The 135,103-nt window shown below is 44.5% G+C and overlaps 2 protein-coding genes across 3 annotated transcripts; one reads left to right on the top strand and one right to left on the bottom strand.

Moving 5' to 3' along the window:
* Nucleotides 1-10,909: 10,909 nt before the first annotated feature.
* MMGT1 (membrane magnesium transporter 1) lies at nt 10,910-22,458 on the bottom strand. The gene is made up of 4 exons (XM_056539666.1): nt 22,300-22,458; nt 15,101-15,153; nt 12,947-13,050; nt 10,910-11,886 (listed from the first exon to the last, which is right to left on the bottom strand). Exons 1-4 carry the CDS (start codon nt 22,376-22,378, stop codon nt 11,724-11,726), a joined length of 399 nt encoding a protein of 132 aa, XP_056395641.1. The 5' UTR covers nt 22,379-22,458; the 3' UTR covers nt 10,910-11,723.
* Nucleotides 22,459-43,989: 21,531 nt separating this feature from the next.
* On the top strand, nt 43,990-113,089 carry SLC9A6 (solute carrier family 9 member A6). Of its 2 annotated transcripts, XM_056539657.1 has the most exons (17): nt 43,990-44,487; nt 63,196-63,395; nt 71,876-71,953; nt 75,408-75,484; nt 76,877-76,989; nt 79,994-80,099; nt 82,028-82,169; nt 83,527-83,632; nt 89,853-89,941; nt 91,787-91,900; nt 95,299-95,410; nt 97,307-97,460; nt 99,720-99,750; nt 104,336-104,415; nt 108,321-108,426; nt 112,020-112,227; nt 112,735-113,089. In XM_056539657.1, the coding sequence occupies exons 1-17, from the start codon at nt 44,211-44,213 to the stop codon at nt 112,806-112,808; spliced, it is 2,067 nt and encodes a 688-aa protein (XP_056395632.1). In that variant the 5' UTR covers nt 43,990-44,210; the 3' UTR covers nt 112,809-113,089. The 2 variants fall into 2 exon arrangements, with proteins under 2 accessions (XP_056395632.1, XP_056395633.1); XM_056539658.1 differs by having other exon boundaries at nt 112,020-113,089.
* Nucleotides 113,090-135,103: the final 22,014 nt, after the last annotated feature.

The raw sequence follows: 135,103 nt of genomic DNA, 5'->3' as shown, positions 1-135,103 counted from the left end.
CGAACTAGGTCCAACTTATGGAGGGAGCATTCCCAAGGATGGTGAAGGGTTGGGACAAAAGGAGGGGAGAATGATGTCCTCATTCAGGTGGAATGAGGAAACCACCTTCGGCAGAAAAGAGGGGACTCGAAGAAGTACCACTTTATCCTGATAAAGGATAAGAAAGGGAGAACGGCAGGAAATAGAGGTAATTCCGAGACCGTCTGAATAGAGGTAATAGCAACGAGGAAGGCTACCTTCCAAGAAAGGAAACTAAGAGAGACTTCGCGGAGAGGTTCAAAGGGAGAGTCCTGCAAGATAGACAGCACCAAGTTCAGGTCCCAGGGAGGAGTGGGGGACCTGTTAAGAGGAGCCTCTAGGCCGCCCCTTGCAAAAGGTGCGGACGTGAGAGTCAGACGCCAGAGACTGTTGGAAAAGTATAGAGAGCACGGACACTTGACCCTTCAAGGAGTGCCAGACGTGTTTCCAAACCGGCCTAAAGGAAATACAGGAGGTTGGGGAGAGAGAGAAAACTGTGGGAGACAGAGACTGGGCCTCACACCAGCGAAAGTAAGCCCACCAGGTATGATAATAAATCCTGGCCGAAGAGGTCTTCCGGGTGCATAGCATGGGGTGAATGACTTGGGCCGAAAACCCCTTAGCATTCAACACCGCAATTTCAATCGCCACGCCGTTAAACGCAGCAGAAGTGAATTCGATCGGGAAGACGCATGGGAGCGTCCGCGTGGAGGTGGACGATGTCCGCGTACCACATGTGCCGGGGCTATGAATATCACTGAGACGTCTTCCACCTTGAGCTTCTGGATCACCTTGGGAAGAAGAGGAAAGCGGTACGGAAGGGAGAAGTCGGTCCAAGGGATCAGGAGTGCATCCACAGCAAGGGCAAGAGGGTCCCGGGCTCTGGCCACAAAAAGAGGGATCGGACTGTTCCGGCGGGATGCAAACAGGTCCACGTCCGGAGTTCCCCAGCGGGAACATATCGCTGCAAACACCTCCGGATGGAGAGACCACTCCCCAGAGTTGGCTGTGATGTGACAGAATCCGCCTCCCAATTGTCCACTCCTGGAATGTGAACTGCCGAAATTGAGGGAGCGTGGCACTCTGCCCAGGCAAGAATCCTGGCTGCTTCTGCCATCGCCAAGGCACTGCAGGTGCCCCCCTGGTGATTTATGTATGCCACAGCTGTGGCATTGTTCGTTTGGACTCGGACAGGAAACGACCAAAGGAGTGACTTCCAATGTCGAAGGCATAGGAAAATCGCACTCAGTTCCATAACATTGATTGAGAGACGGGACTCCCGGGAGGACCAATGGCCCTGGACCATCCTGTCTTGGTACACTCTTCACCAGCCCAGGAGACTGGCACCGGTCATCAAGACCCGACACTGGAGGGGGAAGTAGGAACGACCCTCCTGGAGAAGAGGTGACTGAAGCCACCAAAGCAGGGAGTGGCGAATCCGAAGAGACAACCTGTTGGGGCGATGAAGTAAGAGGAGACTTGTCCCATTGGGACAGGATGGCCAGTTGAAGGGGGGACAATACCTGAACTGGGCAAAGAGAACTGCCTCCATGGACGCCACCATCCTGGCCAGTACAATCATGCAGGTTCTGATCGAGACTGGAGTCGTGCCTTGAGAGCTGGAGTTCGTCTTCTCCACCGCACGACTCCGGTCTCGGTCAGAACCTGCATGATGATACTGGGCAGGATGGTGCCATCCGCCGGGAACTGGATCCTGGCCACCTAGGCGTCGAAGTGGAATCCCAGAAAAACGAGGGGCTGAGGAGGAGAAAGATTGGATTTGGCTCGATTGACAAAATGCTCCAAGGTTTGGAGAGTGATGTGGAGACTTTCCAGGTTCTCAGACAGGGAGGGAGCCTTTACCATCAGGTCGTCCCAGGTAAGGAAGCTCAGACAGTCCCCGAGAGCAGAGGATGGAGATCACAGCTGCGAGGATCTTGGTGAGGAGCCGTGGCCAGCCTGAAGGGCAGAGCCACGAACTGAAAGTGACCATCAGGAACCGCAAAGCGTAGGAAACGCTGATGAGACGGGCAAATGGGGACATTTAGGTAAGCATCCTGAATGTCCACAGAGGACAGAAACTTGCCCGGGTCCATGGATGAAATTAAGGACCTCAGAGATTCCATGCGGAAATGTCACAACCGCAGGTGGCGATTGAGCAGTCTGAGATCCAGGATAGGTATCTTCCTTTTTGGGGACCACAAAGAGATTGGAATAAAACCCCAAAAAACATTCCCGAGGAACAATCATGCCTTGGGACAGAAGGTTTTGGAGGGCAGATTGAAACGCCAGGGCAGGGGACCTCAGAGGGCGGGACTGGAAAAAAACGATCCTGGTGAAAAGAACAAAACTCTATCCGGTAACCGTTAGAGACAAGGTCCCTGACCCAGGCATCTGAGTGACACGTGTGTCACCCATGCGTCCCAGAAAAGGGCCAGACGACCACTCACCCGAGGAGGAGCCCTGGATGGGGCACCCCCTTTAGGCAGAGGAATGCTTGGAGGAAAAACAGCCTGACTGGGCACCAGACTTTCAGGGAGCCGTAGTTTTGAAGGAAGGTGCCTTCCGGTCCTGAGAAGCCAAGGGCTTGTCTGTTCATGTCAAGGCAAACCGAAATAGACGAAAGGAAGAGACCTTACGGCGCGAACCAGTATGCCTAGTACTATTTTGCAGCAACAGAAAACGTTTGCCGCCCGTGGCTTCAGAAATGATTTCATCCAGCCGCTTACCAAAAAGCCGGACTCCTGAGAAGGGAAGTTTCGTAAGAGTGCTTGGATGCGGCGTCCGCATTCCAAACCTTAAGCAACATGGCTCTACGTAGAGCCACCAAGTTGCCAGAAGCGAAGGCCGCACAGCGAGCCGATTCCAAGGCTGCAGAGTAAAGGTAGTCACCTGCATTAGAGATCTGGTGTGCTAGGTCCGCTAGGTCATCAGGGGAGGACCCAGAAAGTAAACCCTGGTGAAGCTGAGAAGCCCAAGCCGAGAGGGCCTTGGATACCCAGGTAGATGCAAACGCTGGTAAAAGCGTAGAGCCAGCTGCCTCATCAGCAAATTTGGCGAGGTTATCAATACGCTTGTTGGAAGGATCCTTAAGGGTCTATTCACAGGTACAATATTCTGCGCAGATTTGATGCGCAGGATTTTCTGCTGCAGATTTCAATGTAAACTGAATGACGGAACACAGCTTGAAATCCTGCGCATCAAATCTGAGCAGAATACTGTACGTGTGAATAGACCCTAAATGAAGCCGCATCTGCCAGTGGGAGAGTGGTGGATTTAGACAAACGGGACTCCGGGGGGATCCACCGTAGGGGGGAGAGGTCCATTTAGAGACCAGGTCCTGAGCAAATGGAAAAATGGGCCTAAAGCTTCTTAAGAGCCCCAGAAGTGATTCTTAGGGTGCTTCCAAACAGCGTCCAGGAGTTCATCAAATTCAACATGAGAACTGAAGACCTGGGGATGGCGTCTCGCCCTGCAGAAAGAGACTTCCGGAACTGCCTCAGAAGTTCCAGTATCCTGTAAGTGAAAAGGTGTCTCTGACAGCTGACACTAGGCTGTCAGCCATGTCTGACATACCAGACATTTCCTCCGAGTCCGAGGGCGGGTCCGACTGTGTCATCAAGTTCTCCAGGAGAGTTGGAACAGACCGTAGGATTCTTGGAGCGGGACAAGGTGGATCGGGAACACCGTGGAGGAACACTCCCGAAACATAATTGCATTATGCCTGGAACGGCTGCGGGAGAGAAGCCTGCTACGGCCAGCAGGGGAGATTGATGAAAAACTGTGCCTCTGAGAGGAGGCCAAGCACTCCTGTCTTGGGCGCTTGTGAGGAGAGCGCCTGGAGGAGCAGTGCTGGGAAACCACCGAAGTTTCCTGGACAGACAGCTGCAAGGAGGAATGCTCAAGGCCAGTAGCCACCACCTGTGACACCCGTGCCAAAAATCGGAGATGGACTGAGAAAGGGCAGAGGCCCATCCTGGAGTAGGCTCAGGGGCCTCCAGCTCTGGCAGACCGTCCGGAGGGTCGGTCAGGGTAGGACTGGGTCGCGCAATAGTGCAGGCAGAACAAGTAGGTTCAGTAGAACCACCAGGTATTTTGGTTCTGCAACCAGAACAGAAGTAGTAGGCGACCAAGGCAGGGGCCACCGACCGGAGAGAGGCATCGGTCTGGGGTTGGACATGAAAACGCTAGACAGCCAGATAAGGAGCGAGCTCACCCAGGTTCCTGAGTCCAGAATCTGTGGAGAATAGCAGCAGGAGAGAAGTGAGAGACTCTCAGAGGAGACGCAGGAGCACAGGGGGGGGGGGGGGGTCAGCTGTGACACCCAGAGCACGCGCTGGCTAGAGAAGGGGACCATGTGACCCCAGAAACGTGCGCTGCCACATGATAGGAGGCTTTCCTGACTCCTAGAACGCACGCTACTAACGATTGAACTGGACAGCACGGGGCAGGTTGTATGAGAAGTCAGGAACTCCGGAGGCCGAGCGAGAAGAATGGCGGGCACTGGAGTGGAGCCAGACAGAAGCGCCGGCCACGCTCATATATATGCCCCAACACTAGCAGCCGCGGAGAAACGGTGGGGAGCGCTTAAGGTACAACCAGCTGCGGTCCCTGACCGCCACAGCCGCACAATCTAATGGCCGCTGGCATTGAGGAGAAGCCGCAGCAGAATGTGTCCGGGACACCATGCTGGATCACACCTAAATTCTATCCCATCACCCCAACCCCAATAAAGATTCCCCACCCTGTGCTGCAATCCCAAAAAAGGAATGGGGGTGGGAGGGTTTGGATGATGGGAGTGATACTTAACCTGAGGCTAAAATACTCACCTAAGGAGTCTTCAGCCAGTATGGTGCCGCGCTACATCATGCATCCCGAAAGAGGCAGGGTGAGCAGGGGCCAGAAGAAGACCCAGACCCCGGGTAGACCCCTAAAAAACAGGGTTAACATTACATACCTTATGTGCCATGCCCCTGCTTCGCAAGTGGGAGATCAGGCAGCGCCATGCTCCTGTCATCCCAACCTATAAAAATGGAGAGAAAAGCTAACTGGCGCTATCTAGAAAAAAAAGAACAAACAAAGACCAGGTCTGGAGAGCTCCAGACCTGTGTCTGCCTCCTACTGACACTAAGCTAAAACTGATTAGCTCAGTGTCAGTGGGCAGGTATATCCTGCTGGGAGAAGCAGACTTATTACCTAGTGCCAGCTTTCTATTGGACAGCAGCATATACCCACGATTCCTGTGTCCCCCAATGTAGGCGACCGAGAAAATGAAGTTTATGTTTTATTTGTGTTTAAAAAAGCTGCCACTAGGAGTCTCCCTACTTGTCCAGAATACATTTTCCCCCATCTTTTGCACATATTTTGGACTTCTGCTGGCCTGGCAGAAATCCAAAATCAGGAAATGCCTTAGCCAATCATAGCTCATCTCACATTAAACTGCTCTGGGCTGTGTGTAGCAGAGTGAGGAAGTTCTCCCCTGTATGGCTTCAGATGATGTCACACCCTGCTGGGTAACGCCCCTTCCCAGTCTGTGAATCTGACAGACTAAGCAGAAAATACAGAGCAATAGCAAGGTAGAAAACTAACAAAAATAAAGGCAGGGGGTGCTTTATCATGATGGGGGCAGTGAACTGTGAGGATTATAAAATTTCACATTTTTTAAAAGAAAATTGTCAGCCTGTTTAACCACACTAAACCCAATACACTGGGTTATAGTGTGGGTGAACAGGAGTCCAAGGTAAGTCCTGAGATAGTCCCTCAGAAGATCCTCTGATGAATTCAGTGAATCCTGCAAAGGGGGCAAGGCCCTCCGCCCTATAGCCTAGTGTTGGCCAAGGATCACGAACATCAACACAAGGTAATCTGTGCTGACTGACATAGGTTAAGGGCTCATTGGAAATCCCTAATCATATGCTGAAACATCTGTAACTGTATAAGAGCTCCTTTTTTTTAGCCTCTGCCTATTTGCATTCACAGTCACCAATTGGAGTTCTTGTTAAAGTACAGTCAGCTTGTGTATCTAGTTGTATTACCTAATTAAAAAAAAAAAGTTCCAAAAAGTGTCAGTCTTTTAATGACATTTTCAACCTCTGTGACGGTGAATGGATTTTTTAAAGCAGAGATGTTTTCTGGTTTTAATTTAGGTAGTGGACATGAAGACAAGTATTTATCTAGGTCGTCGATTTCTGGATGAGACGTGTAGAAAGGCCCCGGGGCCGGATGGATACTTGGCGGAATACTACAGCGCATTCATGACCACACTATCCCCACACATATGTAACGTATTTAACTATGCAGCCACTACAGGTTTGTTCTCGAAAGATATGCTAGCAACAAATATAGTTGCCCTGCCTAAACCAGGCAAAGATCCGACCACCCCAGCTAACTTCAGACCCATTTCCCTTATAAATTTGGACATAAAAATTTACGCAAAAATTTGGGCCAACCGTATAAAAAATATGCTACCAGAGTTGCTACACCCTGACCAGGTGGGATTCACTACTGGGCGTCAGGCTAGTGATGGGACTTGTAGAGTTATAGACCTTATTTCATGGACCAGACGTCGCCGGAAGCCTTCTCTGCTCCTATCACTGGATGCAGAGAAGGCCTTCGACAGAGTCAATTGGGTGTTCATGAGTAGAGTCCTGCACCTTAACGGGTTCTCTGAAGAATTAGTAAATTCAGTTTTTGCTCTATACTAACCCGTCTGCTAGGGTGTTCATAAACAACTTTTTTTCCGACCCCTTCCCCATAACCAATGGGACTAGGCAGGGTTGCCCACTTTCTCCGCTTCTATTTGTACTTGTCATAGAACCCCTTGCTATTAAAATTAGAAATAACAATTCAATATATGGTTTAGCATCAGAACACGGGATCAATAAAATCAGCCTTTTCGCAGACGACATCCTACTATTACTCTCTGACCCACAACATTCCCTTCCTGAACTTTCTATAGAACTGCAAAATTACAGTACAGTATCCTATTACAAAGTTAACGTTACCGAATCTCACATCTTCAAGATCTGGCTTTCCAAACAACTCACTTCACACATCCAACAATCATTTCCGTATAAATGGGAAACAACTTCTCTTTCCTATTTAGGCATTAACCTAACAATAGACATCAATAATTTGATACCGGAAAATTACCATGAGCTTTATTCTTCCATCCAGAAAGACTTAACATCATTTGGTAGATACTCTTGGATTTGGTTTGGAAGGATTAGCGTCTACAAGATGTTCATCCTCCCAAAGCTTCTGTACCTTATGGGAACCATTCCTCTGGCATTACCCGTGAGCTTACTGAATAAATTTAGGAGACAAATGTCAGACTTTGTATGGCAAAAATCTAAACCGAGATTGTCAGCATCACTTATGACTAAAAAAAAAGCTGAAAACGGAGGAACTGGGCTACCTAACTTGTCGTCATATCTTCAAGCCACACTACTGAAACAGTCATTAGAGTGGCTGAAGCCTCCCATTGACAAAAAGCCATGGGTCCTTCTAGAGGAATCTTTATGCGGTATTGAAGACTGGACACCATTATTATTAAACTCTCATAAAATAAACAAAACTAAAAACTTAGAATAAACAAAATAGTCTCGGACAACATAAAAATGTGGAATATAAGGCCCACTGCAAACAATGATACTGCTACTGATTGCTCAATCAACCTGACCATACAATCTGTCCTACTCTATACTCCACTCTCCGACCTTCAAACTTGGACAGATAGAGGCATTACTTCACTAAAACATTTGTACAGAGACAATAAACTAATATCTTTTGAAGAACTCCAATCGATATACGGTTTACCAGATGCAGAGAGAAGATCATATAACACCATTGTCAAACATTTGAAATAAATTTCCCCAACCCACAGTATCCATTCCTCAAACACTTGTAGACCTCATGAACCTATCCTCTGACTACATCTCGAAAATTACCCTTAAGCCATTATATCAGTTCTACAATAACGACCTATACATAAATAATGGGACACAGCATTCTAAGTGGGTAAAAGAATTAAACCTGACAATCTCTAACTATGAATGGGCTCAGGCTCTTAAATCTTTAAATAAACACATCGTGTATAAACCATAGAGAACTATTTTTCAAGATGGTATCTACGTGGTACTATACCCCGGCCAAATTGCATTACATGATCCCCTCATGTTCCCAACTATGTTGGAGGGGATGCAGGTTGACAGGCACCATAATTCACATTTTCTGGTCATGTCCTGCACTTCACACATTGAAAAAAGGTGTGGAGGAATTAGTACAACTGGTTTCACACAAGTCATTATACATATCCAGCAAACTTGTACATTTAAACATCGGCCTTCACACAGCAGACGCCGCTTATAGAACACCTTTATGCCATATCCTAATAGCCTATCCTCTTCTGTCCCTTCTACAGCCAACATTATAGAAGCAGTGAAGTCCAATTGTTTTTACGAAACGACGTACGCTTGGAAGCTAAACAACAGACGGACCTGCGAGTCGAGATGGAAGACCTGGACGAAGCACTATCCACTGGCCTAGGTGTTGCTAATTAACCATGCACATCACTTCTATCACGGTTTTATTAGATTTCATGCTGTTCTGGGATCCATTCCATTAAATGTTCACCCTATATTATTAAATGGTACTACTCTAACTACCCATTACTACTTATGATTACTGGGTGTCACACTTTGCACATATTTCCGGTAGGTCTTCCTGTGACGGGAGAGGGGAGGACTACGGGATCTAGTCATGAAAAATCCTATTCTTCGCTGCAGAGTTATAGGTATGACTATAAAATACTTTAAAACTGCTTATGTGACATTTTTATTTTTCAAGATTACCTATAATGATCTACCGGATATGTCTATAATATCCGCAACATCCAAACACATGATTCTGCAAATTAATATTTCTAAATACAGCTGAGTGATTGCTTTAGTAATATTTATATAACTGTGTTATATTTGTTATGTATTGTTCCTTGGCCACGTTGTTTTCTTTGGCCATCCTTCCTTTGTTGTAAATTTCTCAAAAAAAAAAAAATCCAATAAAAATTATTTAAACCAAAAAGTGTCAGATTCCTGTCATCAACATCTTTACCTTATTCCCCCACCAGCATGTCTAAAACCCAACTATATACTATTACCGTATATAATCGAGTATAAGCCGACCCAAATATAAGCTGAGGCCCCTAATTTCACCCCAAAAACCCAGGAAAAGTTATTGACTCGACTATAAGCCTAGGGTGGGAAATACATCATCACCCCCCCCCCCCCATGTAATCATCCAGACCCCCATCATCTCCCCCCCCCCCTTCATCATCACCGCCTGTCAATCCCTTAATCAGTGGTCTTCAACCTACGGACCTCCAGATGTTGCCAAACTAAAACTCCCAGCATACCCGGACAGCCATCGGCTGTGGCCACTGCGGCCTTCATCATCATCATCCAGCCCCCCCCCCCCTTTTGTTTTGTACTCTCCTCAAGTTAGGGTGAGCTGGTCCGGGCCATCTATGCTGCAGGGACCGTCCGATGGGGAGGATTAGTCATTCCAGGCTGTCCATTTTCACCGGGGGGGCCCTCTTCTCCGCGCCTGTCCCAGACTAGTGACGTTGCCTTGACGACGACGCACAGGGACGTTCATGCGCAACGTCCCTGTGCGTCGTTGTCAAGGCAACGTCACTAGTCCGGGCCCGGAGCAGAGAAGAGGGCCACCTGGTGAAAATGGACATCCCGCAACGACTAATCCTCCCCACCGGACGGTCCCTGCAGCATAGATGGCCCGGACCAGCTCACCCTAACTTCACGCCGAGGGGAGGCGAGTACAAAACAAAAGGGGGATGATTAAGGCCGCAGTGGCCTTCAACCTGCGGACCTCCAGAGGTTTCAAAACTACAACACCCAGCATGCCCGGACAGCCGATGGCTGTCCAGGCATGCTGGGAGTTGTAGTTTTGCAACATCTGGAGGTCCGCAGGTTGAAGACCACTGAGAAGGGATTGACAGGTGGAGAGTTCACTCGAGTATAAGCCGAGGGGGGCGTTTTCAGCATGAAAAATTGTGCTGAAAAACTCTGCTTATACTCAAATATATACGGTATATAGTCTCCACCTCCATAGAGACCTCCCTTTCTGGTCCCTGCAACCCCACACAAACCCAATTGAGGTCCATATACACTATTGTGCACCACATCAATGGCATTGTGTCCTAAAAGAGGAGATCTCAGTGTCAATATCAGGAGCAGCACCCAAACCTGCACTTCACCCGTTACATTACCAGTCTATCGTGAGACACATCTACTGAATTTGCTGCCGGTGGGACGCCCCATTGTATCTTCTTGGTTTCCCAGTGATACTTAAAGAATGCCAGTAATAAAGAAAAGGGGTCCGGCAACTCACAGTAAGACGCTAGCTGCTAATCGACACGAGGTCCATCCATGGGGCAGGAGGTGAGGGAAGCTCAGGAGGCGATTAACCGGTTGATTTCGTGCACATGCAATTCATCCGGCCTCTTCTCAGAGGCCGGATGAAGTGCATGTGCACGAAATCAACCGGTTAAACGCCTCCTGAGCTTCCCTCACCTTCTCCTGCCCCATGGACGGACCTCGTGTCGATTAGCAGCTAGCGTCTTACTGTGAGTTGCCGGACCCCTTTTCTTTATTACTGGCATTTTTTGTACTGCATTTATTCTGTCCAGGCACCACTGTTACGCAGGACATTCTTCATGTATATGGACTACCACTATACATTTTCTTGGATAATTGTGGGACCTCTTATAATTCTATTCATTGCATTGTTTAACAGACCGTTAGGTGCCATAGCCACCATCTTTTCTCTACTTTATATTATTATACTTAAAGAATGCTTTGACAACACCACCTGGGTCAGTGACTGTTCTTTTATTTAAGTCCATCTGGTTCGAAGTTCATGTTGTTTTAAAGAAAAGCAAAAATAACAGAACGCCAGCATATTGTCCAGAGCCAACAACATACAGGCATAATGCAATAATGTCTAATCACAAATTAATAGAAGGAAAACCATTAACCAACTCATCTTAAAAGGATCTTTTTCTGCACAAAGAAGGGAGGAAAGATTCTAAATAAACCTAATTCACCTGTAACTATGGATCTCCAGCTATTGTGAAAACTACAACTCCCAGTATGCCCTGATAGCTACATGTTGTCACAGCAAGCTGAGAGTTGTAGTTCCACAGCTTGCAGGCGGCTGGTGATGGTGTCAGTGTATGACCTCCTCCTCCTCCTCCTCGGCGGTTAATGATTACATGCGGATGAATGACTATTACAGAGCAGCAACAAGTATGGAGGCCCTTTTCTGGCTGGAGGGACTTTTCTGTATAAACCACATACATATTCTGGACAAACCTCACCGTTTTCTCTTTATTCAAGCCAATTTATTCGAGCTGCAGTATTGGGTATTATTTCCAAGATAAAAGACAACTTTACAGCATAATCGCAGCAATAAGTTACAGTGCGTTGCTCGACCACTACACAGTCCTCCTCAGAAGTATACAAATTAAGTCCTTATTTTTCCATTTTTATAAAGTCTGGAAGATCAATATAAATACTGCTCCAGAAAAGAAAAAAAAAAAAAAAAAAAAAAAAAGAGTTTACACCCCCAGACTCTGATGTTATCACAATGTTCTGTTCTATAGTCATCTGTAAAAATCGGTTCTGTATTCAGCGTTGCATTGCTTCTAGTTTTCGTAACTTCAGTGATGCGTTGGATATGAGGCCTGGCTGATTTTGATGGGGCTCTTCTGTTTCTGGGGGTTGGAACATTATTCGTCCCCGGTGATTGAAAATATAGAATGACGGGTGGTTCCTTAAAGTATCAAACGTCCTTTGAAGAAAAGAAAAACAAAATATGTTGTATACTGCACCACATCAGTGATAGCCCAGTATCTTTACGCTGCCATAGAGAGCAACTTGGATCCTCCAGATTCTCTTGCCAACAAAGTGCAAGATAAAATAACCCAGTTTACCTATGTTTCTATTACTGCTGCAAGATAGAGCGATCTGCAATTAGTACCATTCACTCTATGGCAGTGTGTTTTCCAACCAGGGTGCCTCTAACCGTTGCAAAACTACAACTCCCAGCATGTCCGGGCAGCCAACGGCTGTCCGGGCATGCTGGGAGTTGTAGTTTTGCAACAGCTGGAGGCACTTTGGTTGGGAAACACTGCTCTCTAGAAACCTGTTAGTTAAAGGGGTACTCTGGTGGAAATGTATTTTTTTTTTTTTTTTTTTTTTTTTAAATCAACTGGTGCCAGAAAGTTAAACAGATTTGTAAATTACTTCTATTAAAAAAATCTTAATCCTTCCAGTACTTATTAGCTGCTGAATACTACAGAGGAAACTTTTCTTTTTGGAACAGTGTTCTCTGCTGACATCACAAGCACAGTGCTCTCTGCTGACATCTCAGTCCATTTTAGGAACTGTCCAGAGCAGCATATGTTTCCTATGGGAATTTTCTCCTACTCTGGACAGTTCTTAAAATGGACAGAGATATCAGAGAGCACTGAGCTCGTGATTCAGCAGAGAGCTCTGTGTTCCAAAAAGAAAACCCATTTCCTCTGTAGTATTCACCAGCTGATAAGTACTGGAAGGATTAAGATTTTTTTAATAGAAGTCATTTACAAATCTGTTTAACTTTCTGGCACCAGTTGATTAAAAAAAAAAAAAAGTTTTCCACCGGAGTACCCCTTTAACATCAAAGCTGTATGATAAGCTGTCATCACTTTCATGCTGCCTGCACCACAACCGAAAAGTGAAGGCAGCTTTCCTAAGGATAAATCCCTGGATCAGTGTTTTAGCCCCATAAATCTAGTATCCATAACTTGTAATATCTGACCCCCCAAGTGCTTGCTACCCCCAAACCTGACTAATGGAAACATGCATACTTATTCCTCAGCTCTGAAGTGGCGTCCATGTCTTTAAACTCTCCAGCGATGTGTACTATGCCGTAGCATGCGACTACAAATGCCAGTAAGGTCTGTAGGACTATCTGCAATGGAAAAAAATAACATATTTAGGACTGCAGCAAACGATGCGTTTACCAGAAGCAACGTGGCATCATGGGAATAAACAAGAATAAGTCCGCAGATCCACCAGCCTATTTGCTCCCTTTATCTTTGGCACAGTTCCCCCACTGATTCGGTCTTCTTCCCATAACCTGATCCAGCACCAATTCCTCATGGTTCCCAGGACAGAGCCATACACCACCTTTTACACACAATAGGGGGACATTTATCATTGGCCTTACACCACTTCAATGTTCTAAATATCCCTGCTAATTTTGCACAACTGCATTTTTTGCGCAATTTTCAGAACATCTTTCAAAGTTGACGACTGTTTGGTGCACCGCACACCACTTTTTATTATTTGTGCAAGTTAAATTTAGAAGTAAATTTTTTTGCACAAAGCCAACTTTTTTGTGCAAACGTACGCCCCCTAATAGGACACGTACAATAGTGTCAGATGCCAGAGCACAAAACTTAAAGGGGTATTCCAGGAATAAAAAAAACAGGCCTTTTTTCTTTCAAACCTGCTGTTTGTCTCCAGGCTGGGTGTCGTTCTGCAGCTCAGTTCAATTGAAGCAAATGGAGCCAAGTTGTAACATCACACCCAAAGTGGAGACAAGGAGGGCGCTGTCTTTGAAAGAAAAAAAGGCCTATTTTTTTATTTCTGGAATACACATTTAAACCAATCTTTGAAGTCCCGTGCGCCTTTTTGGTAAATTTTGAGCAACTGTGCAAACAATACACCAAGCAAACGGGTAAAATATTTACTACCTTACAACCACAATGACTCCTTCCAAAGGCTCACCATGAGAGATGCCAGGACATGGAAAGGAAACAGCGCTTAAATGGGGCACCAAATCAAGTAGAGTATTGATTGTAGAGTAAACAAAAGGGGTAGGGTCCGGCAAAAATCTGGATTTTTAATTTTGTCTTTAAAAATTTGAATGCAATAAAAAAAATAAAAAAATTTTTTTTAAGTCTGCTTTCTTTTCCAGATTCAACACTTGGGGTCTATTCATACGGGCAGATTTTCCGCTTGTGGAACTCCGCTTGCCATCTCAAATGAAAGCCCAATAGACTTCTATAGAATTCCACACTTCTGAATTTCCACACTTCTGAATTTCCGCACCGATTCCACACAAGCCAGAAACCACCCAAGGAAGTGGAAGCGGAATTGGTGCTGAAATTCCGCCCATGTGAATAGACCCTTAGGGTCTATTCACACAGGCGGAATTTACGCACCAATTCCGCTTCCTTGGGTGGTTTCTGGCTTGTGTGAATTTTGTGAGGAATTGGTGCAGAAATTCGGAAGTGTGGTATCCCATACAAGTCTATTGGGCTTTCATTTGAGGTGGAATTCCACAAGTTGAAATTCTGCTGTGTGAATAGGCCCTTACTGTCCTTTTTTCATGCGTTCAGTATAGCAGCTCAGACCTAATAAATCCCAGAGATAGTTTAAAGGATATTAGAAGGGGTACTCCAGTGGAAAACTGTTTTTTTCTAATCAACTGGTGCCAGAAAGTTAAAAAGATTTGTAAATTACTTCTATTTAAGAATCTTAATCCTTCCAGTACTTATCAGCTCCTGTATACTACAGAAAGTTATGTAGTCATTTCCAGTCTGACCACAGTGCTCTCTGCTGACACCTCTGTCCAGAGCAGGAGAGGTTTGCTATAAGGATTTGCTTGTACTCTGAACAGTTCCTGACACAGACAGGTGGCAGCAGAGAGCACTGTGGTCAGAGAGTAAAGAAGTACACAACTTCCTGTGGAGAATACAGCAGCTGATAAGTATGGAAGGATTAAGATTTTTAAATAGTAGTAATTTACAAATCCGTTTAATTTCTTGGGACATTTTGGAAAGTTGATTTAAAGAAATAATAATAATGTTTTCCACTGGAGTACCCCTTTAATGATTGTTCTATTTTCCTTCCAATGTCGCCTCTTTGTTACCTACAGAGACGTTACAATTTCAGCTCACATCACTGCTCATATGTAAAAGTAAATGGCCTAACAAAAGGGAACTACTACTTACATCTATTGGTAACGTTTCATCTTCTTTTTCAGTCAATCTCATGTAAGAACGATCTGAAAACAAAAAGAACACGTTTCATATTATCCATTGTGCAGAATACCCACCAAGAAGAGTAGCATGTAATCTGCCTGATGTGAGGCATGTAAGAGGCCTGCAGAGATGGTGAGGATATAGAGCTAGGAAGTGTCCCCTGGGTGGGGGGCTACACTCATCTAGTCCTGTCTTCTCCGACTAATCTGTGCCTGATTGACAGTGCTCAGTACTACTCCCTAAGCAGAGCAATGACGCAGGCTATGCCTAGGCTGGGGGGGGGGGTGATTATAGCAGGAGAACACCAAGTAGTATAGCTCCCTGCCCAGGGGACTACTTACAGGTCAGCGGGGAAGATTTTCCACTTTATATCTCCCAGGGATGGTGAGGAAGAACATTTTACCATATACAGTGGGGGAAAAAGTATTTAATCAGCCACCAATTGTACAAGTTCTCCCACTTGAAAATTACAGGCCTCATCTTTTCATCATAGATATACCTCAATTATGAGAGACAGAATGAGAAAAAAAAATCCATAAAATCACAGATTTTGTAAGAATTTATTTGCATATTATGGTGGAAAATAACTATTTGGTCAATAACAAAAGTTCATCTCAATACCCCCTCCCATAGACTTGCATAGTGGGGGCGGGGGGTAAAGTTACACAGGGGCGGAGTCGTGATGTCACGACACTCCGGCCCCGTGGTCGCCACCCGTTGGTGGCGAATACAAGATTGCGGGGGTCCCCAGCGGTGAGACATCTTATCCCCTATCCTTTGGATAGGGGATAAGATGTCTCAGGGCCGGAGTGCCCCTTTAAAGAAGTAGTTACAGGTCTGTGAGAGCCAGAAATCTTGCTTGTTTGTAGGTGACCAAATACTTATTTTCCACCATAATTAGCAAATTTTTTTTTTTAAATGAGAATGTGATTTTATGGATTTTTGTTCTCATTCTGTCTCTCATAGTTGAGGTATATCTATGATGGAAATTACAGGTCTCTCTCATCTTTTTAAGTGGGAGAACTTGCACAATTGGCGGCTGACTAAATACTTTTTTGCCCCACTGTAGGACACGTTGCCAAGCGTTATACATGGCGAACTCTCGGCTGGGTTCACACTACATTTATTTCATATGGGGACCAGATCCAGGTGCATCTCATTCATTTGAATGAGCCAACTGGAGTCAGATAGTGATTCCGGTCGGCTCATTTTTGCCCAGTATCAAGTTTTCTGGCTGGACTGAAAACCACAGCATATCATGGTTTTCAGTCCGGTCCCAAAACCGGATACGGGGCAAAAATGAGCCGACCGGAGTCGCTATCTGACTCCAAATGGCTCATTCAAATGAATGAGATGCGGGGCCAGCTGGGATACAGGAGCGTCCGGTTTGCACAATTCCCAGCTGGATCCAGTCCTCGTAGGACATTAACATCATGTGAATGCAGCCTTCCCTTAACCCCTTAAGGACGCAGGACGTAAATGTACGTCCTGGTGCGGTGGTACTTAACGCACCAGGACATACATTTACGTCCTGTGCATAACCGCGGGCATCGGAGCGATGCCCGTGTCATGCGCGGCTGATCCCGGCTGCTGATCGCAGCCAGGGACCCGCCGGCAATGGCCGACACCCGCGATCTCGCAGGCGTCCGCCATTAACCCCTCAGGGGCCGGGATCAATACAGATCCCGGCATCTGCGGCAGTGCGCGATTTCAATGAATGATCGGATCGCCCGCAGCGCTGCTGCGGGGATCCGATCATTCAGAACGCCACACGGAGGTCCCCTCACCTTCCTGCTTCCGGCGTCTTCTGCTCTGGTCTGTGATCGAGCAGACCAGAGCAGAATATCGCCGATAACACTGATCTGTTCTATGTCCTATACATAGAACAGATCAGTATTAGCAATCATGGTATTGCTATGAATAGTCCCCTATAGGGACTATTCAAGTGTAAAGAAAAATGTTTTTTAAAAAAGTGAAAAATCCCCTCCCCCAATAAAAAAGTAAAACGTCCGTTTTTTACCCCCAAAAAGCGTAAAAAATAAATTTAATAGACATATTTGGTATCGCCGCGTGCGTAAATGTCCGAACTATTAAAATAAAATGTTAATGATCCCGTATGGTGAACGTAAAAAAAAAAAAAAATCCAAAATTGCTACTTTTTTTTAAATACATTTTATTTAAAAATAAATTATAAAAAATGTATTAAAAGTTTTTTATATGCAAATGTGGTATCAAAAAAAAGTACAGATCATTGCGCAAAAAATGAGGCCTCATACCACCGCTTATACGGAAAAATAAAAAAGTTAGAGGTCATCAAAATAAAGGGATTATAAACGTACTAATTTGGTTTAAAAGTTTGTGATTTTTTTTAAGCACAACAATAATATAAAAGTATGTAATAATGGGTATCATTTTAATCGTATTGACCCTCAGAATAAAGAACACACATCATTTTTACCATAAATTGTACGGCGTGAAAACGAAACCTTCCAAAATTAGCAAAATTGCGTTTTTCTTTTTAATTTCCCCACAAAAATAGTGTTTTTTGGTTGCGCCATACATTTTATGATATAATGAGTTATGTCATTACAAAGGACAACTGGTTGCGCAAAAAACAAGCCCTTATACTAGTCTGTGGATGAAAATATAAAATAGTTATGATTTTTAGAAGGCGAGGAGGAAAAAATGAAAACGTAAAAATTAAATGGTCTGAGTCCTTAAGGCCAAAATGGGCTGAGTCCTTAAGGGGTTAAAGTCCTGTAAAAGTCTGGAATTCTCTGTGGAACCAAAACCCTTAGAAAGCAGAGTGACTATTAGGCCTGGTTCACAAGACCGAAAGTTTTGCGGAATCTCGTTACAGTGGGCTCTCATAGACAGCAATGCATTTCCAAGCAGAATCCGACAAGTCAATTCTTTCTGTGGATTCTGGAATAGGGATTTCCTCTGCAGAAACATCTGCCATGTGCCCAGTGCAGCAGAATTCCATTAAAGGGGTACTCCGGTGGAAAACTTATTTTTATTTTAAATTTTTTTAAATCAACTGGTGCTAGAAAATTGAACAGATTTGTAAATGACTTCTATTAAAAAAACTTAATCCTTCCAGTACTTATTAGCTGCTGAATACTACATAGGAAATGGTTTTCATTTTGGAACACAGAGCTGTCTGCTGACATCTCTGTCCATTTTAGGAACTGCCCAGAGCAGCATATGTTTGCTATGGGGATTTTCTCCTACTCTGGACAGTTCTTAAAATGGACAGAGATGTCAGCAGAGAGCACTGTGGTCATGATGTCAGCAGAGAGCAATGTGTTCCAAAAAGAAAAGAATTTCCTCTGTAGTATTCAGCAGCTAATAAGGATTTAGATTTTTTAATAGAAGTAATTTACAAATCTGTTTAACTTTCTGGCACCAGTTGATAAAAAAAAAAAAAGTTTTCCACTGGAGTACCCCTTTAAAACCAAGGGTTCATGGAAAAAAACAAAACACTGCATTGTGTTTTTTTGGCCAAATGCAGAGTCCAGATGTTAGGTGAAAGTCAATAGGGAAATATGAAATGTTAAATCCACTTGGCATTTTTCCCTTTCTATTGGCGTTTTTGTATTAGCAGCAGTTTTTAAGTGGCAGCATGCTTAGACTTCCATGGGGGGGGAACGAACGAACCAGGTTTAACGTTGTTGTCCCCCCTAAGTCTTCAATAGAAATCCTTTAGTCACATAAAAAAAAAGAAATGACACAAAAACTCCATCTTGGAAGTGCACAATGAGGGGGCACTTTCTTGTGGCACTTTCTTCAGGAATAGATAAGTTGTGTGGAAACTATGAATCAATGGCTAATACATTACATTATGGTTCGTAATTACAGCCTTATGTCAAATCTAAAGACTGCGCAGACCATGCACTGCAGAGAAGCGGATGGGTGCAGAGCAATGCTTTATGGGCATGTACACAGCAAGGTTTTATTCCAGAAATATGTATTACTGTAGGTGGACCAGGGATTGGTCGGCTAGCAGTGACACCCAGCTGTATATGATGGATATATCTCCAAACTGATTCATTTCTGTTTGTAGGGGGATGAGGGAGACGCCCATTCTGCTGTATGTTAAGAGGTATCCGTCAGCATCACGTCAAACAAGGGAAGCCAACATATACTGTAGCAGGCCCCGGTCATTTCAGGGCAGCTTCCCGCTAGTAAATGCTAAGTTGACCGAACACAATAGCATAGCCTGCTGCACTATTGTACCCTGACAAACGAATACTAGTGGGCAGCAGACCGAAAAGAAATGGTACCCGCTTCGGTACGCTACAGTGTGCGCCAGCACCCTTTTTTGACAGGATACCAACAGATACATCTAACATCCTGCAGAAACCAACAAGGCCTTTGTAAAATACTTTATTATTTTGTATTTATTTATTGTCCTACAGTGATGTTATTGCCATTATGCTTTATAAGGCTGCATTCACACCACGTTTTTACAATATAGTTTCCCGTATCAGGTTTTGGATGAAAAACGGATTCCTCAAAACCTTACTAAACTGTATCAAAAAGTGTAGACAAATTTTAACCCATATACGGTTGAAAACCGTATATGGTTAGAAAAATGATGTCCGGTTGCAACCGTTTTTTTTAAGAAAAAACTGTATACGTTTTTAAAGGACAACTGTAGTGGTACACATTTATATATGCCCGGGCCTCAAAAACAAACAAAATAAACTCATACATACCTTCCTACGAGCCCCCTGTTGGTCCGGCACAGGCCTCACGGTCCGGCAGTGCTGACATCATTCCACTTCCTGGGGACGGGGACGCCGCAGAGCCGTCGGCTTATCACCGGCCGTAGTGATGTCCCGCCCCAGCCTGTGATAGGCTGAGCCCACTGTAATGTAAGGAGCTCTGGCCGGCTTCTTACATGACAGTGGGCTCAGCCTATCACAGACCGGGGCAGGACATCGCTACGGCCGGTGATACGCAGACGGCTCTGCGGCCTCCCCGTCCCCAGGAAGTGGAATGACGTTAGCACTGCCGGACCGTGAGGCCTGTGCCGGACCAACGGGAGCTCGTAGGAAGGTATGTATGAGTTTATTTTTGAGGCACGGGCATATATAAATGTGTACCACTACAGTTGTCCTATAACTTTTCACTCCATTTTGAATAAAGTTTCACTTGTTTGATTGAAATTCACAGTTCTGTAAGGTTCCCATTGACTTCCATGTAAAAAAAAAAAGTATACGGTTTAAAGGACATCTGCAGCGTAATGAACACTTATCCCCTATCCACAGGATAGGGGATAAGTGTTTGATCGCGGGGGGGGGGGGGGGGGGGGGGGTCTGACCGCTTGGACCCCCTGTGATCTACTGTACGGGGCCGTGGCTCTCCCGTGCAGGGGGCGTGCCGCCGCAGCATGACATTGCAGCCGGCACGCCTCCTCCATACATCTCTATGGGAGAGGCGGGGAGGCAGTGTTCCTGCCTCCCTGTCTCCCCCATAGAACTGTATTGGGACAAGGAGGAGACGGAGCTTCACCGTCGACCTCTAGGTCAACGCTACGCGCCTTCAGCACTCACTATGAGCGCTAATGGCGGCACCCCGTTAGGGAGATCGAGGGGGGTCCCAGCGGTCGGACCCCCCGCGATCAAACACTTATCCCCTATCTTGTAGATAGGGGATAAGTGTATACTGTGCTGCAGTTGTCCTTTAATACAGTTTTTCACCCGGACCATAAAACGTGTTAGACTACAGTTTTGGGTACGGATAAAAAAACTGGACAAAACCGTACAGGATGCAAAACGGACTAAACCGGATGATGCGTTTGACATGCAGTTTACAATGTTAAGTCAATGCAAACGGTTTTCTATACAGTTCCATATGGTTTTTAACTTGAAACCTTATACGGGAACTGTATAACAAAATCGTGGTGTGCATGCAGCCTAATACATACTATTCCACAGCACTGAAATAACTAGATGCCTGTTGGCATTACACTGACAAGTAATCTATTAGGATGTGCCTCTAATATGGCCTAATAGGCAGAGATCAGGCCTCCTGGCTGCCATGGTAACCACCAACACCCTACATTCCTGTATGTTGTGGGGTGCTGCCGGCCTCTGGCAAACATTCACATGTCAGGGTCTATTGACAGCAGCATGTGAGGAGTAAAACTGGCAGGATGGGCGCTTACTTTGATGCCATGGTAATAGCTTCTTTTTGTTAGGACAATAGGGGGGAGATTTACCAAGGAAAAATGGAGCAGTTGCCCATAGCAACCAATCAGATCACCTTTTATTGTTAGGAAGGCCTCTGAAAAAGAAGGAATCTGATTGGTTGCTATTCCTCTGGACGCTCTTCCTCTGCTATCCTGTGGATAAGCGATACGTTATTTTCACTGGAGTTCCCCTTTAAGAGCTGTTTGCCAGATTTGTGGCACACAAGTCACAAATGTTGGCACAAGCCTCTATGTGGCCCTGAATCTTGTACCGATCATACCACCTTTCTGCTTTCCACAGCCCACCAAATAGTTATACAAAAAAACCTGGTGTAAATCAGCTCGAGATCTATTCCAGCACTCAGAGCCACACGTGCCAATACTTTATATGTGCCCACTAAAGCTATAGCCCCTGTGTGCCAGTGTGCCCTCCCGCCACAATATGTATCACTTCCGATTCCAATGGTACCACACAGCCCTTTGCCCTCACACCAGCAGGACGTGGTCAGGCGGCTCCACTGCAGTGGTCTTCAACCTGCGGTTCTCCAGATGTTGCAAAACTACAACTCCCAGCATGCCCGGACAGCCGTTGGCTGTCCGGGCATGCTGGGAGTTGTAGTTTTGCAACATCTGGAGGTCCGCAGGTTGAAGACCACTGCTCCTGAATCTAAATAACTAATGTTTCCATTCCATGGAAGCAAGCAGAGGTCTTTAACACGGTGGTAAGCTGTAAGAATATGACAGCTGAGCCGTAGGATCGCCCTGTACTCTGCACTGCCCCCTATGGCCACTGTGTGTATAGTGCCCAGAAGACAATGCTGTAGAGCAGGCAGTCGGGCACTACCCCCAGTGACTCCAGCTGGCCTCTCCTCTCCCCTCCCCCCCGGCCTGCGAGGCCTGCCCCACTGCCGCCGCTTATTCCCTTCGCCCCTCCGGTGACAACCCTTCTCCTCCGGGGCCCACGACTTACGCTGAGCCGCTGAAAAAGCCGCGTGTGCCAAAGCAAAGAGCCCGACCCCGACCAGCCCTTTCCAGATTGAAGACGCCATGTCCCCGGAGCGCCTCCACTTCCAGATACTACCGCAAATAGCCGGCGGTCGCTGTCAGTGACGTCACACAGCTGAGACGGCGTACGTTGACGTTTGACGTCCTGCCGGCCAATCAACTGCGTGCGGATGGCGCCATATTGTGGTTGGCAGGCTAATTACCTGGAATGGAAGCTTTTGCAGTTGAATAAAAATACTTTCCTGTGATTTTGTTCTAGTCGTCCAGGAACATGTCAGGATTCATTTCCTTATACTATCATTCCTAAAGTGCTCGAAATAACCGAGCACAGATCTGCAATGGTTACACCTCTATGTAGGGGAAGTGCTGGTTGCAAAACTACAATTCCCAGCATGCCTTTCCATGACTGTAGTTTGAAACACCTGAAGGTCCACAGTTTGGAGACCACTGGTCTAGAAAAGGAAAACATGGCTGCCCTCTTCCAAAAAACAGCATCACCCTTATCCACAAGTTGTGGATGGTATTTCAGCTCAGTTCTATCCACTACAATGGAGACGAGCTTCAATAATCCTCTATGCCCCTTTAAATGGGGTACGAATAGATGGAAAAACAACCTTAGCAGCAGGCACTCAGGATCCCAGAAGAAGTAGTCACATTCAGGTCATAAAGTGGTAATGTGCAGCAACTTTATTGGATGTACAGCATTAAAACAATGACGCATTTCGGGGTGAAACTACCCCTTCATCAGATTTGCAGTGGTGTACCACAGCTAATCTGTTCTGGCAAAAATCAGTTCTGGCAATTTTTTACATTTACACCATTCACTGTGCAGTTTTGTTAGCATTATAAAGGTTTCTGCACATGGCAATACCAAATATGTTTATGGTCATTTTTGTTTACATTCTTTTTTTTTTTTTTTAAATGGGAAAAGGGGGAGACTTGAATTTTGAATAGAGGAGGGGCTTATTTATATATACTTAAAAAAATCTATTTTATTTACTTTATATTTTTTTGTAAAAAAAAAAAAAGAAGTCAGTCCCAATAGGGGACTATTATAAGCAATCTTTGAATTGCTTACACTGTTCAATGCTATACTATAGCATATAATTGATCAGTGCTATTGGGGTTCTGCTAGTAAAGTCCACCTTTGGCAGACTGTATTTAAAAAAAGACACAGAGCAGCATGGAGGTAAGCAGGAGACCTGGAAGGTCGGGACCACTGCACTATACAAGGAAGGTCCCGATTAGATTTCTTAACCCACTGACAACTGTCATTTGGACTTTAAATGGGCACTGTCAGATACAAAAACTTTTGATATGTTGTAAAGCATGTATAACCAATAGGTTTTGCAATTGCTTTCATTAGAAAATATTCAGTATTTCATACTGAAAAAGCCAGTCAAACAACTGCCCCCCTGCCTGCTTGGACATATACTGGTCCTGCTGTGTCCATGCGTCATCACCTATGTCATGGACACACTTCCTTGATTGACAGCTGTGAGCGCAGGGATCACAGCTGGAGGAAAAATCCTCCTACTGTCAGCTTGTGTCCCGCTACTGTCAGTGAGGACAAGCTGGGAGTTATAGTTTTGCTAATGTTAGGGGAGATGTGAGCAGACAGCATACTGGGGGAGGGGGCGGAGACCTGCACAGTGAGGCCACGCCCCCTCCCTTTGAGAGGAATTCAGACTAGTGAGCTAAATTAAAAGAGTGATATATATATATATATATATATATATATATATATATATATATATATATAAAAATTTGTTGGATCTGACAGGTACGCTTTAAGATGCCATGATCAGCATTGATAACAGCATCTTAAAGGAGTACTCCGGTGCACACTTTTTTCATGTTATCCCGTCCGGGCAGCAAAATAAAAGAAAACACACTTTCTCTTACCTGCCAACGAGCCCCCAGAGCTCCGGTACAGGTGTTCGGTCCCCGGGCTGTATTCTTCTTACTTCCGGTTAGCCCGGCACGTCACACGGAGCTTCAGCCTATCACTGGCCGCAGCGATGTCCCGCCTCGGCTGGTGATAGGCTGAAGCTCCGTGTGACGTGCCGGGCTAACAGGAAGTAAGAAGAATACAGCCCGGGGACCAAACACCTGTACGGGAGCTCCGGGGGCTCGTTGGCAGGTAAGATAAAGTGTTTTTTCTTTTATTTTGCAGCCCGGACGGGATAACATGAAAAAAGTGTGCACCGGAGTACTCCTTTATGGATTAAATGACCGCTGTATGATCGCTGATGTCCGTCGTTAGCAAAAAAGTCCCATCTGCTGATAGCATCTGATATTTATGGGCACAGTTGAGCTCGCTTCAAAGTACCCTAGCGCAGTTAAAGGAATACTGTAGTGGAAGTATAGGGAATAAGTATATACACTGCTCAAAAAGATCAAAAGAACATTTAAACAACACAATGTAACTCCAAGTCCATCACACTTCTGTGAAATCACACTGTCCACTCAGGAAGCAACACTGATTGACAATCAATTTCACATGCTGTTGTGCAAATGGAACCGATAACAGGTGGAAATGATAGGCAATTAGCAAGACACCCCCGAAAAAGGAGTGGTTCTGCAGGTGATGACCACAGACCACTTCTCAGTTCCTATGCTTCCTGGCTGATGTTTTGGTCACTTTTGAATGCTGGTGGTGCTTTCACTCTAGTGGAAGCATGAGACTGAGTCTACAACCCACACAATAGGCTCAGGTAGTGCAGCTCATCCATGGCTGTCAGTCCATCTCCTTGATAAAGCCACAGTTGTGGCGAAACATGTCGGGGGGTGACAGCACATGGTTTTAACTGCAGTCCACTATGTCTCAAACAAATAATTGAATTAGTATATTCTAACAATAGGTAGGGTCAGAACTGGCCAGAGAGCCTTTGTAGCCGTTCCTGCGGTGCACAGCAGGTCACGGGCAGTGTGTGCCGAATAGCCACCAAGAGCAACCAAACAGTGTATGTCACATATATAAGTGACGTTAGCACCCCATGGGAGAACCACGTATATAGTGGCATCACCATCTTGGGGGTGTTCATACCTAACTGATCTACAATACAGTGCCCACACCATATAGCCCACTCAAGAGGGAGATATATCCCCTGATGTAGTAAGACGGCAAGATATATAGGCCTGTCGAGTGTGGCACTATATCACCCAGATAGACAATCGTAATCACTGTTGAGTACTCACGGTGGCCATATCGGCTATGACCCAAAAGTATTGATCTCCAGATACTCAATTGACATTAGTGGTACTGTAATTTTAAACGTGTGTATCTCACCTTTTTTGTTGAATTTATATGAACACATTAAAAGTTAAGTTTTAGTGTTTTTGTGGCACATGTGATTTAGAGGTTATTTACTTAACCCTCTAGGGTTAATCTGTTGTTGTGGCTCATCGAGGATGGCACAACAATGCGAGCTGTGGCAAGGAGGTTTGCTGTATCTATCAGCGTAGTGTCCAGAACACTGAGGCGCTACCAGGAGACAGGCCAGTACATCAGAAGATGTGGAGGAGGCCGTAGGAGGGCAACAACCCAGCTGCAGGACCGCTGCCTCCGCCTTTGTGCAAGGAGGAGCAGGAGGAGCACTGCCAGAGCCCTGCAAAATGACCTCCACAAATGTGCATGTGTCCTCTCAAATGGTCAAGAAAGGAGACAAGAAAAAAGAGAGACACAGAAATGCGTTGATATGTGCCTTGATTAAACGCTATTTAAATTTATTTGGTCTGACTTGGTTGGACTTACTCTCTGACGGGGTCCAGCGCTTTGAAAAGTTCCAGTTTTTCAATTTTTTTGCCACTCAAATGTTCAGAATCAGACTCCATGAGAGTGGTATGAGGGCCAGCATCCACAGGTGGGGGTTGTGCTTACAGCCCAACACCGTGCAGGACATTTGGCATTGGCAAATTCCCCACTGGCGACGCCGCGGAGAATGTTCTGCTGCCTGCAACATCCTCCAACATGACCAGTTTGGCAGTGGGTCAGTAATGGTGTGGGGTGGCATTTCTTTGGGGGGACCGCACAGCCCTCCATGTGCTTGCCAGAGGCAGCCTGACTGCCATTAGGTACCGAGATGAGATCCTCAGACCCCTTGTGAGACCATATACTGGTGCGGTTGGCCCTGGGTTCCTCCTAATACAAGACAATGCTAGACCTCATGTGGCTGGAGTGTGTCAGCAGTACCTGCAAGAGGAAGGCATTGATGCTATGGACTGGCCCGCCCGTTACCCAGACCTGAATCCGATTGAGCACATCTGGGACATCATGTCTTCAGTCCAGGTCTGGGAGGACATCCCTCAGGAGACCATCCGCCAGCTCATCAGGAGGATGCCCAGGCGTTGTAGGGAGGTCATACGGGCACGTGGAGGCCACACACACTACTGAGCCTCATTGTGACTTGTTTTAAGGACATTACATAAAGTTGAATCAGCCTGTAGTGCGGTTTTCCACTTTGATTTTGAGTGTGACTCCATATCCAGACCTCCATGGGTTGATAAATTTGATTTCCATTGATAATTTTTGTGTGATTTTGTTGTCAGCACATTCCACTATTTAAAGACGAAAGTATTTCATATGATTAGTTCATTCATCCAGATCTAGGATGTGTTATCTTAGGGTTCCCCTTATTTTTTTGAGCAGTGTAGATCGCTGGGGGTTCGACCGCTGCAGCAGTCCGCAGGAAGGGAGCGTTCTGTCCCCGCATGACGCGTCGGCCAACACATCCCCTCCATGTATCCCATAGAGATACATGGAGGGGGCGTGTCTGCTGCAGCTTCCTGCTGGGGATGGCACGGTGGATTCTTTGGATAGGGGATAAGTTATATTCCACTACAGTACTACTTTAATAGAAAACAGTGTACCCCTGAAGCCTGTAGTTATCCAGCTGTTGCAAAAAATACAACTCCCATTTAAGTTAAAGATGCACTGTCATTGTTAAAAACTTTTCATATATTGCAGGACTCATTATAATATGACATTTCACAATATACACCTGTTAATTGTTAAAAAAAAAATAAATTAAATTTTCACCTGAAATTCAAGCTCAAAATAGCCACCACTAGGGGTCGCCTGTCTTTTAGCCAGACAGACTAGTCTAGATTTTACAGCATACTTGATACCAGCCATAAAGCATACCGGTATCCAGTATAGGAGATTTCTATTGTGTGTATGCAAAACTACAGATAAAGGATGTGTGGACATGCTGGGAGCTGTAGTTTTAAAACAGCTGGAGGCAACACTGCTCTAACACAGTTATTTACAAACATTGCAGCTTCAGTTGTTACTAAACTACAACTCCCAGCATGCTGAAATAGTCAAAGCTTTCTCGGACTCCTGAATGACAAAGAAGTTGATCAGATATTCAGGAGTCTGTGAAAGATGAATGACACACATAGTGACAGCTATGCTGATTAGCATCCAGCTTTACTAGGAGAAGATAAAACAGATAGAACATGTATTCATAAAAATGCTGCACTTTTATCTAAAAAATCATTGCACTAATTTTATAAAGATCTATTCTTATATTTATACATTTTATCCTGTTATGAATTCACCATAATGTCTTCTGATTACTGCAGGCAAGCTCCAAGTATCTTCCTCTGACACATGACAGCATAAAACCAGAGAGGAAAGGGTTACAGAGTAGAGAGTACTGATTGGCTGACTGCACAGGCTTGCTCCTGTGAGGGAGACAGACTGACACGCCCCCTCCAGCCTGCACAATGAAAAAGTAACTCACCAGCAGATAAATGCTTATATCTCTGGATATATAGGTCAGAGACACATAAACATTTTTTTTTTGCACTAAGACAGGTATGCTTTAATCTGTCAGCTGTATTTGCTGCTAAGAGCTACAGACACTTGTGAAGAGGTATAAAAGCACACTGTACCTTTCCTGGAGATGATAATGGGTGCTGCTTATAAAATCTTCTTTTTTATTTCTCAGCCAAGTGTCAAAGAGGTGATGCCAAGCTGCTTAATTGCCATAGCCTGGCATACCTCCTCGCTCACTCTCACGTCTCATCCTCCCTTAACCCCTTAAGGACGCAGGACGTAAATGTACGTCCTGGTGAGGTGGTACTTAACGCACCAGGACGTACATTTACGTCCTATGCATAACCGCGGGCATCGGAGCGATGCCCGTTTCATGCGCGGCTGATCCCGGCTGCTGATCGCAGCCAGGGACCCGCCGGCAATGGCCGACGCCCGCGATCTCGCGGGCGTCCGCCATTAACCCCTCAGGTGCCGGGATCAATACAGATCCCGGCATCTGCGGCAGTTCGCGATTTGAATGAATGATCGGATCGCCCGCAGCGCTGCTGCGGGGATCCGATCATTCATAACGCCGCACGGAGGTCCCCTCTCCTTCCTCCGTGCGGCTCCCGGCGTCTCCTGCTCTGGTCTGTGATCGAGCAGACCAGAGCAGAAGATGACCGATAATACTGATCTGTTCTATGTCCTATACATAGAACAGATCAGTATTAGCAATCATGGTATTGCTATGAATAGTCCCCTATGGGGACTATTCAAGTGTAAAAAAAAATGTAAAAAAATGTAAAAGTAAAAGTAAAAAAAAAGTGAAAAATCCCCTCCCCCAATAAAAAAGTAAAACGTCCGTTTTTTCCTATTTTACCCCCAAAAAGCGTAAAAAACATTTTTTATAGACATATTTGGTATCGTCGCGTGCGTAAATGTCCGAACTATTATAATAAAATGTTAATGATCCCGTACGGTGAACGGCGTGAACGAAAAAAAAAATAAAAGTCCAAAATTCCTACTTTTGTAATGCATTTTATTTAAAAAAAATAATAAAAAATGAATTAAAGGTTTTTCATATGCAAATGTGGTATCAAAAAAAAGTACAGATCATGGCGCAAAAAATGAGCCCCCATACCGCCGCTTATACGGAAAAATAAAAAAGTTAGAGGTCATCAAAATAAAGGGATTATAAACGTACTAATTTGGTTAAAAAGTTTGTGATTTTTTTTAAGCGCAACAATAATATAAAAGTATATAATAATGGGTATCATTTTAATCGTATTGACCCTCAGAATAAAGAACACACGTCATTTTTACCATAAATTGTACGGCGTGAAAACGAAACCTTTCAAAATGAGCAAAATTGCGTTTTTCGTTTTAATTTCCCCACAAAAATAGTGTTTTTTGGTTGCGCCATACATTTTATGATATAATGAGTGAGGTCATTACAAAGGACAACTGGTCGCGCAAAAAACAAGCCCTCATACTAGTCTGTGGATGAAAATATAAAAGAGTTATGATTTTTAGAAGGCGAGGAGGAAAAAATGAAAACGTAAAAATTTAATTGTCTGAGTCCTTAAGACCAAAATGGGCTGAGTCCTTAAGTGGTTAACTGATGTACAGGGCCATGTATTTCAGTCAAGGGTGGTGCTTGCAAGCCAGAAGGCTATGAAATAAAAAGGTGATTTTACATGTTTGGTGATCGCCATCATCCCTAGCAAAGCTACAGTTTGCTTTTATACCTTAAGGCTGTGTGTGCTTGCAATGGGATTCCTCTGCACAGTGCACACTATGAAATTTCAAAGGTAAAGATTTCGCCACTGAAATTCCACCACCAAAACAATGAGCTTGTTCTATGGTAACCTCAATGTAAATGCGGTCCTTGTACTGACTGATTAAGTCGGCATTGGCCGCACTCGAAATCTCTGTCCGTAATTTTTTTGACCAGAAATTTCATAGCATGAACCTGGCCTGACAGCTACCCAACAGTGTCTGCAGCTATTAGTAGGACATACAGCTGACAGATTCCTTTAAGCCCTGACAAAGTCTGGGACCCCCTCTAATCCCAAGAATGGAGCTCAGATTCCAAATGAATGAAGTGGCAGCATGCATTCTCAGCCAGCGCTCCATTCTCTAAGCCCCACTGAAAAAGAGTGCTGACCATACATTGTTATCCAATCATTCAAGAGGCTATTATCCCCCTTTTCCTTAAAAAAAAAAAAAACATTCATGCTCACGTGATTTCCCCGTGCATGCTTAAAGAGACACTGTCATTCTGAATTTTTTTTAATATTTTGTAGTAATACTGATAAGATTACTTTTTTTAAATATACATTTATTTTTAAAAAATGTCAATTTTACTAAAAAATCTAAAATGAAGATAGCCACCACTAGGGGTCATCTGTCTTTATGAAGACAGACTACTCTGTATTTTGCAGCATACTGTATACCAGCCGTAAAGTGTGTTGGTATCCAGTATAGGAGATCACCATTGCACCACTGCAGCCTTCAGCTTTTCCTAAACTACAACTCCCATGATGGGAGTTGTAGTTTTGTAACAGCTGGGGTACAATCTTTCTAAAACTCTGTGTTAGAGCTGTGTATTCTCCAGCTGTGTGCCTCCAGCTCTTGCAAAACTACAGACAAAGGATGTGTGGGCATGCTGGGAGTTGTAGTTTTGCAACAGCTAAAGGCAACACTGCTCTAACACATTGCTTTGCAAACATTGAAGCTCCATCTGTTGCAATGCAAAACTACAACTCCCAGCATGCTTGAACAGCCAAAGCTTTCTCTGAATCCTAATGACAAAGAAGCTGACTGGACATTCAAGAGTCTGTGAAAGCTGAATGACCCACATAGTGACAGCTATGTTAATTACCATCCAGCTTTACTAGGAACTGATAGAAAATATATGCATAAAAACTACTGTGCAGTGATTTGCAGACTGCCAGGCTGCTCCCAGACTAAAAGCAGATGAGTCATCCACAGTGAGGGAGAGAGATAGACATGTACTGAGTAACATCATTTTCATTTTATTTATTTTGCACTATGACAAGCTTTAACGCCTTAACGACGCAGGACGTAAAAGTACATCCTGGTGAGCTGGTACGTAACGCACCAGGACGTACATTTAAGTCCTATGCATAACCGCGAGCATCTCTACGATAGCAGACAGGGACCCAACCGTAATGGTGGACATCTGCAATCGTGCGGATGTCCGCCATTAACCTCTCAGATGCCATGATCAATACAGATCACGGCGCGGCAATCCGATCATCCAGCATGGCAGCCGGAGGTCCCCTCACCTTGCTCCGGCCGTCTCCCGGGGTCTTCTGCTCTGGTCTGCGATCGAGCAGAGCAGAGTAGAAGATGACCGATAATACTGATCAGTGCAATGTCCTATGCATAGCACTGAACAGTGTTAGCAATCGAATGATTGCTATAAATAGTCCCCTATGGGGACTATTAACCCCTTAAGGACTCAGCCCATTTTGGCCTTAAGGACTCAGACAATTTAATTTTTACGTTTTAATTTTTTCCTCCTCGCCTTCTAAAAATCATAACTTTTATATTTTCATCCACAGACTAGTATGAGGGCTTGTTTTTTGCGCGACCAATTGTCCTTTGTAATGACATAACTCATTATATCATAAAATGTATGGCGCAACCAAAAAACACTATTTTTGTGGGGAAATTAAAACGAAAAACGCAATTTTGCTAATTTTGGAAGGTTTCGTTTTCACGCCGTACAATTTATGGTAAAAATGATGTGTGTTCTTTATTCTGAGGGTCAATACGATTAAAATGATACCCATTATTACATACTTTTATATTATTGTTGTGCTTAAAAAAAATCACAAACTTTTAAACCAAATTAGTACGTTTATAATCCCTTTATTTTGATGACCTCTAACTTTTTTTTTTTCCGTATAAGCGGCGGTATGGGGGCTCATTTTTTGCGCCATGATCTGTACTTTTTTTTGATACCACATTTGCATATAAAAAACTTTTAATACATTTTTTATAATTTTTTTCGCTCCGATGCCCGCGGTTATGCACAGGACGTAAATGTACGTCCTGGTGCGTTAAGTACCACCGCACCAGGACATACATTTACGTCCTGCGTCCTTAAGGGGTTAAAGTGTAAAAATAAAAGTAAAAAAATGAAAAAATTTTGTAAAAAAATGTGAAAAACCCCCTCCACAATAAAAACATAAATTGTCCCATTTTCCCTATTTGACCCCCAAAAAGTGTAAAAAAAATATTTTATATACATATTTGGTATAGCCACATGCGTAAATATCCCAACTATTAAAATAAAATGTTAATGATACCGTATGGTGAACGGCTGTACCAGCAGCACTCAATACATATCAGTCCAAAGCCTGTATTAGTCAAAAAGACTGAAACAAGTAACCACACAGTGGATATATTATCTGTCCATATATTTACTGCAAAGATATATTGTATTAGCTGCATCAGAGAAGGACATAATATCTTTTTCCAGACTGGTATTTTTTATATTAATTTTTTTATATTTTTTTATATATTTTATGATTGCCAGAATATAAAGTCTTCCTTTTTTAGGCGATCAATACCACTAGGGCCCAGTGAAATATTCACCTTTATCATATCTGTGCCAGGATTAGAGTAATTTTATATAATTGTTTTATATATGTCTAATAAAATTTATATAAACTGAAGCTTCTCTATATTATTTTAGAATTCATTGTGTACCCTTTGGGGTAAAATCCTAGAAGGATTGGTTACCGTATATATTTTTCTTTATAAATTTACAAATCTCTTGTACTTTCTGGCACTAGTTGATTTAAAAAAATGTGTTTTCCACCGGAGTACCCCTTTAAGCTGGCTATACACCTTAGGTAGCTATCAGATGAATGCTCATGCAACAGTTATTCTTCCCATCATACATGTATTCTCAATGGAGAAAGTAGAGTAAGCTGCTGACAGACATGTCTGGTAGCGACTCATCGCTCATGGTGGTAATTAGGTATATATATATATATGTTGAAATTCAACATGTTAGATCCTCTCTTTATTGACACCTGCTATCAGGAAAGCGTTAGGAAAACCCCATAAAAATTAGATGGGTGGCAGCAGGTTCGAATTATATTTATCTAGTATGCATAAGCACTTTTTTGGAAAGTTGCAAAGGAAAGTCAAGCATTTGTCCTCTAGCTAAACAAACATTGAGCCACTGCCAGAGTCCTCTGACGGCTGCGTATGTAACCATGAACAATAGGAAGGAGCGCTTGAAATCCAAGATGCAGTCAGAGGAGAGTCAGAAGGCCGCCATACAAATTAGCAAAGTTGTCCTAAATCATCAGGGTTTGCTGACTTTTTTCTAATGTGTATGGGGGCCTTAATACTGGGTTTACGCCACAGTTTTTTTCCTTTGTTCTGCTCCTTCATAAGATCAGAACAGTAAAAATAATAGTGGTGCCAGATCCAACACCAATGGCATCTGACAGACCCCATACAGTGGGGATCAAAAGTTTGGGCACTCCACGTAAACATTTGTATTAATGTGCATAAAGAAGCCAAGGAAAGATGGAAAAATCTCCAAAAGGCATCAAATTACAGATTAGACATTCTTATAATATGTCAACAAATGTTAGATTTTATTTCCATCATTTACACTTTCAAAATAACAGGAAACAAAAAAATCGCGTCTGCAAAAGTTTGGGCACCCTGCAGAGTTTATAGCATGCACTGCCCCCTTTGCAAAGCTGAGACCTGCCAGTGTCATGGATTGTTCTCAATCATCATCTAGTTGGCTACCTACCTATCTGGCTAGTTACCTACCTACATACCTGACTACCTAACTATCTAGTTAGCTACCTACCTGGCTACTTACTTACCTGTCCTTTTACTGTGCAGGAGGGCATTATGGCTTGAAGAAGTCGACATGGCGGTCTGATGAGGACAGAGAAGAAAACGAAAAATGACTACACTGATCAGAAAAAAATATGATTGTGAGTCCTTAAATGTAACTGCAATGATTTATATGGTATACACACCCTGTGTACAGCTGTTGTCTACCACTATATGGGAACTGTATGGGGGAATACTGTTGTGTGTGTGTATAGTGGTTTAATTCAGTACAGTATGGTGGTATTATCTAGTTATTGTGTGGTGGTATACATTTCCATATTGCATACAGGCATTATTGATCATGGAATATTACCTTATCTACGTTCTATATTTGATTTTATTTTGAATGTAGAAGTGGTGCATGAGGAGGGATTTGGGTAGAATAGGGCCGGGGCAGAGGTGAAATACCTCCTTCTTTGGCAGGCCCTGCTGATACCTGCAGCCTGCCCTTAGGAATTAATTTCTGCCACTTTAAGAGAGTGAGGAATTCTGGGGGATAAGCCGACCTGCCTATGCACAGCTACGTTCCTGCAGCGTAGCTCTACTTGCCCGCCAAAGAGGAGCTGTAACGCAATCGTAGATCTGTGCTGCCGGGTGAAGAGGCAGTTTCCTAAAAGGTAAGCTCCAGCAATGGATAAATCTTGGAAATATGGCTGCAATTATATTTTTCACAGGAATCATCATTCAGCTTTCGATGATTCCTGTGAGAAATATAATTGCAGCCATATTTTTTTCACCCAGCTTTCCTAGACTTCGGAACAGCAAAGTTTGCCTATATATGTGGTAACACATCCAACACTTCATACAGGGGGAGTGATTCTGAGTGAATCAGAGTGAATACTGATTCTGTGTACAGCTGGTATCTATTTCTTTATAGTCACTGTACAGGGAGATACGGGTCTGTATACAGTGGTTATATTCAGTAACAATATGATTCATTAGTCAGTCACTGTGTGATGTAAAGTGTGTTCCTGATGAGGCAGTATTATGTGGTCCTGGTATTGTTTATATTCTGGTATTATTGGTATTGTTAGTCTGTTTATAATGGTTTTTACTCAGTATGGTGGTATTATTCAGTCTTTGTGTGCTGGCATAATTTGTTCCTTGTATACTGATATTATTGTTAATATTGGTCTCAGTATTCAGGATTTAGTCAGTAATGGTATGGTGGTAATATGTATGGTGATTTTATTCCTCCTTGTATACTTGTTTTAATGCTTAAAATTGTCCTCTTCTATAAGACTTTTACTTATGGGACTTATTTTTCGGTTCGTGGTCTGTAGTCTTTATTGGTAATTGTTTTGATGGTACTTTTTAATCACTTTTAACCCCTTAACGACGCAGGACGTATATTTACGCGCCGCGATCCTGCATCATATTGCGTCAGTCCCGGCGCTCATCAATGGCCGGGACCCGCGGCTAACACCACACATCGCCGATCGCGGCGATGTGCGGTATTAACCCTTTAGAAGCGGCGCTTCTAAAGTGAAACTGAAAGTGACCCGGCTGCTCAGTCGGGCTGTTCGGGACCGCGGTGAAATTGCGGCGTCCCGAACAGCTGACCGGACACCGGGAGGGCCCTTACCTGCCTCCTCGGTGTCCGATCGACGAATGACGAAAAAAAGTGTTAATAAAGGTCATTTAACCCCTTCCCTAATAAAAGTTTGAATCACCCCCCTTTTCCCATAAAAAAAACAAAACAGTGTAAAAAAATAAAAAAATAAACATATGTGGTATTGCCGCGTGCGTAAATGTCCGAACTATAAAAATATATCATTAATTAAACCGCACGGTCAATGGCGTACGCGCAAAAAAATTCCAAAGTCCAAAAAAGCGTATTTTGGTCACTTTTTATACCATTAAAAAAATGAATAAAAAGTGATCAAAAAGTCCGATCAAAACAAAAATCATACTGATAAAAACTTCAGATCACGGCGCAAAAAATGAGTCCTCATACCGCCCTGTACATGGAAAAATAAAAAGTTATAGGGGTCAGAAGATGACATTTTTAAACGTATAAATTTTCCTGCATGTAGTTATGATTTTTTCCAGAAGTGCGACAAAATCAAACCTATATAAGTAGGGTATCATTTTAACCTTATGGACCTACAGAATAATGATAAGGTGTAATTTTTACCGAAATATGCACTTCGTAGAAACGGAAGCCCCCAAAATTTACAAAATGGTGGGTTTTTTTCAATTTTGTCGCACAATGATTTTTTTCCCGTTTCGCCGTGCATTTTTGGGTAAAATGACTAATGTCACTGCAAAGTAGAATTGGCGACGCAAAAGAATAAGCCATAATATGGATTTTAAGGTGGAAAATTGAAAGGGTTATGATTTTTAAAAGGTAAGGAGGAAAAAACGAAAGTGCAAAAACGGAAAAACCCTGAGTCCTTAAGGGGTTAATAACCTTCTTTTTCTGGTATATAAAATGACCAGAAATCGGCAATTCTGGACATAGGTATTTTTACGTTTACACCATTAACCATGCTGTTTCATTAATGTCATATTTTGATAGTTCGGACATTTCCACAAAATTATGGACATTTATCAACGGGTTTAGTCAGGTTTTCTTTACTATAATTGTCGCAAAATTGTCGCAACTGCGACTACGCGATTTTTCGTGCAACATTTTGACTGGAAAGCGAGAAAAGCAAGTTTACCAAAAATTAACTACGTAGTAATAATTTTAAAATGGACTACGGGTAGTCAGGTATTTATTAACTGCGACAGTCGCAACTGCGCAAAAAAAAGTCGCAACAGGGTTAAAAATTGACTAAATTTACTCCAGCTCAAACATGGAGCAGAAAAAGCTACTACCAAAGTAAAAAAGGAAAAATTGCTTACGTGAAAGAAAATTATCAACAGGCTGAAACCACTTGATAAATAAGTCGCACATAAGCAAAAAAAAGTAAGGAAAAAATTACTAAAAAAAAGAATTCATAAGCAAACATTGATAAATGTCCCTCAATATGTTTATTTTTTGTTTACACTTTTATTAGGGAAGGAACATAATCACTCATGTGCGGCATTAGCAGTAAATGAAGAGCGTTCAGCTAGTAAGCGTACTTCATACACCCAGACTGCTACCATGGCATACACGTACACCATGTTTCATCAAGGTGTTAATGATGACTACACTAACCCCTCGTCCTGACCTCACACACACAGCCTACCTCCCACAGTCCTGACGAATCCCTATCTCTTGAATAGTGTTGAGAGGCATAGGCCATATTCGAATTCGTGATATTTTGCGAATATATGGACGAATATTCGTCATATATTCGCTAAATTCGCATATTCGTAATATTCAAATTTTATTTTCGCATGTGTGAAAATTCACGTATGCGAAAATTAGCATATGCGAAAATTAGCATATACAAAAATTAGCATAAGCGAAAATTCGCATATGCAAAAATTCGCACGCCTGTCTCACACAGTAGTATTAGAGCCTTCTTTACACCACACAAGCTGGAAGCAGAGAGGGGGGATCACTGTGATGTGTACTGTGAAAAAAAAAAAAAAAAAAAAAACAATATTCGTAATTACGAATATATACTGCTATATTCGCAAATAAAATTCGCATTGCGAATATTCGCAAGCAACACTACTCTTGAATTCACTGCTCCCTGAAGGTACTTGTGATGAGGAGCCTGTATGGTCATGCAAAATTAAGTGGTCCCGCCCCTTTAAGCCCCTCCCCTTTTATGGATCCACATTTTGCAAAGCCACACTAATTACAATATGAATTCGAGTAGAATACAGACATAGCGCACATCTACAATCTTGTATAATGATCTGATTGCTTCTCAGCATAATATCAAAAACTAACAGGTTGTTAGCATACATTTTTGATCAAAAAGTACAAGCCCACTCGCCACGTCAAGGCCACCTATTCAGAGTGGGTCCCTAACGTCCCTAGCATAAAATGGCGCAGCACCAGGCGGCGACCACCACCGCCGCGACACAGGTGCCCACGGGGGGGGGAGCGACCCACTGGCAGAGCGGCCCCAATGCCTCTCAAACCAGTCTATAGGCCGCACCCGCCCGCAGACACAGCACCACGGCAGCAACAGACGCCGCCCCGCACCACACCAGTGTGAACAAGGTGTAATGGCTCACTTACCTTGCTCTCCCAGTCAGACTGGGAGGCTGCTAGGAGTGAAATGGCCCTATTGTGGTTAATTACCACCTATATAGGTTTAGGCTGTGGGGGGTGGGGAAGAGTGCAGCACATGTTCAAAAAAACAAAAAAAAGGGGGAAGAAAGAAATCACAATATGAATTCGAGTAGAATACAGACATAGCGCACATCTACAATCTTGTATAATGATCTGATTGCTTCTCAGCATAATATCAAAAACTAACAGGTTGTTAGTATACATTTTTGATCAAAAAGTACAAGCCCACTCGCCACGTCAAGGCCACCTATTCAGAGTGGGTCCCTAACGTCCCTAGCATAAAATGGCGCAGCACCAGGCGGCGACCACCACCGCCGCGACACAGGTGCCCACGGGGGGGGAGCGACCCACTGGCAGAGCGGCCCCAATGCCTCTCAAACCAGTCTATAGGCCGCACCCGCCCGCAGACACAGCACCACGGCAGCAACAGACGCCGCCCCGCACCACACCAGTAGTTAGCTACACATGGGTCATTTCTTTCCTAGCAGCCTCCCAGTATGACTGGGAGAGCATGGTAAGTGAGCCATTACACCTTGTTCACACTGGTGTGGTGCTGTGCGGTGTCCGTCGCTGCCGTGGCGCCGTGTCTGCGGGGGGGTGCGGCCCATAGACTGGTTTGAGTGGCATTGGGGCCGCTCTGCCGGTGGGTCGTTCCCCCCTGTGGGCATTGGTGTCGCGGTGGTGGTGGTTGCCGCTCGGTGCTGCGCCATTTTATGCTAGGGACGTTAGGGACCCACTCTAAATAGGTGGCCTTGACGTGGCGAGTGGGCTTGTACTTTTTGATCAAAAATGTATACTAACAACCTGTTAGTTTTTGATATTATGCTGAGAAGCAATCACATCATTATACAAGATTGTAGATGTGCACCATGTCTGTTTTTCTACCCGAATTCACACTGTGATTTCTATCCCCTCTTTTTTTTTTTTTTTTTTTAACATGTTGTCTGCACTCTTCCCCACCCCCTCAGCCCAACCCTATATTAGTAGTAGTTAGCTACACATGGGTCATTTCTTTCCTAGCAGCCTCCCAGTATGACTGGGAGAGCATGGTAAGTGAGCCATTACACCTTGTTCACACTGGTGTGGTGCTGTGCGGTGTCCGTCGCTGCCGTGGCGCCGTGTCTGCGGGGGGGTGCGGCCCATAGACTGGTTTGAGTGGCATTGGGGCCGCTCTGCCGGTGGGTCGTTCCCCCCTGTGGGCATTGGTGTCGCGGCGGTGGTGGTTGCCGCTCGGTGCTGCGCCATTTTATGCTAGGGACGTTAGGGACCCACTCTAAATAGGTGGCCTTGACGTGGCGAGTGGGCTTGTACTTTTTGATCAAAAATGTATACTAACAACCTGTTAGTTTTTGATATTATGCTGAGAAGCAATCACATCATTATACAAGATTGTAGATGTGCACCATGTCTGTTTTTCTACCCGAATTCACACTAATTACAATGCTACCCCCCCCCCCCAGATTTGTGGGGGTTCCTACGCCTCTGTTGCTCTTTGTTTGTCTTCCTTTTCCTTTCTTTGCACAAGTGTGTCCATGTAGTGTAACATCTATTTCCATGCTACACTACATGGACACACTTGTGCAAAGAAAGGAAAAGGAAGACAAACAAAGAGCAAGCACGAGACCAGAGATAACACCTGCCACTCACCTGCAAGGCACCTTGTCCTGATGAAGGGCCCATTCCGGGCCAGAAATGTGTTGATATGTGCTCCGAATAAATGCCATTTTTATCCATTTGGTCTACACTTGTTGGACTTACTACCTGACGGGGTCTGACACTTTGAAAAAGTTTCATTTTCTTCGCTTTTGCCTGCTACTCCGATAGATATATAATACCCCTTTATATATTAATAACGCCCCCTGATATATTAACCCCTTAAGGACCAGGTCAATTTTCACTGTAGGACCAGAGCGTTTTTAGCACATCTGACCACTTTCACTTTAAACATTAATAACTCTGGGTTGCTTTTACCTTTCATTCTGATTCCGAGATTGTTTTTTGGTGACATATTCTACTTTATGTTAGTGGTAAAATTTTGTCAATACTTGCATCATTTCTTGGTGAAAAATTCCAAAATGTTATGAAAAAATTGTAAATTTTGTATTTTTCTAACTTTGAAGCTCTCTGCTTGTAAGGAAAATAAACATTCTAAATAAATTATATATTGATTCACATATACAATATGTCTACTTTATGTTTGCATCATAAAATTGACGTGTTTTTACTTTTGGAAAACACCAGAGGGCTTCAAAGTATAGCAGCAATTTCTTATTATTTCTTAGCAGCTTTCTTATTAGAAATACCCCACAAATGACCCCATTATAAAAACTGCACCCCTCAAAGTATTCAAAATAAAATTCAGTGTGTTAACCCTTTAGGTGTTTCACAGAAATAGCAGCAAAATGAAGGAGAAAATTCAAATTCTTCATTTTTTACACTCGCATGTTCTTGTAGACCCAGGTTTTGAATTTTTACAAGGGGTAAAAGGAGAAATATCCCCTCAAAATTTGTAACCCAATTTCTCTAGAGTAAGGAAATATCTCATATGTCTATGTCAAGTGTTTGGCGGGCGCAGTAGAGGGCTCAGAAGGGAAGGAGCGACAGTGGGATTTTGGAGAGAGTGAGTTTTTCTGAAATGGTTTTTGGGGGGCATGTCCCATTTAGGAAGCCCCTATGGTACCAGAACAGCAGAAAAAACCCCACATGGCATACTATTTAGGAAACTACACCCCTTAAGGAACGTAACAAGGGGTCCAGTGAGCCTTAACACCCCACAGGTGTTTGACGACTTTTCGTTAAAGTCTGATTTTTTTTAACTAAAGTGCAGTTTTTCCCCCAAAATTTACCATTTTTATAAAGGGTAATGGGAGAAAATGCCCCCCCCCCCCCCCCCCCTGTGGTGCCAGAACAGTGCCAAAAAAAAACCCAAAACAACATCGCACACTATTTTGGAAACTACATCCCTCAAGGAATGTAACAAGGGGTACGGTGAGCCTTAACACCTCATAAGTATTTCACGACTTTTTGTTAAAGTCGGATGTGTAAATGAAAAAAAGAAAAAAATTTCACAAAAATGCTGTTTTTTCCCAAAATGTTACATTTTTACAAGGGGTAATAGGAACAAATTACCCCAAAAATTTGTAACCCCATTTCTTCTGAGTGTGGAAATACCCCATGTGTGAACGTCAAGTGCTCTGCTGGCGCACTACAATGCTCAGAAGAGGAGGAGCGCCATTGAGCTTATGGGAGAGAGAATTTGTTTGGAATGGAAGTCGGGGGCCATGTGCATTTACAAAGCCTCCCGTGGTGCCAGGACAGTGGACCCCCCCATATGTGACCCCATTTTGGAAACTACACCCCTCACAGAATTTAATAAGGGGTGCAGTGAGCATTTACACCCGACTGGCATTTGACAGATCTTTGGAACAGTGGGCTGTGCAAATGAAAAATTACATTTTTCATTTTCACGGACCACTGTTCCAAAAATCTGTCAGACACCTGTGGGGCGTAAATGCTCACTGCACCCCTTATTACATTACATGAGGGGTGTAGTTTCCAAAATGGGGTCACATGTGGGGGGGGGGGTCCACTGTTCTGCCACACTACGGTCACCGGAAAGATGATTTGCACTAGTGTGACAATGAGCCCTGAAGGCCAAAAGACTCCTAAGTGTGAAGTGAAGTGACTAATTTTATTTTACAGCCAAAAAACGATTTTTTTTTTCAAATTTACATTACAGTCACCCCAAAGATTATTTGCACTAGCTCCGTGCTTGAGATCCAGGCAGGAGCAGTCAAGCGCCGATAATGCTGATCACAGGCGTGTTAATACACGCCAGTGATCAGCATAGGAGATCAGTGTGTGCAGTGTGAAGGGTTATGATTTTTAAAAGGTAAGGAGGAAAAAACGAAAGTGCAAAAATGGAAAAACCCTGAGTCCTAAAGGGGTTAAAGCAGATGTTATATTAGTGGTTTAGGAGTGTAGTGGACCCTGAATGAACCACCTAGCTATCGCTTTCCCTATACAGCAGGAGCAGCTTCACTTTCCCTCCTCTCTGTAAGCCTACAGCATGCCGAATGAAAGTAAAATGGCGTCCGTGCAGGAGGTAGGAGGGTCTGGAAGGGAGGGTCTGCAAGTGATTGGCTGTAATGTGTCTGCTGACTCTGACTCACAGGGTCAAAGTTTACCACAATGTTAATGAATAGGGGACGGATCAAACTTCACATATGTTCGCCCGGCGAGGCGAACGCGAGCAAGCGAAGTTTGCCGGGAACCGTTCGCAGGCGAACAATCGCGACATCTCTAATAATGAATCCCACATGTTTACCACAAAAAGCATGTATGGACATTTTTCGTCAAGTGCCACATTGACATGTTTTTGTTTTGTTTCCCACAATCAGACCTGTGAAGGACCTTACACCAATATGCCCCAGGAGCTGTTCTCAGTAGGCCTCAGTGGCTTCTATTAGTCATCTGCCCTCCAGGACTGGGTGCCGAGCACGGCTGTGTTTAAGAGGGGGAGTTTGTGGTGGCCCAGTATGGGAGGTGTTACCCTGTACCCTTGCTGCCTTGTCAGGCAGCCTCCTGCAGTGTCCCCCTGCCCCCCCCCCCTTGCATCTGTTTATTGTAATTGTATATAATCCCTATGTTATATATGTAAGAGTGTTATATCTTTAAAGGGTTAGTCCAGTGCTGAAAAACGTATCCCCTATCCTAAGGATAGGGGATAAGTTTCATATCGCGGGGGGTCCGACCGCTGGGGCCCCCAGCGATCTCCATTGCTATGGCAGAGCCGGAGATTGCCGAAGTGCAGTGGTCAACACGCCCCCTTCCCGTGGGCTGCTGTTGCCCCGTACAGGAGATCTTGGGGGGCCCCAGCGATCGGACCCCCCCCCCCCGTGATCTGAAGTTTTTTTTAGCACTGGACTACTCCTTTAAGACTGTTTACCATGTGAGTTGTCATGTGATTGTTACCCAGGAGGTATCAGTGACCAAGTGACTTAAGGGTGACCAATGGGATCCCACCAGAGTCTCCCCCATAAAAGCCCTGGGTGGAGCCTCTGCTCGCTCTCTTAGTCTTTGCTGAGGTCCAGTCAAGTCGTGCCTAAGTGTGTGTCCAGAGTCATAGGAGGCCTCAAGTCCAGCATATGCCAATTTTGGCGCATATTGGGGGAGATTTATCAAAACCTGTGCAGAGGAAGAGTGGTGCAGTTGCCCATAGCAACCAATCACATTGCTTCTTTCATTTTCCACAGGCCTCTAAAGAGGCCTGTGAAAAATGAAAGAAGCAATCTGATTGGTTGCTATGGGCAACTGCACTACTCTTCCTCTGCACAGGTTTTGATAAATCTCCCCCATTGATCCCTCCCTTCTTTTAGCTCTTTTATCACGCGATATTGCGCCTGCAAAGTTTATGGTGCATAGTAAAAAAAAAGGCCGTGAATATTGCGAATATATGACGAATATTCGTCCAGACATTAGCGAAATACCGCAAATTTGAATATGGCAACTTGGCATTGGAGTAATTATTGCCACGGTGCCTAGCGGTATACCTTCAGGTGGCGCCATCTGCCCCTAGGGTAATACCATCTGTCCTGCATCACACCCTCTACCACAATTTGCGGACCTGCAGGGGCTCCTATGCTGTCTGCAGCAATGACAGAATGGTGGAGCAGGGACCTGACAGCTCCGGTGTGAGGTGAGATGCACGTGCAGTGACGGGTGTCTGGGGTGACAACACCGCGGGACGATTACTTTCCGCTCTGGTGTCACCCGGTGCGGTCCACTCCCCCCTGGGTACCGTCTCTGGTGGTAATACTACTCCTCACGTGACTGTGGTAGCAGGCGTTGTTTTGTTACTGTGAGTCAGCTGGTTGTGACTCGGTTGCGGGGACACGCACGCTCGGGCACGGCCAATGACCGGTGACCGTTCTCATCTAGGCCCCTCCCACTTCTCCCGGGGGCGGGGCCGCCGCTGCTCCCTGACTCATTCTCTGGGAGGACCTTCCCCGGCAGACCGGCCCCTGTCATGGCGCCGTGCGGTATGGTAATGCCGGGCTTCCCGGGCACGGGTCCCTGGCTGGCAGTGCCCTTCCTGGTTCTTATCACGACAGGCCTATGCTGGGCAGAAGACAGCGCCTTGGAGGAAATCGTGACAGAGAAGGAGGTGGAGGCCATACACCGGCTGGACAGCACCAACCTGCTGATCTTCATCCTGCTCCTCACCCTCACCATCCTCACCATCTGGCTCTTCAAGCATCGCAGGTTCCGTTTCCTCCATGAGACTGGCCTGGCCATGATCTACGGTCAGTACCCGGGGCGGGGGCACAGGGCACCGGGGCTGGCACCACTCCTCATTGTGGAACTCCATAAACTTTGGATCTCGTCTCCTCCTCCTTGTGTGAATGGGGACCATAAAACCCGTGAGCACAGCTACTTCTCATACCAGTCAGCATGCGGTTTTCATGCGGTTTCAGTTCCACAACCTTTTTTGGCACTACCTATCTGAGACAATGGAAGAAACACATGATCTATGGACAAGTGGTGAGGTAGAGGAGCCCCTACTGCTAGTCTTTATATCTGATAGATGGGTACGGTCCCTATGATGGTACCTATAACAGTCCCTATGACAGTCCTTATGACAGACCTTATGACAGACCTTATGACAGTCCTTATGACAGTCCTTATGACAGTCCTTATGACAGTCCTTATAAGAGTCCCTATGACGGTCCTTATAACGGTCCCTATGACGGTCCTTATAACAGTCCCTATGAAGGCCCCTATGACGGTCCCTATGACGGTCCCTATGACGATATATGCCAGACACAGATTCCCTTGTAGGGTTGTATTTACACATTCAGCATTTGATGTGCAGATTCTGTGTCTTAATCCTCATCATACAGAAGTGTAACCAACCAGGGTGCCTCCAGCTGTGCAAAACTACAACTCCCAGCATACCCGGACAGCCACTGGCTGTCCGGGCATGCTGGGGCTTGTAGTTTTGTAACAACTGGTACCACTGCCGTATAGAGAATACGTGAATAACTCATACCATGCTTTATTCTTACGGGTGACATTTGCCTTTATTGTCGGGATCAGTGGGGGTCCCAGAGGTTAGGTCAGCTTGATATCTCTCATCCTGTAGATAGGAGGTTACGTTTGATGATAGCAGAGTACCCCTTTAAGACAGGAGCCCCGTCTCACTAATCCTTCAGAAGGCTTAAAGGGGTACTCTGGTGCAAAATATATATATATATTTTTAAATCAACAGGTGCCAGAAGGTTAAACAGATTTGTAAATTACATCTACTAAAAAAATCTTAACCCTTCCAGTACTTATCAGCTGCTGTATGCTCCACAGGAAGTTCTTTTCTTTTTGAATTTCTTTTCTGTCTGACCACAGTGCTCTCTGCTGACACCTCTGTCCATGTCAGGAACTGTCCACGTCAGGAACAAATCCCCATAGCAAACCTCTCCTGCTCTGGGCAGTTTCTGACATGGACAGCGGTGTCAGCAGAGAGCACTGTGGTCAGACAGAAAAGAAATTCAAAAAGAAAAGAACATTATATGGAGCCTACAGCAGCTGATAAGTACTGGAAGGATTAAGATTTTTTTTAATAGAAGTAATATATAAATCTGTTTACATTTCTGGCACCAGTTGATTTAAAAAAAATAAAAAATAATAATAATTGTTTTCCACCGGAGTACCCCTTTAACCAGTTGTGTAAACCCCCAGTTTATGTCTAATCTATAATGTTTTAAATGGATGCACAAAAGGATCAGCCAATGATGGCGCGTGTGCACGTACGTCAGCTGATCGCTGGGCCTTTTACATGGGCTGTTTAGTATGCATGAGTATTTCTAGGCATGTCAGAATTTTTGATCTGTCAGGGTCCCGGTGCTGAGACCCACACTGATCAGAAGAAGCATAGATATGTGTGCTGTCAGTGATCCCTCGCAGCTCCAGATTGCTGAGAGCAGGGGAGTAAAGCGAGCTACTGCACACGTAGGGCTCATACACACTACAGATTTTTTAAGCGGAATTCCGCTTCGGAATTCTGCGTAAAATATACAGTTGCTGCGGTCTCCATTGTCATCAATGGGATTCTGCTGCACAATTCATACCATGCAATTTCTGCAGCGTAAGTTCCACTGTTGAAATTCTGGACCCCAGACCATCTCTAAAATGCATTGCCATCTATTGAGACAGCACATTTCAGAGCGGTCCTAGTGCTGGCTTGTTTTGCCGAGTCCTGCTCCAGGTAAAATCTCCGCCCTGGATATCCTGGGCCAAGATTCCGTAGTGTGAATGAACCTTTGTCTCATTCTACTGATCGGTGGGGGTCTCAGCACTTAAAGGGGTATTCCAGGCAAAAACTTTTTTTTTATATATATCAACTGGCTCCGGAAAGTTAAACAGATTTGTAAATTACTTCTATTAAAAAATCTTAATCCTTCCAATAGTTATTAGCTTCTGAAGTTGAGTTGTTGTTTTCTGTCTAACTGCTCTCTGATGACTCACGTCCCGGGAGCTGTGCAGTACCTATGGGGGTATTCTCCCATCATGCACAGCTCCCGGGACGTGACATCATCATTGAGCAGTTAGACAGAAAACTTCAGAAGCTAATAACTATTGGAAGGATTAAGATTTTTTAATAGAAGTAATTTACAAATCTGTTTAACTTTCCGGAGCCAGTTGATATATATAAAAAAGTTTTTGCCTGGAATACCCCTTTAAATTTAACATTTTTTTTTTTTAATTAAGTGACGGACACTTTAATATACTACTTGTGGGTCTTTAGGGATCGACAAGCTGAGAAGGTACTACCCAGGTTACTGTAACTTCACAGCCCTGCTTGGGAAGCACTGGTCTATGTAGAGGACAGGAGCTTCTTTAAACACAAAACAGGGGTAAAATCCTTGATACATGTCCCCCGTGTGTACAGTCTTTGATAAGAAACACGTGTGAGCCCTTCACGCCATGAAACTAAACATTTCTGCATTCAGAACTTTTGGGGATTTCTGGGAGTTTGGCTGCAGGGATAATTGTTGCGCAGCTTTGGCTGGATTACTGCAGCTTTACATTTTTTTTTATCATGTGAAGTGGATTTTTTTTATCACGTGATAATAATCGTACTGCAATAATTTATAGTCCACGTGCATTCATACCAAGGCTTGGGGAATTTGATTTGACTTTAGGAGCCAGCCAAAAGACTTAGTTAGGAGCTAAGATTCTTTAAAATAAAATGTGTGATTTTGTTTTTAGTAGGGATCGACCGATTATCGGTTTGGCCGATATTATCGGCCGAAATTCACTATTTTGGGCGTTATCGGCAATTACCTTGCCGATAATCCGATAATGCCCTACCCACCACACCGCACCACGTCACCCCCCCCCACCGCATCACCCCCGGCCCCATTGCCTCCCCCATCCCCGGTTTTATAATTACCTGTTCCCGGGGTCCACGCTACTTCTGGCTCCTGCTGCGTTCTGTGTTACGCTGTGCGCACTGACAAGTGACGTCCTCAATGCGACGGCACCATCAGTGTGCACAGTGACAGCTCAGGAGGACGCCTCCGGAGCCAGAAGTAGAGTGGACCCCGGACCCCGGGAACAGGTAATTATAAAACCGGGGATGGGGGAGGCAATGGGGCCGGGGCGGTGTGGTGGGGGGGGTGCGGCGCGGCGGTGGGGGGCGCGGCGGTGGCGGTGATAGGACTCAGGAGGACCCCCGGACAGGCAGGGGGAGAGAAGTGGGTTGCGGCGGCGCCCTATGGCACCGCAAAAGCCGCTGCAGTTCATTGATTTAAAGCGCCCGCTCTATATCAATGATCTACAGGGGGGGGGGGGGATAAATAGCCGATAACTTATACCGGAGTATTGGTATAAGTTATCGGCTATCGGCCCCAACCTCCTCAGATTATCGATATCGGACGATCCCTAGTTTTTAGGCTAAGTTTCCACTTGTTTTTTTTCTGGCAGTTTTTGGATATCTGCCACTGCAGTTTTTGAGCCAAAGTCAGAAGTGGATCCATAAAGGGTAGGTTCAGACTACGGAATCTGCGGGCAGAAAATTTCCGCCCTGAGATTCCGAGTGCGGCCTGCGCTGACTGAATCAGTCTGCGCTAGGACCACGCGGACACTGCAGTCTCCAATAGACTACAATGTGTTCCGCACGGATTTCTGCCTGAAGAAAGAGCAACCCCTTTCTTCAGGCAGAAATTTCCTAGCAGATTTTCCGTTCGGAATTCGTGAAGCGGAATTTGTGAAGTGTGAATTTGTGAACGGAAAATCATTCACTACACTATACATTTTACCAAGCAGAATTTCCGCCTGCAATTTCAAAGCAGAATTGCAGGCGGAAATTCCGTAATCTGAACCTAGCCTAAGGGAGGAGAAGTGTTAGTCCTTCCTTTATATGTCCTATTCCATTTGAATACATTTCTGACTTTGGCTCAAAAACTGCCAGAAAAAAAACAAGTGGAAACTTAGCCTTATAGTTTTTACCTGTACTACTTTTTGTGTAGTTTTGACCACTTTTTATTCAATCTTTTTTTTTTTTTTTTGATAAGTGTCCAAAAATCAGCAGTTTGGGCATTTAGACTTTTTTTTTTGCATTTACGCTGTTGGCTGTGCATTGGCATTTGAACAGTTAAATGACTGACATCAGAGTTATCTCCGATGTTCATCACTGCTGGAAGGTGTCATCTGAAGATAGCAGCCAGTACCCGGGTATGGTATGACGTGGGCCTGGTTCCCAAGCTCATGCCCCCATGTCACGTAAATGTATGTCATGGGTCGGGAAGGGCATAGAAAGGCTAACAATACAAAAACCTTGGTGCTAGGAGGATATTCCCATGGCACCTAGGTTTAGCCCTGTTTAACACACTTAGGATATGGTCACACGTAGTGTATATGTTGCCTCTTTTGCTGCATATTTTCTGGAGCTGATTCTGCTATCTTCAATAGGTAAGAAAATACGCAGCAGCAGCAGATACTCAGCATATACTCTATGTGGGACCCGACCCTCAAAGGGGTTCTCCGCTGCCCTGCCTTCCGGAGCTCTGCTCGAGGCCGCCCCCTCATGACGTTCGGTCGCGCCCCCTTCCCATAGACTTTCGTTGAGGGGGCGGTAGTGCTGGGCGGTATACCGGTATGAACCGGATGCTGTTTTTTTTTTCTCCCACGGTATGGATTTTCGCCCATACCGCTATACCGGTCGGGCCCCTCCCCCACCCTCCGAGTCAATAAAAAAAAATTAAACTTACCCGTAATGGGGGTGGTCCGGGCCATCCATCCTTCCTGTAGTGTCCGGCGGCATTCCGGGTGGAGGGTGAACCGGTCCGGTCTGTCCTTCTTCTCCGGGGGTGCTCTTCTCCACTCCGGGCAGGCTCCGGCCTAGTACGCTGCAAAGACGCCGCTACGCCGTGATGTCAGGTGCATCGCTGCGCACGGACGTCACTTCGCAGCGGCGTCTAAGCTGCGTTACTAGGCCGGAGCCTGCCCGGAGTGGAGAAGAGCACCCCCGGAGAAGAAGGACAGACCGGACCGGTTCACCCTCCACCCGGAATGCCGCCGGACACTACAGGAAGGATGGATGGCCCTGATCACCCTCCCCGGACGGTCCCTGCAGCAACTGGGAAGGTGAATCGGGGTTCTGGGATGGACAGGGGTCTGTATAATATACTATACATACAGTAGGCCCTCCAGCTGTTGCACAACTACAACTTGTAGTTTTGCAACAGCTGGAGGCACCCCTAGTTGGGAAACAATGACCTATACTATACACTACTATATAGTCCAACATGCTGGGAGTTGTAGTTTTGCAACAGCTGGAGGCTGTAGGGTTGTTTGTTACATCTATTTAAAAGGGTACTCCACTGCCCCAGTGTTCAGATCATTTAGTTCCGCTACGCCACCTCAATGCAAGTCTCAATGTAAAAAAAAAACCTTGAAATACCGTAGAGGAAAATAATAATTCGAAAAATACCGTGATACTCATTTTTGGTCATATCGCCCAGCTCTAGGGGGCGGGTGTGACGTCACGAGGGGGCGGCCTTGAACACGGAAGCCCACACACAGCGTTCGGAGTAATAAACTTCCAGACGCTGCGAGCGGAGCTCCGGAAGGCAGGGCAGCGGAGAACCCCTTTAATCCACATAATGCAGCACAGGGTCTAGTTTATATACCACCTGCAAACAGCTGAGCAGCCGGCCAAGCATTTCCCCTGCAGTAAATCAGTGTAACTATATGATTAACATCAGATCGTTAAGTTACATTAATTTACACTGCGTCAAATCCGCAGCAAACACTATGGGGGGAGATTTATCAAAACCGGTCCAGAGGAAAAGTTGCTGAGTTGCCCATAGCAACCAATCAGATCGCTTCTTTCATTTTTAACAAGGCCTTTTCAAAAATGAAAGAAGCGATCTGATTGGTTGCTATGGGCAACTTGGCAACTTTTCCTCTGGACAGGTTTTGATAAATCTCCCCCCTATACGTGTAAATGCCCCCTTAGGGTAGGATCACACGTGCCGTATTGTGCTGCTGCGTTCTTTCCTACCCATTGACTTCAAAGGTTAGGAAAACATGCAGTAAAATACGGCACATGAGACCCCACCCTTAGGGGGAGATTTATCAAAACCTGTGCAGAGGAAAAGTAGAGCAGTTGCCCATAGCAACCAATCAGATCGCTTCTTTCAGAAGCGATCTGATTGGTTGCTATGGGCAACTGCACCACTTTTCCTCTACACAGGTTTTGGTAAATCTCCCCCTTGGGGTACATTCTCAGGTACTAGCCCATATTTATCAATCAGCCTTTAACCCTAATTGTCAGATTTTTCCAATAACAACCAATCACAGCTCAGCATTCATATCTTAGTGAGCTCTGATTGGTTGCTGTGAGAAAAACCAGACAATTATGGTTTTAGTATGGTTGGCTGTCCGGGCATGCTGGAAGTTGTAGTTTTGCAACAGCTGGAGGCCCCCTGGTTAGCAAACACTGTATTCGGTGTTAGTGCAGCATCTTGGGCCTTCCACCCGTTTGCTATAGGAAGCTTGTACATTATGGCTGTGTTATAACCACAAAATCCGACTTATCGTGGACAGCAGAGGTTATACCCTAGATTTTGTTTTGTATTTTGGGAGAGAAATGACATTTTCTTTCTTCTTCCAGGATCATGCTCCAGATCTGGTGTTTGCTGTGTTCTATCCTCTAGTCCTGTAGAGTTAGTATCCCTGTTGGCTGCATTTACTGACGACTGATCTCATTGTATTTTATCAAGTGGTGGATCTGTGTTGTCTCAGTTGTTTTTCCACTTTACCAATGCGCTAACATTTTCCACTTCTATTATTCACAGTGAGAGTGACTTCACCTGTAGTTTAGGGCTGCACGATATATCGCAAAAGCAATCGAATCGTGATTTTTGCGATATTGCGATGCAGCCCCCTGGGAAAACTTGCGATTATCTGCTCGGGTCGGCTCCCATGTGCTGCTGCAGACGGGGCCGGCTAGAACAGGTAAAAACAAATTTTAAATACTAAAAGTCAGTGTTTCCCAACCAGGGTGCCTCCAGCTGTTGCAAAACTACAACTCCCAACATGCCCGGACCGGCAAAGGCTGTCCGGGCATGCTGGTAGTTGTAGTTTCACAACAGCTGAAGGCACCCTGGTAGAAAAACACTGAGCTAAGTAAAAGGGCACAGGGAGAAAAATAAAAATAAAAACTTCTGCTCACCTACTCCCGATCCCTGCAGATGCCGTTTCCCTCCGTGCGGTCCGATATCTCTTCTCTTCACCATTCAACTAGTAGGACCTTTCCCTGTTCAGCCAATCATGTGTCAAGCGGTGTCATGTGTCAAGCCAGTGATTGGCTGATGGGGAAAGGTCTTTTTCGGCAGCAAACACATTAGGTTTCCCGGATCCAGTGGGAAATTTGAAAACCGCCCGGGAAACCCAGTGTATTGCTGCAGCACAAAAATGGGACTTGGGGGGGGGGGGATGTGACAAGGGGGGAAGATTGTGACAGGGGAGGGGGGATGTGACAAGGGGGGAAGATTGTGACAGGGGAGGGGGGATGTGACAAGGGGGGAAGATTGTGACAGGGGAGGGGGGATGTGACAAGGGGGGGAAGATTGTGACAGGGGAGGGGGGATGTGACAAGGGGGGAAGATTGTGACAGGGGAGGGGGGATGTGACAAGGGGGGAAGATTGTGACAGGGGAGGGGGGATGTGACAAGGGGGGAAGATTGTGACAGGGGAGGGGGGATGTGACAAGGGGGGAAGATTGTGACAGGGGAGGCGGGATGTGACAAGGGGGGAAGATTGTGACAGGGGAGGGGGGATGTGACAAGGGGGGAAGATTGTGACAGGGGAGGGGGGATGTGACAAGGGGGGAAGATTGTGACAGGGGGGGAAGATTGTGACAGGGGAGGGGGGATGTGACATGGAAGGAAGAATGTGGCAGGGCGAGGGTGGAATGTGATATGGGGGGAGAATGTGGCAGGGGGAGATGTGAAATGGGCGGTGGGCATAAAATAGGTGGATAGTTGTAAAATGGAGGAGATTGGACATGAAATGGCGGGATTTCACCATTTATTTATTATATCACTTAGCGTATCGAAATCGCAATATTTAGGCCCAAAATCTTAATCGCACATTTTCCCCATATCTTGCAGCCCTATTGTAGTTCATTCACATGATGTAACTTTATATGACGGTCCTTGTTCTAGCAGTACCGTAAGTGTGCAGCCACGTCTTCCTCTGCAAATTTGCAAAAATTCAACTGTGTGAACATACCCTTACTGTGAAACCCCTAACAAGGATCTGGTGGGGCCAATTGCCTTTAAAAGACACAAAATTCGTAAATAGGATCCACCTGTTGTCAATCTAATCACAGTACAAATGCATCTGTTTTGTGAAGTTCTCAGAGTTGGTTAGAGAGTATTACTGAACAAGCAGCAACATGAAGACCAAGGAGCTCACCAAACAGGTCAGGGATGAATTTTAATCCATCATCATAAAATGGAAATATGACACAACTGCAAACCTACCTAAGACAAGCATGCTATGTGTGGCAGAAACCTACAGACGGTCTCCATCCAATCTGACTAAGCTTCAGCTTTTTTTTTCCAAGAAGAATGCGCAAAGATGTCTAGATGTGCAAAGCTGATGGAGATCTACCCCAAAAGATTGCAGGGGAGTGAATACTTATGCATGCAACAGATGTCAAATTTTGTCCAGCAATAGCTTCATGATTTTTTGAGCCTTGAGCCTTTTATTAGGCTTTGTAAGCGAATACTGATCTACAAGGTTTGTGCTTATTTACTGCGCACTCCAGGCCTTCTAATACTGTATATCTGGGTGTATTATAGATCTTGGTGATGCCAAGTTGGGCTGATGCCTTGTACAAGTTCTTGGAGAAACAGATCAATAGAACATGCAGCTCAGTGATGTCAGGAGGCTCCTCTGTCTGTCAGAAAGGGGAGATGTGATCTCTATATATTTATCACTGCTCAGATGAACAAAAACACATAGAAAGTCATTGTATATTCTGTAAAGAGGAAAAGTGGACCAGTTGCCCATGGCAACAAGTCAGATCACTTCTTTCATTTTTAACTCCTTAAGGACACACGGCGTACCTGTATCCCCGTGGGAATACCGGTACCTGACACTCACCGGGTCCCATGGTGCCCCCCCCCCACATGTGACCCCAATTTGGAAACTACACCCCTCACGGAATGTTACAATGGGCAGTGAGCACTTACACCTCACAAATGTCTGACATTTTTGAACAGTGGTCCATGAAAATGAAACATTTTATTTTTCATTTGCACAGCTCATTGTTCCAAAACTCTGCCAATCGCCAGTGGGGTGTATATTAGGGATGTAAGAAAAAATCGATTCTCGCGATAATCGCGATTTTTCATTTGCCGATACAGAATCGATTCAAAATATTTTTGAATCGATTCTTTTAGGGATGTGGAATTTTTAATAAAACGCACTTTATCTTACCTGCCAACGAGCCCGCGGAGCTCCGGTACAGTCCGGTACAGGTGTTCGGTCCCCGGGCTGTATTCTTCTTACTTCCTGTTAGTCCGGCACGTCACATGGAGCTTCAGCCTATCACCAGCGGAGGCGGGACATCGCTGCGGCTGGTGATAGGCTGAAGCTCCATGTGACGTGCCGGACTAACAGGAAGTAAGAAGAATACAGCCCGGGGACCGAACACCTGTACCGGACTGTACCGGAGCTCCGCGGGCTCGTTGGCAGGTAAGATAAAGTGCGTTTTATTTTATTTTGCAGCCCGGACGGGATAACATGAGAAAAGTGAGCACCGGAGTACTAGATCGCCGCTGTCAAAGCTGACAGCGGCGTCTATTGGGATCTATGAATGCTCCCAGGTGGGCGATATATCGCGATGTATCGTCACCTAGACGGTATCGCGATATATCGCGATATATCGAATCGCCACACTGGTATCGCGATTCGAATCGAATCGCCAAATTCTTGGCGATTCACACCCCTAGTGTATATGCTCACTATACCCCTTATTACATTCCATGAGGGGGTGTAGTTTCCAAAATGGGGTCACATGTGGGGGGGGGGGGGGGGGAGTCCACTGTTCTGATTCCCAACCAGCACACTTTTAAAGGTACCCATTCCAAAAAGTGTACTACCATATTGGACCTGAAGAAGGCACCTTTGAGTGCCAAAACACGTTGTCCATATTTCCCAATAAAATATTTATTGTCCTGTGCCAGCCTGTGTCCGCTTCATTGTGGACCACCCTGAGCAGTGTCTCCAAGACTGCATTTCCATTTTACTCTTACAATTCCATGAGGGGTGTAGTTTCCAAAATGAGGTCACCATGTGGGGGGGGGGGGGTCCACTGTTTTGGCACCACGGGGGCTTTGTAAACGCACGGACTTCCATTCCAAACAAATTCTCTCTCCAAAAGCTCAATGGCGCTCCTCCTCTTCTGAGCAGAGCACTTTACGTTCCTTACTCGAGAGAAATTGGGTTACACATTTTGGGGGGCTTTTTCTCCTATTACCCCTTGTAAAAATTCAAAAACTGGGTCTACAAGAACATGCGAGTGTAAAAAATGTAGATTTTGAATTTTCTCCACTTTGCTGCTATTCCTGTGAAACACCTAAAGGGTTAACAAACTTTATGAATGTAATTTTGTATACTTTGGGGGGTGCAGTTTTTATAATGGGGTAATTTATAGGTTATTTCTAAAAAGAAGGCCCTTCAAATCCACTTCAAAACTGAACTGGTACCTGAAAAATTCAGATTTTGAAAATGTTGTGAAAAATTGGAAAATTGCTGCTGAACTTTGAAGCCATCTGATGTCTTCCAAAAGTAAAAACATGTCACTTTTATGATGCAAACATAGAGTAGACATATTCTATTTGTGAATCAATACAGTGATCCCCCGACCTACGATGGCCCTGACATACCATAATTTCAACAGAGGCCATCGCATGTTGAAGGCAGCATCAACATACGATGCTTTTGTATGTCGGGGCCATCGCATAAACGGCTATCCGGCAGCGCAGACTGCTTCAGCTGCCACCGGATAGCCGTTTATGGTGCCCCGTAAGCTCCGGTGATGGTCACTCACCTGTCCGTGGCGCTCCAGGGCGTCTTCTTCGGGATCCCCTGCATCGCCGTCGCCCTCCATCGGCGTCATCACGTCACCGCGCACACCGTCCCGTCATCCAATAGGAGCGGCGTGCGTAGTGACGTAATGGCGGCGATGAGGAACGACGATCCCAGGCAACAGAGACGTTTCGGAGCGGCGGGGACGCGGTGACAGCGATGGACAGCAACATCCAGGGCAGCGGGGACGGGTGAGTATAACCTTCTATATTTAACATTGCACGGATCCCTCAACATACGATGGTTTCAACAAACGATGGTCCATTTGGAACAAATTACCATCATATGTTGAGGGACCACTGTATATCATTTATTTGGAATATCTATTTTCCTTACAAGCAGAGAGCTTCAAAGTTAGTTCATGAATTTTGGAATTTTTCACCAAGAAATGATGCAACTATCGACAAAAATTTACCACTATGTTAAAGTAGAATATGTCACACACAAAAAAAAAAAAAAGAAAGAAAAACAGTCTCAGAATCAAATTCATAAGTAAAAGCATCCCAGAGTTATTAATGCTTAAAGGGACAGTGGTCAGATGTGCAAAAAAATGCTCTGGTCATTTACCCCTTAAGGACCGGGGGTTTTTCCGTTTTTGCATTTTCGTTTTTTGCTCCTTGCCTTTAAAAAATCATAACTCTTTCAATTTTGCACCTAAAAATCCCTATTATGTCTTATTTTTTGCGGCACCAATTCTACTTTGTAATGACGTCAGTCATTGTGCCCAAAAATCTACGGTGAAACGGGAAAAAAAATCATTGTGAGACAAAATTGAAAAAAAAAACGCCATTTTGTAACTTTTGGGGGCTTCCGTTTCTACGTAGTAAATTTTTCGGTAAAAATGACACCTTACCTTTATTCTGTAGGTCCATATGATTAAAATGATACCCTACTTATACAGGTTTGAATTTGTCGCACTTCTGGAAAAAATCATAACTTCATGCAGAAAAATTTATACGTTTAAAATTGTCATCTTCTGACCCCTATAACTTTTTTATTTTTCCGTGTATGGGGCGGTATGAGGGCTCATTTTTTGCGCCGTGATCTGAAGTTTTTAACGGTATCATTTTTGCATTGATAGGACTTATTGATCGCTTTTTATTCATTTTTTCATGATATAGAAAGTGACCAAAAATGCACTATTTTGGACTTTGGAATTTTTTTGCGCGCACGCCATTGACCGTGCGGTTTAATTAACGATATATTTTTATAATTCGGACATTTCCGCACGCGGCGATACCATTTATGTTTATTTTTATTTTTATTTACACTGTGTTTTTTCTTTTATGGGAAAAGGGGGGTGATTCAAACTTTTAATAGGGAAGGGGTTAAATGATGATTATTCACTTTTTTTTTGCACTTTTTTTTTGCAGTGTTATAGGTCCCATAGGGACCTATAACACTGCACACACTGATCTTTTACATTGATCACTGGTTTCTCATAAGAAACCAGTGATCGATGATTCTGCCGCATGACTGCTCATGCCTGGATCTCAGGCACTGAGCAGTCATTCGGCGATCGGACAGCGAGGAGGCAGGTAGGGGCCCTCCCGCTGTCCTGTCAGCTGTTCGGGATGCCGCGATTTCACCGCGGCTATCCCGAACAGCCCACTGAGCTAGCCGGCATGCTTTCGGTTTCACTTTAGACGCGGCGTTCAACTTTGAACGCCGCGTCTAAAGGGTTAATAGCGCGCGGCACAGCGATCAATGCCGCGCGCTATTAGCCACGGGTCCCGGCCGTTGTTAGAGGCCGGGCCCGAACCGCTATGACGCGGGGCCACGCCGTGGCCCCGCGTTATAGATCGGGAGTGGACACATGACGTTCCAGTACGTCATGTGTCCTTAAGGGGTTAAAGGGGTATTCCAGGAAAAAACTTTTTTTTATATATCAACTGGCTCCAGAAAGTTAAACAGATTTGTAAATTACTTCTATTAAAAAATCTTAATCCTTTCAGTACTTATGAGCTTCTGAAGTTAAGGTTGTTCTTTTCTGTCTAAGTGCTCTCTGATGACACCTGTCTCGGGAAACACCCAGTTTAGAAGCAAATCCCCATAGCAAACCTCTTCTAAACTGGGCGTTTCCCGAGACAGGTGTCATCAGAGAGCACTTAGACAGAAAAGAACAACCTTAACTTCAGAAGCTCATAAGTACTGAAAGGATTAAGATTTTTTAATAGAAGTAATTTACAAATCTGCTTAACTTTCTGGAGCCAGTTCATAGATATAAAAATATTTTTTCCTGGAATACCCCTTTAAGGTCATAATGGGCTTGGTCCTCTGAAAAATTAAAGAAGGTTTTTATGGGCAACTGCTGCACTTTTCCTCTGCACAGGTTGTCATAAAGGTCCCCCCCTATATTTGTACATTGGTGCCATATTAAAGCCATTGCTGACCTCCCTTTCTTCTTTCATTCTCGTACCCTCCTGTCCCTACCCTCTATACATTCACATTGATATAGTACCAGATTTTCAGTCCTGTGCTTTCTGTTGTTGGTTTAGCTCAGTGTTTCCCAACTAAGGGGCCTCCAGCTGCTGCAAAACTACAACTCCCAGCATGAATAATAATCGCAACAAATTGTAGTGTTGTATTTTGCGGTTTATAGTTTTTCTTCAGAAATAGCCACTTGTACACGTGTTTTTCAGTAGGGTTTTTTGATTACCAGTAATGTGAATTTTTACCGGTCACGTTGGAGAGTATCATTGGCTCCCGTCCTATTGCCCACGTTCTGTGATCTGACTCCTTCAAATAAAGAAATAGTGGTGAGCGCAGTCGTCTTTGTTCCACTGAAGTGAATTGGATCATGTGAATTTTTGATCACCCGATGCAAGGATTTCTCATGAATAATGTGCAAAACCCCAAGTAAAAAAATAAATAAATAAATAAAATAAAAAGATTATCACAAAGGACTCCACAAACTGGGTGGAAAAGCTGCCAATAACCCACAAAAATCTCACCCAAAGTGTATACACTTATGTACAGTGGGGATCAAAAGTTTGGGCACCCCAGGTAAAAATTTGTATTAATATGTACATAAAGTAGCCAAGGAAAGATGGAAAAATCTCCAAAAGGCATCAAATTACAGATTAGACATTCTTAAAATATGTCAACAAAAGTTATATTTTATTTCCATCATTTACACTTTCAAAATAACAGAAAACAAAAAAATTGCGTCTGCAAAAGTTTTGGCACCCTGCAGAGTTAATATCTTGTACTGCCCCCTTTGGCAAGTGTCACAGCTTGTAAACGCTTTTTGTAGCCAGCCAAGAGTCTTTCAATTGTTGTTTGAGGTATCTTTGCCCATTCTTCCTTACAAAAGTCTTCCAGTTCTTTGAGATTTCTGGGCTGTCTGTCACGCACTGCTCTTTTAAGGTCTATCCATAGATTTTCAATTATGTTGAGGTCAGGAGATTGTGAAGGCCATGGCAAAGCCTTCAGTTTATGCCTCTTGATGTAATCCCCCTTGAATTTAGAGGTGTGTTTAGGATCATTATCCATTTGTAGAAGCCATCCTCTCTTTAACTTCAGCTTTTTCACAAATGGCATCAAGTTAGCATCCAATATTTGCTGAAATTTTATTGAATCCATTTTTCCTTCTACTCGTGAGATGTTCCCTGTGCCACTGGCTGCAATACAACCCCAAAGCATGATTGATCCACCCCCATGCTTAACAGTTGGGCAGAGGTTCTTTTCATTAACTTCTGTTCCCCTTCTTCTCCAAACGTACCTTTGCTCATTCCGGCCAAAAAGTTCAATTTTAACCTCATCGGTCCACAGAACTTGTTTCCAAAATGCATCAGGCTTGTCTATATGTTCATTTGCAAAGTTCAAACGCAGATTTTTGTGGTGAGGACGTAGAAAAGGTTTTCTTCTGATGACTCTTCCATGAAGACCATATTTGTATCTCTGTATAGTGGAATAGTGTACCACAACTCCAGTGTCTGCCAGATCTTTCTGGAGGGATTGTGCAGTCAAATGTGGATTTTGAATTGGTTTTTCTCACAATCCTGCGAGCTGTTCTGTCTGATATTTTTCTTGGTCTTCCAGATCTTGTTTTAACTTCCACTGTTCCTGATGACTGCCATTTCTTAAATACATTCTGAACAGAAGATATTGACATCTGAAAACGTTTTGCTATCTTCTTCTAGCCTTCTCCAGCTTTGTGAGCGTCAACTATTTTCAGTTTCAGATTTCTAGACAACTGCTTAGAAGAACCCATGGTGCTGATTGTTGGGGCAAGGTCAGATGAGTCTGGGCATTTAAAACCTTTGAGATTGACATCACCTGGTCGTCCCAGATGATGATTGAGAACAATCCATGACACTGGCAGGTCTCAGCTTTGCAAAGGGGGCAGTGCCTGCTATAAATTCTGCAGGGTGCCCAAACTTTTGCAGACGCCATTTTTTTGTTTTCTGTTATTTTGAAAGTGTAAATGATGGAAATAAAATCTAACTTTTGTTGCCATATTATAAGAATGTCTAATCTGTAATTTGATGCCTTTTGGATATTTTTCCATCTTTCCTTGGCTTCTTTATGCACATTAATACAAATTTTTACCTGGGGTGCCCAAATTTTTGATCCCCACTGTATACACTTACAACCAGAACTTTTATTTTTATTTTTTTCACAAGAAAGGGGATAAAAAACTCTGTAAAACATAATTTGTGGAAGCTAAGGGTTCTTTCACACGGGCAGATTACCTGCGGATTTTGCTTCTATGGGGCAGCAGAAAATCCGCAGTAGATGCAGATTTGCAGACTTTCCGTTGGACCCATTGAAGTCATTGGCAGCAAAATCTGCTGCGTATTTTCCGCTGAAAATTTGCTGCGGAATTTCGGAGGTAATTCGCCCATGTGACCGTACCCTAAAAGTGATCTTTTCCTGAACTTATTAGTAGCGCAGATTTTTGCCGGGCAAGTGTGTAGTCACTTCACAAATTTGCGCAAATGACAGGAAGCTAGGGATCGTCCTATCATCGGTTTGGCCGATATTATCGGCCGATAATCCCGATTTTGGGCATTATCGGTATCGGCAATTACCTTGCCGATAATCCGATAATGCCCTGCCCCCCACACCGCCCCAACTGCACCGTGACCTCCCCCCCCACGACCCACTGCACCGTGTCGCACCCCCCACTGCACCGCCCCGTCCCGGCCCCATTGCTTCCCCCTTCCCCGGTTTTATAATTACCTGTTCCCGGGGTCCACGCTACTTCTGGCTCCTGCTGCGTCCTGTGTTATGCTGTGCGCAATGACAAGTGACGTGACGTGACGAGACGCAACGTTACCGTACGTGCACACAGTGACAGCTGTGTGTAGGTGATAGGACTCAGGATCCCCGGACAGGCAGGGGGAGAGAAGCAGGTGGCGGCGGCAGTCTATGGCACCGCAAAAGCCGCTGCAGTTCATTGATTTAAAGCGCCCGCTTTAAATCAATGATCTGCAGTGGTGTCGCGGGGGGGATAAATAGCCGATAACTAATACCGGAATATCGTTATAAGTTATCGGCCCTAACCTGCACCGATTATCGTATCGGCCCTAAAAAAACGATATCGGTCGATCCCAACAGGAAGCCCCCGGATAGTGCAAACAAGGGTAAAAAGCTCACACACATTCCTTACCACACTCCCTGCACACAACAAGAAGACAAAAAAAAGACAGCACAGACAACCTAAAAATAGTGTAAAATAAAAACACACTGCACACACAATTTTCTAGGTACACGTTAGTTGATAAATTCCCCATTGTGATTTTGTCTAGTAGATCTCAATGGATGAATTTCTGATGACTAAACATAAACATTCATCCTCTTCTCTGCACTCCTTGGTAGTCAATCTGCAGACAGTCCTATTTACAGCTTAGGCTACTTTCACATTACCATTTGTCTCCCGCAGTGTGAAACCCGTTATTTTAGGATCGCGAATAACGCTAGACAAATTTGTGCTTACACAAATTTTCTCCCGCTACTCGCCGCTATAAAACATCGGGTCCGTCGCAACCCCATCATAGTGGGGTCCATCGGGACTTGTCTGCACCCGCTGGAACCCATCAGATAACTGGCCCGTTTTCGGCCAAAAAACTAAAATAGAGCCTGACGACCCGTTAGTGACTGGTCCCGACGGCATTGTGAAAGGAGCCTTGGAGACATGTTTTGTTTCAGTTTTAGATACCAAATTATGCCTCTACTCTTCATAATTCATTTACATGGTTTACAGGTTTTTTCCTTTTGAAGCAAGCCTCCTCGAGGACCGGAAGTAATTAATTTTATAAAATACCATTAACCCAACAACCAAGGGCCATTTCTTCACCTCCTTCTCAGAGGTCCTCAGATGGCCTGTCTGGTGGGCAGGGTCTGCGGACTGTTTCTACTGGTGTTATATATATGTCACATATGCGTTAGGAATGATGCATGCATTATTGCGGGTGCATTCACATCATGATTTTGCTTTACAGGTGCAGTATATGTTTTCGGTTTGAAAGCCATATATATTGACCTTCCATACAAAAACGTACACAACTAGATGTATCCGATTGTGTAGGTTTTTGTACCTCTACGGTTTAGTGTTTTTTTTTATTTTATTTTATTTTTTTTTAAATTTTTCCTGTGCAGCACAAAATCTTGGTCAACCCCGATTTTGTGCATGGTTCTCAACCGTTTTTGCAACTTTACTCTGCAGCCGCCTGGGACTCCTGCAGTCCTGTGGGACTACTTCTTCCATCGTGGAACAGACTCTTTTCTATGATGGGAGTGTTAGTTCCCCCAGGCTGCAGGTGGCTGGGGAGGCTACAGTAGTGCTTGTACTACAACCCCCCCCCCATCATGGAACAGGGTCTGTTACATGATGGGGGTTGTAGTACGGGGGCTTGAGGGATTAATCCCACCGGGTCTCACTTCTGAGACCCGCTGCGATCATAAGTTATTTACCAGGGAAGCGGGAGCGGCCAGCAATGTATGTTTTCACGTTAAGAACTTTATTCAAATACCCCCGCCGGGAGCTCTGAATGGCCATTCAGGGCTCTCGGCGGGGTTTTTAAAATTCTACAATGCGGCTAAGTATTTTTCATAGGCCAGCAGGGGGAACACAGCACATCCCATCAAGGACAGTGTCTGTTCCATGGTCCTGCATGATTGCTCGGTTGTCCTGCACCACTTTGGATAAAGAAGCCTCAGAGTGGGGGCGTAGGAGAGAGGGTTTATTTTTTTTATGGATCTATTGGGGGAAACCATGTCTCTGCCTACTGATCTGCAGGAATCGGGGACCCAAGTGCAGGTTCAAATGTCCAGTATCGGAGCATATCTAATTTAGAGGCCTAAAAGCCTGGTCTATAATCAGTCCTGTTCGTGTTTTCCAGGTGTTATCGTCGGTGTGGTGTTGCGATACGGAGTGCACATACCGAGTGATGTAAACAACATAACCATAAGCTGCGAACAACAGGTGACTCCGGCCACGCTGCTGGTGAACGTCAGTGGCTCGGTCTACGAGTACACCCTTAAAGGGGAAATCAGCGCCCAGGAGGTCAACAATGTGCAAGACAATGAAATGCTCAGGAAGGTGAGGATCTCGACATTCCTAAAACGACACGCTTATTTGTACACGAAGTCGTCTTATGATGTAATGGTGCAATACGAAAGTCATAACCTCAGCTGCAGGGCTATCAAGTGGCGTTATCAGCTTTACAGCCTTGTTTGTGCCTGCTTGAGCAATGCCAGAGAGGTGATTGAGTTCCTAGACAAGCTCGCTCTGGCTGCAGCCTGCTCAGAGAGGACTCTGACAGGAACTCGGCCACATAACTCGCATACGTGATAGAGATATACAGAGTAGAGTGCGGTGTTTATATGTTGCTGGAACATGCCTAGTTTCAAATTGAATAACATTTCCTGTAAAATATTAAAAGGCTAGACACTATTACTATTACAAAATGCGATTATTAGACATGGAAATATACAATATGGCTAACAATGCAGCTGCTACACAAGTCTTCATGTTTATGCCCAGTTAGGCTGGGTCCACACTACGTTTTGTCCCATACGGGAGCGCATACGGCAGGGGGGAGCTAAAACCTCGCGCTCCCGTATGTGACCGTATGCGTTCCCGTATGCCATTCACTTCAATGAGCCGACCGGAGTGAAACGTTCGGTCCGGTCGGCTCATTTTTGCGCCGTATGCGCTTTTACAACCGGACCTAAAACTGTGGTCAACCACGGTTTTAGGTCCGGTTGTAAAAGCGCATACGGCGCAAAAATGAGCCGACCGGACCGAACGTTTCACTCCGGTCGGCTCATTGAAGTGAATGGCATACGGGAGCGCATACGGTCACATACGGGAGCGCGAGGTTTTAGCTCCCTCCTGCCGTATGCGCTCCCGTATGGGACAAAACGTAGTGTGGACCCAGCCTAAATCAGCCGATTTAGCAAAACTACGACTCCCAGCATGCCCGGACAGCCAACGGCTGTCCGGGCATGCTGGGAGTCGTAGTTTTGCGTCATCTGGAGACCACTGCAGTAAGTCATTGCTTGAGCATGTAAAGCTATTAGCACATCTTAGTGGTTGTCACTTTCTTGGAGCCCTGAACGGCAGGGATTTCAAGTAATGCATGCTTTGTTTGCTTGCCATTCACAACACATGGATGACAAGCTGTGGCCAATTGTCATCCTTCTTTCCTGAATTTCATATAAGGAATAAGCTCTGTTCACATCTGGGGCTGGGGTTATCATATTATGGCAGTCCATGCCTCCCAGCAGACCCCAATGGAATTTTTTTTTTTTAAATCAACTGGTGCCAGAACGTTAAACAGATTGGTAAATTTCTTCTATTTAAAAATCTTAATCCTTCCAGTACATATCAGCTGCTTTATGCTCCACAGGAAGTTCTTTTCTTTTTGAATTTCCTTTCTGTCTGACCACAGTGCCCTCTGCTGACACCTCTGTCTGTTTTAGGAATGGTCCAGAGTAGGAGCAAATCCCCATAGAAAACCTCTCTTGCTCTGGACAGTTCCTGACATGGACAGGTGTCAGCAGAGAGCACTGTGGTCAGACAGAAAGGAAATTAAAAGAGAAAAGAACTTCCTCTGTAGTATACAGCCGCTAATAAGTACTGGGAGGATTAAGATTTTTCAATAGAAGTAATTTACAAATCTGTTTAACTTTCTGGCACCAGTTGATTTACCCCCCAGTGGAGTACCCATTTAAATTGGGGTTCAGTTGGTCTTGGTATCTGTCCTTGCATGCGGCACTATTCCCCCCCATCAAGTCTTAATTTTGTTATTTTTTTACTGTAGACCAATAAAAGTTAAATCTCAAAAAGTGAACAACTCGATTTTCTTCTGATTTGCCAAGTTCTCTATGTCTACCCCATATCCAACCTGGTAGTGGAAATATCTGTTACATCGATTTAGCATTTGTTGATTTACTCCTGTTTAATATCTCAGAGGAATGGCTGTTTTTTTATTTATTTTTTTACTACATGCCGGAAATAAAGACACATGACTATCTGAATACTGAGAAGTCTTTGTAGAATCATTTATCTCCGTAACCCATATAACCTAAAAAAAAACGCATTCAGTGAACCATATAATCTACATAAAGAGAAGATAAAGTCCTGGTGGGAACCCCAGTCCCTGACCACCTACACGTCCGACAAAATAGTCCCTAAGGGACAAAGAATAAACATCAGACCAACCCAGAGAGTACAGTCTAGAGACTTAAAGGGGAACACTGGTACATAAGTTCTTATCACCTAGTCACATGATAGGGGATACATGTCTGATCGCGTGGGGTCCAACTGCTGGGACTCGCTGCGATCTCCTGCTCGGCACTGTGGCTCTGCTAATGGACGGAACGACCACGCCCTGTGCATGGAATACTGTCGACCATGACTCAAAGCAGTAGCCGGCACCCCCCTTTATGTATCTCTATGGAAAAAAGGTACATGAACGCTGTATGTCCTATATTTCATAGAGAAACATGGAGGGGGCATGTCAGCCACCTCTCTGCACGGTGGTCGACAATAATCCATGCACGGGGAGGAGGTCGCTCAGTGCATGAGTAGATCGGGGGTGCTGAGCCCCGTGCGGGATCCCAGTGTCCGGACCCCCTGCATTCACAAACGCTTGTGCCCAATCCTGTGTATGGGGGATATGAACTTATGTACCGAAGTACCCGTTTAATTTATAAGTGGGAAGTGTTAGCTACCGAAAGTTGACTTCTGTTTATGCAACTTCTAATCGAGAAGAATTAAAAAATCTGAGTGAAATCGAAAGAAAGCTTAATAAACAGACAACCATATTGCTGAGCTTTCAAGATCATCCAGATTTCAGTACCTACGTGACCTGAGTTCAGAGAAAAGGTGGCTTATAACCAGGGATGTGGAATTCCTATCGCCCGACGCCTGGGACAAGCAGTTTTGGGCGCCGGCAGGTGAATTTGTCCGGCCCTTAGCCCGGCTTCGGGCAAGCAGGGCCGGACCTGACAAGTGCGGCGGCGATCTGCAGTCTGTGTGGAGTGGGCTGCCGACTCCTGCCCGCTCCATACTCTGCAGCCTGTGTCCTCGGAGGCAGAGCACGGGAGATGAGAAGCTGTGTATGTCTTCTCTCCCCTGCTCTGCAGACGTGCGGGGAGAGATGAGGGGGCGTGGCTTCTTGCTCTGCAGACGTGCGGGGGGAGATGAGGGGGCGTGGCTTCTTGCTCCCCGTGCAGACATCCGTCCTCTGCCTTCACTCCCCCCAGCTGTAGCTTCGGAGAGCTGAGGGGAGGAGGCGCATCTGCACGGGGAGACTGTATGCGGTGCTCTGCAGTATGTATAGATCGGGCTCGGGATTCCTGCCCGCTCCATACTCTGCAGCCCCCGGGGGCCGCCGCTAATAGCCAGCATGCTATTGCCGGCTATTAACCCTTTAGATCGCCGCTGTCAAAGCTGACATGTGAATGCTCCCTGGTGGGCTAGTGGGGTGGATTACCCCCACCCCCCCCCCCCCCCCCCAGTGCGATCGCAGGGGGGCGATCCACTATGGAGGTAGCCGGAGGGCTTGCCTCTGTTCCCTGCTGTCCCGCTCTGTCATTGATGGATCCTGGCTGGACCAGGCTCTATCAATGGATCACAGAGCAGACAGATTAATAGAGTTCAATAGAGTCTATTCATCTGTCTGAGGAATCTAATGATTCCTCATATAAGTGTAATAAAATGTAAAGTAAAAAAAAAAAAAAAAAAAAAAAAAAAAAAAAATAAAGTTTTAATAAATGTTTGAAAGACAAACATTAACCCAGTGGTCTTCAAACTGTGGCCCTCCAGATGTTACAAAACTACAATTCCCAGCATGCCAGGACAGCCGTTGGCTGTCCGGGCATGCTGGGAGTTGTAGTTTTACAACATCTGGAGGGCCACAGTTTGAAGACCGCTGCATTAACCCCTTCCATGTTAAAAGTTCAAATCACCCCCTTTTCCTATATAAAAACATGTGAACATAATAAAAATAAACATATTTGGTATCGCTTCGTGCGTAATTGTACGACCTATTAAAATATAACATGATGTATCTCGTACAGAATAGCATGCAATGTCAGGCTGCTGCTTCCAAGGCCGGCAGGATATTGTCATGTATCAAAAGAGGCATGGACTCGAGGGACCGGGACATAATACTCCCCCTTTATAAAGCATTGCTACGGCCTCACCTGGAATATGCTGTTCAGTTTTGGTCGCATGTACATAAAAGGGACACTGTGGAGCTGGAAAGGGTGCAGAGACGAGCGACTAAACTAATATGGGGCATGGAACATCTTAGCTATGAGGAGCGATTAAAGGAGTTACAATTGTTTAGTCTTGAGAAGAGACGTTTAAGGGGGGATATGATAAATGTACCGTATTTATCGGCGTAAAATTTTTTGCCTAAAGTCTATGTGCGTGTTATACGCCAATACACCCCCAGGAAAGGCAGGGGAGAGAGGCCGTCGCTGCCCGCTTCTCTCCCCCTGCCTGTCCTGGGGTCTAGAGCCCTGCTGCCGGCCCTTCTCTCCCCCTATCTATCGGCGCCGCTGCCCGTTCTGTCCCCCTGACTATCGGTGCCGGCGCCCCATTGCCGGCGCCGATAGCCAGGGGGAGAGAAGCGGCGCCGACAGCCAGGGGGAGAGAAGGGGCAGCGGCACCCATTGCTGGTGCCGCTGCCCCGTTGCCTCCCCCCATCCCCGGTGGCATAATTGCCTGTTGCCGGGGTCGGGTCCGTGCTGCTGCAGGCCTCCGGCGTGCGTCCCCTGCGTCGTTGCTATGCGCTGCTCGGCGCGGCGCATGACGTCAGTGCGCCGCGCCGTGCATAGCAACGACGCAGGGGACGCACGCCGGAGGCCTGCAGCAGCGCGGACCCGACCCCGGCAACAGGTAATTATGCCACCGGGGATGGGGGGAGGCAACAGGGCAACGGCGCCGGCAATGGGTGCCGCTGCCCCTTCTCTCCCCCTGGCTGTCGGCGCCGCTTCTCTCCCCCTGGCTATCGGCGCCGGCAATAGGGCGCCGGCACCGATAGTCAGGGGGACAGAACGGGCAGCGGCGCCGATAGCCAGGGGGAGAGAAGGGCTGGCAGCAGGGCTCTAGACCCCAGGACAGACAGGGGGAGAGAAGCGGGCAGTGACGACCTCTCTCCCGGTGCCTTTCCTGGGGGTGTATCGGGGTATACACGCGCACACACGCACCCTCATTTTACCATGGATATTTGGGTAAAAAACTTTTTTTACCCAAATATCCTTGGTAAAATAAGGGTGCGTGGTATACCCCGATAAATACGGTATATACCGTATTTATCGGCGTATAACACGCACTTTTTAGGCTAAAATTTTTAGCCTAAAGTCTGTGTGCATGTTATACGCCGATACCCCCCCAGGAAAGGCAGGGGGAGAGAGGCCATCGCTGCCCGCTTCTCTCCCCCTGCCTTTCCTGGGGTCTAGAGCGCTGCTGTCGGCCCTTTTCACCCCCTGGTTATCGGCGCCGCTGCCCGTTCTGTCCCCCTGACTATCTGTGCCGGCGCCGATAGCCAGGGGGAGAGAAGCGGCGCCGACAGCCAGGGGGAGAGAAGGGGCAGCGGCACCCATTGCCGGCGCCGCTGCCCCGTTGCCTCCCCCCATCCCCGGTGGCATAATTACCTGAGTCGGGTCCGCGCTGCTCCGCTGCTCCAGGCCTCCGTCGGGACGCTGGGGACGCACGACGGAGGCCTGGAGCAGCGCAGACCCGACTCAGGTGATTATGCCACCGGGGATGGGGGGAGGCAACGGGGCAGCGGCGCTGGCAATGGGTGCCGCTGCCCCTTCTCTCCCCCTGGCTGTCGGCGCCGCTTCTCTCCCCCTGGCTATCGGCGCCGGCACCGATAGTCAGGGGGACAGAACGGGCAGCGGCGCCGATAGCCAGGGGGTGAAAAGGGCCGACAGCAGCGCTCTAGACCCCAGGAAAGGCAGGGGGTGAGAAGCGGGCAGCGACGGCCTCTCTCCCCCTGCCTTTCCTGGGGGTATATCGGGGTATACACGCGCACACACGCACCCTCATTTTATCATGGATATTTGGGTAAAAAACTTTTTTTACCCAAATATCCTTGGTAAAATGAGGGTGCGTGTTATAGGCCGGTGCGTTGTATACCCCGATAAATACGGTAAGTATATTAATGGCCCATACAAAAAATATGGAGAAAAACTGTTCCAGGTTAAACCCCCCCCCCCCCAAAGGACGAGGGGGCACTCCCTCCGTCTGGAGAAGAAAAAGTTTAGTCTCAAGGGGCGACACGCCTTCTTTACCATGAGAACTGTGAACTTATGGAACAGTCTACCTCAGGAACTGGTCACAGCAGGAAAAATTAACAGCTTTAAAACAGGGTTAGATACGTTCCTGGAACAAAATAACATTAATGCTTATGAAGAAATATAAAATCTCATCCCTTCCCCAATATCGTGCCACACCCCTACCCTTCAATTCCCTGGTTGAACTTGGACATATGTCTTATTTTCGCCCGTACTAACTATGTAACTATATGTACGGTAAATGTTAAAAAAAAAAATACCAAACCACAGATTTACAATTTTTATTATTCCAGAAAAATAAGTAAAAAAGCGATTAAAAAGTCAGATCTATACCAAAATGGTACCGATACAAAAAACAGATTATGGCGCAAAAAATGAGCATTCATACAGCCTGGTATGTGGGAAAAAAAATAAAGCTACAGGGGTTACAAATGGCAATTAAAAATTAGAAAAAGAATTAGTCCAGAATTAGTAAAATATGACGTAAACGATACAAATCTGGTATTGCTGTAATCAGGTGGCCTAAAGTATAAAACTAACATGTTACCTCAACCACAAGGTAAATGGCGCAGAAAAGAAAACCACCAAATCTGCTAAATGATCTTTTACTATTTCAATTTCACTTCCCTTAATATATATATATATATATATATATATATATATATATATATATATATATATATATATTTATATATTTTCTTTGGTTCAGAGAATATGTTATTGAAAAATTAAAAGGTGTCATTATAGTAGGTAGTTATGGTTATTATAGGGCGAGGAGGAAAAAATGAGAGCGTAAAAGCGAAAATTGGCCCGGACAAGTGGATCGTCATGAGGGACAAGTAGATTTTGCTCCATTTTAGTCCCGTGGACAAGTAGTTTTTTTATAAAAAAAAATTCCACACCCCTGCTTATAACCATCTTGATATAAACCCAAGGAACTCCGATACGGAGCAATCAACCTCTGATGTAGAGATTTTGGTTACTGGAGCTTGAAGAGTTCAGAAACCCCAAAAACAGCTGCAAAACACCTGTTCCCAATAAAATCGATAAAGCCCCCATACTACCCAGAGACCTACCTCATCAACAACAGGTGGGATAGGGGGCTACCTCTGAGGCATCAAGTGGAGCTTCATCAGCTTCTTCTTCCTTCTATTCTGTTCCTTTTTTAGGACAGGGACCATCAACATTGTATGGTCTTCGAGACAGACTTTTAGCAGCCTGGAGGACAAGAGAACAAACACCTTACATCATAAGCTTGTCAGGTCAAACACCTAATCAGGCTAAATCCTCCCTTATTATTATAGCGTTAGTTCCCACTCCAGACTTTGACAGCTTCACGTGGGTTTAGGATATCTCACTTTTGGGTCATAATCTAAGATGACACAGGTTTTTTGAAGACGTTGATAGGAGGACATGTGCTGAGCAGGGGTGTGTCTTCCTTTTCTTAGAAATCTATGGGAGGTTCTAATGCGGGATCGCATTTAGGATGGCAATCTTGCAGTGGTAGACAGGATCTGGAGAGACATTTAGGGTATATCGGGGCCCTGCCATTTAGAGTCTATTCTATGATTGATACCCATGATCTAGGGTACCGTGAGCCTTGCCGATTCGCATTCTACATTGGTCCTTGACATAACTGACCTTTCTTCAGGGAAGTTTACATATATTGTATTTCTATAGGCCCATTACTACCTACTCTTTTCTCTGTAGCATTTGGACATTGGTGTGACGTACCTACCGGACATATTGTGTAACCTTTGATCCCTACCATAAAGGGTTTCGTTTTGTTTCTATGGTCTCCACATAGGTGTGTTCTTTGGCCACTTTTTCAACAAATTTTCTTTTTTTTTTTTCTGTAGACCAATAATTGTTACATTTTAGATGGTGAACAACTAAAGACAGAGCCCTGGGTTCTGTATTTGTCATTTGTTTGGCTTAAAGGGTTACTCCGCTCCCCAGCGTCACGAATGGGCGGGTGTGAACACGGAAGCCCGCACACAGCGTTCAGGAACTCAATGTTCCGGACGCTGGGGAGCGGAGTAACCCTTTAAAGAGTGAGCTCCTCTTAGCCTAAGGCTCCTCCAGGCGTAATTTTATTTTCAGTGTTAAGTGCAGTGGCAGTGCCTTGAGCTGTTTATTTTAGAGGCTTCATATTGGCCATAGGTGACGTGTAGGAATCGTGGATTCATGTGCTTTTAATATGTTTTTTAACAAGCCTGTAATAGATCAATTCTAAACTGTGTTCTTTTTCTTTGCTTGCAGGTTACATTTGACCCTGAAATTTTCTTCAATATTCTTCTTCCTCCAATTATATTTTACGCAGGATACAGCTTGAAAAGAGTAAGTATCTATAGCAGCCATCCAGCATTAGATTTACTTCTCTACTTCCCTAACTGACTGTGAGCTCCCTGTCATATACTGTGGGTTTGTTGTGAGGCATTTGGTTCTAAAGCAAATGCCTATCAATTTCCAGCTTACTTTCTGGAATCGGCACTTTGCCATGGACATAAGCATCGTCCTTTTGACAAATGGCACTTCTCTGGCCTGTGAACTGAGCAGTGGAATTTCCATTGAAGTCAATGGAAGGAAGCTGCAAGTACAATCTGCGCTCCATTTCCTCCATAGTGTGAACAGGCCCAAGTGTGCCATGCCTCATTTTGGCAAGTGAACCGTCCTAAATATAAAAAGTTGCCTTGTCTTTTAATGTTGCTAGAAGAGTGATCACCCAAAAAAAATAATAATAATTTTATATATATATATACTGTATTTATCGGGGTATAACACGCACCGTCCTATAACACGCACCCTCAAAAAGTTTTTTACCCAAATATCCTTGGTAAAATAAGGGTGCATGTGTATACCACGATACACTCTTTCTGACCCCGCAGAAGCCCCCAGGAAAGGCAGGGGGAGAGAGGCCATCGCTGGCCGCTTCTCTCCCCCTGCCTTTCCTGGGGTCTAGAGCCCTGCTGCCGCCGCTTCTCTCCCCCTAGCTATCGGCGCCGCTGCCCAATTGCCTGCGCCGCTGCCCAATTGCCTCCCCCATCCCCGGTTTTATGATTACCTGTTGCCGAGGTCGGGTCCGCTACTTCTGGCTCTGGTGTGGCGTCTATGCGTCGTTGCTATGCGCTGCATTACGCAACGACGAGTGATGTTGCGCCACTCGTCATTGCGCCTCGCAGCGCATAGCAACGACGCATAGACGCCACACCAGAGCCAGAAGAAGTGCGGACCCGGCCCCGGCAACAGGTAATCATAAAACCGGGGATAGGGGGGGCAATGGGGCAGCGGCGCAGGCAATTGGGCAGCGGCGCCGATAGCTAGGGGGAGAGAAGCGGCGGCAGCAGGGCTCTAGACCCCAGGAAAGGCAGGGGGAGAGAAGCGGGCAGCGACGGCCTCTCTCCTCCTGCCTTTCCTGGGGTCTTCTGCGGGGTCAGAAAAACCGAGGGGGATGGGGGAGGCAATGGGGCAGCGGCGCCGGCAGTTTCTGGACGCCCGCTTTAAATCATTGAACTGCAGCGGCTTATCGGCGTATAACACGCAGATAGACTTTAGGCTAAAATTTTTAGCCTAACAAATGTGATTTATACGCCGATAAATATATATATATATGAATTCGGGTAGAAAAGCAGACATGGTGCACATCTACAATCTTGTATAATGATCTGATTGCTTCTCAGCATAATATCAAAAACTAACAGGTTGTTAGTATACATTTTTGATCAAAAAGTACAAGCCCACTCGCCACGTCAAGGCCACCTATTTAGAGTGGGTCCCTAACGTCCCTAGCATAAAATGGCGCAGCACCGAGCGGCGACCACCACCGCCGCGACACCAATGCCCACAGGGGGGAGTGACCCAACTGGCAGAGCGGCCCCAATGCCACTCAAACCAGTCTATGGGCCGCACCCCCCCGCAGACACGGCGCCACGGCAGTAACGGACACCGCACAGCACCACACTTTTTCTTTGTTTTAACATGTGCTGCACTCTTCCCCACCCCCTCAGCCCAACCCTATATAAGCAGTAGTTAGCTGCACATGGGCCATTTCTTTCCTAGCAGCCTCCTAGTCTGACTGGGAGAGTATGGTAAGTGAGCCATTACACCTTGTTCACACTGGTGTGGTGCTGTGCGGTGTCCGTTGCTGCCGTGGTGCCGTGTCTGCGGGAGGGTGCGGCCCATAGACTGGTTTGAGTGGCATTGGGGCTGCTCTGCCAGTGGGTCGTTCCCCCCTGTGGGCACTGGTGTCGCGGCGGTGGTGGTCGCCGCTCAGTGCTACGCCATTTTATGCTAGGGACGTTAGGGACCCACTCTGGATAGGTGGCCTTGACGTGGCGAGTGGGCTTGTACTTTTTGATCAAAAATGTATACTAACAACCTGTTAGTTTTTGATATTATGCTGAGAAGCAATCAGATCATTATACAAGATTGTAGATGTGCACCATGTCTGCTTTCTACCCGAATTCACAAATATATATATATATGTGTGTGTATGTGTATATATATATATATATATATATATATATATATATATATATATATATATATATATACTTTTATTGAATATACATGATTAAAAACAAGTTCTTACATAAAATGTCATAGCAGAAGTAGTGAGATAATATAGACCAGACCCGCTCACGGCACATGAAATCATGGTATACTGGAGGTCCAATAAATAGGCAACTACACATATCAGTATAAAAAATGAGATGAGAAAAAAGGGCAGAAGAAGTTCTAGATGGCAAACCAACACGGATCAAGTCAGAAGAAGAAGCTTGCTCTGATCTACAATGAATGAATCAAATTGAATATATGATGGAGAATGGACCAGAGTACTAGTAAGTTCACATCCGTGTTGGAGCTCCGTGTTGTGCACAACGGACAATAATGGGTCCCATTGACTTTGAATGAGGTCTATCGGGTTTCTGTCTGGTGTCTGTTGTTCTGCAGGAGTTGAGTGGAGAAAAAACGGATCTGCAGTATTTTTTTTTCTCTGCTGAACTCCTGTCATTACAGCAAACTTAGCCAAAGAAGCTTCTCAGAACAGAGCTTGCTGCTAATGTAACTCCGCCTAAGAGGTTCAGTAATACTACAGTGGCTTGCAGTGATAGAGAAAACCACCCAAAACCCGACACACATTCCTCTGTTCCCTCAGAAACAGTCCCCCAGATGGTAGTTGTGCACTGTACAACATATTGCCCCCCTTTGAGGGCGCATACTTATAAAGTAATTGTATATTGCTAGGATATGCTATCCCTTTATGATTAGTGGGGGGGTCGACCTCTGCAACCCTGCAGCTTCTCCGACCACCCAACGATTGAGTTGCAGTTCTCTATGCAGAGACTGGTCCTTTTTACACAGGCCAATTATTGGGTATATGAGTGTTCCTTGGAACAGTTGTTCCTGATAATCGTTTGTGTAAAAGCAGCAGTGATCAAGGACTTACTGAATCTTTTGAGCGGCCATGTAAATTATCATTAACGGTCGTCATCTCTCTGTGTAAGCAACGTGCGGCCGACAATCAGCAATTTAAGGGTCGACCGATTAATTTAGCCTTGTGAAGGCACAGAAGATAAGCGCCATTCAGCAAGATCGTGCTATGGAGCTGGGCCGCCTCAGCCTCTGTAAAAGAGCCTTTAGAGTAATACTGCTCAAAAAAATGCTAGTGGGAGGCCCCTCTTGGTGAACGATGTTACAACGTCTATAATGTCTTCTTATCAAGATGTTTGTTTTTTATAGAATATCTCTCATAACCCTGAATGACCCCTTGTTTATTGTGTTTGTTTTATAGAGGCATTTCTTCAGAAATTTGGGCTCAATTCTTGCTTATGCCTTTCTAGGAACAGTGGTTTCCTGTTTTATGATTGGGTATGTATTTTTTACAGCTTACCTGTACGACTGCATCAATGAATCAGTACTGGCACCAATTTGTCAACTTGAACTTTGTACTTTTTTATATCTATCTAATCCAGGGGTCTCAAACTCCTGGCCTGCGGGCCATTTGCGGCCTCCACCAGGGATCTGGAATTTGTATCGCCCGACACCCGGGACATGCAGTTCCGGGAGCCGGGCAGGGGATTTCTTCAGGCATTTAGCCCCCAAGCTTGGGGCTAAATGCCGGAAGACTTCACACACTTCGGTAAACACTGCTAAATGGGACCTGGTGCACATATGACAGGGCAACCAGTCTTGCCCCCTCACTAAACTACTACTAACATCTGCCTGCGCGGACTTCCTGGCGGAGGTGCACGCAGTGAGTGACGTCATTGCAAGCGCTGCGCAGGGATTCCGACGACCTGCGCAGCGCGTGCGATGACGTCACTTATAGCGCGCACCTCCGCCAGGAAGTCCCCGCAGGCAGATGTTAGTAGTGCAGTCCAGTTGGGGAATCTGTGCTACGGCTACCTAATGTGGGGAATCTGTGCTATGGCTACCTAATGTGGGGAATCTGTGCTACGGCTACCTAATGTATGGAATCTGTGCTACGGATACCTCCAGTGGTCCCCAGATAATTTGAGTTTGAGACCCCCTGATCTAATCTAATCTATCTAATCTTTGTGCTATATCTATTTACCCTACATCTATCTTCTCTGCTGTGTGCATAGATATACAACTGTATGTGTTATTAGTTAAAGGGGTACTCTGCCCCTAGACATCTTATCCCCTATCCAAGGAAAGTGGATAAGATGTCGGATCACAGGGGTCCCGCTGCTGGGGACCCCCGCGATCTCTCCTGCAGCCCCCCGAGTCATCAGCTCTCCGGAGCTAAGTTTGCTCCGTGGCTGATGACAGGGGCCGGTTGTTCGTGTCGCCATGGCTCCGCCCCTCGTGATGTCGCGCCTCGACCCTTAATGCAAGTCTATGGGAGGGGGTGTGGCAACGTTCACGCATTCTTCCATAGACTTGCATTAAGGGGGGCCATAACATCACGAACCTACGGTCCCTGTATCGTGAGTCATCAGCCATGGAGCAAACGTAGCTCTGGAGAGCTGATGACTCAGGGGGGCTACAGGAGAGTTTGCGGGGGTCCCCAGCAGCGGAACCCCTGCGATCAGACATCTTGTCCCCTATCCTTGGATAGGGGATAAGATGTCTAGGGGCGGAGTACCCCTTTAAACATTCTGACCTCATTTTTCTAGTAATCAGTAATATATTTCCTAGTGCATAGTAGCTGGGGCCCCTGATACACCAACTAGAGTCGCAATAAGTAAAGCTGACAAGTAAAGCTGACAGATGAAGTTGTTTTGCTCATGTCTTCAGGTCTCTGATGTATGGATGTGTCAAGCTAATGAAAGTGACAGGAACATTAGACGGGGACTTTTTCTTCACAGACTGCCTATTTTTTGGAGCCTTCATTTCTGCAACTGATCCAGGTAAACCCATGTGCTAAATATACAACTCTCCAAAGAATATTGCTCCGGAAATACTTAGTCCTTAGATCACTTACAATTAAACAAGAGTTAGCCTGCAATACATACAATGTCTCCCTGATACTCTGAAGCGGGCATGCATCACATTAAAGCAGTCGATGGCAGTGCAAACATATCCAGCAAAGAAGGATGGAACAATCACCTAGGTTATCTTCAGGAACTTCCGTTTTCTTTCTTTATAGAAAATGTAAAAACATACAAGGAGGCGTGTAGGGAAGCAGGGATACAGGTGAGGCGGGGGACAAACAAGGGCAGGGTACAATTGTTTCATGCCAGACAACCTTGGTTAGTGCTCAATATACTGTGCACAGTGTATGTGGTGCAGTCCCATGGTCAGTTCTTGCATTGCACTAACCACCAAATTATAAGTACATAATAGGGAAATATTAAATAATTTCTTGCGGTGAGTGCGGATATATTTCTTTCAGTTCTTGCTACATTGTACATTGATTCCTTGTTATATATTATATCCTAGCACCTCCATCGACTCAAATACTGGATAGGAGGACTGTTCGAATAGCTACTATTACTCCACACCTGATTGCTACTACTACATTGCCAGATTGAGCAGATTGAAATTCACAACCTTTATATGTTTTTAATGTGAAAAAATGTCCACTAGGTGGCTCTGTTCTGTTCCCTGCACAAGTCAAACAGTTAGTTTGGTCTCCACCCGGACTTGCAGAAGTCCAAACTCAGGAAGTTGGTGTGGGGCATGGCGAGGCACAGCTCTCACAAGTATCAGTGATGTTGCCCCTGCTGGGGAACGCCCATTTTCTCCTGCCCAAAGCTCACACAATGGCCCTCATTTACTATTGCAAACCTGACATGTTTTGTCTGGTTGTACGCCAGATTCTGGTGCATTGCGCCAGAAATTCTGTCTGCGCCAGAATTTGTGCCAGAATTGAAAAAACCTGACTAACTCTCCATTTTGCTAAGAAAACCCGAAAAAGGGATGTGGCTGCCGGGGAAAGGGGGCGTGGTCACATTAAAAGGGGCGTGTTCCCGACATTTTCACAAAATCCCAACATATTTACTAAGGTTTCCACATAAAATGTGGTAGATTTGAGCTGAGGAAAACCCTACAGATCAGAGCATGTGTAAAAAAAGCAAAGTGTAGGGAAAGTGGAAAATGTAGGGAAACCTTAGTAAATACCGTGGAAAATAAATTGTAGGGAATTAAAACCCACAAAGAAACCTACACAACACTCTTAGTAAATGAGGGCCAATGTGAGCAAGGGGAAAGGTAAGATACAGAGCTTTTTTAAGCTCGGAAATTATTTTTTAAGGGCAGGAGGGGTGTTAGGAGTAGTTAGGGAATATATTATGAGTTAGTATACAAAATATGGTTTGATGACAGGTACTCTTTAAGCGTGCACGATGTCAAAATGTCACTCATTTAGCTGTTTGTACACACAGACACCTTAATGCAATTTTGTGTAAAAAGAAAAAAAAATCCATGAAAAAAATAGCAAACATAGTAAATAATCACATAAAGTGCAGCCATTTAAAGCGTTGCTATACAATTTGTTTTTGGAGTTGACTGTTAAAAAAAAATTAGACCCTAAGTGAGTTTGCACTGTAGACATTAACCTGTTCACAATTCTTTGTGGTTCTAACCTAGCACCATAAAGGAACATTTTTACGGGCATCTGGGGGAACGGGAGTAGGCGGCATACTCCCAATGATGCACATAACGATGTAAACCGCTAATACATTTTTTGTCAAGCATGCGGGACTGGAAAAAGGAGGGGTTTACTTCTGCAGGTGTGTGTATGTGTATATATAATGAATGATATAGTTCAGGATAACCTGTTAGGGTTTAATGGATGTGTCACTTGGGCAGGTTATACACTTGGTAACTCTTGCACAACGCAGGAACTGTAAGCACAGCATCGGTGTCTTGGAAATCTGCCTTAAAGGGGAACTCAGTTTTGAAAAAAATGTTTTCAAATCAACTGGTGCCAGAAAGATAAACATATTTGTAAATAACTTCCATTTAAAAATCTTAATCCTTCCAGTACTTATCAGCAGCTGTATACTACAGATAAACTTCAGAGAAATTAGTGAAGTTCTTTTCTGTCTGAACACAGTGCTCTCTGCTGACACCTCTGTCCATTCTAGGAACTGTCTAGAGGAGGAGAGGTTTTCTATGGGGATATGATTCTAATCTGGACAGTTCCTGACCTGGGCAGAGGTGTCAGCAGAGAGCACTGTTGTCAGACTGAAAAGAACTTCACAAATTTCGCTCTAGTATATCTGGAGCATACAGCAGCTGATAAGTACTAGAAGGGTTCATATTTTTTAAATCAGATAATTTTTATTTAACTTTTTTAAACACAAAAATAGAGTAACAGACATACAAACAACCCACCACCCACCTCGTCAACACCCTCAACCCCCAAACATACAATCCATCTCAACCCCACAAACCTAAATTACCAACAGAGAAAATGGTAATCAAAGCATATAAATAAGGAAAGGGGATGTGCAGGACATGTCCTCCAAGGAGTAGGCAGAAGGGTTAATATTTTTAAATATAAATAATTTACAAATCTGTTTAACTTTCTGGCACCAGTTGATTTAAGAACATTTGTTTTCCACTTGTTACCACTGGAGTTCCCCTTTAAACTGTGTGCCCTGGACTCTGCATGGATAAACTGGCAACCACAGAGCATATCCCTAAACTCGCTGACTTGCTGTTTCTATGTAAAGTCTGAGGTTTGCCTGAGGCATCAGCCTTTAATTTCTATCTGGCTCCTTCTTCCTTACTTATGAAAGGCCTTTTATTCTTCCATCTTTTTTTTCTTTGTGATAATTATAAGTTATATAAGGTCATGCTTTTTGTCCTTTTTCGTATTCTACACACTTATGGTGGCTTATTGCAAACATGTTCATATTTTTGCTCAGTTGACTTACAGAAAATGTATTTTTTTTTATCTTTTAGTGACTGTTCTGGCAATATTTCATGAGTTGCAAGTTGATGTCGAACTGTATGCTCTTCTCTTTGGTGAAAGTGTCCTAAATGATGCCGTGGCCATAGTCCTTTCATCGTAAGTCCTGCTTCCTTCTGGGGTCAATTGGTTTCTGGCACAGAATGTTTTCCCCCAAATCATCTTATGACAGTCAGACTTATCATAAAACTGTAAATCTGTAGAGTCTGGCAACATAGAGTCCACTATTATCACATGCAGGGCAAAGGTTACTGGGCATGTTCAAGTCATTTTCTGTACAAATTAATGGGATTTCCAAAAACAACTTGGTGCACATAGATTTTGTGAATTTCATTAGCTTCTATATACAGTCATGGCCGTAAATATTGGCACCCATGAAAGTTTTCTAATAAATGAAGTATTTCTCACAGAAAAGGATTGCAGTAACACATGTTTTGCTATACACATGTTTATTCCCTTTGTGTGTATTGGAACTAAACCAAAAAGCAAATTGGACATAATGTCACACTTGTCAAAATTGTGAAAAAATAAGATTGTTTCAAGCATGTGATGCTCCTTTAAACTCACCTGGGGCAAGTAACAGGTGTGGGCAATATAAAAAAAAATCACACCTGAAAGCAAATAAAAAGGAGAGAAGTTCACTTAGTCTTTGCATTGTGTGTCTGTGTGTGCCACACTAAGCATGGACTACAGAAAGAGGAGAAGAGAACTGTCTGAGGACCTGAGAACCAAAATTGTGGAAAAATATCAACAATCTCAAGGTGACAAGTCCATCTTTAGAAATCTAGACTTTGTCCACAGTGCTCAACATTATCAAGAAGTTTGCAACCCATGGCACTGTAACTAATCTCCCTGGGCGAGGAGGAAAGAGAAGAATTGATGAAAGGTGTCAATGCAGGATAGTCCGAATGGTGGATAAGCAGCCCCAAACAAGTTCCAAAGATATTCAAGCTGTCCTGCAGGCTCAGGGAGCAGCAGTTTCAGCGCAAACTATCCGTCGACATTTAAACAAAAATAAACGCTATGGCAGGAGACCCAGGAGGACCCTACTGCTGACACAGACATAAAAAAGCAAGACTACATTTTGCCAAAATGAACTTGAGTAAGCCAACATCCTTCTGGGAAAACGTCTTGTGGACAGATGAGACCAAGATAAAGCTTTTTGGTAAGGCACATCATTCTACTGTGCTGTGTCTAAGGCGCCTTCCAATAAGAGAGACCTGGAGCAGTTTGCAAAGGAAGAGTGGTCCAACATTCTGGCTGAGAGGTGTAAGAAGCTTATTGATTGTTATAGGAAGCGACTGATTTCAGCTATTTTTTCCAAGGGGTGTGCAACCAAATATTAAGTTAAGGGTGCCAATAATTTTGTCCAGCCCATTTTTGGAGTTTGGGGTGACATTATGTCCAATTTGCTTTTCTTCCTTCCTTTTTTTGTTTAATTCCAATACACACAAAGGGAATAAACATGTATATAGCAAAACATGTGTTACTGCAATCCTTTTCTGTGAGAAATACTTCATTTTCTAGAAAAATTTCAGGGGTGCCAACATTTATGGCCATGACTGTACAGAGTCATTGTATATGTCAGAAAAGTGGGCCACTTAAAATGGCCCACTTCAAAAGGTTTGATTGGTCAGACCCCTACTATTCACTAGAATGATAAGGAAGATACAGCACCTAGCTTAAACTTCATTCAAAAAATTGCATACTTATTTCCCATGCTGCCACTGTCACAGTGATGGTCTCTGCTGCGCTGTGGTGTTGTTGGCACATAGAGGTGGAACACCACCCATCACTGAGTGGGCAGGTTCTTGTGCTAAAACGGACACAAGGAAGTTAAGCACAGTGGTGACTGCTACTGTGACAGTGGTGGTGGGAGCAAGGAAGGTAAATATGTTTTATTTTTTTATTTTTATTTTACAGACAGAGCTATAATCTTAGTTAAAAAAAATAAAAGTAAAAAAAATAAAATCCTCTGGAATACTCCTTTTTAATATTATTATTATTTTTTTTTTCTTCCCATTCAGATCAATTGTTGCCTATCAGCCAGCCGGAGACAACAGCCATACGTTTGATATTGCTGCTATGTTTAAATCAGTGGGAATGTTTTTGGGTGTTTTCAGTGGATCATTTGCTATGGGTGCAGCCACTGGAGTGCTCACTGCATTAATATCCTTATCTGTTTAGGGTAACTCATTCATTACGAGGGGTGTGAATCGGCAAGAATTTGGCGATACGATACGTATCGCGATACACGTATGACGATACGATACATCGCGATATATCCCGATTCTGTTTACGGGAAGATATATCGCGATATATCCCGATTCTGTCTCAAAAACAATGTCTTTTACACTTTTATTAAAACTTTTTTTTTTTTTTTTATACACTTTTTTACACTTTTAGGAGGATTTATTAGATTCCTCAGACAGATGAATAGCGTTCTACTGAACTCTTTGATCTGCGATCCATTGATAGAGCCTAGTCAAGCCAGGCTCTATCAATGACAGAGTGGGACAGCAGGAAGCAGAGGTAAGCCCTCCGGCTACCTCCACAGTGGATCACCCCCCTGCGATCGCGCTGCGGGGGGGCCGATCCACCCCACTAGCCCACCAGGGAGCATTCACAGATCCCTTTAGACGCTGCTGTCAGCTTTGACAGCGGTGATCTAAATGGTTAATAGCCAGCTGCAGCGATCGCCGCATGCTGGCTATTAACGGCGGCCCCCGGCTACTGAGAACAGCCGGAGGCTGCAGAGTATGGAGCGGGCAGAAGTCCGGAGCCCGCTCCATACAGACTGCTGAGCGCCTCATGCTGGATATTAGCGGCGGTGATGCATCAGCCGGGGGACCGCAGAGTATGGAGCGGGCACGAGTTGGGAGCCCGCTCCATACACCCAGAGCAACGCCGCGTCAGATCCGGCCCTGCTGGCACGAGCCGGAAAAATTCACCTGCCCGGTGCGATTCAGTATCGCCAAATTAAAAATCACGATAATCGCGCAAATCTCACCAGAGACCCGATCAGCCCGGAATTGGAGAAAATCGCATGTCTGAATTGACATGCAAATTTCTCCGATCTCCGACATGGGGGGGGTCTCAGGACCCCCCTGGGCGATGTGCCGGGATGCCTGCTGAATGATTTCAGCAGGCATCCCTATCCGGTCCCCAACCTGCTAGCGGCGGGGACCGGAATTCCCACGGGCGTATGGATACGCCCTCAGTCCTTAAGGACTCGGGATGCAGGGAGTATGTATACCCCCTGTGTCCTGAACAGGTTAATCTTCAGATTATACCAGTGTTTCCCAACCAGGGTGCCTCCAGCTGTTGTGGAACTACAACTCCCAGGGCCTACTGTTAGTTGTAGTTTCGCAACAGCTGGAGGCACCCTTGTTGGGAAACACTGGGTTATACTGTATTTTAAGTACTAATACACCTTATATCCTGTACACTCTTTTTACTTACTATGTCTGCTGTGTATTGTAAGTAATACAAGGGGCCTAAAAATGTTCCTTAACCATTTTTTCACGTCACAAAATTCACCAAGCTGCGGGAGTTCCCTCTGCTGGAGACTGGCTTGTTTTTTCTGATGTCGTGGAGCACATTTCTTCTTGCTGAAGCATGCGGTTACACAGGTTTGTTGTCTGATTTATATAATGGCAAAGTTACTTCATCCAATGATTCATTGTATCTGCAGCATAAATATCAGATCTGATTTGCTTTGATCGAAGCCCTTAAAACTTTTCCTTAGAAAACTTTGTGTCCCTTTTTAAAAACAAATAACTTTAAACGTGAGACATGTCAAACGTTTCGATCGGTCATGGTAGCATGCTCCACTCCTTGACTCACAGCAATCTCCATTTACCTTTAGTAGGCAGCCCTGTAGAGTCATAACGGGGCCATCTGGTGAAGATAAAAGGAGATTTTGCGAATCGATGGAGGTCTCGGCACTGAGACTCGACAAATCAAGACTTATGACATTTTTCTGTGACGTGTTAAAAGTATTTTTTTTTTTTTTTTTTTTAAAGGGCAGGTAAACTTTAAGAGTAGAGTCACACACAGCACATACAGTCATGGCCGTAAATGTTGGCACCCCTGAAATTTTTCAAGACAATGAAGTATTTCTCACAGAAAAGGATTGCAGTAACACATGTTTTGCTATACAAATGTTTATTCCCTTTGTGTGTATTGGAACTAAACCAAAAAAAGGGAGGAAACCAAGCAAATTGGACATAATGTCACATCAAACTCCAAAAATAGGCTGGACAAAATTATTGGCACCCTTAACTTAATATTTGGTTGCACACCCTTTGGAAAAATAACTGAAATCAGTCACTTCCTATAACCATCAATAAGCTTCTTACACCTCTCAGCCGGAATGTTGGACCACTCTTCCTTTGCAAACTGCTCCAGGTCTCTCTTATTGGAAGGGTGCCTTTTCCCAACAGTAATTTTAACCCCTTCAGGACGGAGCCCATTTTGGCCTTAAGGACCGGAGCGTTTTTTGCACATCTGACCACTGTCACTTTAAACATTAATAACTCTGGAATGCTTTTACTTATCATTCTGATTCCGAGATTGTTTTTTCGTGACATATTCTTCTTTAACATAGTGGTAAATTTTTGTCGATACTTGCATCTTTTCTTGGTGAAAAATCCATAAATTTGATGAAAAATTTGAAAATGTTGCATTTTTCTAACTTTGAAGCTTTCTGCTTGTAAGGAAAATGGATATTACGAATACATTTTTTTTTTTGGTTCACGTATACAATGTGTCTACTTTACATTTGCATCATAAAATTGACGAGTTTTTACTTTTGGAAGACATCAGAGGGCTTCAACGGTCAGCAGCAATTTTCCGATTTTTCACACAATTTTCAAACTCTATATTTTTCAGGGACCAGTTCAGGTTTGAAGTGGATTTGAAGGGTCTTCATATTAGAAATACCCCATAAATGACCCCATTATAAAAACTACACCCCCCCCCAAAGAATTCAAAATGACATTCAGTCAGCGTTTTAACCCTTTAGGTGTTTCACAGGAATAGCAGCAAAGTGAAGGAGAAAATTCACAATCTTCATTTTTTACACTCACATGTTCTTGTAGACCCAATTTTTGAATTTTTACAAGGGGTAAAAGGAGAAAATTTTTACTTGTATTTGTAGCCCAATTTCTTTTGAGTAAGCACATACCTCATATGTCTATGTAAAGTGTTCGGCGGGCGCAGTAGAGGGCTCAGAAGGGAAGAGCGACAAGGGGATTTTGGAGAGTACGTTTTTCTGAAATGGTTTTTGGGGGGCATGTTGCATTTAGGAAGCCCTTATGGTGCCAGAACAGCAAAAAAAAAACACATGGCATACCATTTTGGAAACTAGACCCCTCGGGGAATGTAACATGGGATAAAGTGAGCCTTTATATCCCACAGGTGTTTCACGACTTTTGCAAATGTAAAAAAAATTAAATAATTTTTACCTAAAATGCTTGTTTTCCCAAAAAGTTTACATTTTTAAAAAGGGTAATAGCAGAAAATACCCCTAAAAATTTGAAGCCCAATTTCTCCCGATTCAGAAAACATGCCATATGGGGGTGAAAAGTGCTCTGCTGGCGCACTACAGGTCTCAGAAGAGAAGGAGTCACATTTGGCTTTTTGAAAGCAAATTTTGCTCTGGGGGCATGCCGCATATAGGAAGCCCCTATGGTGCAAGGACAGCAAAAAAAAAACCCACATGGCATACCATTTTGGAAACTAGACCCCTCGGGGAACATAACAAGGGGTTAAGTGAACCTTTATACCCCACAGGTGTTTCACGACTTTTGCATATGTAAAAAAAAAATTATTTTTTTTTACCTAAAATGCTTGTTTTCCCAAAAATTTTACATTTTTAAAAAGGGTAAAAGCAGAAAATACCCCCCCAAAATTTGTAACACATTTCTCCCGAGCCTTGAAATTCGACAGGGCTCCAAAGTGAGAGCGCCATGCGCATTTGAGGCCTAAATTAGGGACTTGCATAGGGGTGGACATAGGGGAATTCTACGCCAGTGATTCCCAAACAGGGTGCCTCCAGCTGTTGCAAAACTCCCAGCATGCCTGGACAGTCAACGGCTGTCCGACAATACTGGGAGTTGTTGTTTTGCAACAGCTGGAGGCTCCGTTTTGGAAACAGTGGCGTACCAGACGCTTTCATTTTTATTGGGGAGGGGGGCTGTGTAGGGGTATGTGTATATGTAGTGTTTTTTACTTTTTATTTTATTGTGTGTTAGTGTAGTGTAGTGTTTTAGGGTACAGTCGCACGGGCGGGGGTTCACAGTAGTTTCTCACTGGCAGTTTGAGCTGCGGCAGAAAATTTGCCGCAGCTCAAACTTGCAGCCAGATACTTGCTGTAAACCTCCGCCCATGTGAGTGTACCCTGTACGTTCACATTGGGGAGGGGGGAACATCCAGCTGTTGCAAAACTACAACTCCCAGCATGCGCTGACAGATTGTACATGCTGAGAGTTTTAGTTTTGCAACAGCTGTTGGCACACTGGTTATGTATCACTGAGTTTGTGACCTAACTCAGTGTTTCACAACCAGTGTGCCTCCAGCTGTTGCAAAACTACAACTCCCAGCATGTACGGTGCATGGTGTACATTGACTGCTGAGAGTTGGAGTTTGCAACAGCTGGAGGCACACCGGTCGTGAAACAGAGTTAGGTAAAAAAAAAAAAACAGTGTGCCTTCAGCTGTTGCAAAACTACAACTCTCAGCAGTCACCGACAGCCAACGGGCATGCTGGGAGTTGTAGTTATGCAACCAGCAGATGCACCACTACAACTCCCAGCATGCACTTTAGCTGTTTGTGCAAGCTGGGAGTTGTAGTTATACAACAGCTGAAGGTACACTTTTCCATAGAAAAAATGTGCCTCCAGCTGTTGCAAAACAATAAGTCCCAGCATGCCCATAAGGGAATGCTGGGAGTTGTGGTGGTCTGCCTCCTGCTGTTGCATAACTACAGCTCCCAGCATGCCCTTTTTGCATGCTGGGAGCTGTTGCTAAGCAACAGCAGGAGGCTGTCACTCACCTCCAACGATCCTCGCCGCACAGGTCAGTCCCTCGTCGTCGCCGCCGCTGCTCCTTTGGGCCCCGATCCCAACATTGACGCTGGGGATCGGGGTCCCCAGCACCCGGGGTGCACGTCCCGCACCCGCTCACGTCCTCCGGAAGAGGGTCGGAGCGGGTTGCGGGAGTGACACCCGCAGCAGGCGCCCTGATTGGTCGGCCAGTAATCCGGCCGACGAATCAGGGCGATCGTGAGGAGGCACCAGTGCCACCTCGCCCCTGCTGGCTCTGGCTGTTCGGGGCCGTCAGAGACGGCCCCGATCAGCCAGTGATTCCGGATCACCGGGTCACTGGAGACCCGATTGACCCGGAATCGCCGCAGATCGCTGGACTGAATTGTCCAGCGATCTGCGGCCATCGCCGACATGGGGGGGCATAATGACCCCCCTGGGCGATATGCCGGAATGCCTGCTAAACGATTTCAGCAGGCATCCGGCTCCGGTCCCCAACCGGCTAGCGGTGGGGACCGGAATTCCCATGGGCGTATGGATACGCCCTCGGTCCTTAAGGACTCGGAATGCAGGGCGTATCCATACGCCCTATGTCCTGAAGAGGTTAAAGGGGTATTCCAGGAAAAAACTTTTTTTTATTTTTTTTAATATCAACTGGCTCCAGAAAGTTAAACAGATTTTGTAAATTACTTCTATTAAAAAATCTTAATACTTCCAATAATTATTAGCTGCTGAAGTTGAGTTATTCTTTTCTGTCTGGAAACAGTGCTCTCTGCTGACATCTCTGCTTGTCTCGGGAACTGCACTGAGTAGAAGAGGTTTGCTATGGGGATTTGCTTCTACTTTGGACAGTTCCCAAGACAGGTGTCATCAGAGAGCACTTAAGATTAAGATTTTTTAATAGAAGCAATTTACAAATCTGTTTAACTTTCTTGAGCCAGTTGATATATATATATATATATATATATATATATATATATATATATATATATATATTAAAAAAAAAAGTTTTTCCTTGATAACCCCTTTTAGATCTCTCCACAGGTGTTCAATGGGATTTAGATCTGGACTCATTGCTGCCACTTCAGAACTCTCCAGATCTTTGTTGCCATCTATTTCTGGGGGCTTTTTGACGTATGTTTGGGGTCATTGTCCTGTTGGAAGACCCAAGATCTCGGACGCAAACCCAGCTTTCTTACACTGGGCTGTACAGTGCGACCCAAAGCCATTGGTTATCCTCAGATTTCATGATGCCTTGCACACATTCAAGGCACCCAGTGCTGGAGGCAGCAAAACAACCCCAAAACATAATTGAACCATATTTCACTGTAGGTACTGTGCTCTTTTCTTTGTAGGTCTCATTCCGTTTTCGGTGAACAATAGAATGATGTGCTTTACCAAAAAGCTCTATCTTGGTCTCATCTGTCCACGAAACGTTTTCCCAGAAGGATTTTAGCTTAAGTTCATTTTGGCAAAATGTAGTCTTGCTTTTTTATGTCTCTGTGTCAGCATTGGGGTCCTCCTGGGTCTCCTGCCATAGCGTTTTGTTTCATTTAAATGTTGACGGATAGTTTGCGCTGACACTGATGCTCCCTGAGCCTGCAGGACAGCTTGAATATATTTGGAACTTGTTTGGGGCTGCTTATCCACCATCTGGACTATCCTGCGTTGACGCCTTTCATCAATTTTTCTCTTCCATCCACGCTCAGGGAGAGTAGCTACAGTGCCATGGGTTGCAAACTTGATAATGTTGGGCACTGTGGATAAAGGCAAATCTAAATCTCTGGAGATGGACTTGTAACCTTGAGATTGTTTATATTGTTCCACAATATTTTGGTTTTCAAGTCCTCAGACATTTCTCTTCTCCTCTCTCTGTTGTCCATGCTTAGTGTGGCACACTCAGACACACAATTAAAAAATGAAGTGAACTTCTCTCCTTTTTATCTGCTTCCAGGTGTGGTTTTTATATTGCCCACACGTTACTTGCCCCAGGTGAGTTTAAAGGAGCATCACATGCTTGAATCAATCTTATTTTTCCACAATTTTGAAAGGGCGCCAATAATTTTGTCCAGCCCATTTTTGGAGTTTGGTGTGACATTATGTCCAATTTTTTTTTTTTTTTTTTCCTCCCTTTTTTTTTGGTTTAGTTCCAATAAACACAAAGGGAATAAACATGTGTATAGCAAAACATGTGTTACTGCAATCCTTTTCTGTGAGAAATACTTCATTTTGTAGAAAAATTTCAGGGGTGCCAACATTTACATCGTATTCATGCTTCTCAAAATCTGCTGCACAGTGGGAAATACGCAGAATATTCTCCTATCAGCACACACAGGGCTACCAAGCAGCCCTGTGTGTGCAGTGGGGTTTGGAGGTGGGGCCTGAACGCCAACATAACTGTGACGTGCAGGCAGGCCTCCAAACCTCACTGTGCACACAGGGCTGATAGGAGAATATGCAGCATATTTCCCTCTGAGAAATGAAAGAAGCAATCTGATTGGCTGCTATGGGCAACTCAGCAACTTTTCCTCTGGACAGGTTTTGATAAATCTCCCCTATAGTCCGTAAGGTTGAAAAAAGCTCAGAATCCATTAAGTTCAACCTATAACCATATTTTGTCCCTAGTAATTTTACACAGTTGGGTTTTTGAACTAAAGAACATATGACAAAGGTTTGGTAAATGAAGAAGCTCTCTTCTTCCCTACTAGCTTACTTTCCAATCTTTTTATTGGTCTTTGCTTGCTAGGGTAAACAATTTTCTACTGGTTCATGCTTTAGACATAATGTAAAACATGATTACCTTTCAGGGGTTGTGGCAGTGCTGTTTTGTGGCATCACTCAGGCGCATTACACCTACAACAATCTCTCCATAGAGTCCCAAGTTCGTACAAAGCAGGTATTTCGTCATTCTTTTTTGTCATTGAAAATCTATTTTTGTATAAGTTGATTAGATGAACCAGCAGGTCATGATATTCATCAATACAGTTAAAACACTTTGTTAAAAAGTAGCCCTTAGGTTACTACATTATATCCCAGGTATATGCCATCATCCAGTCACAGACGGAATGCTGACTTATACCATGATGCACTGCAGCAGGCCAGTTCACTTTAATGGCTTAAATGCAGTCAGCAAGTGATTACATTCAGGCCATTTCCTGCACATATACATTTATTTAGCTGAATTCCGTAAAGTTGCCTACCGCTCCATTAAAGGGGTACTCCGGCCCTAAGACATCTTATCCCCTATCCAAAGGGGATCGCTCCGTGTCTGAAGACTCACGACCCCGGGGCTGGAGTATTGTGATGTCACGACTCCGTCCCCTTGTGATGTCATACCCCCTCCCATAGACTTGCATTGAGGGGGGCGGGGTCGTGACATCACGATACTCCGGCCCCGGGGTCGTGAGCCTTCAGACACGGAGCGATCATCGCTTTGTGCAGCTGAGACAGGTGGGTGCTGCATGAGAGCTTGTGGGGGTCCCCAGCGGCGGGGCCCCTTCTATCAGACATCTTATCCTCTATCCTTTGGATAGGGGATAAGATGTCTTAGGGCCGGACTACCCCTTTAAGTCAAGCTAAATTTATGTATATGTGTGGGAAGTGGCTTGAACAGTGTCCGCTCCAAGACCCGATGCAGTGCACCGCAGTATCTGTCGGCATCCCTATTTTGACAGGATGCGGGCGTATACCTTTGCGAGCTCTTTCTCCTAAGCACCTCTACTGCACTTGCCGTAGTTGTCCCATCTATTTCTCACATATCAATAGGCATTAGGGACCTTCTATCAGTCTATAGACACTATGGCTGACATTTATCATTGTCTTTAGACCGTTTTTTTTGTGTCTAGAAAAGGTGAAAAAAAAGAGTGCAAGCAGGGTTTATTTGCGCCTTTTTGTTTTATAAATTTCTGCTGACTTTGAGTTGCAATCCACTGATTTTGGCAATATACATGATATGGAAGGGATTTATGAACTGTGCCTTTTTGTGAAAAGGCGCAGAAATGGCGCAAAGCCACTGAAAAGTCTCTAAAACTACACCAGCCCAGACTTAGCTTTAGGTTTTTGGTGTATGTGAAGAGAGAAATTTCCAAAAATGTGACCTGCACAAAAATTATCAAATACCCTGTGACCATTTAATACATTTGGTGCTCCTACACATTACCAGCACACAAAAAAAGGAAGAAAAATGCTCCACTTACACCTACAATGATAAATGCTTCACTTACACCTACAATGATAAATGCTTCACTTACACCTACAATGATAAATGCTTCACTTACACCTACAATGATAAATGCTTCACTTACACCTACAATGATAAATGCTTCACTTACACCTACAATGATAAATGCTTCACTTACACCTACAATGATAAATGCTTCACTTACACCTACAATGATAAATGCTTCACTTACACCTACAATGATAAATGCTTCACTTACACCTACAATGATAAATGCTTCACTTACACCTACAATGATAAATGCTTCACTTACACCTACAATGATAAATGCTTCACTTACACCTACAATGATAAATGTCGGCCTATATTGTCAGCAGATAACACCCACATTATTCAGACCAACCATTTACATTATAATTTAAGGTTAGATTTAGCATAGTTAACTTTGATGACAGTCACAGGCTTATTCTGCATTAGTTCTGAATGTTTTCGCTAAACATTACATGAGGAAGATGTCGTTTTTGTACCACACGAATAACTTTCCTTTGTCTCTCCTCTCAGCTGTTTGAGCTTTTGAATTTTTTGGCAGAAAACTTCATTTTCTCCTACATGGGTCTTACACTCTTCACGTTCCAGAATCATGCCTTCAATCCCACATTTATAGTGGGAACTTTTGTATCCTTTGCTAAAATATTCATAAGGGTGATATACATAAAATGGGTTTTCCAGGATTTTATTATTGATGACCTGTCCTTAGAATAGGCCGTCAATATCGGACTTGGAAGCCCCTGCCGCACAGCTCATCGAAGGGGCCACAGCTCATGTGCAGGTGGTACACTGCCATACACTGGATAGCAGCTGCATCTAGTATTGCAGTTTATCCCATTACAGACAGTACCCAGTGTATGGTAAGGGGCATTGTATGAAATAAAGAGGCAACAGCGCTCACACTAGTGCTGCAATCCGTATTATCACGTAATTGACTGTGGTGTCGAGAATTGGACCTTTACTGATCAGATATAGATGGCTTATCCCAAGGGTAGACCTAAAATATCTTGAAAAACCCCTTTTATATTGGCTACCTCAACATAGACATTGGTGGCATATAGCTAATATGGGACTCTTTCCAGTCACTAGAAAGAATTTGCAGTGGTTCGACTGGTTTCTTTAAAGGGGTACTTCACTGCCCCAGCGTTCAGAACATTTTGTTCCGAACGCTGGGTGCGGGGATCGTGACTTCAAGGCCACGCCCCTAGTGATGTCACACCACACACCCTCAATGCAAGCCTATGGGAGGGGGCGTGGCGACTGCAGACGCCATGCCCCCTCCCATAGACTTGCATTGAGGGGGTGTGGTGGGACACCAAGAGGGGCGTGGCCTTGAAGTCATGACCCCCGCACCCAGCGTTCGGAACAAAATGTACCGAACGCTGGAGCAGTGAAGTACCCCTTTAAAGGCGACATAGGGTGGGTGTGACATCACGAGAAGCGTGGCCTTGAAGTCACGACCCCCGCACCCAGCGTGCGGAACAAAATGTTCTGAATGCTGGGGCAGTGAAGTACCCCTTTAAAGGCCACATAGTGAACCCTTTCTAGTAATTACTACTACATAAAAGTTTCAAACTAAGTATAAGATTATTGGTACTTAACAACTTAATGTACTTTCATAAAAGTTTTGCGGTGTCTTAGAGACATGTCAGAAGTTTTGATCTGTGGGGGTCTGGGTGTCGAGATTCCCACCGCCCAATCAGTAAAACAAAGTGGTGGAAGCACTAAGCTGAGCTCTGTCTCTCCTTGCTTTTTTAAATCAGCTCATAGACTTAAAGGGGCACTCCGGCAGAAATTATTAATTTTTCAAATCAACTGGTGCTAGAAAGTTAAAGGGGTATTCCAGGCAAAACCTTTTTTTATATATATCAACTGGCTCCGGAAAGTTAAACAGATTTGTAAATTACTTCTATTAAAAAATCTTAATCCTTCCAATAGTTATTAGCTAGTTATTAGACAGTTTTCTGTCTAACTGCTCAATGAGGATGTCACGTCCCGGGAGCTGTGCATGATGGGAGAATATCCCCATAGGAACTGCACAGCTCCCGGGAAGTGAGTCATCAGAGAGCAGTTAGACAGAAAACAGCAACTCAACTTCAGAAGCTAATAACTATTGGAAGGATTAAGATTTTTTAATAGAAGTAATTTACAAATCTGTTTAACTTTCCGGAGCCAGTTGATATATAAAAAAAAGTTTTGGCCTGGAATACCCCTTTTAAACAGATTTGTAAATTACTTCTATTTAAACATCGTAAGCCTTTCAGTACTTATCAGCTGCTGTATGCTCCAGAGGAAGTTGTATAGTTCTTTCCAGTCTGACCATATTTTTATATAGAAGTCATCAGGGGTCAAGTCCTGGAAGAAAAAGTGTCGGAACTCACCCAAGATTTCCACTCAAGGCCTGGTCCTGCAGGACTCTTGATAATGGGAACAGGGTTCCTGCAGTGGAAAAAGTGTGGGAACTTTGTTCCCATGAGTTCCTGCAGGACTTGAGCCCTGGAAGTCATTAAAAAATTTGTTTAACTTTCTGGCACCATTTGATTTGAAAACCTTTTGTTTTTCACCACATTTACCCTTTAACCCTGTCTTTAGAAGGCAAGGAGAGACATCCCTCATCTGATCGACACCCGGACCCCCTAAAGATAAAAACTTTTGGCATGTCTCTCTGACAACTCGAAAGTTTTCTGAAAGTAGTTACATTTTAACTTTTTTTTGTTTTTTGGAAAAGGTGGTTGACAAACAATCGCCACTTGAGATGAGTGAAGTTACAGTAATTTGATTCGTCACAAACTTCTCGGCTCGGTAGTTGCTGACTTTACCCTGTATAATTGAGTTCAGCTTTCAGGTGCTCCGGTGGCTGGAAAAGGTGGATAGAGTCCTAGGAGAGAGTCTCCAGCCCACCGGAGCACCTGAAAGCTGAACTAATTTATGAGGGATAAAGTCATCAACTGCCGAGCTGAGAAGTTCATGACGAATCAAATCACTGTAACTTCGCTCATCTCTAATCGCCACCATTTCTATCTTGGTGCAGACCAAACTCTTGAGTAGTTATAACCTGTGAAACTTTTGGAAACAAGAACAAGTTGAGGCTCGGTTAAAGGGGTACTCCGGTGAAAAACTTTTTTTTTTTTTTTTTTTTAAATCAACTGGTGCCATAAAGTTAAACAGATTTGTAAATTACTTCTATTAAAAAATCTTAATCCTTCCTGTACTTATTAGCTGCTGAATACTACAGTGGAAATTATTTTCCGTTTGAAACACAGAGCTCTCTGCTGACATCATGAGCATAGTGCTCTCTGCTGACATCTCTGTCCATTTTAGGAACTGTCCAGAGTAAAAGGAAATCCCCATAGCAAACATATGCTGCTCTAGACAGTTCCTAAAATGGACAGAGGTGTCAGCAGAGAGCACTGTGCTCATGATGTCAGCAGACAGCTCTGTGTTTCAAAAAGAAAATAATTTCCGCTGTAGTATTCAGCAGCTAATAAGTACAGGAAGGATTAAGATTTTTTTAATAGACGTAATTTACAAATCTATTTAACTTTCTGGCACCAGTTGATTTAAAAAAAAAAAATTTACATTTTTTTCACCGGAGTACCCCTTTAAGCATTTCCCAAAGGAAGTGTGTTGCTTATAACTTAGAAGACCACTTCTGTACTTAAAGGGGTTGTGTGCTGCCCTGCAGTTCGGAGCTCCGCTCACAGTGTCCGGAAGTTCATTACTCCGAATGCTGTGCGTCACGCCCGGCCCCTTCGTGACGTCTCGCCCGCCCCCTCGCGACGTCACGCCCGCCCCCTCTACCAAAGTCTGACTTTCGTTGAGGGGGCGGGCGAGACGTCACGAGGGGGCGGGCGTGACATCACGCCCGACGGCCGTGAACACGGAAGCCCGCGCACAGCGTTCGGAGTAATGAACTTCCGGACGCTGTGAGCGGAGCTCCAAACTGCAGGGGCAGCGGAGAACCCCTTTAAACATTATTGAGCCTAGTATATTTTAGACTCCTTTCCTTAATGTTAATCATACAGATTGCAGTCTTCCTTGGAAGAGCAGCTAATATTTATCCCCTTTCATTCTTGCTTAACCTGGGACGAAGAAACAAGATCAGCCCCAATTTTCAACACATGATGATGTTTGCAGGTATGGCGGCGGCTTATCCAGACGGGCAGTAAGGCCACATGAAAGTGTTAATCCTCTGTACCCTCTGCGGAGGCCCTCAATGTTTGGGTAATCCAGTGTTTCCTAACCAGGGTGCCTCCAGCTATTGCAAAACTACATTTTCCAGCATGCCCAGACAGCCTTTGGCTGTCTGGGCATGCTGGGAGTTGTAGTTTTGCAACAGCTGGAGGCACTCTGGTTGGACAACCCTGAGTTAATCTGTCTGTCCTGTTGAGTCAACAGGTGTAATGCAGTGGTTTGACATTGGACTCATTTCACTAGATAGCCGAATATGACACATGTACTTGAAGAGGGCAGAACTGCAATATCCAAGCCCAAGGAAAAGAATGGCACTGTTGATGCAAAGACAGGCTTTTTATATTGTTTTTCCCTTACTTCTAGACACATTTTCTAACTACATGCTTTATTGTGCTATTTGACATTGAATAGTAGTTTTTCTGTAAAAATCTGTGTTTAGTAAGTATAAAGACAGTCCGGGTCACAGCATCAAAGTGAAAAACTCCAGAAGTTCTTTACTTTGATGCTGTGACCTGCACCTTTATGTTTGATATTCTGGATTGGCTACCCAGATCTTTTTATTTTTATTTATTTATTTATATATATATATATCACTAGCAGATATAAGTTGTCACAACTGCTCGCCATAGGGCTGTGGCCCCGCTCCCTGTTTTTTGAACAGCACTTCTGTCTGGCCAAATAGTGGTTAGGGATGTACTGCTACGTAATGAGGACAGTTTTGCCATTAAGGATTTGGGGGGAACTACTGTGAAAGCCGTGGTGACTGATATATCGGGGATGACTAAGAATCAGGAGATAAAACTCCTTGAAACCTCTGGAAGTCCGCAGGTTGAAGACCACTGCGGCCTTCGTCATCACCCACCCCTTAATCATCACCGCCTGTCAATCCCTTCATTAGTGGTCTTCAACCTGCGGACCTCCAGATTTGGCCTTCATCATCATCCAGCCCCCCCCCCCCCCTTTTTGTTTTGTACTCCCCTCGGCGGGAAGTTAGGGTGCGCTGGTCGGGGCCATCTATGCTGCAGGGACTGTCCGGTGGAGATGGTTAGTCGTTGCGGGCTGTCCACTTTCACCGGGGGGGCCTCTTCTCCGCGCTTCGGCCCCGGACTAGTGACGTTGCCTTGACGACGACGCACAGGGACGTTGCGCATGAACGTCCCTGTGCGTCGTTGTTAAGGCAACGTCACTAGTCTGGGCCCGAAGCGCGGAGAAGAGGCCCCCCCCGGTGAAAGTGGACAGCCCGCAACGACTAACCATCTCCACCGGACAGTCCCTGCAGCATAGATGGCCCCGACCAGCGCACCCTAACTTCACGCCGAGGGGAGGAGAGTACAAAACAAAGGGGGGGCTGGATGATGACGAAGGCCGCAGTGGTCTTCAACCTGCGGACCTCCAGAGGCATGCTGGGAGTTGTAGTTTTGCAACATCCGGAGGTCCACAGGTTGAAGACCACTGAGAAGGGATTGACAGGCGGAGAGTTCACTCGAGTATAAGCCAAGGGGGGCGTTTTCAGCATGAAAAATGGTGCTGAAAAACTCGGCTTATACTTGAGTATATACGGTAATACTATTATATGTACATTTGTCCTCAGCGCACAGGGCCCCTCTGTATTTGGACGCCTCACAGAGAAACACAGACATTAGCTGCAGGGACAAAAATATCCACATTTTGTAACCAACCTATATTACAAATATACATATAATGGTATTATTTACAATATATAAAAAGTCTGTTAATGACAGGTACATGTTAATGAGAATAAAATGCCCTTTGAACACTGTATACCCTTGGAATGAATTGAAGTTGTTTTTTCATTTGCTTTTCCCCTCCATTCTTCAGGTTTACGGGGAGCAATGGCCTTTGCCCTGGCCATTCGAGACACGGCCACCTATGCTAGACAGATGATGTTCTCTACCACACTTCTTATAGTGTTTTTCACTGTGTGGGTGTTTGGAGGAGGCACAACACCAATGTTATCATGTTTACACATCAGGTATGGAGCTTTGCCTTTCTTCAGTAAACCACTATATACTCTCCCTATGCATTGCAATGCTCTACACATGCTAGTATATGTAGCCTATAGGCAAGGTAAATCCTGTAAATATCCTACCTGGTTTTACAACCACTTAGGTAACACTTTATCAGTGGTGCACATGATGATTTAGGTAAATGAGCCATTAGCACTGACTGCAACCAGAGCTTTGTGTGGAATGACTATTTTAATGCTTTAAGGATATACAGTGGTCCCTCAACATACCATGGTAATCTGTTCCAAATGGACCATCGTATGTTGAAACCATCGTATGTTGAGGGATCCGTGCAATGTAAAGTATAGGACAGTGGTCTACAACCTGCGGACCTCCAGATGTTGCAAAACTACAACACCCAGCATGCCCGGACAGCCGTTGGCTGTCCGGGCATGCTGGGAGTTGTAGTTTTGCAACATCTGGAGGTCCGCAGGTTGTAGACCACATGCATAAGAAGTTGTACACACCTGTCCCCGCCGCTCCGGACCATCACCGCTGCCCTGGATGTTGCCCTCCATTGCTGTCGCCACATCCCCGGGTGTCCCCAACGCTCCGGCAAGGCCTCTGCTTCACCGGCATCCTCGCTCTCCGTTGCCGCCATCACGTCGCTACGCACGCTGCTCCTATTGGATGACGGGACGGCGTCCGTAGCGACGTGATGACGACGATGGAGAGCGCCAATGATGCAGAGGAACCCAAAGAGGACGCGCCGGAGCCCCGAGGACAGGTAAGTGATCGTCAGCGGACCACACGGGGCACCGTAAACAACTATCCGGTGGCAGCTGAAGCAGTCTGCGCTGCCGGATAGCCGTTTATGTGATGGCCCCGACATACAAAAGCATCGTATGTTGATGCTGCCTTCAACATGCGATGGTCTCTGAGAGGCCATCGTATGTTGAAATGATCGTATGTCAGGGCCATCGTAGGTTGGGGGGTCACTGTATACTATGAAAAATAAATCCAATACAGAGGTTACCCAGCACTGTGACTCTAACGAGGGATCAAACATATAACCCCTGCAGCTGACAGACCGTTCCGGTGCTCACATCAAAGGTAAGACATATATCCAAATTGAGAGATGCAAGAAAATGGAGCACTCACCAGATCTTTAATAGAGAAAACTTCTTTATTTCATCCAGACATAGTTGGCGTTCTCGTGGAGTGCGGGAGAGCGGACAGGAACATGGGGGGTGGGGGAGTGGGATGGGCAATGGTCCGTATCACGCAGAAGCGCTGTCTGCGTGATACGGACCGTTGCCCATCCCACTCCCCCACCCCCCTTGTTCCTATCTGCTCTCCCGCACTCCACAAGAACGCCAACTATGTCTGGATGAAATAAAGAAGTTTTCTCTGTTAAAGACCTGGTGAGTGCTTCATTTTCTTGTATCTCTCAATTTGGATATATATATACTATGAAAAATACATTGCAAAAGAATTAGTGGAACTTAAACCTTTTTAAAATGTAGGCTAGATGTCCTCAAGGTACTGCAAGCAGAGGTCTTAAAATGTTTAAGGCTATGTTCACACCATGTTCAGGTGAGCAAATTTGGGGTAAGTTCTAGAAAAAATCTCCCAGTGCATATGCCGAAAGTAACCATAGACCCCCTTTTACCCTACGGATGCTTAAAAGAATGTTCTATTGACCTCTGTTAGGGTTGCTCTCTTGCATGGTGGGTCACTGCAAAAATCTCGCACAGTATTTTCTTTAGTTTTTTGCATTGCGACCATTGTGTTGTTTGTGTCAGACAACATATGTGATAAATGGTGTGTGTGCTCAAAAATAATACTTTTCATTAGCCAGAAATAACATTTTATTCACTGAAAGGGTACATGCACACTAAATAGATTTGCTGAGGACATTTTCATGAAGGTATGTGGATTTTGACCACTAGGTGTCGCTTCAATGCTTTCATCAGCTTATCCATACTCTTAAAATAAACCCCCAGCATGTTAGGATTCAATCCCCCATATAGTAAACTCCGTACCTACATCTTAGCTTGTGGACCCCATATGTGTTGCTGTAGAGAGGTACTGCAGGTACAACCGTATACTCACAGCTTTAGCTCCTGTTAAAGACCATAGAGATGGGTAGACCTGTCCCTGGGACATTACTAAAGCTGCCCATGTGATGCAGTCTAGGGGTTTGCTGTGGGGTCTCTATTGTAGTCTGTATTTAGTTGTGTTTTTATACTTTAATAACGGTCTTGCATTTCTCTCATTTCCAGAGTGGGTGTGGACACAGACCTCGACCAATCGGTAATTGTCAATTTTCATTTTACTGAAGACGTTCTCGTATTCTTGGCCTGACTTTGTTTGATGTATATATAATTTTGGTACTTTTGTGGGTACATTTTGCAAATTTGACACACATTGTAGGGCTGGGCCCGGTTCATACCGAATACAGAAATTTTTGTGCTGCATGATATGAATTTTAACCCATACCGCAATACCGGTTTGGCCCCTCCCCCCGGGAATGAATTAATTGCCCAGCACTGCGCTGTCCCCACATCGGGGAACTAATCCTATGTGACCCACGAGCGCTGTTCTGCCCCCCCCCCCCCCCCAATTATTTATCAGCCCAGCGCAGCCCTGTCCCCATCAGGGTACTACTCACATGTCACCCGCATGCGCTGCGCTCCTCGTTCTGTTTGTTGCGGCCGCCGGCACTGCCACTCTATACCAGTGGTCTCCAACCTGTGGACCTCCAGATGTTGCAAAACTACAACTATGGGCATGCTGCGAGTTGTAGTTTTGCAACATCTGGAGGTCCGCAGATTGAAGACCACTGCTCTATACTGTGCGGTATCCCTATGCCCGGGCTGCAAAAAATAAACAAAATAAACTTTAATTCACCTCCCGTTGGTCCGGTACCGGCCTCACTTGTTTCCTGGGGACGGGAACGTCGGACAGCTGTCAGCCTATCACCGGCCGCAACGATGTTCCGCCTCGGCCGGTGATAGGCTGAGCCCACTGTCATGTAAGGAGCTGGCTTCTTACATGACAGTGGGCTCAGCCTATCACCGGCCGAGGCAGTGTCTCATCATCCCCCCCACCCTGTCTCATCATGTCCCCCATCATTCCCCCCCTCATCATTTCCCCCTGTCTCATCATGTCCCCCATCATTCCCTCATCATCCCCCCACCCTGTCTCATCATGTTCCCCCATCATTCCCCGTCTCATCATCCCCCCCACCCTGTCTCATCATGCCCCTCATTATCCCCCCCCATCATCATTTCCCCCTGTCTCATCATGTCCCCCATCATTCCCCCTCATCATCCCCCCTCATCATCCCCCCACGTTGGCTGTCTGGGCATGCTGGGAGTTGTAGTTTTGCAACATCTGGAGGTCTGCAGGTTGAAGACCACTCTTCCCCTTTCCTTACCTGGCTGCGCTTTGGCTGCAGGGTCAGTGAAGCAGATGAGTGACGTCCTCTCCCGGCACCTCTGCGCGGCATCAGGTATGTCACTTTTCGGCTGCGACTACAGGAAATGAAAAGTGACGTCAGTGATGCCGCACAGAGAAGCCGGGAGAGGATGTCACTCATCTGCTTCACTGATCGCATCCCGCAAGACCCCCCCCCCCCTGCCTCACCTGACCTGAGCCAGGTAAGGAAAATAAATAAAGCTATAAAAAGCAGGGAAAAGGGGGAATGATGAGGGAGGGGGGAGGTAGGGAAAATGAAAAGTAAAACTGTCACTTGTTTTCTCCCGCACTATACACAGGTACTGGTGGATAGTGCGGGAGACGCTGATTTAAAGGTAGGGCAGATCCGGACAAGGTAGGGCTCATTTTAATCAGCGTCTCCAGCACTATCCACCAGTACCTGTGGATAGTGCGGGAGAAAACAAGTGACAGAGCGGGGAGGAGACGCCGCTGGTCAATGATTTAAAGTGGCCGCGGCCGTGCTGCTAATACCTAACAAGCAGCTGCTGCTGCTGCGGCCGCTTTCAATCAGTTACCAGAAGATTTATCGGAGTAGAACACGCAGGCAGACTTTTTGCCTTAAATTTAAGTTTTAAAAGTGCGTGTTATACGCCGATAAATACGGTACATTTTAAAAAAAAGGCGATAGACAAGAGAACATTATAGCAAAGCGTAGGAAGCTACTGTAAAACAAGATTAGTATTATTTGTGATGTAATGCCACAGCAATGCAAACAGACCATAACACGAGCCTTCATATGTCTGCTTAGACAGCTGTCTTAATTTACTGACATTGCGCCGCCATATCCCTTTATGTTCAAATAATATGGGAGCAAAAGAAAAGAAATGTAATCTGATAGGGATGGCTGTTGTACATATCATTGTATCTCTGGTGTCCAGGAAAGTGTTAACTAACAGCTGCAGTGCTGCCTGTGTGAAGTAAAAACATGTTTCTAAAAGAATCCTAAAAATGTTAAAATAATAGAAATCTAAAGCAGTGTTTCCCAACCAGGGTGCCTCCAGCTGTTGCAAAACTACAACTCCCGGCCTTTGGCTGTCCGGGCATGCTGGGAGTTGTAGTTTTGCAACAGCTGGAGGCACCCTGGTTGGGAAACACTGATCTAAAGCATAACATTTTTTTAGGTATAGGATATACTGAATATACTGCATATGTCATACATTAAAACATTGTAGTCCGTCAGTAACACGGTGCCATCTGTACAGTTCCTCTCATCTTTCTCCTATAGGTGGTTGCACTATTAAAGGGGTATTCCAGGAAAAAAAAATGTTTTATATATCGACTGGCTCCAGAAAATTAAACAGATTTGTAAATTACTTCTATATAAAAATCTTAATCCTTCTAATAATGATCAGCTGCTGAAGTTGAGTTGTTCTCATCTGTCTGACAACAGTGCTCTCTGCTGACATCTCTGTCTGTCTTGGGAACTGCACAGAGTAGAAGAGGTTTGCTATGGGGATTTGCTTCTGATCTGGACAGTTCCCGAGACACGTGTCATCAGAGAGCACTTAGACAGAAAAGAACAACTCAACTTCAGCAGCTCGTACGTACTGAAAGGATTAAGATTTTTTTTTATAGAAGTAATTAACAAATCTGTTTAACTTTCTGGAGCCAGAGCCAGTTGATTGATTGATTTATTTATTTATTTATATATATATATATATATATATATATATATATATATATATATATATATATATATAATGTGTGTGTTTTTTTTCCTGGAGTACCCCTTAAAGCTGTTTAGGATTAAATGTGCCAATGGTGCTGGTTTCCAGCTGTGCAACAAAATACCATGTTGATCCTGCAGGAAATGCCCGCTCAGCCTGTCTCTTGTTTATGCGAGTGACTGATGCATGGGTATTTCCTGCAGGGTCTTTATGTCAGAGAAACGGTGAGACGGCTGGAGTGCCCCTTTAAATTCCCACACTGGAATACCATTTGCACTCTGTAAGGAAGTTCCTGAATGTCCTTAGAGCAGTGTTTCCCAACCAGGGTGCCTACAGCTGTTGCAAAACTACAACTCTCAGCATGCCCAGACAGCCTTTGGCTTCCGCTGTACCCTGTTGCTAATATGTTGGCCCCAGTTACAAAGAATGTATTGTACAGTTGAAATGCTCCTCAATGGTCTTTTATGACCTTATGGGGACATGTTAAAGGGTAGCTCCCACCATCACACTTTTATTTTATTTATTTATTTTTTTTTCTGTCCCTGCCTATTACCCATCTATCCCCAACCCCCTCCCTGCCTTTAATTTTTTTTTTTTACATATTAAAAATGCTTTTTTGTCTGCCTGGTAGGGTGCTCACTACCAGGCAGACTTGCCCAGCAGGCACCACGTCACTGATGCCTGCTGGGGCCGGCACTTCCACCCGTAGTTTACCTCTACAGGGTGCCTCCAGCTGTTTCCCCACTGCAACTCCCAGCATGCCCTGACATCTATTGGCTGTCAGGGCATGCTGGGAGTTGTAGTGGGGAAACAACTGGAGGCACCCTGTATAGGTGAACACCGGAGCACATACCGCTCCCCGACGCGCAGCCCGCAACCCCGCTCTGAATGTCCTTAGAGCAGTGTCTGTCTGATTGACAGGCGGGAGCGAGCACAGCAGTGATTGAATTTCGGCTCGTTGCCAGGCTTCAACGAGTCGAAATTCAGTGGTGACGTCACTGCTGAATGCATTCGGCCACTAGGAGGGCGACCCCTAGTGGCTGAATTTAAAAGTGATTTTAAACTGTTTTAAAATCACTTTTTTTAATTCAACTATATTAGAGATATGTTGTAGTACTTAAGTGCTACAACATATCAATTTTTTGTTTTCATGACAGTGCGCATTGAAATAAAATCTGTAAAAAGTAAACACAAAAATAATACTTTAAAATAACTAATAATAAAAAGACCAAACAAAAACTTCTGCCCGTCCCCTATTACAGAAAAAGGTATCATTTTAATATTAAATTTTTTTTTTTTTTTTTTTTTTGTTGTGCCTCCCCCCCCCCCCCCCCCCCCCCACATGGGCCTTGAGAACTGGGTTGGGACCTCTGGTTTAGAAGATAATTTGAGTATACTGTACTTGTAATCTACATTTAATTTTCAGTGCGGTAAAATGTGCCTTGGCCTATTATTCTTTTTGGCTACTTTGAGTTCCAGCACTTGCTTTTCTGTAATTGACAATGATCACCGTCCTTTGTCCTGGTTGCTGATGTTATCATTGTTGTCCCCGAACCTTTTCTGTTGAACGGATATTTGTTCCTGGAGGGCTGGATAAGATCCTATGAGTAGTGTGTTCTGTATATAATCTCATGATTTAGGGATACTTTTACTTAGCATACGAAGAGAGCCTGTACCAAAACTGAATCAGAATTTGCCTCTGAGATTATTTTAACCCTTTATCCTCACAGGGAGTTCCAGAGCATGAACGGAGGAGTACCAAAGCAGAGAGTGCCTGGGTTTTTAGACTCTGGTACAACTTTGATCACAAGTATCCTTTTCATTATTTAATGAAGACATAGTCTAGATAAAGGATGTGTTAAAGAGTGCCTGTCATCAATCTATATTTTCTAAACTAACTCAGATTACAGTGGTCCCTCAACATACGATGGTAATCCGTTCGAAATGGACCATCGTTTGTTGAAACCATCGTATGTTGAGGGATCCGTGCAATGTAAAGAATAGGACAGTGGTCTTCAACCTGCGGACCTCCAGATGTTGCAAAACTACAACACCCAGCATGCCCGGACAGCCAACGGCTGTCCGGGCATGCTGGGAGTTGTAGTTTTGCAACATCTGGAGGTCCGCAGGTTGAAGACCACTGTTAGAGGAAGTTGTACTCACCTGTCCCCGCCGCTCCGGACCGTCACCGCTGCCCGGGATGTCGCCGTCCATCCCTGTTGCCGCGTCCCCGAGGTGTCCCCGACGCTCCGGTAAGGCCTCTGCTTCCCCGACATCCTCGCTCTCCGTTGCCGCCATCACGTTGTTACGTACGCCGCTTCTATTGGTTGACGGGACAGCGTGCGCAGCGACATGATGACGTCGATGGAGAGCGCCGACGATGCAGGGGATCCCGAAGAGGACGTGCCGGAGCCCCGAGGACAGGTAAGTGATCGTCAGCGGACCACACGGGGCACCGTAAACGGCTATCCGGTGGCAGCTGAAGCAGTCTGCGCTGCCGGATAGCCGTTTATGCGATGGCCCCGACATACAAAAGCATCGTATGTTGATGCTGCCTTCAACATGCGATGGCCTCTGAGAGGCCATCGCATGTTGAAATTATCGTATGTCGGGCCCATCGTAGGTCGAGGGGTCACTGTATATTCCCTAACTACTCCTAACACCCCTCCTGCCCTTAAAAAAAAAAATTCAGAGCTTTAAAAAGCTGTGTATCATACCTTTCCTCTTACTCACATTGTGTGAGCTCCCAGCAGGAGAAAGTGGGCGTTCCCCAGCAGTTGCAACGTCACTGAAGCCTGCAAGAGCTGTGCCTAGCCATGCCCCCTACCCACTTCTTGATTTTGGTCTCGGGGAACAGCACAGTTTTTTCAATCACATTAACCCCTTAAGGACGCAGCCCTTTTTCACCTTAAGGACTGAGCCCTTTTTCGCAATTATGACCACCGTCAATTTATGAATTAATAACGCGAAAACGCTTTTACCGAATATTCTGATTCTGAGATTGTTTTTTCGTGACATATTCTACTTTATTTTGGTGGTAAATTTTCGGGGTTAATTGCATCCTTTTTTGGTAAAATCCCAAAATTTCATGAAAATTTTGAAAATTTAGCATTTTTCTAACTTTGAAGCTCTCTAATTGTAAGGAAAATGGATATTCACAATAAATTTTATTTTTCTTCACAAATACAATATGTCCACTTTATGTTGGCATCATAAAATGGACATACATTGCTTTTTGTAAAAATTAGAGGGCTTCAAAGTAGAGCAGCAATTTTCAAAAATGTCATGAAAATTGCTAAATCTGAAGGGACAGATGTTACAGAACTACAACTCCCAGCATGCCTGGGCAGTCAAGGCATGCTGAGAGTTGTAGTTTGGCAACATCTGGAGGGCTACTGTTTGGGCACCACTGTAACAGTGGTCTCCAAATTGTGACCATCCAGATGTTGCAAAACTACAACTCCCAGCATGCTGGGAGTTGCAGTTTGGCCCCCCTAGTGGTTCCCACAGTAAAGATCGATTTACTTTCACTTTCAATTCCCCCCCCCTCCCCCACTGTCGATTCCCTACCTAATCAGGATCCTGCAGGCTCCAGCGAAGATCCCAGGTCCCCAGGCATCTTCTCCTGCAGGTACGGCCTCCATCTTCTTCCCAGAGCCCCTCGACATCCAGGGGCGAGCAGAACGGGGGGTTGCCATGGCAACCCCCTGTCCTGCGCTGCCATTGGTCAGAACTCCATTCTGAGTAATGGCAGGGGATAGGAGGAGATCGCAGCTTTGCAACCTCACTCCTAGGTCACCAGAGACCCGATCCACCTGGAATTGGAGAAAATCGCATGTCTGAATTGACATGCGATTTTCTCCGATCGCCTACATGGGGGGGTCTCAGGACCCCCCTGGGAGATGTGCCAGGGTGCCTGCTGAATGATTTCAGCAGGCATCCGGCTCCGGTCCCCAACCGGCTCCGGTCCCCAACCGGTCCTTAAGGACTCGGAATGCAGGGCGTATCCATATGCCCTGTGTCCTGAAGAGGTTAAAAACATATAAACGTTGAGAATTTTAACAGCAAGTAAATAGCAAAGTGTTATAATTACATAAGGAACAATATGAGCTCTTAAAAGCTTATTAAGTAGAATGACAAGAACTACTCATTGCAGGTAAAGTGATGAATGTTATGATCCGAGAAGGTGTGTGACAAGTGACAAAACATGAGCATCAATCCTTAATTGTGCAACATTGAAGAACTGTGCACTAGAATGCCAAGAGGTTCTTGTATGGACATCACTGGATCTCTATGCCTGTTGTACTCTTGCAAAGAGTTTTCTTTATTACAATTGTCCTCTTTAAATCCCTCTCCAGACTTCCTCTCTATTCTTAGTGTTAATTAGAGGGCCTTGGGTGTTTCTATTAGACCAGATTGAAAAGCCACTGGCCTATGTGCACAATAGATAGAGTTAATGTGGTGAGAGCTGCTTCTAGGGGATATGCTTAGTTGAGCGGGCTTTTACCTCTTTTTACATAAATAGTTAAAGTAGTTCACCCGCACTAAACGTAATACATGGGGTTATGATGCAGGCGAACCAGATTACAATGAGGTACCACTAACCTGGAATCCGTGGTCCTGTTGTATTAGCCGGCATTGCTTAGCTGGAAATAGCCGACTTTGGTCAATGGAGGCGGGACCCGGCACAACCAGCTCCCCTACCTCCATCCTCACTGCTCCAATATGCCTGTCCCCCCCTGCGCTCATATGGGTGAAGAGAGTCCTGTGAATATTCACGAGGTGGACGGGCATTTTGGAGAAGTGGGACAGAGGCAGGGAAGCTGAGTATTCTGGGTCCAGCCTTCATTGCGCTAAGCCGGCCATTACCAGATTAGAAAGACCGGCTAATACAATGGGTGTCTTCACACCTCGTTTTTGCAATAAGATTCCCGTGTCAGGTTTTTTGTTTAACATCCATACCGAACTGTATACAACCGTGTACAACCGTATATACCTCTGTACGGTTTTAAACCATATACGGTTTGAAAACGGATGTCTGGTTGCATACGGTTTAATACGTTTTTTTGAAAGAAAAACAAAACTTATATGTTTTTAAGTTTGTCCTTAATTAAATAAAGTTCTTTTTGTTCTATTTGTGGGAAGAACTTTTGGCGTGCACTGCGCATGTGCAAACTGCAAAAAAGGATGGAACCGTACGCACATACGGTTCTGTGCGGTTCCCATTGACCACCATTTAAAAAAATATATAAAAGTATATGGGTTGTATCCGGTTTTTCACCCGGACATAAAACCGCAGTAGAGTACGGTTTTGTGTACAAATAAAAAAAAAAACAGATAAAACTGTAAATAATGCAAAACATACACAACCGGATGCTACATTTTGCATACGGTTTTCAATGACACGTCTATACATACAGTTTGCAATATGGTTCCATAAGGTTTTTACACCTAAACTGGACATGAGAACCATATTGCTAAAACGAGCAGTGAATGCCGCCTAAGTGACACCTCAGTGTAATCTGGTTCACCCGCACTAGAACCCAATGTATAAAGTTTAATGCAGGTGAACCCTCTGCCAGTTTCCCTTTTTAAATGTTTTTGATTAGGTCCTGAGGATTCTTCCAGATTTTAGACTGATGGGAAAGTTACCCAAAATGTAAGAATGCATTTCTGTAAACATGTCTTTCTATAGTTTTTTCTTAACATTTGTAGCTATCTGAAACCTTTGCTTACACATAGTGGACCTCCGCTCACCAGTACGCTTCCCAGTTGTTGCGGCCCACTTGCAAGATGCTTGACAAGTCCTCAAGCCTATGAGGTAAGATGACCAAGTGTGTTAAGTTGGTGCTTAGAATAAGCTGTCGTAGGCCAAAGGTAAGATTTGGTTACTACCTCCTGTTCATTCTTCTTCTTTTAAGGTTTGTGACCTATGGAAGTCATAGGGGGAAATTTATTATTAAAGGGATATTCCAGGCAATAACTTTTTTTTTTATATATGAACTGGCTCCGGAAAGTTAAACATATTTGTAAATTACTTCTATAAAAAAATCATAATCCTCCCAATAGTTATTAGCTTCTGAAGTTTTCTGTCTAACTGCTCAATGATGATGTCACGTCCCGGGAGCTGTGCATGATGGGAGAATATCCCCATAGGAACTGGACAGCTCCCGGGACGTGAGTCATCAGAGAGGAGTTAGACAGAAAACAACAACTCAACTTCAGAAGCTAATAACTATTTCAAGGATTAAGATTTTTTAATAGAAGTAATTTACAAATCTGTTTAACTTTCCGCAGCCATTTCATATATAAAAAAAAGTTTTTGCCTGGAATACCCCTTTAACACAGATTTTTTGCACTATGCAAAACCTGCTGCCCAAGTGTGTGGTTTTCCCAATTGCGCAAAATTCATTATGTTGTGTACGTCACTTCATACATTTCTGCAAATGACAGGAAGCAACATAGTGTGAGGTCACACAAAAGAAATGTACGTCCAGCAATGTCGAAAATATCTTCATTTCAACAGCACAATAGTTCTAGAAACTGAAAACATGCAACAGGACAGAAAATTCATCCAGCAAAGTTAATGACCACCAAATGCAGTATAGTGTCGGCAAAAAGAAAGTCTGCAAAGGCTCTTTCTAGAATGCCGGGAAAGTGCAGAAGAGGGTAAAAAGCTCTCACACATCCCTATGTCAGCTGATCATTGAAATACATTAGCGCAAATATAATTTTTGCACAGTTGTTGAATTTGCTTTTGCAAACCAGTAAAGTCATAGCCCCGCCCCCTCATGACTTCACACCCCGCCCCCTCAATGCAAGTCTGTGGGCGTCATGCCCCCTCCCATAGACTTGCATTGAGGGGGGGGGGGGCGTGACATGATGGGGCACGGCTATGACGTCACAAGCTCCCAGCTCCAGCGTTTGGAACAGTTTGTTCCAAACGCTGAGCAGCGGAGTACCCCTTTTAAGGGTTATATCTAGCTTATAGGTGGTGGTCTGACATTTGGGGCCCTGATAGGTGGTGGTCTGACATTGAGGGCCCTGATAGGTGGTGGTCTGACATTTGGGGCCCTGATAGGTGGTGGTCTGACATTTGGGGCCCTGATAGGTGGTGGTCTGACATTGAGGGCCCTGATAGGTGGTGGTCTGACATTTGGGGCCCTGATAGGTGGTGGTCTGACATTTGGGGCCCTGATAGGTGGTGGTCTGACATTTGGGGCCCTGATAGGTGGTGGTCTGACATTTGGGGCCCTGATAGGTGGTGGTCTGACATTTGGGGCCCTGATAGGTGGTGGTCTGACATTTGGGGCCCTGATAGGTGGTGGTCTGACATTTGGGGCCCTGATAGGTGGTGGTCTGACATTGAGGGCCCTGATAGGTGGTGGTCTGACATTTGGGGCCCTGATAGGTGGTGGTCTGACATTTGGGGCCCTGATAGGTGGGGGTCTGACATTTGGGGCCCTGATAGGTGGGGGTCTGACATTTGGGGCCCTGATAGGTGGGGGTCTGACATTTGGGGCCCTGATAGGTGGGGGTCTGACATTTGGGGCCCTGATAGGTGGGGGTCTGACATTTGGGGCCCTGATAGGTGGGGGTCTGACATTTGGGGCCCTGATAGGTGGGGGTCTGACATTTGGGGCCCTGATAGGTGGGGGTCTGACATTTGGGGCCCTGATAGGTGGGGGTCTGACATTTGGGGCCCTGATAGGTGGGGGTCTGACATTTGGGGCCCTGATAGGTGGGGGTCTGACATTTGGGGCCCTGATAGGTGGCGGTCTGACATTTGGGGCCCTGATAGGTGGTGGTCTGACATTTGGGGCCCTGATAGGTGGTGGTCTGACATTTGGGGCCCTGATAGGTGGTGGTCTGACATTTGGGGCCCTGATAGGTGGTGGTCTGACATTTGGGGCCCTGATAGGTGGTGGTCTGACATTTCAGGTCCTGATAGGTGGTGGTCTGACATTGAGGTCAGAGGCTTCTTGTTTTCCGAGTGCTCAACCACTGCTCCTTTCTCTGTCTACAGAAATTCTGAACACAGCCAAGTTGAGTGTTTGGCAATGATCAGAAGTCCCATAGACCAGTGGTCTTCAACCTGCGGACCTCCAGATGTTGCAAAACTACAACTCCCAGCATGCCCGGACAGCCAACGGCTGTCCGGGCCTGCTGGGAGTTGTAGTTTTGCAACATCTGGAGGTCCGCAGGTTGAAGACCACTGCCATAGACAATAAATAAAGCAGCGGTTGAGCATGCACACTCCTCTATTCTCCATTCTTGTGATGGATGGGGGTCCCAGCACTCAGACCTCCACTAACCAGTTGATAGTGGATAATGTTTATCTTGGAATAACTCCTTTAAGGGGTTAAGCATGAACTTTAACAGAAGCTACCTCCATTAGCCAGAGGCAATAATTCTTTTACTCTGCTCCCTCAATGACAAGTTTCTAAGGTCCATAACACTATAGGAAATAACAAAATGGTTGCATGTTACTGGCCTCCAAATACATTCCCTTCTCCGATATCCTTTCCTGCTTTGCTTCGATTGACTGCACTTCCAGACTCTTGGTTCTGTCCCTCCTTGGCACATATGAATACAGCGAAACAGGCGTATAATGATCAATGTATCAAAACTTTATTGACCTAAATGCACGAAAACATTTAAAAAACATTAAAATACAAGTATGAGACAAGAAAGGGGAATATACACCTGTCCAATGTGATGGGCATATATGACCGGGGAAAAAACCAAAGGAAAAGGAGGATAGAGGAGGTGTAATTAATGTCCTGCAACAACAACATTGCCATAGTGCAAAGTAAATGCATATGTAAACATTTGACTATAAGGTGCATAAAGAAATGTAAACGCCCTAGTGAGTTGCCCTATGCTGAATAACGCAGCAATAGGGACATGGCAGCTGGCTGGCATTAATAGATAAATAGGTAAACAGTGAGTAACTTGCCTAGTGGATGACAGTAAAAGACCTCCTGCACCCCACGTTTCGTCACCAGACTTCTTCCTGGGCGTCCTTGGCACATAATACAGGTAATACAGAGAGCCTTTTGCTTCATTTCTACCACTACCTCCTTCTTCTGGACTAGAACACAAAGTAAGTTGCCTAACAGTGTGCAAAGAGCACTCCATTGTACAGCAGAGCAATTCAGAAGGATGCAGCTTCAGCCAATAACTGCAGAGCAGGGGATGACAATGTGAAGGGATTGTTTAGGCAGCACCCAGTGGCATGCAGCTGTTTTGTAATATCGTGTGTTATGGACCTTACAAACTAGCATTTGAGTTATTGGAGTGAAAGGGTTATTGTCCCTGGTATGTTACCTGCCCTTGGTGCCTCTGTTTTACTAATTTACCTGGAATTAAAGTCTTTTCCATCATAAGATTTTGATCTTTTCGATGTTGTAGAACCAGGAGCAGCTAAAGGATGATGATTCCGATCTGATACTAAATGACGGTGACATCAGCTTAACCTACGGTGACACGACTGTCAGTACAGAACCTGTATTATCCAGGAGGGGAATAGGAAACAACTTGGAGGACGCCATTGATCAGGAGCTGGCCTGCGGGGACCACGAGTTTGTTTTAAGAGGAACCCGTCTGGTCATGGATGAATGTGAGGCTCCGGGAAACCTACAAGTCACCAGGAAGCCAAGCCCCATGTAGTTTCTAGTTTTATGGGGAAAAGGAGTTGTGTATTTTGCCAATAACATTTTTCTGTGTTTTCTAATCATGACGATGTTGTACTACCTACTGCATGGCTCCCATTGTCTGAGCTGTACGTATATGGCATCAGAAGGAACTGTTCTTCTTCCTGTTGTTTGTGGAGATCAAGTCCCATTTGTTTTCTGTTGGAAAAGCTTATTTGAGTGCACTTTAGGTGAAACCATCCAACAAAGCCTGGTGGTTCACACTGCTCTATGGTGGTATTACTTGAAATATTAATGGGGGGGATTGGATCATTTTTTTTTTTTTTCTTTTTTGTACGATCACTGTTGGACTGCCAATTCTAAGAATATGTTGTATAATATAATCCGTTGTCCTGCTGGCAGCATTTGGTGATCCATCTCTAATAATTCGAGCCAAATTCTGTTTTTAACCCCCTTTTCTCTTCTCTTTTTAGTGGCCAAAACACATAAAAATCATCCCTTGGTTCCTTCCGTAAGAAATTTTCACCCAGAACTATCTCGGTGTTGATCTTTTCATTTTCCTCTTAAGTTTTTGTTTTGTTCCATTGTAGTTAAAGCAGCACATTTTTAGCGTTTCCAGCCAAAACCTGTTTTAAAGAAAAGAGACTTTCCAAGCCAAAGTTTATTTTTAAGTGCACATTCCACAGGAGATTGTTGGAACCCAGCACAACCATTGTGAAACTCCATCTTTTTGTTTAAGGTTTATAGAAAGTCCTGTTAAAGAAACTGCAGCCTTTTAAAGGGGTACTCCGGTGGAAAACTTTTTTTTTTTTTCTCTTTAAATCAACTGGTGCCAGAAAGTTGAACAGATTTGTCAATCACTTCTATTAAAAAATCTTAATCCTTCCAGTACTTATTAGCTGCTGAATACTACAGAGGAAATTCTTTTCTTTTTGTAACACAGAGCTCTCTGCTGACATCATGACCACAATGCTCTCTGCTGACATCTCTGTCCATTTTAGGAACTGTCCAGAGCAGCATATGGGGATTTTCTCCTACTCTGGACAGTTCTTACAATGGACAGAGATGTCAGCAGAGAGCACTGTGCTCGTGATTCAGCAGAGAGCTCTGTGTTCAAAAAAGAAAATAATTTCCTCTGTAGCATTCAGCAGCTAATAAGTACTGGAAGGATTGAGATTTTTTTTAATAGAAGTAATTTACAAATCTGTTTAACTTTCTGGCACCAGTTGATTTAGAAAAGAAAAGTTTTCCACCGGAGTACCCCTTTAAGTAAGGGTTTACTTAATCGCGCACCACCGATCATAACCAACTCTTCATAAATCTGTAGATGAGACAATTGAAAGGAACATGAAACACGAAAAAACACTACTTTAGAAATAGAAAGATGCAGGGAAATGTTTTGGGGAGTTTGGTAGAGATCACGGGGCAGATCTAGATTTTCAGGCCTTTTTGTCCAGCATGTCCTAGTCCAGTGGTCTCCAACCTGCGGACCTCCAGATGTTGCAAAACTACAACTCCCAGCATGCCCGGACAGCCGTTGGCTGTCCGGGCATGCAGGGAGTTGTAGTTTTGCAACATCTGGAGGTCCGCAGGTTGGAGACCACTGCCCTAGTCCAACCGGAAATCACCGGTCACATTTAAAGGGGTTATCCAGGAAAAAACTTGAGAGATATATATATATATATATATATATATATATATATATATATATATATATATATATATATATATATATATATCTCAATTGGCTCCAGAAAGTTAAACAGATTTGTAAATTACTTCTATTAAATCATCTTAATCCTTTCAGTACTTATGAGCTGCTGAAGTTGAGTTGTTCTTTTCTGTCTAAGTGCTCTCTGATGACACCTGTCTCGGGAACCGCCCAGTTTAGAAGCAAATCCCCATACCAAACCTCTTCCACTCTGTGCAGTTCCCGAGGCAAGCAGAGATGTCAGCAGAGAGCACCGTTGCCAGACAGAAAACAACAACTTAACTTCAGCAGCTGATAATTATTGAAAGGATTAAGATTTTTTTAATAGAAGTAATTTACAAATCTGTTTAACTTTCTGGAGCCAGTTGATATAAAATAAATAAATTAATAAAAAAAATAGTTTTTTCCTGGAATACCCCTTTAACTCCTCAGCAAATGGATGTGATTTTTTAAACACGGCTAGATGCCCATAGGAAGGATGTAGCGCTGACTGTTGTTCTGCTTTTTTATAAAATTTTCTTGAAGTTCAGTGCTATAAAATGTATTGGTAACATTTAGAGATGAGCGAACTTACAGTAAATTCGATTCGTCACGAACTTCTTGGCTCGGCAGTTCATGACTTATCCTGCATAAATTAGTTCAGCTTTCAGGTGCTCCAGTGGGCTGGAAAAGTTGGATACAGTCCTAGGAAAGAGTCTCCTAGGACTGTATCCACCTTTTCCAGACCACTGGAGCACCGGAAAGCTGAACTAATTTATGCAGGAAAAGTCGTCAACTGCCGAGCCGAGAAGTTCTTGAAGAATCGAATTTACTGTAAGTTCGCTCATCTCTAGTAACATTATGCCAGTTATGTAGTGATGAAAAGAACCTATAGTATTGTTATGGAATTCTCCAGGTTTGCCTGCTATGCTTGTATTCCTACCCTCTTTCTTGTGAACACTTATGATCGTACTTTTTTGCTCGTGACATAATATGAAATTCGAATGAAGGACAGTTCTTTTGCACTTTTATGGCTTTAAGGGGTTCCAAAAAACAGTGCCACACATGTTCATGGTTGTATGTGGTATTGCAGCTCTTATTCTTTAATTGAGCGGAGGTAAAATATCAAAGATAAACCATGGAGCAGACATGTTCTTTACAATCTTTAAAGGGGATTATCCAGCAATAGAAAAACCAAGCTCATTTCTCCCTAAGGGTGCGTTTACACGCTATTTGTTGTTGTGGGTTTTCCACGGCGTATTTGAAAGTGGGCGGGCTCTTCTCAGCTGTCCATAGCAGATTTTCCACGACGGAATTTACGCTGTGGAAAATCCGCTGCAGTCCCTACTGACTTCAATAGGGCTTGCGGCGGATTTTCCGCTGCGTAAATTCCTCCGTTGAAAATCTGGTGCGGACAGCCGAGAAGAGCCCGCCCACTTTCAAATACGCAGCGGAAAACCCACAAAAACAAAGAGCGTGTGAATGCACCCTAAAACAGCACAACGCCTGGTGTGTAGTATTACAACTTGGCTATATTCAATTTATGCAGTACCACACACAACCTGAGGACAGAGGTGGTGTTGGTATTGGAAGAAATCTTCTTTTTTTCTAGTGCTGGATAACCCCTTTTAACCTGGAGAATATTCTAAGGCTTTGTGCACAACAGTACACACAGTCCCTGAAGCTCCACACTACAAAGCCTAAGGGTCTGTTCACACGGCAGAATTTCTGCTCATCCCCAATTCCGCTTCTGCTTGTGTGGATTTTGTGCTGAATTGGTGCAGAATCCGAGCAGAAATTCTGCGCAAGTGTGAATGGGAGTGTGGACTCCCACAAAAGTCTATGGGCTTTTATTTTAGGAAATTCTGCCGTGTAAATAGACCCTTAGGCTAGGTTCACACTGAGGAATTTCTGCCTGAGATCGCACTGGCGGCACTAGGACCGCGCAGACTACATTGCTTTCCCCATAGATGGTAATGCATTTCTGAGCAGAACTCTCAAAAAATCCACCCAGAAATACATTGCAGTCTATGGGGGCAGCAATGCAGTCTGCTCGGTCCTAGTGCCGCCGGCTCGATCTCTGGCAGAAATTCTGTCCAGAAATTCTGCAGTGTGAACCCAGCCTTAGGCTAGGTTCACACTGCGGAATCTCCAGGCAGAAAATTTCCGCCCGGAGATTCCGAGTACGGCCAGTGCCGACTGAATCTGTCGGCGCTAGGACTGTGCAGACACTGCAGCCTCCAATAGACTGTAATGTGTTCCGCTAGGATTTTCGCCTCAAGAATGAGCAACGCCATTCTTCAGGCGGAAATTTCCGAGCAGATTTTCCGTTCACAAAGTGGAATTGCAGGCGGAAATTCCGTAGTGTGAACCTAGCCTAAGAGTACATTGTGCCATATCTGATGGAACATCGCACCATTTTCTTTCACTGTTTGATTCTTATCAGGATGTGCATGAAAACCTCTGTATACCTCCATATCAAATGTAAAGCTTGCATAGGCACAGAGGGGCTGCATAGATTTCTGTGTGTACAGTATTTCAGCTAGGTAGAACTCCACATTAAACATTGTATAAAGCTTTAATGCAGTCATGTGCATGAGCTTTAAAGGGGTACTCCGGTGGAAAACTTTTTTTTTTATCTACTGGTGCCAGAAAGTTAAACAGATTTGTAAATTACTTCTATTAAAAATCTTAATCCTTTCAGTACTTATTAGCTGCTGAATACTACAGAGGAAATTATTTTCTTTTTGGAACACAGTGCTCTCTGCTGACATAACGAGCACAGTGCTCTCTGTTGACATCTCTCTGTCTCTGTCTGTCCAGAGCAGCATATGGGGATTTTCTCCTACTCTGGACAGTTCCTAAAAATGGACAGAGGTGTCAGCAGAGAGCACTGTGCTCGTGATTCAGCAGAGAGCTCTGTGTTCCAAAAAGAAAATAATTTCCTCCGTAGTATTCAGCAGCTAATAAGTACTGGAAGGATTAAGATTTTTTTAATAGAAGTAATTTACAAATTTGTTTCACTTTCTGGCACCAGTTGATTAAAAAAAACTGGGAGTTGTAGTTTTGCAGCAGCTGGAGGTACCCTGGTTGGGAAACACTGCTCTAACCTATGAAAACAACCCCAGCAAAAAGCCTAGAACAAGTAATGTATAGTATAGTAACGTACTATATACAGTAGTATTAACCCAACAGGTACTGTTTATATGCTATTAGCAGTATTTCAGAGTATGCATGTATTATACCAGCCAAGTACATCATATACTGTAGGCATTTCCAGTACTCCTTGGTTTCTGATCACGTCCATTAATCTCCTGCGCTGTTCGTGTTTGCTGAAGCTTGTAAAGCGCCATTGTCTTTATGTAACCACATTTATAATAGAAATACACAGAAGTCCTGTCTAGATGGGAAGGGCTCTCCTGTTAGCAACAGCAATCTTGGTAACAAGAATAAAGGTTCGTGTGGGGACAGCCTGCCATATAGGTGGAATAGTTCTGGGCCTACCTTACCACCGGGATGAACGATCCTGACGGTCTGGGTATGTTCACAGGTCCAACAGGTCTAAAGGTTGTGTAAAGATATAGGCAAAGCTAAATATAGGTAAATGTACAATGTGGTCACAGGAAGTACTAATGTGGTCACGGACCTACGTACCATAGAGTGTGACTGTTATGTAGCCCAAAGGAGGGTAATCAGCTTATGTTTGCCCCTTCCCATTCCCTTGTTGCCAATGTGGGCCCCCCTCAGTAAGGGTGCATGCACACCACGTTTTTGCAATACAGTTCCCGTATCAGGTTTTTGATGAAAAATTTTTTCTCAAAACCGGACTAAACTGTATCAAAACGTGTGTACAAATTTCAACCCGTGTACGGTTAAAAAATGTGTAAGGTTTGAAAAATTATGTCCGGTTTCATCAATTTTTTAAGAAAAAAAAAATGTATGCGTTTTTAACTTTTCACTCCATTTTGAGTAAAGTTTCACTTGTTTGATTGAAATTCCAAGTAAAAAAACTGTGCAAAGTCCAAAACTGTATAGTGCAAACCGGATGGAACTGTACGCATCTACAGCTCTATACGGTTCCCATGTTTATAAAAAAAAAAAAAAAAAAAAAAGGATACGGTTTAATACGGTTTTTCACCCGGACCGAAAAAAGGGGTAGTCTACAGTTTTGGGTACGGGTAAAAAAAAAAGGACAAAACCGTAAAAGACGTAAAACGGACTAAACCGGATGATGCTTTAGACATACAGTTTACAATGTTAAGTCAATGCATACGGTTTGCTATACGGTTCTGTACGGTTTTTAACTTGAAACCGTATACGGGAACTGTATAGCAATAACGTGGTGTGCATGCACCCTAAGTGTCGCAACATTTCCAAATGGGGCAAAGGGAAACGGGAGCCATGAGTTGAACAGGGTGGTAAATAAGCACACTTCTGATTGGGACGGTGCGAACAAGCAGCAGGACCTATTCTCCTGTATAATGTTTTTTTTTTCGTTTTATTTTTTCGTTAATGTCCGTTGTAAGACTGTTAACTGCTCTTTCCATTTTTCTGTATCCGGTTAACCTAAATCTATCCAATAGACAATATCCTAATCTCTCTCTCTTCTTTAGCAGTTAGATCCCATATCTAGGTGTTTCTACAAATGACTACTGTTTACATTGTTTGAGCAATATTTTATTTATTGTAATTTACCGAACAAACGGTTTTCTTTTTTTTTTTCTTTTCTTTTTTTTTGCCTTGAAGGGTTTATAAGCTACTGAACAAATACACAGTAAGTAGCGGGGATAATGAAGCCTTGTCCTCTGTGTACTTTGTGTAGGGTACAAATTCTTATAATAAAATACAAAGTACTAACTACATAACAAAATGATCCATCTCTGTTCAGCTTATTGTAAAATATTAAAGCTGACAGGAGGGATTCAAAGAGCAGATATCCATAATTCCCCATTCACTCTATGTTCAGAGAAAAAGATGAGTGGTTGTTGGACACTGCCTTCGTTGCTCTTCAATTATTGATTTTAGTTTTAATGGGGTACTCTGTTGATCAGCGTTTGGAACAAACTGTTCCGAACGCTGGAGCCGGGAGCTTGTGACATCATAGCCGCGCCCCCTCATGACGTCACGCCCCACCCCCTCAATGCAAGTCTATGGGAGGGGGCGTGACGACCGTCACGCCCCCTCCCATAGACTTGCATTGAGGGGGTGGGGCGTGACGTCATGAGGGGGCGCGGCTATGACGTCACAAGCTCCCGGCTCCAGCGTTTGTAACCGTTTGTTCCAAACGCTGATCAGCAGAGTACCCCTTTAATCTGCTGGTAGCCCTTTATGAGCAGGTAGAGTCAGTGGCTGCCGGGTTCTATCGGCCTCCATAGACTTTTGTTTTTCAGTAGATTCTGTACCAGATTTTTTACTTCTTTTGTTGTTACCATTGTTGTTACCTTTAGCACCTTACCTGAGTTCTCTCAAATTGCCATAGTTCCAATATTAGCGTTTTATAGTATTTTGTAAGATTTGAAAGAGTAAAAAAAAAGTTCTGTTATTTCAGAGAAATGTACATAAGGGACTATTATAAGGGGTTTAGCGAGCTAATAATAGCACCTATTGCTGTGTGACTTCCCACAAGGTGATGCCGCCATTAATTGAAAGTAATTTGTCATCATTTCGCCCATCTCCTTACAGCAACTTTGTTTTGATGCTGCCAGGGCTTTCTGTGGGTGGGATTACCTTGTTATTAGTATTCGCAGTGCAGCTCTGCTGTCCAGCATATGGAACAATCCTTCCTGAAACAGACGGGTGGGTGGGGGCAGCGGAGATAAGAGACATCCAGTACTACAAGGCTATGTTCACACCTCAGAATGTCTGTACGGAAAATCTCTTTGCGGACGTTCCAGAGACTGGGTGCAAGTATGACGTGCTGGCGCTAGCACCGCACGGGAATGCAGCCTCTCCGTAGACGGCAATGCATTTCCATGCGGAGTCCGCAGAAAGAATGGACATGTCCATTCTTTCTTCAAACACCGTAATCGGAATTTCCATGCCAGAAAATTCTGGCGCGAATATTCCGCCTTGTGCACAGTGGAGCAGAATCCCATTGAAATCACTTGGACTGCGAAATCTCCTTGCGGAATTCCAATGCAGATTCCACACGGAAATTCTGACATGAGAACAAAGCTTAAAGGAGTAGCCCGGTCCTGAAAAACCTATCCCCTATCCTAAGGACAGGGGATAAGTTTAAGATCGTGTGGGGTCCGACCACTGGGGCCCCCCGCGACCTCCTGTACGGGGCCCCGGCAGCCCACAGGAAGGGGGTGTGTTGACCACCGCACGAAGCGGCGGCTGACACGCCCCCTCAATTCAACTCTATGGCAGAGCCGGAGCGCTGCCTTGGGCAATCTCCGGCTCTGCCATAGAGTTGTATTGAGGGGGCGTGTCAGCCGCCGTGGTCAACACGTGCAGTGGTTAACACACCCCCTTCCTGCGGGCTGCCGGGGCCCCGTACAGGAGATCGCGGGGGGCCCCAGTGGTCGGACCCCACACGATCTGAAACTTATCCCCTATCCTTAGGATAGGGGATAAGTTTTTCAGGACTGGACTACCCCTTTAAGGGGGGGGGGAAGAGACAACCTATCATTGTTTCATGAATGTGTGCTTAGTAGCTTGGGGGATGCTAAACGTAGTAATTCATATTTGCCATTTTAGGCCACATTTACCTTATATATGACTCGGTATGCACACATTTACTATAACTTTATTGTACATTTTTAAACCAATATAAATCAGTGGAAAGATGTATGGAGGTGAATGGCACGATGTTTGTATGTGTAGAGAAGGGACTGGGATGAGAGAAAGGAGAGTACTAGGTATGTATAAAGAGGTTTTAAGAATAAAAGCAGTTTTCACATTATAGGTGGTAAATTTATCATCACTGGGGGGGGGGTCCTGTCTGCTAGGGCCCCCACTGGTCACAAGAACAGAGGTTCCCATTTTTTTGGGCAATCTCTGTCTGTGCCATAGCAGTGAAGGAGCAGCATCCGTTTACTAGGGCAGGGTTTCCCAACCAGGGTGCCTCCAGCTGTTGCAAAACTAAAACTCCCAGCATTCCTGGACAGCCTTTGGCTGTCCAGGCATGCTGGGAGTTGTAGTTTTGCAACAGCTGGAGGCACCCTGGTTGGGAAACACTGTACTAGGCGCACTCGGGAACCTCTTACTTTTGCATTTCATGGGAGCCTCAGCAATCCGACCCCCGACAATCACAGATGTATCGCTCACCCTGTGGGTAGGTAACAATAGCTAAATAGTAAACCCCCTTTTATCTATACTGTCTGCATATACAGTGAAATTTTACTGTGAACCGGAAGTTTTATTTTTTTAAGCATTAACCCCTTTCATCTCAGTCCCTATGATCTTTTCTAAGTCAATGGTTATTTAGCATAGAGAATTTGTTGCAAAGCAGAATGTAAATGGTGGCATCTGTAATTTTCTGTAATACAGATGAAATGAATCGTGCCATGTAAACTATGCCTGGTATCCATTATACACAACAGATCACCCTTAGATCTCTCTGCAGGAATCTACACATGAATGACTCAATACACTGCATTCCATGTGTTCTACTTATAGAACAGGCCCAAAATGTTTGCACTTGTCTACCGTCTGGTTGTGAATTGAATTATCCTTCCTTTAAAGGGGTACTTCGGTGGAAAACTTTATTATTATTATTTTTGTTTAAACTTAACTGGTGCCAGAAAGTTAAACAGATTTGTATATTACTTCTATTTAAAAATTTTAATCCTTCCAGTACTTATCAGCTGCTGTATGCTCCACAGGAAGTTGTATTCTTTTTTTTTTTTTTTTTTTTGTCTGTCTGAACACAATGCTCTCTGCTGACACCTCTGTCCATGTCAGGAACTGTCCAGAGCAGGAGAGGTTTGCTATGGGGATTTGCTCCTGCTCTGGACAGTTCCTGATACAGACAGAGGTGTCAGCAGAGAGCAATGTGGTCAGAGAGAAAAGAACAACTCAACTTCCTCTGTAGTATACAGCAGCTGATAAGTACTGAAAGGATTAAGATTTTTTTGATAGATGTAATTTACAATTCTGTTTAACTTTCTGGCACCAGTTGATTTAAAATAAATAAATAAAACTTTTCCACCAGAACACTCCTTTAAAGACTCTGTATGTGCTTACTTGGTGGGAAATAGACCTTGCTTCCTTGCGAACAACCCACGAACAGTCACTGGGTGGGTCATGTGGCCGTTTGCTGCAATAAGCTGTTGGCCGCACATTCCCTATTAACTTGGGAGATGCGACTGCCCATTCTTCTAACAATGACCCCTCATGAATACTGATCCCCCCCCCCCCTTCTGTAGGGACCTACCTTAAGACCACTGCAGAGGGTGTGGCGCAGTATTCTTCATGGGGCATTGTTAGGAGTGGCCATATTGGTGCACAGTGGGATAAAGGATATTCCCGGTGCACTAAATGGCCTTTTTTGCACACAATAAAATGGATTTCCCTTTAAAGGGATTGTACAGGATGAGAAAAACATGGCGGCTTTTTTTTTTCCAAAAACAGTGGCGCACTTGTCCACAGGTTATGTGGGATATTATGTGATTTTGAGCTGCAATAAAACATATGACCTGTAGACAAATGTGGCACAGTTTTTTTAGGGGGGAAAAAGCTGCCATGTTTTTCTAATCCTGTACAATCCCTTTAAAGAAAAATCTGTTTTATTGAATGCAAAAAAGTCCGTTTAGTGCACGAGGAGCATTCCTTTATCTTACAGTGCACCGATATGGCCACTCCTATAACAATAGAAAAAGGCAACCATGCTTTTTTTTAAAATCCTATATAACCCCTTTAAATGCTGTAGTGCATTGTGAGTAGAGATGAGCGAATTTACAGTAAATTCGATTCGTAACAAACTTCTCGGCTCGGCAGTTGATGACTTTTCCTGCATAAATTAGTTCAGCTTTCAGGTGCTCCCGTGGGCTGGAAAAAGTGGATACAGTCCTAGGAGACTCTTTCCTATGACTGTATCCACCTTTTCCAGCCCACTGGAGCACCTGAAAGCTGAACTAATTTATGCAGGATAAAGTAATCAACTGCCGAGCCGAGAAGTTTGTGAAGAATCGAATTTACTGTAAGTTCGCTCATCTCTAATTGTGAGCACTGGCAAATTGATGAAGGAATAGTGTCCAAATAATCCTGTGCTGAAAAAAAATATGCTATGTAATACTCAATTATTATGAGGTTATGAGTGTTGTCCAAATAACCCAATATTTCAGGTAAGCCTATCTTTACTGTCACAGTTTATATAATCTGTTATGTCTACATCTATGCCTTCTACTATTTAAAGTTCCAGGTTTTTTGGGGGGGACTTTTTTTTTTATTGATGGCCTTGGCAATGAATGTTTGATCGGTGGAGGTCTGGCATGACGTACCCCATTAATCAGGTGCTTGCTGTAGCCGCAATGACAGAATGCACAGTGAGGGGAGCTAGAAGCAGACAGCGCTGTACATTGTGTAGTGGCCATTCTGGGTTACTGCAGCTCAGCTCATATTCACTTTAATTGAAGCTGCAGTAACCCAGCGTGGCCACTACACAATGTACAGCGCTGTCTGCTTCCAGCTGCCTTCCCTGTGTTTGCAGATATTGATGACATATCCATTAATGAGAGTCCCCCAATTATTTCTATATGTGGAGCTTCACCTTTGTAATAACTTATGACCGAGCAGCATGCTGACTTTCTGAGTGCTGCCACCTCACTGTATTTATTTGTTACGGGTGTAGAATGAATGTACAAATGCATAGTCTGCAGGTTCTTCTTCTGTTTCGCACACCTGTCCACATCTCACATTGCAGGAAATCTCACTCCTTTATAACCCCCATAAATCGCGTTTTGTAACCTTTTGTAAATGCCGATCCATGCATTACCGTTCTGGCCAAGCGTGTGTTTGCCATATCTTGTACATTTCTTTTTACTGCCTTCTGTTCTTTTCTAAGAGTTTTTGAAGCTGTATAAAGTCTTTTCTTGTGTGTAGTAGTAGTATTGTGTACAGTGATGTTGAAGAATTTGTTAAATGAATAATTCTTATTGCCACTTGCATTTGTGTGTTTTTGTAAATAAATGTGCTCTTACAGAAAAGCTTATTCTGTATCCTTTATCTGACTTGGCTGTCACTTTTTCAGGCTCGGACTGTTGAGTGGATGACATCAGGGTATTTCTCTATAGGAATTTTTGAACACCCTGGAAAGGGTACATAAACACGCAGCGACAAGTCTCCCCCATATGCTTTACTAAGCTACAATGTGAATCTTTTGCTTGCGCTTCAGTGTTCTACAGGAATTTTAAAATGCAAAATGGAAGAATAAATGTTTCTAATCCTTGGCAACTCCTTTAAAGGAGTACTCTACCCCTAGACATCTTATCCCATATCCAAAGAATAGAGGATAAGATGTCTGATTGCTGGGCTGACGCCGTCACGCTCCCACCCACAGACATGAATAAAGGAGGCAGGGCATGATATCACGGCTGCTAAAAAACATCATTCTGAGCATAAATATTAAGGATGCCGGGGTGCAGGGCTGGAAATGGAGGCGCTGGAGTCCGGGTGCTGGTACCCCCTGCGATCTCTAGCTTTACACCCCTGGTTTCTAGCGTCTATGGTTGTGATGTCATGCCCCGCCCCCTTCATTCATGTCTATGGAATGGGGCATAACGGCAGTGGTCAGACATCTTATCCCCAGATTCAGTAAATGACAAAATAACAAGCCCCTGTAATAGGGAATAATTATGGTAATCTACCAGTTCTGTATCATGCTCAGCGCTTCATACATCGGCAGGTAGCTCATAGAGTTAAAAACAAATGATATCTCTTACTTAGATGATTGTTGCCTGTTAGCAACATTAGGCTTCTTTCTAAGTTCAAGAGTAATAGAGGTTGGGCAGAGCTGCAGCATGCATTCCTCCCTCCCCCACTCCTCCCTGCATGGCTACAAGCACTGAGCCCTGTATATCAGTCATGCAGGGAGGAGTGGGGGAAAGAGGGGGCATGCATGCTGCACTTCAGTCCAGCCATTATGACTCTTCAGCTTAGAAGACAAACATGATTGTCTACATTTTATAACAGCTGTTAGCTAACAGGTATTATTTGTTTTACCTCCCTATCGGTTATTTTCCCATTTCTGCAGCATGATGTAGAGTTGACAGATTCCCTTTCATACAGTTTCTAACATTTTCCTAGATTGCCAAAAAGCATCCAATATCTATTTGTTTGCCTGTTGTCCATTAGTGATGAGCGGCATTGCCCATATTCGAATTCGCAATATTTCACAAATATATAGACGAATATTTGTCCTATATTTGCGAATTTCGCGTATTCGTTATATTCGCATAGTCACTTCGAGGAAGAAAACAGTGAGGGGGTGGGCAACTTTACTATTGGTTGCTAGGGATGTTGTTGATAACCTCTGACAAGTATATTTGCATCATTCTAATTGTCCCACAAGTGAAAAGAAGGAATATGCAAATATTCACATAAGCGAATATGCGGGGGAAAAGCGAATATGCGCAATTTTGAATATATAACGAATATATTCGCAATATTCGCGAATTTGCAATATTTGCGATAAAAATTTGACATGCGAATATTCGTGCCCAACACTATTGTCCAAATGGCCAGCAATTTTCTGTGACAGCAGCTAAATTGAGGAGTGTGAGGTAATCTGAAAATATCTCTGGCTTCTGTTCATTCAGATGCCTCTTGCTTTAGCTGCAGCTCTATTTGTTTACATTGGCTGTAGTAAGTGCAAGTGTTAAGCCGATTTCCATCACATTTTAACTACTCGTCAGAAAAATAGCCCAGATTTATCAATGTGTCTGAAACAGCATAACAACAGATCACAGCTCAGCTTTCATATCTTAAGAGCTATTATTGGTTGCTATGACTGGTATACAAATAGATTTTAAAGGGATATTCCAGTGTTTGTAAACTTATCCTGTATCTGATAGGTTCGCCTCCCCTCCCCCATGTATCTGATTGCAGGGGGACACACCAACCTCTGGAAGCCCCCAACCCCCATAGGATGGTGCTGTTCTGTACACTTTCATAATCACATAGATTAGCCTAACAAGCCTACGTTTCTCTACTTTATGTAAAGTCAAGGTGCAACTAAAGTAAAGGTATAAAGCAGTGGGGATTGACCCATTAGAGTATTCTGATATTGGAGACTCTCTAACCTGAATGATTTATTTCTGTTTTTAAGACTTCTTGTAATTTTGATATAATAAAGATATAAATTTAAGCTATATGTTTTGATATTTTTGAGGAAACTAAAGTACATCTATAGGAAAATGAGTGAAAAGAAGCCCAATTTTTGATGGGACTTCTTATCAGGATTCAAGGCATACTTTTTAGTTCAATAGTCCTTTCCACCTGCAAGATAAACACCTTTTTGTAATATGTAAATGAGGATTAAGAGTCCAGGAGGTGTTCCCCAGCACAATAAGAGCACACGTCTCAACCCATCTTCTCTTTTTCTAGTCTACAAGGTAGTGGGCCATGATGTAGTGACTTGGGCCGGACTTACCTGGGCTCTTGCTGTGCTGGGGAACACCCCCTGGGTCTCATATGCATATTAACAACAAAGCCTATGTTGTGTTGATGGAGTAAAGAAAAAACAGTTATGCCTGGAATCCTAATGACTATCCCTATCTGACCATAGAGTTATTTACACACTTGTTACACCCTTACGTTTCTGCATAAAGAAGGAATATTTTTTGTGGCTTGATGTGACATTTGTACAAGGGAAAATAACAATTAAATATACAGTACTTGTCTGAATGCAGAGTCTGGTATTTTATAGCGCGAAACAGCCAAGAAAAGTATTATTTGTACTCGGTTATTTGTTGTTTTCTCTTCTGGCAAGAATGTGTCATTGAATTATTGTAATGAATGTGTCACAGTTTGCAGCCCTCTTGTAATACCAGAGCTTGTCCCTATTTTTAGTGGTGAAAGAGAGATACAGTAGGGTGCCAAGGAAAATACAGGTCTGGACCATTATTGAAATATTTATGGCAAATATGTTTTTATTGAATTTTGACAATAAAAATATAACAAAACAGTTCAAAACAATCAATTGCTTACACAAGAAAACCTGAATGAGCAGGGGTACACAATACCATGCAGTAATGGCCAACCGTCCCTAAAGAGTGAATCGCGACTTCCATAAGGAAGCCGCCACTAACATATCCCCATAAACCCCATAACACTGCTCGCAACAGCCACATCTATCAAAAGGATGCAATGATAGAGAGGGAAGGCGTAACCCCCAGTGCACTAGCTCAAACATCAGCCCAAAATGTTCCCTTAGTAGCCAATCATGCAGGTCTCAAAAACACCGATAGATGTACAGTAAAAGAAACACAGAACAAAAGGAAAAAGCAAAATCGAAGGACACAAAGAGTTCAGTAGAACAAACATGTAAGAGAATTAAGAAAAGAAGAAGAATAAGAAAGCCAGGAGGAGGGGAGGCGGGAGAGCGGGTAGGGAGGGGGGGGGGGTCGGGGAAGAGAAGCCTCCATAGGAAGGACACACGAACTAACATAGCCAAGTTAGAAATTTTACCGATTCCCTATAACTTTCCCAGGAAGCCCAGACCGCCGTAAAGACGTCCAATTTGTCATTATCAGTAGCCACCATTTCCTCCATCCTACGGAGCCTATTTAACGTTTCCACCAACTCGACTCTCGTGGGCGTCACCGTAGTCTTCCAGTGGCGAGGGATAACTGCTCTTGCAGCACCAAGAAAGTGCCTCAGGAGACCCTTCTTTGCCCCAGACAATGAGCCAGGCAATAGAGAGAGAAGAGCCACGGCGGGATCAGAAGAGATAGAGCCCGAGGAAACCCTATTGTACAAATCAAACACCTCCTCCCAAAAGGAATGGATTAGGGGGCAATCCCACCAGGTATGAAGGTAAGAACCCACTCCCTGTCGACAACGCTAGCACGTCGCCAGTACCGCAGGGAAAATCCTATGTAAGCGGTCAGGACATTTATACCACCGACATAGAACCTTAAAGTTACGCTCCTGTATCCTAGAGGAAAGAGAGGCCCTGTGGGTCAGAGTAAAAATCTTAACTATCTCAGAGTCAGAAAAAACACGATCCAAATCCGACTCCCAGCGATCAATAAAGTCAGGTTTGATCGGGTCCTCTACTGTACTTCGCAGCATCGCGTAGACCGAGGAAATGGTATGTGTAGGCGGAGAGGAAAGAGTGCACAGTCTCAAAACCAGTCAGTGATCTATGTAATTGTGAGTTCGGATGCAGGGACAAGTAGTATGACCGATGGCGCTCATAGGTGAACCATGAACCAGGAGAGTCAGTATTGAGGGAAGCCAGGGGGACCAGGGTAGAGTAGGTGGTCACTACACGTAATCTGGGGAGGGAAGCAGCAGAACAGGACAATAAGGCAAGGACTGCCGAGTCATGACCAAGAGCCGGATTACTAAATAAAGGAGTGAGGGGTCCAGGGCGGGATGAAATGTATGAGGTAAGTAAGATGGAGTCCCCACACCAGCAGAAGAAGGCGTGTGAGAAAAGGGAGTGCAACATTAGAAGGTCTAGACCCCGGGGGCAACCAGGGAAGAGCAGTAGGATGTATCGGCGAAAGATCAGTTTCCAGAGCTACCCATTGTTTGGAGGAGGCATGATGGCAGAAATCCAGTATGTGAGAGCAAATCACAGCCTCATAATAAAGACGGAAGTCCTGCGCCCCCCCTCCCCCAGCTCCGTATCAGGATCTGAAGACGTAATCTAGGACCACCCACAGACCAAATAAATCTGGTTGCCATGGATCGGAGCCTGGAGAAGAAGGACACCGGAATCCGAAAGGGTAACGTCTGCATAAAATACAATAGATGTGGCAAAACATCCATTTTGACTGCCACCATCCTGCCAAACCATGATAGCGTGAGCTTGTCCCAGGAGGAGAAGTCCCATTCCAGTGAGCGCAATAAGGGGAGATAATTAATATGAAACAAGGAGGAAAGATCAGGTCCCAATTGTATGCCTAAATACGTAATTGTGTTGCGTTGAGTTTTAAAGGGGAATTGGGAGGTGAGCTCAGCAAAGAAATCCTGGGGCATGGAGATGTTGAGAAGTTCCGATTTATGTGAGTTAACCTTGAAATGACTCAAAGCACCATAGTCTGCAAACTCGGAAAGAATAACAGGGATGGAAATACGAGGGGAGGAAACATATAACAGTAAGTCATCAGCAAAAAGAGACAACTTATAAGTGGAGGAACGTAAGGAGAGACCCCTGATAGAGTTGTTCTGTCTCAGTGCCACAGCCAAATATTCCATCGCAATCACATAAAGTAGCGGGGACAGGGGGCAACCCTGCCGCGTCCCATTTCTTTATGTCAAACGGGGCCGGCAGCGCACCATTCACCTTGTCTTGAGCTGTTGCACCTCTATAGAGGGCCATAATATGGTTATGGAACCTTGGTCCCATCCCCATATGGGCCAGAGCCAGATCTAGAAACTCCCATCCTACTCTATCGAAGGCCTTTCCAGCGTCTATAGAAAGAAGACAGAGGGGAAGGCCTTTGGATTTGGCTGCGGCAACGAGAGAGAATGACTTCAAGGTATTATCCCTAGCCTCACGGCCCATAACAAAGTCCACTTGATCTGTATGTATGAGTGAGGGCAGTAGGGGGCCTAAACGCAAGGCCAAGATCTTAGAGTACAATTTGAGATCTATATTAAGGAGCGAAATGGGTCGATAGTTACTACAGCTAGAGGGGTCTTTATTGGGTTTCGGGAGCACCGCAATATGGGCAGCCAGAGCCTGAGGAGGGAAGCGAGCGCCATCGTTTATAGAATTAAAAGATCGTAATAAAGGAGGGGCTACCATGTCAGAGAATAGTTTGTAAAATCGAGCCGTAAACCCATCGGGTCCTGGGCTCTTACCGTTGATGGCATCGGTTACCTCCCCAAGCTCTAGCGGACGCTCCAGATGCTCCCAAGATGAAGAGGATAGAGCAGGAAGACTGTGGCGGTCCAAGTAGGAATTAATTTTATCGCGTAAAACAGAAACAGGGAGATCTGAATATCTACCCTTGATAGTATATAAGGATTGGTAATAGGCTCGGAACTCCTCAACAATCTGCGGTGTAGAGTGTAATTTGCCTGACGTGGGAGATGTCAAGGATTAGATGTAAGGGGTGGATAACCGAGGATGTAAAGCCCTGGAGAGCCAGGAGCTAGCCTGGTCAGCATACTAGTATCCCCTATGCATCCTTTCCCTTACTCACATGTCTAGATAGATCATTTGCTTATCTGTTGCCGAACAGTGGAAATTTGGGCCCTAGTGGCATCATTATATGATCTCTTATTCGACGCCTCCAAAGAGGCTAGGGATTCAAAGAGAGTATGTAGTTGGCGAGCATGTTCTTTTTTGAGGCACGAATCATGGGCTATAAATATGCCACGGACCGTACACTTCAATGCCTCCCATTGAGTAGGTGCCGAGGTAGCGTGGGAGGCATGTATTTCTAAAAAGTCAGAGATCATCCTTAAGGAGATGATCATTTAGCCTCCAGGAGAACGCACGGGGAGCACTAGGAGAAAATTGTATACTGACAACGACTGGGGCATGGTTCGACCATACTATCTGGGCAATAGTTGCGCGTGGGGAGAGAGAAAGAAGAGGATGGCCAAGAAACACCATATCCAAGCGACTATAGGACTTATGGGCAGGTGAAAAAAAGGTGAAGTCCTTCACCCCGGGGTGAGTCGTGCGCCACACGTCCACCAACCGGCAATCAAGGAGTTCTTTCCTCAGCCTACGCAAAGCTGCAAAGGACAAAGAGGACTTACCTCTTGTGGATGTGTCCAAAAGAGGATACCATGCCCAGTTGAAATCACCCCCCAAGATTATCTGCGAAGAGCCAGCAAATTCATCCAGAAGACGGAGGACCCTAGAGGCAAAGGAGACCTGTCCCTGATTAGGAAAATAAACAGAGGCAACAGTGAATATATGTGAGGAATGAGAGAATTGTATAAACACATAGCGGCCATGAGGGTCACATGAAGATTTTAATACAGTAGGCTGGAAGGATCTATGGAAGGCTATAGACACCCCTTTAGTTTTAGAATCAGCAGACATTGAGTGAAACCATACTGGGTATAACCGGTCATTAATCACTGGGCAACCAGTAGATAGAAAATGCGTTTCCTGAAACAGAGCAATTAACACCTTTTGTTTATGCAGGTACCTAGATATTTGGCGTAGCTTTTCAGGGACATTCAGACCTTTCACATTAAATGAACAAACAGATAATGTATCCATGGTGGTTCACCAAGGGTCAGGGGGATGGGGAGGATAGGGAGGGGCAGGAAAGGGGGAAAAGGGAAGGGTAGGAGAAGGGGAGAGGAGACAAGAGAGAAAGAAAGGAAGAACAGAAACAAGAGGAATAAACATAGATGAAAACACATAAGAGTTCTGGCAGCATCACTAACCGTGAACAGTACACTAGTCACTAGGAGAGCAGCATAAGGCGGTATCCCACCCACTGCCATTATTGAAATATTTAAACGGAATGTGTCATCTGAAAATGACCTGTTGTTTAAATCAGTTTTTATGTTAACCATATTTTTTATAATCTTCCATTTTTAAATCTTTATTTTGTTAAATATTGCAGTTTCCATTCTGGTCTCCAATTCATCTGTTAAAAGCAGCTTAGGCAAGATGATAGCCCCTATAATAATGTATACAAAATGAATTAAAAATAATTACAATCAGAAAATAGAAACAGATTAGAAAAAAAGAACATGCATCATCCAAAAAATATAAGGTTACTCCATCTACCCTTTTGTAATTTCCTTTAAACAGTGAAACGCCTCCAAAAAACCCACCCTCTTATCCTGACCAGACTTCCTGGGACAAATCTTTGGTTCCACCATATATTAAAATATAGAACTCTTGGTAAGCAACCAAAAAAGAGTGGGGAGTGAATAAATTAAAACATAACTTTTACTAAATCGCATAAAATATCAGTACTGCATCCCATTGGGGACAGCAGAGTGCAATTGCCAGACAATAATCATCATTATCAGCTCGAGGCTCAAGTGGATCCATGGATCGTGTGTATCAAAAAAGGCCCTCAAGTGAGATAAATGTGGTTAAAATCGTATTAAATTATGTCACACATGATATGTGACCGGGCTCAATGTTTCTCTAGCTCAAAGGTTTCTCGACTCATTTCTGCCGAAGTATATCGGCGTCCTCAGGGGAAACTCTTATAGAGTATTTATATATGAGATTTATTGTATAGATCATCATGGAAATAATACAAATAAAGTAAATAACCAAGGTGTCCCAATCAGCCAGATAGAGGTCCGATGCTCATAATGTCGAGCATACTAATATGCTAGACCAAATTGCTGTGGGGGTAACCACAGGACATCAGGTACATACAGACAATGCTGCCTAGGTGTACGGTTATGCCGTCCGGTCCTCAGATACTGTGGCGATGTGCAAACCTGCTTGAGCAGGGACCCGCGATCCCCGGCTACACTGCACATTCTGGTATTTTTCTTTGGGAAGCCCAGTCTCCTAGAAGACCACTTTTTAATAAAGTTTTGGGTGGTCCTCTCAAAGAGGTTTTTCTGTAATTTTATTTCAGGAAAAAAAAATGTTTATCCCAGACATGTTTACACTTGCTTACTGTAATGTAAGCTGGAAGTTTGTTCCAAGCATCTACTACTCTTTTAACCCCTTAACAACGCAGGACATAAATGTACCAGGATGTGCATTCATGTCCTGAGCATAACTGCGGGCATCGGAGCGATGCCGGCATCATGCGCGGCAGGTCTCGGCTGTGGATCGCAGCCAGGGACCCGCCGGTAATGGCGGACACCCGCGCTCCCGCTGATGTACGCCATTAACCCCTCAGATGCCGTGATCAATACAGATCACGGCATCTGCAGCAACACGATCACGTAACAGGATGATCAGATCGCCCGCATCGCTGCCGCGGTGATCCGATCATCCTGCACGGCAGACAGAGGTTCCCTCCGCTGTCTTCCGGGAGTCTTCTGCTCTGATCTGCCTTCCCGCAGACCAGAGCAGAAGATGACCGATAACCCTGATCAGTGCTATGTCCTATACATAGCACTGAACAGGATTAGCAATCGAATGGTTGCTATAAATAGTCCCCTATGGGGACTATAAGAGTGTAAAAATAAAAGTAAAAAAATAAAGTAAAAAAAATGTGAAAAACCCCCTCCCCCAATAAAACGTAAATTGTCCCATTTTCCCTATTTTCCCCCCAAAAAGTGTAAAAAAAATTATTTTATATACATATTTGGTATCGCCGCGTGCGTAAATATCCGTACTATTAAAATAAAATGTAAATAATCCCGTATGGTGAACGGCGTGAACTTAAAAATTTTTTTTCCAAAATAGCTGCTTTTTTATAACATTTTATAAAAAATTTTTTTATTAAAAATGTAATAAAAGTTTTGTATAAGCAAATATGGTATTAATAAAAAGTACAGATCACGGCGCAAAAAATGAGCCCTCATACCACCGCTTATACGGAAAAATGGAAAAGTTATAGGTCTTCAAAATAGGGGGATTTTAAACGTACTAATTTGGTTAAAAAGTTTGCGATTTTTTTTAAGCGCAACAGTAATAGAAAAGTGTATAATCATGGGTATCATTTTAATCGTATTAACCCAGAGAATAAAAAACACATGTCATTTTTACTGTAAATTGTACGGCGTGAAAACAAAACCTTCCAAAATTAGCAAAATTGCGGTTTTCTTTTTAATTTCTTGCACCATACATTTTATGGTAAAGTGAGTGATGGCATTACAATGGACAACTGGTCGCGCAAAAAACAAGCCCTCATACTAGTCTGTGGATGAAAATATAAAAGAGTTATGATTTTTTGAAGGGGAGGAGGAAAAAACAAAAGCGTAAAAATAAAATCCTTAAGGTCCAAATGGGCTGAGTCCTTAAGGGGTTAAGTAAAATGTTTTTTTTTACATTGCTTCTGATCTTCCTCCCAACTGAGGCCGCGTGTGAACGCGGCCTCAGTTGGGAGGAAGATCAGGAGCAATGTAAAAAAAATCATCAGCATCGAGCTCCGTTCAGAGAAACTCTGTTTGCGGAGTCTGTTCAAATGACAGTAGTTAAGTGGAGAAAAATGTACTACAGTTCCATTTTTCTTCACCACTCCAGAAAACTATGGATATCAGATGGAAACCCCATGGACCCCACCCCCTTCATCCCTATCAAAGTGAAAGGGACCCGTTGTTGTCCATTGGCCAATGAACCGTCCACATACAGTGTTTGTCTCTTAGACTCTGCAACGAAGAGCCAATGCCGATGTGATCCTCAGAATGTGCCCCCTTGTTCTTGTGTTTAGCTTCTTATTAAAAACACTTAGCCTCTGAACCTTATTCAACCCTTAAACATATTTAGAGCTTTTGATCATATCCCCTCTCCCTTCTTTTCCCCAGATTATACAGATTTAATAGTTCTTTGTCTTTCCGGATATAAATTCTATGCTTAGAGGGAACCTGTGGCCATAAAAATTGCTATCCAATCTACCACTATCATATTATAGAGCAGGAGATGAGCAGATAATACATACTGTAGTTCTGTTTGAAAAGACTTAGGGGGGATTTAGCATTGTTCCTATAAATAAAGTTCCTTAAAGTTTTTATTCCTCCCTTTTGCCTGGGTGTATGTCATGTGTCCTTCTCCCCCATTTATCAAGAAGGTGCACGTTCTTCATAAATAGCAAGGTAGATTAGAAGTAGACAAGTTTCTAAGTGTGGTCTGGTCTGGCATGAAATTGTGCAAAAATGTGAGTGTTTGGGCAAAAATATTTCAACTAAATATGAATACTATATAATGATATCAGTGCTTCCAGTAGAATCTAAAAATTAAAGGGGTACTCCACCCCTAGACATCTTATCCCCTATCCAAAGGATAGGGGATAAGATGTTAGATCGCCGGGTTCCCCCTGCTGGGGACCCCAGGATCTCCGCTGCGGCACCCCGCTATCATTACTGCACAGAGCAAGTTCGCTCTGTGCGTAATGACGGGCGATACAGGGGACTGAGCA

This window comes from Hyla sarda, chromosome 9 (genome assembly GCF_029499605.1).
Source record: "Hyla sarda isolate aHylSar1 chromosome 9, aHylSar1.hap1, whole genome shotgun sequence".
Classification (NCBI taxonomy): domain Eukaryota; kingdom Metazoa; phylum Chordata; class Amphibia; order Anura; family Hylidae; genus Hyla; species Hyla sarda.
The sequence above is the reverse complement of the archived record's forward strand: the minus strand, read 5'-3'. Positions and strand labels throughout refer to the sequence as shown.

Coding starts and splice junctions, on each gene's coding strand:
- SLC9A6 (XM_056539657.1), top strand. CDS start 44,211: ATGGCGCCGTGCGGTATGGTAATGCCGGGCTTCCCGGGCACGGGTCCC. Junction 97,461..99,719: donor TTATCATGTTTACACATCAG/GTATGGAGCTTT, acceptor TCTCATTTCCAG/AGTGGGTGTGGACACAGACC. Junction 108,427..112,019: donor CAAGTCCTCAAGCCTATGAG/GTAAGATGACCA, acceptor TCGATGTTGTAG/AACCAGGAGCAGCTAAAGGA.
- MMGT1 (XM_056539666.1), bottom strand. CDS start 22,378: ATGGCGTCTTCAATCTGGAAAGGGCTGGTCGGGGTCGGGCTCTTTGCT. Junction 15,154..22,299: donor GGCTTTTTCAGCGGCTCAGC/GTAAGTCGTGGG, acceptor TTTTGTTTTCAG/ATCGTTCTTACATGAGATTG. Junction 13,051..15,100: donor ATGAAACGTTACCAATAGAT/GTAAGTAGTAGT, acceptor TTTCCATTGCAG/ATAGTCCTACAGACCTTACT.